Source organism: Jatropha curcas, chromosome 11, assembly GCF_041381405.1.
Source record: "Jatropha curcas cultivar XTBG-Jc1 chromosome 11, XTBG_Jcur_1.0, whole genome shotgun sequence".
Taxonomy (NCBI): Eukaryota; Viridiplantae; Streptophyta; class Magnoliopsida; order Malpighiales; family Euphorbiaceae; genus Jatropha; species Jatropha curcas.
The window spans coordinates 6565161-6677667 of record NC_143161.1 but is presented as its reverse complement, the minus strand read 5'-3'; the positions used below and the strand labels follow the sequence as shown (position 1 = coordinate 6677667).

The 112507-nt window shown below is 30.9% G+C and overlaps 12 protein-coding genes and 5 long non-coding RNA genes across 23 annotated transcripts; 11 read left to right on the top strand and 6 right to left on the bottom strand.

The window, feature by feature from the left end:
- Positions 1-1528: 1528 nt before the first annotated feature.
- Positions 1529-5370, bottom strand: LOC105633649 (proteasome subunit beta type-7-B). Its single transcript, XM_012216280.4, has 9 exons — positions 5212-5370; positions 4927-5097; positions 3668-3809; positions 3439-3535; positions 3281-3350; positions 3077-3181; positions 2743-2841; positions 2572-2659; positions 1529-1882 (listed from the first exon to the last, which is right to left on the bottom strand). Exons 2-9 carry the CDS (start codon positions 5068-5070, stop codon positions 1806-1808), a joined length of 822 nt encoding a protein of 273 aa, XP_012071670.1. The 5' UTR covers positions 5071-5097; positions 5212-5370; the 3' UTR covers positions 1529-1805.
- Positions 5371-7982: 2612 nt separating this feature from the next.
- CYP724A1 (cytochrome P450, family 724, subfamily A, polypeptide 1) lies at positions 7983-11138 on the bottom strand. 2 transcript variants are annotated; one of them, XM_012217409.4, is made up of 9 exons: positions 10854-11138; positions 10398-10722; positions 10171-10323; positions 9838-10080; positions 9604-9690; positions 8981-9059; positions 8775-8881; positions 8533-8651; positions 7983-8250 (listed from the first exon to the last, which is right to left on the bottom strand). In XM_012217409.4, the coding sequence occupies exons 1-9, from the start codon at positions 11060-11062 to the stop codon at positions 8157-8159; spliced, it is 1416 nt and encodes a 471-aa protein (XP_012072799.2). In that variant the 5' UTR covers positions 11063-11138; the 3' UTR covers positions 7983-8156. The 2 variants fall into 2 exon arrangements, with proteins under 2 accessions (XP_012072799.2, XP_089572644.1); XM_089716518.1 differs by lacking the exons at positions 7983-8250; positions 8533-8651; positions 8775-8881 and having other exon boundaries at positions 8976-9059.
- Positions 11139-17632: 6494 nt separating this feature from the next.
- LOC105633639 (S-adenosyl-L-methionine-dependent methyltransferases superfamily protein) lies at positions 17633-18979 on the top strand. Its single transcript, XM_012216268.4, has 2 exons — positions 17633-18236; positions 18611-18979. The coding sequence occupies exons 1-2, from the start codon at positions 17691-17693 to the stop codon at positions 18941-18943; spliced, it is 879 nt and encodes a 292-aa protein (XP_012071658.1). The 5' UTR covers positions 17633-17690; the 3' UTR covers positions 18944-18979.
- Positions 18980-20336: 1357 nt separating this feature from the next.
- LOC105633633 (protein SIEVE ELEMENT OCCLUSION B) lies at positions 20337-23791 on the top strand. The gene is made up of 7 exons (XM_012216257.4): positions 20337-20629; positions 20959-21060; positions 21204-21652; positions 21794-21903; positions 22027-22169; positions 22346-22837; positions 22942-23791. The coding sequence occupies exons 1-7, from the start codon at positions 20414-20416 to the stop codon at positions 23557-23559; spliced, it is 2130 nt and encodes a 709-aa protein (XP_012071647.1). The 5' UTR covers positions 20337-20413; the 3' UTR covers positions 23560-23791.
- Positions 23792-27717: 3926 nt separating this feature from the next.
- On the top strand, positions 27718-33624 carry LOC105633625 (protein SIEVE ELEMENT OCCLUSION B). 2 transcript variants are annotated; one of them, XM_012216251.4, is made up of 7 exons: positions 27718-27969; positions 28111-28206; positions 28535-28962; positions 29576-29664; positions 29999-30141; positions 32211-32696; positions 32779-33624. In XM_012216251.4, exons 1-7 carry the CDS (start codon positions 27775-27777, stop codon positions 33484-33486), a joined length of 2145 nt encoding a protein of 714 aa, XP_012071641.1. In that variant the 5' UTR covers positions 27718-27774; the 3' UTR covers positions 33487-33624. The 2 variants fall into 2 exon arrangements, with proteins under 2 accessions (XP_012071641.1, XP_020534901.1); XM_020679242.3 differs by having other exon boundaries at positions 29576-29694.
- Positions 33625-34229: 605 nt separating this feature from the next.
- Positions 34230-38152, bottom strand: LOC105633615 (uncharacterized). 2 transcript variants are annotated; one of them, XM_089715851.1, is made up of 2 exons: positions 38027-38152; positions 34230-36714 (listed from the first exon to the last, which is right to left on the bottom strand). In XM_089715851.1, exon 2 carries the CDS (start codon positions 36703-36705, stop codon positions 34537-34539), a length of 2169 nt encoding a protein of 722 aa, XP_089571977.1. In that variant the 5' UTR covers positions 36706-36714; positions 38027-38152; the 3' UTR covers positions 34230-34536. The 2 variants fall into 2 exon arrangements, with proteins under 2 accessions (XP_089571977.1, XP_089571978.1); XM_089715852.1 differs by having other exon boundaries at positions 34230-36747; positions 38027-38149.
- Positions 38153-39549: 1397 nt separating this feature from the next.
- On the top strand, positions 39550-44330 carry LOC149492443 (protein SIEVE ELEMENT OCCLUSION B-like). The gene is made up of 9 exons (XM_089716756.1): positions 39550-39800; positions 40480-40575; positions 40679-41142; positions 41224-41336; positions 41427-41563; positions 41660-42151; positions 42240-42750; positions 42828-42973; positions 43060-44330. The coding sequence occupies exons 1-9, from the start codon at positions 39576-39578 to the stop codon at positions 44155-44157; spliced, it is 3282 nt and encodes a 1093-aa protein (XP_089572882.1). The 5' UTR covers positions 39550-39575; the 3' UTR covers positions 44158-44330.
- Positions 44331-46538: 2208 nt separating this feature from the next.
- On the top strand, positions 46539-51800 carry LOC149492442 (protein SIEVE ELEMENT OCCLUSION B-like). The gene is made up of 7 exons (XM_089716334.1): positions 46539-46780; positions 47601-47702; positions 48149-48591; positions 48671-48846; positions 49216-49340; positions 49844-50341; positions 50924-51800. Exons 1-7 carry the CDS (start codon positions 46637-46639, stop codon positions 51569-51571), a joined length of 2136 nt encoding a protein of 711 aa, XP_089572460.1. The 5' UTR covers positions 46539-46636; the 3' UTR covers positions 51572-51800.
- A 2243-nt stretch (positions 51801-54043) lies between these two features.
- On the top strand, positions 54044-63550 carry LOC149492441 (uncharacterized). Of its 2 annotated transcripts, XR_016318858.1 has the most exons (6): positions 54115-54489; positions 55379-55444; positions 56302-56360; positions 61302-61488; positions 62378-62443; positions 63301-63550. It is a non-coding gene; the product is annotated as an uncharacterized LOC149492441 (long non-coding RNA). The 2 variants fall into 2 exon arrangements; XR_016318857.1 differs by having other exon boundaries at positions 54044-54489; positions 56302-61488.
- A 7388-nt stretch (positions 63551-70938) lies between these two features.
- LOC149492439 (uncharacterized) lies at positions 70939-77000 on the bottom strand. 2 transcript variants are annotated; one of them, XR_016318826.1, is made up of 3 exons: positions 76031-76984; positions 75357-75441; positions 70939-71268 (listed from the first exon to the last, which is right to left on the bottom strand). It is a non-coding gene; the product is annotated as an uncharacterized LOC149492439 (long non-coding RNA). The 2 variants fall into 2 exon arrangements; XR_016318825.1 differs by lacking the exon at positions 70939-71268 and having other exon boundaries at positions 75279-75441; positions 76031-77000.
- LOC149492440 (protein SIEVE ELEMENT OCCLUSION B-like) lies at positions 71691-75169 on the top strand. Its single transcript, XM_089716333.1, has 7 exons — positions 71691-71968; positions 72169-72267; positions 72371-72804; positions 73221-73327; positions 73402-73541; positions 73721-74206; positions 74324-75169. The coding sequence occupies exons 1-7, from the start codon at positions 71786-71788 to the stop codon at positions 74939-74941; spliced, it is 2067 nt and encodes a 688-aa protein (XP_089572459.1). The 5' UTR covers positions 71691-71785; the 3' UTR covers positions 74942-75169.
- Positions 77001-79512: 2512 nt separating the features above from the next.
- LOC149492438 (uncharacterized) lies at positions 79513-82699 on the top strand. Its single transcript, XR_016318794.1, has 2 exons — positions 79513-80072; positions 80732-82699. It is a non-coding gene; the product is annotated as an uncharacterized LOC149492438 (long non-coding RNA).
- A 547-nt stretch (positions 82700-83246) lies between these two features.
- On the top strand, positions 83247-95507 carry LOC105633559 (hypothetical protein). Its single transcript, XM_012216186.4, has 10 exons — positions 83247-83822; positions 91007-91261; positions 91352-91447; positions 91534-92000; positions 92094-92203; positions 92285-92421; positions 92518-93012; positions 93248-93770; positions 93852-93997; positions 94093-95507. The coding sequence occupies exons 2-10, from the start codon at positions 91010-91012 to the stop codon at positions 95215-95217; spliced, it is 3351 nt and encodes a 1116-aa protein (XP_012071576.1). The 5' UTR covers positions 83247-83822; positions 91007-91009; the 3' UTR covers positions 95218-95507.
- On the bottom strand, positions 84456-88484 carry LOC105633569 (hypothetical protein). Of its 2 annotated transcripts, XM_020678733.3 has the most exons (3): positions 88350-88484; positions 84944-86752; positions 84736-84863 (listed from the first exon to the last, which is right to left on the bottom strand). In XM_020678733.3, the coding sequence occupies exons 2-3, from the start codon at positions 86741-86743 to the stop codon at positions 84858-84860; spliced, it is 1806 nt and encodes a 601-aa protein (XP_020534392.1). In that variant the 5' UTR covers positions 86744-86752; positions 88350-88484; the 3' UTR covers positions 84736-84857. The 2 variants fall into 2 exon arrangements, with proteins under 2 accessions (XP_012071587.1, XP_020534392.1); XM_012216197.4 differs by having other exon boundaries at positions 84456-86752.
- Positions 95508-99575: 4068 nt separating the features above from the next.
- On the top strand, positions 99576-102723 carry LOC105633553 (hypothetical protein). The gene is made up of 7 exons (XM_012216173.4): positions 99576-99833; positions 99995-100090; positions 100193-100653; positions 100751-100845; positions 100961-101106; positions 101195-101686; positions 101794-102723. Exons 1-7 carry the CDS (start codon positions 99657-99659, stop codon positions 102433-102435), a joined length of 2109 nt encoding a protein of 702 aa, XP_012071563.1. The 5' UTR covers positions 99576-99656; the 3' UTR covers positions 102436-102723.
- Positions 102724-102852: 129 nt separating this feature from the next.
- Positions 102853-105543, bottom strand: LOC110009262 (uncharacterized). Its single transcript, XR_002284141.3, has 2 exons — positions 104848-105543; positions 102853-103116 (listed from the first exon to the last, which is right to left on the bottom strand). It is a non-coding gene; the product is annotated as an uncharacterized LOC110009262 (long non-coding RNA).
- Positions 105544-107654: 2111 nt separating this feature from the next.
- LOC149492437 (uncharacterized) lies at positions 107655-110645 on the top strand. Its single transcript, XR_016318883.1, has 2 exons — positions 107655-108034; positions 110337-110645. It is a non-coding gene; the product is annotated as an uncharacterized LOC149492437 (long non-coding RNA).
- Positions 110646-112507: the final 1862 nt, after the last annotated feature.

Sequence of the window (112507 nt, the reverse complement as noted above, 5' to 3'; positions counted from 1 at the left end):
AAAAGAAGAAGGTAAAAATAATATAATAAAAAATATAATTCTTTTAAATAATTAATCATTGATTGTTGTATAACAAATTGATGGATTAAACCGACTTAATAACCATATTTAAGCTCGTTTTATTAAATTTACCCAATAAATAATAAATTAAAAATTTTTTTAAAACCAAAATAAAGCCTCACCAATAAATTTAAAAAGAATTTTGATGGATATATATTACATTATCCTTTTTTTAAATCTATAGTGGAATTTGACTTGATTGTAGAAAAGTTATAGATGGGTTCTAGACTCTGTTTTGTAATAAATAAATAGCAGACTTGCATATAGAGTTTCGAGTTGGTGGCGATGAAAGCAATAATAATAATAATAAATAAATAAATAATCAATCAAATACGCTAAACAGTTAGAATTGTTTATGCTTTTTGAAAAGCATTATTCTGGCCTTGGTAGACAAGCCTAGAGCTTTCCATAAAGAAGAGGTATGGAACTATTGGATTAGATGATTTTGTCTTTATAGCTTGGAAGGTAAGAAAGTTGCGGATTAAAGGATGAGGATCACAACAACTTCCTACACCTTTTTCACCAATGCATATTTATCACTGAAAAGGGTATTGCCAGGATATCCTGACCTGACCTGACCCATACTTATTCCAAGCTGGTAGAGATCACAATTTTCCCTCTTTAGAACGCCAAATATTTGTGACCAAATTATCAATTCCGTTTTCTCAGTTTCATGTAGACCCAGTCATAGTTCCAAACATAACTAGAATCAATTCAAATCAAAACCCAAACCCTAGATTCAAATGTAGGGAATTGGTCCCCATTTCAATATCCAATCGGTTTATTTCTTTTGGGTTCTGCTTGGCTCAATTTGCAAACAGGTTCAATTCCAGTTAGTGCTACACTATTCCAGGTTCAATTCCGAAAAATAACTAATCTATCCATGTGCTTTTAAAATATATCAATTTATCTCTATATTTTTACTTCCATTACACTTTGTGTTTTTAAAATTATATCAATTATCTCTATATTTTTACTTCCATTACACTATTAGACCCTTCTATCCAATTTTTGCTCCGTTGAGTCAACAATAAAATACAAAGATCAAAAGGGAATTGTTAAAATTTTATACCAAACAAAATACAATTCAGTCAATATAGTTTGACAAATACATCTAGTTTTATAACTAAACGGAAAAAACTTATAAGCCGATGCGAATAAACTTTAAAGTTAGTCTATAACCGGACTGTAATTTTCCCAAAGAAAATGATTCCGATGCTCTGTGAACATAGGTCATAATACAGCAACGGTACGATGTGTGCAAAACTCTCAAGTGAAGAGAGTTTTGTTGACATTTCTGCAGCATTAAGATCTGGCTATCCCTGTGGGCATAGAAAAAACAGTTTGGGCAATAGAGGGCAATGCCATACCTAGCATTGGCGAAAGTATGCCATTTCTAGGAACTTCACGCTGCTGGTACACTAATTTTCAAGCTCTTCTAACAGTAAATAATCAGAAAACCAGTAAATCTCATGAAAAGAATGTCCATAATCCATTGCTAAAACTTCTTTACTATCAGAGTTGCTGCAATATTGAAAAACAAAACAAAGTTATGGAACACATAAATTCCTCAAGGATTGATTTGTCCACGCTCCCAATCAGTTTAGGAGTCACACTGCTATGAAGGCACAAACATTTCAACATCGAATCATTGAGGTTCTGAAACTGGATATTATAAAATACATCATCATCCCAATAACACCATCATAGATTATTTAAGATCTCAACTATGGGGCTGATGATTTTCACTCTTCCATTGCATCACCTCCTTCAATCACTACCTCTCTGTCCTTCAATGGTGTAATCTTTGTTAGAAGGACCTCTGCAAACAAAAATGAATAATTACAAAAAATATTAAACAACTTATCACTAAGTAGAAGCTAATAAATAAAGATCATCTAGCTTGATAAGATCACAATAACATTTCAACACTGGGATCTCAAAAATTGTTGTTCTATTGATTAGTTCATACAATTTATGTAACATGGCATCTACAAAACTACAATGATATGTCCTAAAAGGCATCAATCATTCTTACAGTGTTTGGATAACTTGCAAAACGAATTTCATTAAAAAAATTCATTTAATTTTTATATTTGGATTAACCATAGAATTAAGTATGAATATGAAATTTACTAGTTTGTACTAGAATTCATTAGCTTTAGTAGCTAGACCCTCATTAAGTTTATAGTTCATTTGTAAATCTTACCAATCTTGGTAGAATTTGGTTCAAGCATAACCAATTTTATAGAATTAAAAATGTAAGATGCTAAATGAATTTTCAATTATACAAAACAAGTTCATTAAGAGATAAACGACGCCTGCTATCCCAATAACTTCTTCCTCTTCCTTAATCAACTGAAGAGTTGACTATATTAGTAGTTTATTAGACAATTCCCTCAAAAACCCTACCATCTCTCAAAAGCAAATTTCATAATTAGATGCTAGAAGTTGTAGTGGAGAATAAATAGAAGCATATTCATAAGAACAGGAAAATTGTTTGTCACTGACCAGTCTTCTTTGGAAAAGTATATCCTTTTGCACTGACATAGGTACGTGGATTTGGTAACAAGTGGTTCCTCAGGTACTCTTTGTGTCCCTGTCTCAGCACACATTACAAGGGTTTAGAAATCAATATGAGGTTAATTTGTATTTTGACAGGATAAGTGGTTAACTACATACCTTCGTTATAACACAGACATCAACATTGCTTCCACTTCCCAAGTCATTGAATACGCCAGAGCATATTGCTTCAGTTACAAGCTTTATACCTTCATCCCTCTACAAAAATAATCAACCGGGATTGAGTAGGAAAAGAAAGAATGCAAGCAATCATTTTTTTCCCTTTTTCATGTTTTTTGTAACAGTAATTTAAGCAATGCAGCCAATCATTCAACAAATAAAGAGGTCATACATTGAACTCCTTGCGTCTTTGGATGTTAATTAGTTACAAACTACTTAAGATCATTATTTCTTGACACCATAGCATCAAAAACACTATCGCGCACTAACTTACATTCAAGCCTTCTTTGTACTTCGATTCAAAAATAGCCATTGCAGCAAGAGAACCAGAACCCATTGTAGCAAATGGCAATGTATCAGTTGATCCATGCGGGTATATCTGCAAAATAAACCACCCCATTCACAGAAATCAGACTATTTTTTCAGTTTAAACCATGCTTCCTGGTACAAAAGTCCCTCCCATCACAAGAAAACTCACTGTATGTAAATGAGGACCAGTGCAATCAACCCCACCAAGCACCAAAGCAGCCTGGACATAACCTTGGTAGCTGTACAAATAATTAAGCATTTAGGATGTATGCTTGCCATAAAAATTTGTATAGCAAAAAAACACAGTTGGAAACAAGAGAAACTCACTTGAAAAGATGCTTCTTAAGAAGAGTCAGTGCTGTAACAACCCTGGACTCTCGGCCGGTATGGTAACGATGTAACTGCAGCTGTGAGCTGACCATGTCTACACAAAGGAAAACATCATAGAAACATATTAGTTTTGGTACCCAAAGAGGAAAAGCTACAAGCATCCAGCATGTTAAATTAGATTCTATAAAGAGACATCATTACAACAATAAACAACCAAATTAAATACCTGTTACTGCCTCTGTATCAGCAGCAGTTCCTGCTCCACAACAATAAATATTGGGGGCCATATAATGAATCTTCTCACAATTCTTATCACAAACTATGGGTCCCTCCGTTGCTCTAGTATCTGCCCCAAGAATGACGCCATCCTATGCAGAATACACTAAAGGGTAAATAAGAAGTCCATAAATAAAATGAATAAGGTAGATCACTGCAGAAATTTGCAAGTCCATATTACTAAGATCCTTCTTGTATCGTTGTTGTTTTTGGTTTTTGTTCTCAAATATAAACGAAAGGTCCATTATTAAAATCTATTTGTTTTTGTCATTTGGGTTTGAAGACAGAAAAACAGTTTTCACAATGAAGGAGAACCACAAAAAGTAGTTTTTACATGTTTCATCAACTCAATTTCGGAGAAACCAACTTTTGGTTCAGAAAAACAGAAACAAACAAGAGAGAGAGAGAGAGAGAGAGAGAGAGAGAGAGAGAGAGAGAGAGAGACTATAAGGTTTTGGTGATTTGCAGTATTCTCACTCAGATGTTACTTTCCTTCACGCTCACAATCTCCAGGTTTCTATATTGTCCTTTCCTTTTCATCATGGTGCAATATGAAAGAATAAACAAGTCCCTCTTGCTTTTGGCTTGAAATAGCCCCAATGTATTCTTAGATGCAATTTATGAATTATGATCTCTTGCCCTTATCCACTCTCAGAATCACCCAAGGACTCTGCAATCTGTCCCTTCTCTCTGTGTGTCTCTCTAGTATGGTTGCTCATAATTTCACTTTTTATTTTTATTTATTTTGGATTAATCCAGTAGACCAGCTGACTTAACTGTGCCATTCTGCACTCATAAGGATTGGTTAAACAAGAGTTTAAGAACTTAGTAGAAGTCTATTTCAGTGGTTTACGTTCTCCCTTTCCTACTTCTATTCACCACATTTGAGTTTCGTTCCAGTAAACTTCGAACAACATTTTTCATTTGAGAATAGTCAAGTAATAACAACTAAAATTTCACATATTTTTGCTACATTGATAATCAATTTGTTGGATCAGATAGTTTCTATCATTGAATGCTACCAAGTTTTCAAATGGAAAACCAAACAGGGACAGTTAATTGAAAATGCACAAAAATGAAATTAGAGAACGGCAAAAAGTAATCAAATAGACTACATAACAGTACTAAGAGCAGATAATAAAAATGAGTTTTAGGTTAAAATTTTACAAAGAACATGAAAATAAATAGAGTTTCCAAGTATTGACGCACCTGAAAAACTATGCCAACAATTGTAGTTCCTGTTTTCCGATAGGAAGGAGGTTTCACTCCCTTCTTCGCCAGCATATCGTTTCTTCTACAAAGATCAAAACTGAAGCCTCCCTTTAAGGGAACATCCACTGCCGATTTCGACATTCTTTACCAATTTGAAACTGAACTTCCCTAAGAAGAAGAAAAGAAAAAAGGAAAGCATTGTCAAATCCAGAAAAATCAGTAGCTTAGAAATTGAAAATCTGAATAGCCATAAGAGATCCCACCCTAATGTTTGCTATTTACCTGTAATCGAATCAAGAAGTAGCAGATATCAGAGTGAATATTATGGTTTATGAATCGATTTCGATTTTGATTTCGATTTCAAGGTTCTTTTTGGGCTTTTGACAGTGTGTAACCTAGCGGAGAAGAAAAGAGTTGTTTGCTAAAATAGGTCTAGTTTACAAAGTATTTGCTAATTTGGTGCTTACTAGAAGGCTATTTGCCTTACTTATGTATCGGAGAAAAAATAGTTTTGTACTTAACCAAACCAAAATATACTGTTAAATAGTTAGCTTCAAATAATCTTATATTAATTGAAATTGGGATTGAATTATAATTTTAAATTTTATTAATTTCAAGAAAATTCGATAAAAAAAATTCAAATTCAATAAGTTGGAACACGAACATAATATTTAAAATGTAATTGGACTTATTGATAATTTTTCTTCTTTAGTATGAAGGAATATTATGAAAATAGTTTTTGTAGATGCATCATGCCAATGGGAATAATGCATCTTTACTTAATATTGCTCGAAAAAGAATCTTAACGTTGGTTCATATAATATCATCCAACAAAACCATAAGCATATTTGTGTTTGTTTTGTTTAATAAAAGACTTTTTTTTTTTTTTTTTCGGTAGAATCAGAAAGTTTAAATCCTTCTATACGTAAAGATTAACAATGAACATGTTATAAGTTTATAATTAATTGCTATAATTTCTAGCTTGATTACATAAGCAATTGATGTAAGAGAATGGGCATTGTGATACAGTTAATATAGATTGCTCAATGTTTTTCATTTCTACATATGTATGGCTGAATGCATAATTTTCTCCTTAAATTTTTTTTTTATTGCTATTGATACCTCTTAATTTTGCGAGGGACCACTTGTGCCTCTTAACTAGTGTCTTTGTAGCTTTTTACCCCTTGTCATGCTCGATCAGTGGAGCGTGGACGAAACCATTATATAGAGCGTAAACAGTAATCTTTCTATTTGATGTGTAAGAGACAACATTTCTCTCTTGTTCATTCTCCATTCTCATCCCCAATCTTCTATCTTTTCTCTCTCTTCGTTCTCCATTTCTCCCAAGAACATAAATAAAATCTTCTCCCGAAACAAACAAATACAAAACTAAAAATAAAAACTTTTCCAACAATCTTACCTAGTAAAATCAAAACTGAAAATTTACCTTAATCCGTTACTTAAAAACTTCCGCTTCCAAATATGAAACGATAATCATGAAGTCGAGAAAAAAATTCCAAATATTTCAAGAAATAAAAATAAAAATTAGAGATTTGAAGAGCTACTGAAGTTGGAAGTTTTATTTTAGAAATAAAAATGCATGCAAACCCATTTGCGATTTTGATTTGGAGGCTGAAAAAAAAGAACCTTGAAACTATTCAATGCAAATAATTAAGTCGGAGAGAGAGGGTGAAACAATAAAGAATCTAGTTTAGAGATAAAGAGAAACTGAAGTCTGGGTTCAAAGAAGAAAGAGAGAAAATGAAAATAGCAGGAGGTGCGGGTCTTCAAATCTCTATTGCAAAGGCAACTTATTCATTTAATTTTTTCATTTTTCTCTTTCCTGTTATTTCCCGAATATGCGGAAACCAGCATGATGTCTAAACTAATGACATATCAACTGCTTATAACATATCAACGCGAGTGTAATTCACACACATGCTTCAATTTACTCAGGGATAAAAAAATTACAAAAAACATTAGTTAAGGGGTACAAGCGGTCCTTCACAAAGTTAAGGAGCACAAATAGTAATTTGAAAAAAGTTTAAGGGGGAAATTATGCATTGGGCCATATATTTATAGACACCAAGAAATCCAAAAGGTTAGTTAATCAATATTTACAATCTTGTGTGAAATTTAAGTTGGTTTGAGTATTAATTAAACGAGTTTTAAATGAGTATGAGTATCAAATTTATTAGATTTAGTCAGTTGTGTGTTTAAAACTACAAATTTTTTTAATTTATTGAAGATCCAATTGGTCAAAGTAACACTGCAGGCTATACAATAAAGATAACTTTTCCCTTGGTTCACTAAATTGGTGAAAATAATGTGGTAAAGAGTTCTCAAATTCGAGACCTCCCACTCATAACATAGATAAAAAGAGTAACCAGAGCACCACTTGATTATTGAATTTGGAAATTTAATTATATACCAAAGAGAGAATTTGATGATCATGGAATCATTTTATTTGGATTTTTACTTTATATATGTTGATGATATTATAATGAATTTGTAATTTATAAATGAATGTTATTATAAAGAATTTTTATTCATATACCGATGTTGTTAATTAAGTTGACTTAATTTTTTTTTATATTTATGAATTTAAAATTTATTTTAAATTTTTTATGATTTCGCTAATTTTATTTTATATTGAATGGTTTAGAGAGGATCCAGAGCTACTAAATATATATAAACAAAGTAAATTTTTGCAAGCATTCAATCCACGGTAATTACCCATTTAAAGCACATAGTGTTTTTTAAACGGACTTGGGACAAATGAGTTTTGGCATGGTTTTTCAAAAACAACTTTAAATTTAGTTTGGTGCATGTATGAGTTTTCAAATTGTAAATAGATTTAGTATCCATTCCACTTTCATCTCTAATCGGTTTATTTATAAACCATCCCAAATTGTTTAACTTAAATTAAAATAAATTGACATCGTGATTTTTAAAATTAATGATTTAGTTTGGTTTGGTTTAGTTTATAAATTTTCACAATCATCAACCGAATCAAACCTTGGCAGAGGGTCATGGTATAATTTTCACCCCAATTAACTTGAACATTATAAGAGGATCCTTTGCTTCTTCTTCTTCTTCTTCCTCTTTTTCTTATAACTGAATTCTCATTATACATTAAAAATAAGCGTTGATCAACTGCAACCATAATACCTTTCAACTAATTTTCAAACATTACTCCTAGGTTGCTAGGCACTAATCCATTGCCATTATCGTTCTATCGGTTCAATCTCCAGCAGCAAGCCTCGCCGGAATTCAACATAAGGGTAAGCCACCGGAAAGTCGTCTGCTTTTATCTTCCACCTATTGCAAAAGAAAAAATCATGTATATGATTATGTAGGCCAGGTTTAATTTTATGGCCTCCGACATTATCTAATAACCCATTACAACTTCTTAGGATTATGGAAATAAATTATTAATTATCCTTAGCAAAAGATTTAATAAAGTAAGATAAAATTAAACGTTACAATTATTTAGGTTCCTAAGTGGGATGCAGTCTGTTTATGGGATTAACCCAACAACTAAACATATGTAATCCATACATCTAATGATATATTATAGGGGCTAGCTGCTGAAAATTTTACCTATAACTCAGGACAAGATGATGAAGAAAAAATGCTATCTCCACTTTAGCTAGCTCAGCCCCTGGACATAGCCGGGTTCCACCACCAAACGGCATCACTTTTTTGCTCGTCGCTTTATCCTGTAATAGAATATCAATATATAAGGGTTTCAAAAGAAAAGAACACATCAGGTGTGGTCTGATCCAAGTTTTTAAAAAGTATCAAAGAATATTATAAATGAAGGTGGAGTTGAGTATGCTTACAGTCCATCTCCATGGATCAAATTCGAAAGGGTTTTGATGGAGTGATGAATCTAAATGTGTTCCTGTAAGCACAGGTAAAACTTTCCATCCTGAAGGAATTACATATTCTGCAGCAAAAAATGACAAACAATTGATCAAAATATATGGGAGCTAATTAATAATATTTTAATTAAAATAAAAAATGAAAATTATTAATTTAAATTAACCTTTGTATTTGACGTCTTGAAGAGCTTTGCGATGAACAAACTTGACAACATTCCCACATCTCATAGCTTCCGATATAACCTGCCAGTTTCAAGAATTTGTAATTTCATACCCTTAAGGAAGTATAAATAATGATAAATAAAAATTAATTATAGTAAGTTCCATGAGATTTCATGTGTATGTATAGAGAGAGAGAGCTTTTGTACATACTAAATTTGCTCCTTTGGTCTAGTCAAAAGTATATCATTCACTCTAAGACTTAGAGATTCACAAATAAGAATGTATATACGGGGTATTAATGTTATATTATGTGATTAGAGCTAATTTTGGAATCTAAACTCTAAAGCAGATACTTTTCTATATTTATAGATCTTTAACTAGTAAGATCTTTTCAAATGACTATTGAGATGAATTTAATATCCTCAAACGGTGAAGATGGCATGAAACCTTTCTCCTTCAATTAGAGGTTTAAGTCCGACTATAGATATGAAGTCTATTTTTAAAGATTTGGAAGTGAGCACTTTGCGCTTCTTAGATTTGATCGGCACAAATCCAGATTAGTCAGTCCAGAGTTTCAGATAATATTATTACGTATTTCAAAGAGAAGGGAAAAAATATATATTACATTTTGGGTGAACTCCATTTTCTGGTAATCTTCCCAATCCAAAAATTGACCATCCTCTTTTGTTTTTCTTATTGTCTCATGTTCTTTCTGTATCAAAAGAAAAAAAAAAAAAAAACCGTTAAGACAAAATCCTTTTGGCAGATATATATATATATATATATATTAAAAAAATGAAGGTGAGGAATAATTTAAAAAAGAAAGGAACAGAAAAGAACAGAAAAGAAAGGGAAAGACCTTCAAGCGTTGAAAAGCTGCTGGTGCATGTCCAAGAAAGTAAACAATTAAAGAAATAAGTGTTGAGGTTGTCTCATAGCCTCCAAGCAATATGTCCAATACAATGCTTACAATCTCTTCATCCTTTAGTTTTCTGTTAGATAAAATTACATCCAAGAAATCTCCTTTTTCTGACTTCATTACGTTTTCCTTTTCCCTTTCTTTTATAATCTCTTTCACAGTGGATGAGAGTCTTGCTCTTGCCTAAAACCCATACTCATAACAAGAAAATTATTAAACTTAATTAGAAACAAAATTATGTGGCTTAATTAGAAATTAATTAATAATTAATACCTTCACTGCTTTGGTATAAGGAGATCCAGGAAAGTCTAATGGCAAAGAAATGAAACCTTTCATGTAAGTTCGAAAATTGTCTAATATCTCCAACGCTAATGGCTCTTCTGGTTCAATGCTCAAAAGATTTTTCACCATGAGGTTTAGTGTAAACTGTGGTAATTAAAAAACAATAATTAGAGGAAGTAATTATAATTACTTTCACTAAATTAACTAATTAACTTTACCTGTCGAACTTCTTTATGAAAGGATATTTCTTTACTTTCTTTCCACGACTCCATCATTGAGATTGTAAGATCTTCTATGCAATGAAGAAAGCCAGGAGCTGACTTAGACAAACTGATGAAGCTAACAACGACACTCCTCAGCTTCTTGTGGAGGTCGCCGGTGACGAGAAGTAATGAGAACTTTCCAAGAATGCCATGCATGGCGGTAGGGTAACTGGCTTGGAATAACTTCTCTTCATTATGAAGGATAAACATGTTGAGTTCATGGTCACAAGAAACTATAGTAGGAGAACCAAATAAATGTGATTTGAAAACCTTCCCATACCTGCATAAAATAGCAAATATTGAAACTAAATCACCCAAATGAAAGCTAAGCAAGACTATTTACTAATGAATAATATATATATATATATATATATATATATATATATATATATGTATATATATTGAAATTACCTAGAGCAATGGTCTTGCAAGAAGCTGCCCATGGAGTTTGATCTATGGGGCTTGAGATAGGCAAGAGTCTCCCCACAAAGGGGCCATCCCATGCTTCCATTTGGTAAATTTTTAGGGTCTTTTCTTGTGAAAGAATTTGCAATTAGAAAAGAGGCCAAAGCTATTGCTAAAATGAGAGAGAATAATATGAAGAGGAAAAACTCTAACATGGTTGGTTGCTATAGCTATCTTAGCTTTCTATAAGGATTGGACAAGTTTTTGGTCTCCACTGATCATTTGTTTGTCTCTGCCCTTGCAAATTTATAATTCCTAAAACAAAATCTAAGTGTATATATAGCATTTAATTAATTATTTTGCCTATTTTATTATTTTGGGTTTTTAAAGCAAAAGTAAAATAATATTATTATTTTTTGGATTCTAACTTTAATGATTGTCTCTAAAGGATGCAATAGAGAAAGCAACTTCCCTTTTCTTTTACTGTTCAGGGCCTACGTATTGAAAATGCTACAAATAATTTTTTTATTCTATTAGGATTATGTAGTGTCAAAAATTAATTAATAAATTGAAATGGTAATTAAAATTGACTTGTAGCCTTCAATTATATATTTGATTTGAGTGTCGGATAATAGTTCATGGATTGAACTTGCATAGATCACATAGATCAAGTTTATAGATTCACTCATGTATTAACTAGTAAAAATATAGATTTTTTAATATTTTTTAAGTATACCATAAAAAATATGCTCATTTCAATAAAAATTTATTTTTTAATTATTTAATCTCATGCTCTACCGTTCATGTTGCCTTTCAATTCCTCAAATTTAAATATATTTTACAACAATGCTAAAATAGCTCAATTTTGAATCGGTCAAATCCACTGTGACCATTTAGAATATTCAACTTCCTAAAAATTTGAGGGAAAAATAGGAAAGTGAATTAAAATGTCAAGTTGATTATCTCTCTTCTAACTTAGATATCTACCTAACAAGGTAAGAATTAAATATTGTCCCAATTTCTTTAGAATCAAAATCTATTTATTTTGAAATATTTCGGTAAAGTATTCTCTGCCTTGGTCATCAAAATGGTGCCTTTTGTGGAAAGATATTGTATTTTTTTTCTCTTTTATTTTCTATTTTTATAATATGAAGTGAAAAGTAAAAAACAAAGGATTTTTAATTTTTGGGCAATTTTTACTTGTTTTATCAACTTTTTATATTAATAATTTATCTTTCTTCTATTGTTGTTAAATTGGTACATGAAATATGCATATTTTGCCATTATGATATGCTTGCTTTTCCATATATATATATATATACATATATATATTAATTCAAAATAAATTGGAAATCATAAAAATAAAAGCAAGATAAAAAAATGAATTGTTCAAACAACTACAATATTATAATTGACATGGATTTTTGATAAGGAAAAGTAGAATATTTATTATAATTAACAACTTTATTAATTTAGGAAAAGTTTATGAATATTTTCAATTGGGAATATTTTATATAATTGTCTTACAAAGGATTTTTCATATGCAAAGTAGAAAATTATTATAAGATCTTTATTAATTCACAATTTAATTAGGAAGTTATTTATTTAAAATATTATATATTTTCTTATTTCTAGAATATATATAATTTCTTATATAGTAATTAAGATTTTTATTTCCTAATTAAACTGTCTCAGCTTCCTTTCCTAATAGAGATAAGCATGATTTAGGAAACTGACAGTCAGAGTTTCTCATAAAATTTCACTATTTTTTTCTATAGTATAAGCTATATATACCCTATATGCATTTATGACATAAATTTTATCATCTTTATTCAAAGATCAACTGCCAGTTCAAAACTAAATTAACATGCTAAAAAGTATTTGAAATGTCCACAATTTATCTATAGATTAACAAAAATATCATTGAATATTTTAATTTTATTGGTTGAAAAATAAGCTAAATTAATTTTGATTGGTCATATTAATTTTCTATTTAAATCTAATTCTTATTGGATTAAATAAGAGATTATACCATATATGGTATATATTAAATATGGTAAGATTTTAAATATATATATAGTTAGAATATAATATCTTTAAGGATTTTAATTTATTATTAAAAAATAAAAGTAACTTAATTTTGATTGGTTATATTAATTTTTTATTTAAATCTAAATTCTATTGGATAAAATAATAAATTGTATTATATACTTAATAAAGTATAAATTATATACTTATTCAATTTTAATTGATTAATATTATAGATACGTAGTAAATTCGTTAAAAATATAATATTCTTAATTATTATTTTTTAATAAATCTTTAATTTAATTGATTATAATTATTTTTTACAAATAACTTTTTCTACAAAGAATAAATGTAATTTATTATCATTTATTAAGAAATATATTATAAGATTTATAGTTTGATATAAAATATAAAATAATAGTCTGTTTGGAATAAATGAATTCCCTAAAATTTTATAGAATTCATTTGGAAATCTAAAGTTTTGTATTTGGAATGAGAAAAAAAAATACATATTTGAATTCTACGAATTGAATTCCATTGAAATTGGGTGCGCCTAACTAATTCTATTAAAATTAATGAAATTTCCAAATGAATTTGATAAAATTAAACCATTGAAATTTTTATTAACAAAATTTCTCTCCACTACAAACTCAATTGGTTTTACTCTTCTATTTTTTTGAAAAATTCCTACTTATTTTTTTTTAATCCGGTAATCACTCACTTTATATTTTTAATTTTTTTCCTTTTTTTTTGGAAAATTCCTAGTAATGTTTTTTTAAATCTGGAAATAACTAATTTTATATTTTTACTTTTTTTCTTTTTATTTTTTTTTTGGAAAATTCCTATAATGTTTTTTTTTTTGAAATCTGGTAATAACTAAGTTTATACTTTACTTTTTTTTCTTTTTATTTTTTATTTTTGAAAATTCTAAACGATTAATAATGTTACTTCCTCCGTCCTCCGTCTCGAAAAGATAGATCATCTTTCCTTTTTGATTTGTCCTAAAATACAGTCCACTTTCCTTTGTTACATTGTACTTAATCCTTGAATTGTCTACTATATCTTATTAAATTACCTTATTTTCAATAACATTTATTAATTAGTTATTATTTCAATACTCATGTGTTATTTAAGATAGTCAGAATAGAAAAGTTATATGAATAAAATTGTCCTTTGACCATATTTCTTAATCTATTTGAAAATAAAAAGTGGACTATCTTTTTAGGGCGGAGGTAATAGTTTTTTTTAGTCTAGTAATAATATTATAAAACTATAAAAAGTGACTATCAACTATTGTTTCCAAATGCAATTGAAAACAGTAATAACCTTTTTAAATATTTTTATAGTTTCCAAATTAAATACTTAAATCAATAAGGAACAATTAAAATAATTATTAAGATGAATGTTAAACTTATATAATTAATTAATTAATTAATTAAAAATGAATTATTATATTATATACAATAAATATAATTAGTGTTTATTATTTATTTTTATTAAATTATTATATGAAGGGTATTATAAGAAATAAAGACAAATGAATTTTTATTTAAGAATTTATTCCAATTATAATTTTATAGAATTCAATTGAATTTCATATTTTAAATTACGACATATAAAACATGAGAAATTCATTTATATATGAATTCTACATTCATGATTCATTTGTTCCAAACATAATATAAAACTCACTAGAAATATATTTAAAATATAAAACTATGATATAACACGTTATATTAATAAACCATATCGTACGTTGAAAGAATTTTTTTTTTCAAAAAAAAGTAACCATAAGTTAATTATATACTCATATACTTTGGCAACAAGTAAAAAAAAAAAAAAAGAAATACCAAAATTATAAATGATGCTCCAAACAATTATTAATATATTAATTATTATAATAGTTAATACTGGTTTCTCATATTTTTAGTAATACTTTTTTCTATGACATGCATTGCATGTTATTATTGCTCATTTTTATACTTTATTTTGTATAATATTAAGTATTAATTATTTTATTTTTCAAAATTTTTATAATGTCAATGCAAGATTTCATATTGAGTTGATTTCGAAACTTAACTTATGTATTTTGAGTTTAGTTAAATGTTGTTGAATTCAGTTAATAATTCTATAAATAAATCGTGAATAAATATTCAAAGCTTTTGAAAGATAATTCTATATAAAAAGAAAAAAAAAATTTCCTTTTGGTCAAACTAAAAATTTAGATTAAAGTATGTAATCATCAAATAAGGAAATGGAGACTCACCTAACCCTTGCTTAGTCTTTTAGTCCTATCCCTCTCCCCCTCTTGTGTTGATAAGCTCTTTTAGAAAGATCATACATAAAGCCTAATTGTTTTGCTTTTCAATGTCAAACCATTTATCACTTTGTCCCTCTTTAATTGGGACATTCAATTTCTAATAATAATAATAATAATATTTCCAATCTTAAATGCCATTGGAGCACTCATTATATAAACACTAGCCGAAATACAAGTGAAATGTTTACACACACATTATAATAAAATGAAGATGGTTTCCTTAATGGTGAGCAAGCTCCAAACATACTTGGTGCAATTTCTTCCACTTTGGGAGCTTCAAGAGAACAATACTTTTGATTGGCTTTATGTGGGTTTATGATGTGGATGTTTGCTTCCCTAATCCGACCACAGCATTGCTGGCCCATAAGGTCTTCTTTTGGCTAAGGGCAGAATCATCATCACCTAACCAATCTTTAGGGCTTTTATAATAAGTAGACATTTAGAGAGATGATGATAGGATTTTGGTTAGAAATTTTTGTTATTTTTTACTTGGGTTTTAGTCGTTGTTGTTTATTTTATTAGCGTTTAACTGTTTGAGTAATTTTTTATAAAACGTTAATAGCTAAACGTAGCCGGAGTTGACTTCCTTTTATAAAACGTTATATTTACTTCTAAAACTCAGTTCAAACGCTGTGTTGCCAAATATTATAAAAAATGTTTAGATAAAATTAAATTCTTTTTTAGTTTTCAATATGAATGTCAAACATATTATAAATCGTTTTTAAATTAAACACATGACCCAACTAAAGGAAAAGAGGAGGCAAGAAAAGGAATTACTTTCATTTTTTTGGTCTCTCCTTCCCTTTATGAATTGAAGTGTGTGCATGGTGCACGTGCAATGGGCTAATAATTAGCAAGAGGGTTTTGATTTTGAACTTCTAGAATATTTATATATTATATGATTCTAAAATATATAATTAGCTGGATAACAGTAATTCATATTGCAATCATGATGTAGGGTTTGTATATTACTTATTCTCTTCTCCCTTCTTTCTTTTCAGCTTTGATCTTTTTCTTATAATTACAAATAAAACCATAAATCCATGAAAGAATGTCCATTACACAAAGAGAAATTGAACCTGAGACCTATTCCACTGCACTAAGACAAAAGATATATTGAGGATTATGGAACTGTAAGTGTCTCTTTCTCTGTCTAAGAGCATAATCATGAAGAAGACATTCTTTTAGAAATGTCATTTGTCTTCAATCTTGACGTTGATATAATACCTCATTGCACGTTTGTGCAGGGACAAATCATCATTATCTTGTCTTTTTATATCTTCTTTCCTTTTTTTTTTTTTTTCAAGCTTTAAATGATAGGACCGCTTAGCAGAAAATATTGAAAAAAAAAAAGAAAAAATGAGAAAAAAAAAGAGAAAGGTGACTCCCAAAATTCAAACATTTCAATAAGTATAGATGGGCCGAATTAGGAAATAAAGTTTGGGGCAAAATGAAATTTTTTTAAATTTTAGAAGGATAAGAATTTTGTTTTTTAAATATTTGAGGGATCAAAATGTGTACATGTATAAGTTTAGTCGAGCTTAGATTAGTTTATATAATAAGTTTAGTTTATTGGCCATGACTCTCTCAATTTAAGAAAAATTCAATTTGAATATCGGTCTCAATTTTAAAAAATAATGGCATACACATATAAAGGGAAATTTGAATTTAAAGTTCAATGTTTGTTTATACATGAATCTTTTTTATTTTTTTGGTATAATTATATATGATTCTTTTAATAAAATTTAAACCTTATATTCTCAAATTTAACTCACTTGAAATGAGAAAATTTTCAATTGTTAAATATATACATATATTATCTTGTTTATGAACAACAGTGAATTAATTACATAAAATCGATATTTTTCAATAGATTTTTTATTGTATATAATTTTCAATTTGGGCATTGTGTGCTACATAGTAGGGGACAATCCACTGGTGATAAATTTTGTGGTAAAAAGGACTTAAACTCGAGACACCTCACTCTTTGCATCTTATCGAAATTTCAATTTGTAAAGTTAGATTATTAAACACTTAATAGTCGATTAAATAAAATGCAAAAATTATTATTTTAAAATTATGTTAACCGCATATCCAAAACAATATTTTGCATATAAAAATAAAAACTTTAAAAACTATTATTTTTAGTATGAAAAAAATATGCAATGTTAGTAAAATTTATAACTTTAGATGCACAATAGGTCTTTTCTAAAATTAAGGGTACCACAAAATTAAAATAATAAAGATGAGGGGTGATTTATGTATATAGCCATTCTTAAACTTTTTACATGTGAAAATCCATTTAGATGCATGGGCTTGTAATTTGCAGATCCATCTAATGGTGGACAAAACGAATTGTATTTCCAAATTTGAGCCCATGAAAGAGTTCAAGCCTACCTGATCTTCAAGTACTTATTGCAAGTTATAATATTATCCATCCATTTTCAGATAGAAAAAAAGAAAATCAATCTTCTAGGTCAAGAAATTGAAAACCAATGCTAGCCATACAGCCAAGGGCAAGGACCAAGCCATGGCTGCATCCACCAACTACAAAGAAACACAACAATTCTTTTCTATTCAAAACCAAAATTCTTCCACTGAAAGTTTCAAACACTTCAAATGAAAACAAAGAAACACAAGAATCAGCAGCAGGCAACATTAAGAGACTTGTTCTTCCCCAGGAAGGTAGAGTCAAACTAAACACATACCCAGATAGAGATTTCTATTCCTATCCAAGATTTGTGACCCATGTTGATGATAATTTCATTTCAACATTGACCAATCTCTACAGAGAAAAGTTGAGAGCTAGTTCAGAGATTCTTGATCTCATGAGTTCTTGGGTTAGCCATTTGCCTAAAGAAGTTGTATATAAAAGAGTGGTTGGGCATGGGCTTAATGCACAAGAACTTGCCAAGAATCCAAGATTGGATTATTTTTTTGTCAAGGATTTAAATCAGGATCAGAAATTGGAATTTGAGAATGGGAGTTTTGATGCAGTGGTTTGTACTGTTAGTGTGCAGTATCTTCAGCAGCCAGAGAAGGTTAGTCTTTTAGTTTTTTTTTTCGGTTATTTTGGGGTCTTTAAATTAGTCTCAAATCATTGGATGGGCAAAGCCCAACTTGACCAGGTTTTATCCAACTGAATTTTTAAAATAATTATACGAATTTGACCGAATTGAATCGATTTGGTTCAGTTTACGGTTAAAAACCGACACAAGGTGTCATAAATTTAGATCAATATAGGTGTTGAATAGGTCATGCCACAAATTTTTTTCAATTTAATTTGATTTCTAAACACTAATTGCGTTGATTTTTGTTCCAAAAAATTTTAATTTATTTGATTTATTTGGGTTTAGCTCTGTTTAAAATCAACTGATCGAATGTTCATCCTAATTTTTTTTTTTCTGAAATATAGGTATTTGCAGAGGTGTTTAGAGTGCTAAAGCCTGGAGGGATGTTTATAGTAAGCTTTAGCAATCGAATGTTTTATGAGAAAGCCATTGGAGCCTGGAGAGATGGGAGTGCATACAGTAGAGTACAATTAGTTGTGCAATACTTCCAGTGTGTACAAGGATTCACTCAACCGGAGATTATTCGAAAACTACCGCCGGCTACCGGAGATTCTGAAGCCGATGAATCACCTTTCAAATGGTTCATGAGGTTGTTAGGGTTGTTGTCTGGATCAGACCCGTTTTATGCTGTAATAGCTTACAAGAACTTCAAACCTGTATATGAATCGCGTTCTTGAATTTTACCAAATACGAAGGATAAAACTTGCCTGAAATAGTTGCTCTGATTTTTACCCAAATCCATGAGCTGTAACTAAAATTATAAAAGTGAAATTTTAACCATTTAAAGAGTGGAGTAAGTGGTTAAAGAAAAATGACTTTTTTTTTTTTTTTTTTAGTTTATGGGTTCAAATTTTAAAATTCATAATTTTTTTCTCCTCCAAAAGTTATAATAAATAAATATAAGTCCAAAAATTATGTTTAAATAATCGAAATTATTCTTTAAAAATCTACTTTAATATAATTCTAATTTTAAAATAGTTATCATATAATCAACATTTATTTAGTTAATTAAGTTAAATATTTAATAAATAATATAAAATTATAATTTAATTCAAAAAGTGTCAAAATAAATTGTAATACACAAATAGTGTTATATTTCATATAGATGAAGAATGATTTGAGAATTATTATAATATTTAAATATAGCTTTTTTTTGAAAGGAAAATTGTTACAACTTATATTAAGATATTTTTATTATTATATTGAATTAACATTATATAACTTGCAAATTTACATATTTATAATTAAATCATTACTTTTTTTATTATAAAATTACGGATTTGAATGGATCCAGTTTGATTGTTTAAATACTGGACTTAATGCTATTAATTAAAGTTTATGATTAAATAAGTTCTTAATGTCACTAAAAGTAATAGTAGAAGAGCTTCATATGGACAAATAAAATTTTGAAGTCTCAATAGCTAAAAGTTGTAAAGTTGAGGGACTAATTGTAACTGTGTTTTGCCTTTTTACAAAAATTGATATGATAAATCTACTATGATGTACAACAGTTAACTCATGCTACATTTATATATGATTTTATATTAATAAACGACCCTAATCCTTGTTTAACAGATTAATATTAGGTGGTATGTATATATTATGTTTATTATTTATATGCAAAGCCAAGAAAGTTATTAGAAATATGAAGATATTCCTCTTGCAAAGCCCAAAAAAAAAAAAAGAAAAAAGAAGAAGCAAAGAACAAGTTAAAATAGAAGTGATACTTTTATTGTCTCTTTCTTTTCACTTTCTTGGATTCTCAATTATTATGAGCAAGAAACAAAACTATCAAGCAAAGAAGCAAATAGGATTTTAAAGCTGAAACATTAATTTGATGGGTACAAATCAATATGGTCCTTTAGATTGGTCGAGGAGATTGAAATTTTATGTCTGCTGAAAACTACTGGTGCAGATTTGTGGGCCTGAAAGATAAAGATAAAAGATGAATATGTTGTGAAGCGTTTGGTGTACTAAAACGTCATTGGAAGCAAAGAAGATTCAAACTATATTTGTATCTTATAGCTTTATTCCATTTCTGATGAGTATATAAAGGCCATGCAAATTATCAAGAAGAACATATTAAGCCTTCTCTTCTATATTCAAAACCATATTGTTGCATTGTAAGCTTGTGTTTAAGCTCAGAAATGGCTCTTAAGCAATTAACAGGCGGCGTGCATCAACTAGGCAAAGGTGAAAGGCTATTGTTTTCAAGTTCTGATGATAATGCAATGACTAAGCAAATTCAGGGAACTCATTCTCCTGATGGTCGGGAATTTGAGGTCAAACCTCTTCTTCATATCGTTGAAGACATCTTCAATCGCGCTGCCCCCACTATCGATGCCCTTGCTATTGCTGCTCCGGTAATGGTCTCATTAGTATATGTTTCTTGATTTCGAGTCTTTTTGGTGTCTAAAGTTAATGCGGTTGCCTTACTGTTTGGTTTAGTATCCAGAAAAATTCTATGTTCAAAAATTAGAAGGCTATGAAAATATTTCAAGGTGATGAATTTGGCATTTTCTAATCATCAAAGCACTGATGTTTTGGAATTTAATGTAATCTATTCAAATGAGTTTTTTATTCTAAACTTGCATTGCAAATTTATTTGATTACATTCCATTATAGTTTATCAAAAGTAGCATATATAAGAACTTCAAATTAATCATTCTATGCATCTTTTTAAAATTTGCAGCAACAAACACGTTCAGAAGCTTTGGACGACAGAACTTACCAAACGAGCTTCATTGCCACGCTTGAATCTTTGGCATTTGTCATTGATCGAGTCGCAACTGAGGTAACCTCTCTCTCTCTCTCTCTCTCTCTCTCTCTCTCTCTCTCTAAATATTATTTTCTCTCTCTCTCTCTCTCTCTCTCTCTCTAAATATTATTTTCTTGCTTCTCATCACTAACTAGCTAGTTCTAATTGTATATATACAGATAGCATACAAATGCACAGGTGGTGCAGATGCACATGCAACTACTATGTCACTATTAAACATGCTATCCAACTATTCATGGGAAGCCAAGTTGGTGATAGCATTAGCTGCTTTTGCAATGAACTATGGAGAGTTTTGGTTGGTTGCACAGTGCTACACCTCAAACCAGCTTGCGAAATCTGTTGCAATTCTGAAACAATTGCCTGACATGTTAGAACATTCAAGCATGCTTAAACCTCGATTTGATGCGATCAAAAACCTCATCAAAGTCATGGTAGATATTGCCAAATGCATTGTTGAGTTCAAGGAGCTTCCTCCTCATTACATTTCTTTAGATATCCCTGCAATGTCCACTGCAATGGCCCATATTCCTATTACTGTCTACTGGACAATGAGAAGTATTGTGGCTTGTGCATCCCAGATTACTGGCCTTATTGGTTTGGGGCATGAGTATGTGTTCCGTCCCTGCGATTTACTTTCCTCTGGTGGTTTCATATTATGTATTACAGTGCACCCGACACACGAAATTCTAGGAATCCACCTGAACATCACATAAACATAGGTGTAATTTAATCGTTGCTGTTGATGTAGGCACGTAGTGTCAACTACAGAGGCCTGGGAGCTATCAAGCTTGGCTCACAAGCTCAGTAACATGCATAGTCACCTAGCAACTCAACTAGCGATATGCTATAAGCACATTGGTGAGTTTTTGAAGTTAATTAATTACAATATTCACAAATTTATATATGCGGATTAATTACCAATGGTTGATGAATATATACATACAACTGGTAAAATCATCCATCTATATAATATATATGCAGATGAAAAGAAACATCTGGAAACTTATCAGAACCTCTTACATTTGTTCGAGATGGCCCATATTGACAACATGAAAGTTCTCAGAGCTTTGATTTATACTAAGGATGATCTACAGCCGCTTGTTGAAGGAACCACAAAGAGGAGGGTATATATCTAATATATAAACTATATGTATTATATGTATATTTTATTATTCTGATAGCTCTTGCGGATATCAAACTAGTTAGTCACTAATTAACTTAGGAAGTAATATCAATTGTGGCATAGTTCTAAATTTCTTGTGCATATTCTTTGTGACAAAAAAAAAAAAAAAAAAACCAGGTCAACATTGATGTCCTGAGAAGGAAAAATGTGCTTCTGCTCATATCAGACCTTGAGATTTTGCAAGAAGAGATTGCCATTCTTGAACAAATATACAATGAGTCCCGGCTTCATCCAACAAGGCAGGAGAGTCAATATGAGATTGTGTGGCTTCCAATTATAGACCCAGCTGTCCCTTGGAATGATAATATGCAAAGTCGATTCGAGACATTGCAGGCTGGTATGACTTGGTATTCTATACACCACCCTTCCTTGATTGACAGGGCAGTGATAAAGTTTGTTAAACAAGCGTGGCATTTTGAGAAGAAGCCTATACTTGTGGTGCTTGATCCACAAGGAAGGGTCGCTTGCCCTAATGCACTCCATATGATGTGGATTTGGGGCAGTCTAGCCTTCCCTTTCACCACTTTAAGGGAGGAAGCTCTTTGGAAGGAAGAAAGTTGGAGACTTGAGCTCTTGGTGGATGGCATTGATCCAATGGTTCTCAATTGGGTAATATTATTTTGCTGGTTAACCGATTAATAATTAAGGTTTATCGGTTAATTACTACTAAATAATCAATAATCTAATGTCTATTTTACTTTTATTTCCGATAGATGCAAGAAGGAAGATACATATGCTTATATGGAGGAGAAGACATGGAATGGATTCGAAAATTTACAAACACAGCAAGAGCTGTTGCACAATCTGCAGGTATTCCATTGGGAATGGTTTACGTAGGAAAAAGCAATCCAAAAGAAAGAGTTCGAAGAAACATTGCAACAATCATCGTGGAAAAGCTCAGCCATTACTGGCAAGACTTAACTTCAATTTGGTACTTTTGGGTTAGAATTGAAAGCATGTGGAGATCAAAGAATCAATTAGGAAGAACACCTGAAAATGACCCAATAATGAAAGAGATCATGACTATGCTTAGCTTTGATGGCAGCGATGGCGGATGGGCTATTTTCACTAGAGGCTCTGATGAAATTGTTAGAGCTAAAGGAAATATATTTTTGACTTGCTTGGCAAATTACAGTGCTTGGAAAGATCAAATACAGCAAAAGGGTTTTATGCCAACGCTTAAAGAACAACTCTACCTTTCTGCACCTGAACATCATTGTAACCGCCTTGTGCTTCCCGGTGCTGCTGGAATGATACCGGAAAGAATTGTTTGCTCGGATTGTGGCCGGAGCATGGAAAAGTTTATCATGTATAGGTGCTGCGATGAGTAAGCAAAAGCAATGAGCAATGGCTATAAATTATAATCAGTTTTTATGAATTGATGCAGAGATAAATAAGTTGCTTGCAGCTGAGAATGATGAGATTGCTTTCACAAGGATGGAAATTTTTACTATGTAATGGATTTGCATTACTTTATAATTTCTTTTGTTGTTATAATATGCAGTGTTGTGTGTTAATTATGAAACTACTACTTATTTCAATAAAGTCTTTTTCCTCTTAAAATTCTTATTGCCTTGATCTTTTTTTTTTTTTTTTTTTTTTTTGATAAGCTAGATAAATTATATTAGAGAAGAAAACAACATGTCTTTTTGGTGAATATACTCAACTGATGTGATGATAATATATGAAATAAAAATAACATAGATGTTTTGTTATTGTTGGATAAATTGACCCAAAAAAAATAAGACAAGACTTGTCTATACTTAGCTAGAGTTTTTTTTTTTTTTAAATGTTACTATTTTATTTTTTTTCTTAGTGTATAGTGAAAAATATCATCGTTTGGACCAAAAGAATGTTTGTAATTGTTTGTGTATAGGTAGGCTCATATAATGAGTGTGTAGGTATAGATAAATGTATTTCAATATCTATTTTTAATTGAGAATTTTACTTTATTTGTTTTTATATAATAGAATGTAATACTATGGGGATATTCCAGCAATAAAATTAAATTTTTTAGAAAATTGATAAAAGTTTAAGCTTGATGTTTGTTTTTTTCTGAGCAAAATATAATTTCCAGCAATATTACACGTGTGGAGGTTTTTTTTTTTTTTTTTTTTTTTTTTTTGGTGTAAAATACCGGAATCCAAATCCTATTACGAGGGATCATCTAATTCGGCTTGGGGCTTAGTCATAAGTGTGTTTAGTGGGGATCAAACTCGAGAGCTCTTCCCACGTGTCCAGCCTGCGTTGCCAACTGAGCCGCAATCCATAGGTGATGGAGGTTTTTTCTTTAAAAATGCATATGTATATGTTAACAGATTAATTAATTAACTTAACCCTTTTTTGATAGAATATTCACATTGACTATAAATATTTAGGGGCCATGCAAGTGTGAAAATAACCATTATTTATATCACAAATTGTTACCATATGAAGATCCTTTGCAAAGCCAAAAAAAGAAGGAAGACAAAGAACAAAGTAGAAGTGATACTTTGCTCTCTCTTTTCACTGTCTTAGATTCTCAATTGTTATCAGAAAACGAAACAAAAGAAGACTGCAAATATCATTTTAAAGCGGATTAGCCTAAACATTTGATGGGTACTTTCTTTGATCGGTCTAATACTACATAAAGAAGATTGAAAATTTTATGTCTAATGAAAACCACTGCTGCCGATTTGTGGGCCTGACCTGAAAGATAAAGATAAAAGATGAATATGTTTGGTGCACTGAAATTTCATTGGAAGCAAAGAAGATTCAAACTATATATATAATGTGTATGCTATATACCAACCAGGGTGCTAGCTTATGTAAGTTGAATCGAATGTTTTCTAGGTTTTTTTCTTAGTATTTACGAGTTACCTGATAGTTCGAGTTTAGAAACTTTGCAATGCTAAGTTTTTCTGGATATAAATTTATAAAATATTTTTTTAAGTACTGGAGAAAGAGATTCAAACATGGATCTATTATTAGGTCGTAATGCACTTACTACTAGACTATATGCTTCGGTGTGTATAAAATAATTATATATTGCTGATTGAAAAAATGTATATGCTATATCTTTTTTCCATTTCTTATAAAGACCATGCATTTATCAAGAAGGGCACGTTAAGCCTTCTCTGCTACATCTAAAACCATTGTTGCCTTGTAATCTTGTGTTTGAGCTCAAAATTGAATGACTCTTGAGCAATTATCAGGCAGCATGCAGCGCTAATTGCAAAGGTCAAAGGATATTATTCTTAAGTTCTAATGATAATGTGACTAAGCAAATTCAGGAAATTCATTCTCCTGATGGTCGTGAATTTGATGTCAAAAGAGTTCTTTATGTCGTTGAAGACAATTAATTGCGATGTTGATGCGTTTGCTGCACCGGAAATGGCTTAATTACTATATAGTTTTTTATAGACCCAGTTAAAACCGGGCATGTCCACTGGCATTTTGAACCGGAAATGAATTATACTGTAGATGAATCAGAACTGAACTGGAACCGTCGATTTAAAGTTTTGAACCGGAACCGACGGTTCAAGGGCAGGTTAAAGTTCATGTGAATGTTAAAATCTGAACCTTAACCAGCCTAGAATTAGCGATTAACCGGCGGTTCTGGGTCAGTTTGAACCGAAAATTGTGTACTTTTATTTTAAAAATAATAATCACTTAGTCTATTTTATACGTTTCTAAAAGTCTCAATAATATTTTACTAAATGATATACTTTACTTAAGATTTTTTTTAAAAAACACCATACTTTAAAATTTAAAAATCTAAAAAGTAAAATGGTAAAAAAAGAGAGAAATATTTAGTCTAAACTTATATTATTTTTAACTTTTTTTTTTTACCCTTTTAAATTGTTTACTAAGTTTAAAATTACATTCTTTTGAAGTATTTTTCAAAATTTTCTTATAATTTATTTAATTAATAACAATTAAACAAAATAAAGTGATAATTTATTTGATTATTTTGTAAAATTAATTAATTTTATTCGTATATGAGTATGAGCATTCTAAAATTTGTTTAAAATAAAAGTTACCAATATTTTTTAAACTCATAATAATATTTTCGAAAGAAAGATATAACATTAGAACCGATTTTTTTTTTAAAAAAATATAAATCGATTATTTTGTAAAATTAATTAATTTTATTCTTATATGAGTATGAGCATTCTAAAATTTATTTAAAATAAAATTTATCAATATTTTTTAAACTTATATTAATATTTTCGAAAGAAAGATGTAACATTAGAATGTTTTTTTTTTAAAAAAATATATCGCCGAAAACCGTGATCGGAATTATAAGTTCATCTGAATCGCATTGGAACCAGAACCGGCCCGAAATTGGCAGTTCAAAGTCCGATTCAGGTTCAACATTTTAAAAATTTTTAACCGTCGATTCTATGAATTGGAACCGAAGGTTCAATGACCAGTTTATACAAATCTATGCCTAATTGTGTGATTATGTTCTGTTTTTATTTTTTACAACTCGCAAAAAGTGATAACAGATTTTCCAGTGAAATTTTATTTCATATATCACGAGGTTTTAGAAGGTTTTTTCACTTAACATTTCAAAGCTAGGATTTGGCTGTATGGGGAAGCCTGATGAATGGACTAGATTGCTTGAATTTATTAAGTTTTTGCTTACTTTTAATAATAAAATTAATTAATTTTGCTGATAAAAATATTTTTCTCGTAATAAAAAAGGAAAAAGTTAAAAGCTTTAATTATGAAATCCATCCTTTTAAATATTCTAAAGACAAAATGGAAAATAAAAAAAGAAAAGCATGAAACAAACTTATCCATAGAGAAGCAAAAATATATTTAGTTGGGGTACAAAGCATTTTACAGCTAGACATTTGAAGGATACGATTCAATATCATCCTTTGGATTATAAATTCATATTTATTTGATTTTAACACTCGCAAAAAAAAAAAAAAAAAAAAAACACTCGCAAGAAAGATTAAATTTGTGGGGCAGAAGAGATAAAGTTAAAAAGATGAATGTTGTGATAAGCATAATGTTGCAAGCTTTTCCTAATAGTATCTTGTGCTAAAACTCGATTGAAAGCAAAGAAGCTGATTCAAAGTCCAATATATAAATGCACATATTAAACTTTGTTACATTTAACCATCGAGATCTTAACTTTTATTTTGACCTATCGAACATCTCAATTTACAAAATTAGATCAATTAAATGCGGATTAAATTATTAAAATATGTAAGAAAATTATTGTTTCAAAAGTTGTCTAACCACATGTTAAATCAGTATTTTATATATAAAAACTAAAAAGCCTAAAAATTGTGTTATTAGTATGAAAATAAGTGCAATAGTACCAAAATTCATAATTTTAAGACCATAACATTTCTCTCTCAAAGTTAAGGATGCCGTAAGATTAAAGTAACAAAATTAAGAATGAAAATATATGTATTTGGCCAGATTCAAACTATATTTGCACTTTATTCCTTTTTTTATTATAAAATTAAGTCTTCTACATAGTTGCTGTCATGAAAAATTGTAGTCTCCTCTTCTAGCATTAGCTAGCTCTTGTTTAATGAGCAAGAATGAGTTCCAAGCCAACCCCATCTGGATCTGGTAGGCAGCAGCAGAACATAAAAGTTGCTGATGATGATGAAGCCTTTAACAAGCAAATTAACGATACTCATACAGGTGATGGTTATCAGTTTTATGCCAAACTCAATCCTGATATTCTTCAAGTGGTCAAAGACATCTGTAATCCTCCTGAATCAAATGTGCCGGTATGCACTCTAATATATTTACATCCCTGCATATATATACATACATACACACACAAACACACATGCTAGATAATATGGAAAAAAAGAAACAATGGAATCTTAAAAATAATCATTTTAGCCATTTTACTAATAATTTTGCAGGTCATTGATGCAACAGATTCAGATGCTTTGCCTTATAAAACTTACCAAGCATTATATGAATATTTCGTTGATTTGGTCGATCCTATTGGTAGCAAGGTGACTTCGCTGTCTCTCCCTCTATATCATCATCAATACTAGGGGTATAAATGAGCGAGCCAGAACTCAGCTCGAAAAAAGTTGAAAAAGGTTCTGTTTGAAATTGAGTTTAAACCGACTCGTTAGTAAACGAGCCGAGCTCAAGCTTAAAATTTTTTCAAGTTAAATTTGAGCTGAGCTCGAGTCTGAAATTTCCAGGCTCATCGAGTTTTGAGCCTAGATTCGAGCCCGCAGGTTTGAGCTTAGCTCAGCTCATTTATAATTCTAATAATACTATTTGTATCATCGTTAATATCCAGACCTTATATATGTATATGTATGTATGTAGATGCACGAGGAATGCACAAAAGATGCAGATAATCATGCAATAACAATATCAATATTGAAAATATTATCTCGCTACTCATGGGATGTAAAGGTGGTGATTGCTCTATCAGCTTTTGCAATGAAACATAGAGAGTTTTGGCTTGTTGCCAATACTTTCAAATCAAATGACCTTGCAAAATCTGTTGCGTCGCTGAAACAATTGACTGACGTTTTTGAGAATTCAGATCAACACGCATTAACAGAGATGAAAAAGCTCATCAACGTAATGCTAAAAATTGCCAAATCCATTGTTGAGTTGAAGAAGGTTCCAGCTAAATACAATTCAGAAAATATCAGTACAGCACAGGCAAAAATACCAGCCGGCGTCTACTGGACAATCAGGAGTATCGTCGCGTGCTGGTCACTAATTAATGGTTTTACGGGGCATCGGTATGTAAATCCATGTCCTTAGTTTAATTTGCTGTTGCTGGTTTCTAAACTAAGATTATGAACGCATCTTGGATCATTTTAATTGTTTAGTTCATAATTAGCATGATATACTAAGACTTCTTTCAAAAAAAAAAAAAAAAAAAGTTGGGTAAGACTTGCTACTGAGTTAATATTTTCAATAATTTGGCTATTGTTTCTTCACACACAAAAGGGTGACCAATCGGTTAGGCAAACCGAATTAGTTCGTATTCGATCTAACCCAACATATATTTATGGTAATCGAATTTGGAATCAAAAGTTATAAAATCGATCCAAACTGAATCAAAGCGATTTGCATTCTGTTATTCCAAATCAAATTAGATATTAGGCTTAAATATAAATTTGATTAGTTATATATGGTAATTGAACCAAAATCGAAAAATAAACCGTTTTATATATCTAAGCTGATAGGTACCCAAATTTTTAAAATAATTATCTAAATTCAACTAAAATGAATCATTTTAGTTCAATGTTTTGTTAGATTATTTAGATTATCATTTAGATATTTTTCATAATATCTAGATTTTTCAAGGTTAATTTTTAACGGCCTCTAAATCGTTATTGTTGGTTATAGGCACTTATTAGCAACAGATGCCAATTGGAAGCTGTCAACGTTGAATGTCGAGCTATCAGCTCGATTGAAGATCTTGAGCAAAAACCTCCGTGAGTTTTTAAAGTTCAAATTAACAATTGGTATATTTTCCCTCCGTACAATTTTGTTTGCTTGTTATTACTTTTTTTAATATTTCAAAATGTTTGCAAGATTTCTAAATTTAAAGATATAAATAATTATTTTTTTCATGGTAACATTTGTGATCCTTTATTAAATGAGAGACTTTTATTAATATTTTTAATGAGTTAAAGGTAAAAAAAAGCAAAATAATTTTTATTGACTAAATTTTTAATATACGTGTTTTGTCAAACCATGCAAATAAAATTAAACGGAGGGAATATATAATATATGATAAATCTCCTATATATAATTTGATATATGCAGATGAAATAAAACATGTGGAAGCTTACGAGAAACTTGTAAGTTTGTTTGAGACGAAGGAAAATGACGTTGTCAAAATTCTCGAAGCATTACTACCTGGTCCTCGTAAAAAAGATCGGAAGCGGCTTGTCAAAGGAACCGATGAGGCAAGGCTTTACTCTATATTGAACTTTTTAAAGTTATTCTTAATTTGATGGAGGATAAAATCCACTTATGTTTTTAAGTTACGTTCTAATTAACACTTTTGTCTCTCTATTTTTTTTAATTACTATAATATTTCTTATTTTTGCTATAAATTTACCATCAGATCCTTCCATATAAAAAATAAACATTTTCCATCAGAAAAATGAGTATATTTCGTCTAAAAAATAAATTTAATTAATATGAGTAAAATATTTTTATATCCCTCTATTATAGTCAAATTAATATTTACGTCATTTTAATATTAATAAATAACTTTAGAGTCACTAAATTATTATTTCAGTCTATAAGTAGGTCCTCTCGTTTATTTTGAGTTAAAATCACCGCTAAAAAAAGAAAATTCCAAAGCTACCCTCCTAGTCTGAAAAATCAAATAGTTTCTCTACCATCTTCCTCTCTCTCCGATACCCACGAAACACGTTCATTTGTCAAAGCAGTGATACGCTTCTCCACCCTCTCCCCCAAATCGAACCAAAGCAACTCACCCACTCCAATAATGAACATAAGAGCATGAATACTTCAATAGCAAAGAACTGGGTTAGGTCGTGGTTTTGATTTTGGAGAGTCCTGAGTAGGATGGAGAGGAAGGAGCATAAGGAGGGTTGATTCTTTTCTCTGTTTGATAATTTGCAGAAAAAGAATTTATTTCAATGGGATGCGCTTGTTAGTAGGTACACTAAAAATGAACTTTATTTTGATGCAATTAACATGTTTATGAAAATGATAATAGATACAGAGTTTAAACCTTAAAATTTTACTTTCCCTTGTGTTATAAAGGCTTGTGCTAGGGTTTTAGATGTTAGGTTAACTAAAGTGATTGTGGCATGGTAACAAAGATGCACTTGATTTCTGATTTTTTTGTGGGTAACGCTTTGATTGAAATTTTATGGGAAATGTAGGTTAGTTGATGATGTAGTGCAAGTGTTTGATTGTATGCCAGTGAAATTTTGGTTTCTATTAGATTCAATTATTTGTGGGTTTTCTGAAAATGGTTTTTCTCGAGAGAGTCTTAATATGTTGGTGAAGAAGTCAGTTGCAGAGGAAGTCTCAAAAGCCATTAACTATCTCTACGGTTGCAGCTCTTGGTTCTACTGCCACGACTGCCAAAGTCATTTGTTGAATATTTTGCTTGTTTGCTTGGAAATTTCATAATTGCAGAGTCAAAGAAATTTCATGGCTATTCAATTAGACATGGGTTTTAGTACCATGAATTGGTGGCCAATGCTTTTCTTGATGTCAATGCCAAGTGTGGGTTGTTGTGTTCTACTAAATGTGTATTTAGCAGTATGGATATGAAGACTGAGTTCTTGGAATGCATAGAATGGTGATCCTAGGCAAGCTTTGAGTTCATACATTTTTTTTTTTGCTTAAATTTATGAAAAATTGGAGATTTTGAAAAAAATTGGGTATTTTGCCTCTCTACCCTAGTTGAGTGTCATTAAGGGTAATTTGGAGATTTACTTATATTCTTTATCCTCATTTTAACTTTTTGTTTATTTTTAACTGTGATTTTAACTTAAAATAGTCGGAAAGACTTACTTATTGGATGAAATAGTAAGTTAGAGATTCCTAAGTTATTTGTTAATACTAGAAGGATGTAAGTGTTAATTTGACTATAATTTAAGTACGTAAAAATATTATACTCATGATAAATAACTGACTTTTTTAGATAAGAGGATCAATACTTAGCTGAAAACAAAAATTAGAAACGCTACGGAGGGATGGAAATGTTAGTTAAGATATAATTTAGGGATTCAAGTATATTTTTCCCTATAATAAATTGCTAAAAAATGAATTTTAGCTATTCATCTGCATCAAATTTATGTTTTAGGACCAAATTATAAATAAAATTAAAAATTTAGTGACCTCCAAACATAAGATTTGAAATTCAAGTGAAGTTTATACTTTAATTCATATCATTTTGAACATTAAAATTCATTTATTGAAATTTATTTATAAATGAATTTTACATTTCTGATCCATCTACTTGCGAACCTTCCAACAATAAAAACAGGTTGACATTGATGTCTTGAAGGAAAAAAATGTGTTACTGCTTATATCAGACCTGGATATCTTGACAGAAGATATTTTTATTCTTGGACATATAATGCAAGAGAAGTCGCGGCTCAACCCAATCCCAAATATTCAGTTTGAGATTGTTTGGTTACCGATTGTAGACCAAGATGGAACATCGAATTATAAGAGGCGATTTGAGGAAAAACAGGTTCAAATGAATTGGTACTCATGCCTCCCTATCCCGGTTGATGGTGCTGTGGTTAAGTATGTTAAAGAAAAATGGCAGTTTGGACAGAAGACTATTATTGTGGTTCTTGATTCACTTGGACAAGTTGTCTGTCAAAATGCACTCCATATGATGTGGATTTGGGGCACTCGGGCCTTTCCTTTCACTGAGGAACGTGAAGAAGCTCTGTGGGATCAGAATACAAGTTGGAAACTTGATCTCTTGTTCGATGGCATTGATAAAACAGTCATGGATTGGGTAATAATCAAAATTACAGAATAATTTAAAATTGTGTTTTTTCAAAATTTTTTAACTTTTTTTTCTGTTTTAATTTCATTAGGGGGAAGAAGAAAAATACATATGCATCTATGGAGGAGATGAGTTGGACTGGATTCAAAAATTTACAAAGAAAGCAAGAGATGTTGCAGATGATGCAAATATACCATTAGAAATGGTTTATGTAGGTAGAAGGAACTCAAAGGAACGAGTTAAAAAGATCATCGAGACTATCGAGAGCGAAAAGCTAAGCCGCTCCTTGCAAGACCAACGTTTGATATGGTATTTCTGGGTTAGAATTGCAAGCATGTGGTATTCCAAGAATCAACTTAAAAAAACAACTGAAAATGATCCTACAATGAAAGAAATCATGAAAATGCTCATCTTTGATAGTGAATCTGGTTGGGCTATTTTCACCCAACGATTAAAGAAGGATCAAGGAATGAAGGACAATGAGATGAAGGACAATGAGATGAAGGAAAATGTGATGAAGGGTAAAGAGATGAAGGATTCTGAGATAAGGGTTGAAGCTAAAGGAAATATAATCTTAACATGTCTGGAGAATTATAGTAGATGGAAAGATCTAATACAAAAAAAGGGTGGTTTCGTGCAAGCACTTAGAGGTGAGATTCAAAAAGAGGTAAAAGCAGCGAAAAGTCACTGTAATCGGCTTGCGCTCCCTAATGATGAAGGAAAATTGCCTCAAAAGATAGTTTGTGCAGATTGTCCCAAAAATATGGAAAAAATGATAATGTACAGGTGTTGTGATTAAGAGATAATAATAATGATTGTGCGATTAATCAATTAAGAAATATTTTATTACCGTAGAAGGGGTTTGTACTGCCTTAGTTAATTATAATTTGTTGTTGTACTAAGCGAGTTGATTATCAATGATCTTTTCTGTTTGAAATTTCTAGCATTCAAAGTGTGATTGATTTGCAGAGAACTCTTTTCTGTTTTCCATTTTTTGTAGAGAGAGAAAATTCGGAAACAAAAAGCAAAATTGGAGAAACATGGAGATTATGTTTGTTTATAGTAATTTAAAAATTAATTTTTAACCTAGAAAATGAAAAATAATCTCACAGGGGCACTCTTTCTCAACTCGTCATACACCGTTTTTCATATTCTTCGTTATATTAAGGGCACTCTTTTTCATCACTTACATTTTTCATCTAAGAGCTTTCACTGATACTGATTGGACAGGTGATCCTACGTACCGGTGTTTTACTACATATATAGTTTCTCGTTGAAGCAGAATATCATGCCTTAGCGAATGCCACCGGTGAACATATTTGGCTGTGTTTGATTACTTGCTATTTCGGGCATTCTTTACTCTAGAGCTATTGATCTCTATTGCGATAGTCAAAACACAAGTTAAATTGCCCAATGATATTTTTCACGAGTGTACTAAAAACATTGGTATCTATAGATTTAACTTTGTTGAACTTCAAATTGTATATTGTTTGAACACCTCACTCTCTCAAAAATAAAAAAAAAAACACTATATTTGAGATATTTTGATCAGGCAAGATGGTCCAAAAAGATTAAATAAAACAAAACTCCTGACAGAATTCTAGAATGATGGAGCTAGCTAGAATAAAGTAACTAGAATAATAGAATACAGGACACGCGAATAAATCGAAATATACACAATACATTCAAATTGGGCAGTGGATATTGAATGCGGCGCTCAAAGGTTTCTAAGAAAATGAGAAAACAAAAGATGGCACAAGTAGATGGACTCAAAGAAATAATAAAGGTCCACTTCTCTAATTGGGCTAATCAAACAAAGGCCCAATACTTATTTATCCAGCTATAAAAATCAATACATACTGATATTGAACTTATTTGTTTCATGGTTCAAGAGAATCCAAGCAAAAGTGATCAACCCTCCGCCACGCCTTAGCTGTTCAGTGTGATGAACCCATGGACAATTACTTGCAGCATAGAAAAGCATTTCAGTCCAAATACTACATAGCAGACTCCATTTGTCTTCCCTGTCTATCAGAAGCTCTGAAAGTAGTTTGGCGTCCAGTACTAAATTCCAGCTCGATATGATCACATATTCACTCTCTGCAGATATTTCCACATTGTTATGTTTATTAGATACCCGAACCACTGTCTCTTCAGAACTCTTCTGGAGCAATTTTTCTAAAAAATGTTGAATCATAGTTTTCTCATCTGTTTTTCCTTTCTTGGTGGCTGCATCTGTTGGTGAACTGATAATAACACTTAAAAATTCACCAAGTTTCTTGGAAGCGCCCTGGAAAAGAATACTCCCTGTACCAATAGATAGCATGTGGGGGCGTACGGCTAGTAGATACATCATATAATCAGACAAACGCTTACTCAACTCTTTGTTAGTACTTTTACTCTCCGAGGACTCCCTTCCATAGCAAACATCAGTTGCTAAATGCCAGATTGTTATAGCCCTTCCAAAACTTGTTTGCTGGTTTGCTTCATTAGTGTGGTCTGTTCCTATGCTCCATTTGAATTGGTCAAGACATTTGTACCTTTCCAATGCCCATTCTCCTCTTTTTGTGAAGGCTTGCCAAACTCTTTGCCCTCGAACTTCCTCTATCTGTTTAATTATCAGTTCCTTCAATGTATCATCAACTCCTACAGATTGGGTTAAGCGAAACCTCTTGTATCGTTGATCCCATCCCTCGAGTAACTGAGCACATGGAGTGTTCTTGGGGATTCGACGAATGAGTTTGTTAAGGATTTTGTTAAGGACGGTAGGCTCTTTGGATATACAATAATGCAACATATTTAGTTGCTGTATCTGATTTGACCATCTCGGCGGCCTTGAAACCTTATGAGCAAAGACTTGAAGAGCAGCATCAACAAATTTATTTCTTTGCTCTTTTATCAGATAAAGAACGGACCAATCTGAGCAAAGAATGGTTAGCAAAGCATAAAGTTCCAATGTAATAGCACCAGCAAGAAGCAGATAAGTGATAGAAATGTCCACCTTCTTGTCATATTTCCGTGAGACCAGAATTTTGAAAATCTGAACATCGGCGTGTCGAAACAAGATTGCAAATCCACACAAGCTGCAAGCTAAACAAAGGAAACAAATGGCTCGGCGTACAAAACTTGTGCCGGAATAATTGATGGGAGCCCTAGTGTAGAGCACATCATACATGAAGCTTAGCTCTGCTTCTGCAATTTTAAAGGTATCTATTGGTGTAGAATAATATGTGCTCATAGAAGGCAATTGTATAGACAAAGGATGGCCTATCCAGTTTTGAAGGTGAGGCTTTAAGTGTTCGAAACGAATATAAGCCTTCACAAGCAATAGAAGGTCTGGAATTGAGGACTTAAGAGACCAAAGTCTGTCTACTTCTAAAGCTTTAGTGCTTGATAAGAAATGGTGGGTGCCTATTTCTAAAGCTTTACTGTCTGCTAAATTACCAAACACAGGTTCTGTTGTGGCCGAGCATCTGAGAGACCAAACTCTCTCAAGACTTTTAATAGCTCCACTCACAAGCAAAGTCAAGGCTATAATTGATAACCAAGAATTATTCCAAGATTTGATAAAAATCAAACCGACAACAGTTATTTGCACTCCCAGTTCAAGAAACTGCCTCAGACCCAACCGGTTATCCTCCACCGCGAAAGCGGTGATGCTATCAGGGCCGCCGATATGAACAAGAAGCAACGGAGCCCACATCGCCCTTAGTTCATTGCTGGTAACATTCACCTTAGGAGCATCACCGTAACTGATGCTATTAAGGGCAATTGTGTCGTTGTTGGTGTCAGTAAGCTTGCCAAGTGAAACTGTTGCGACATAGATGCCCATTAAATAAGAAAACCAAACAAGCAAGCGAGTAAGAACTCCTAGCTTGTACTTCCGGCGACCGCCACAGACGGCGAGGACTATTTGAAACAATAAGCTTGTAAGTACTAGAACTTGAATCTCAAATGCAGCCCACAGTTCTTTCACCCATGGTGACTTAAATATTTGTTTTGCCATCTCCCAACTCATTTTCCAAAGCTAATAAACATTAACAAAAATTAATTCCGATCACTGTAGCAAAAACTAAAAATTAATAACTATGAATAATAAACTACTAAGAAATAGTAGCTTATTACCTTAAAAAAAAAAAGAGTAACATATAATTAATTGTATCTCTAAATTATATCTAAATTACCACTTAAAATATTTTCATATAATAATACAAAAATATTGTTTGGTTTATATTTCTATTTTAATTTTTCTTAAATTTCAATTTTAAGGATATAAGAAAAAATAAGAAAAAATATGTAACTTTAACTAATTTAACTAACTATTCTTAAATTGTATGAAAAAAATATCTAAGAGTATAATTTTGAGACCGATGGAGTAAAATTTATCTTGTAATATATAACTAAAATTTATATAATAATATATTTATAGGTAACGTACTATTTGAATGCAGATAATATATATATATATATATATATATATATATATATATATATATATATATATATATATATATATATAAATACACACATAAACGCATCATAAATTCAATAAAAAACGCATCATAAAGAGTTAAAATTAATTTTTTAAAATTATATTGGATATCCAACTAGTTTGATGAGTAAGTCGCGGAATTTAATTGAATTTTATTTTATTTTTTATAATTATTTATAAAAACTAAAAATTAGTGAAAGAGAGAAAAATAATTTTATTAATTTTCAATTTTCAAAAATTCAAGGATTAAAAAAAATTAAAAAAATCTACAAGCATTTTCTTAATCGTTTATCAAATAATAAGGTCATTTTAAAAATTTTTTTCTTTATATATATATATATATATATATATATATATATATATAATTTGATTTGATTTAATTACTAATTTATTAACTTTTAATGTTGTATTATCATTTTTCAAGGTATAATCTGGAGGATTGAACTGCGTGAGACCAAATTCTCTCTCTCATTGCTTTTTCACTTGATGGAGTTTTTGGTTTTGAATTCTCTCTGTTACAACTGCATTCTCTACGTGCCTTTATATACTTGGTTTAACTGTTACATAGTTTAAAAATAATAATAATAATAATGTGGTTATATTAATTTTTTATTTTATTTTTTTTTCTAATATTGTCCTTCTACTCTGCATTTATTAGTATATATGTCATTAAATAAAAAAACTAACTTATTCACTTGTTGTAAAAAAAATGAGATAATAATACGAAATAATTAAAAATGTAAATTAAGCTCTATATATTTCGGCACGGACGGAGTAATTAAATCATAAATAAGCAAAGTAACACATATATAGTTAGTAATAAAAAAATAGATAAAAAAAAAGGTACCTGAAATGAGTTCACTCAAATCAAACTTCCTATGCTTATTTTGACAGCTTCTAGTAGCCAGGCAATTGGTGTCTCCAATTCCAAGGGATTCCTATTTTTATATATCAGTTTGGTTGTACAATTTCGTGGCTATAAAATAGTAAGTGAAATGAAGAATTCTACTTTGCTTGTGGAAATTTTATTCACTATTCTTATTCTTTCTTTAATCAAATAAACTACCTTATCCATTTATTCTTTCTTTTAGCTTTATTAGATTCAAAGTGTCTTTTTTTTTTTGTCATTGAAAATATTTTAGCTTTTTTTTTTTACAATCAATTTATCGTATAAAAAAATTAATTTAATTAGGTGCATTTGATCAATATAGTTGCTCAATTCTAAGTGAATCATCTAATTATTCTACTAAATTTTCACTTTAAAGTATTTCTAACTATATGTTAGGAAAAAAAAAAAAAAAGATAAAAAGGTAATATTTTTTAGAATTTTTTTTTATTGGCTTGACATGGGATCACTGGGTGTAGGCAAGAAATTTCTAATTTATTGAGAAAGACTTACCTACATCTTGTGTGAGTCTACATATATATCAAATCGATTACAAACAGTATTACGGGATGACAAAATAATATATTTATTTTAAAAAATTATTTTTTTGACTGGTTTAATATATGAGACCACTCATACACTGAGCGTAGACAAGACATTTCCAACTTATGAGAATATTGCACCTATTAACTTTTAAATCAAAATAATTGTGTACTATATTTATAGGTATATATATATATGCTTCATCAACCTACTAATTTAAAGAGTTGAGATATTGTAAAGGAAGCATTTATGTACAAATGAAAGGTAAGAATACTACAGAGTGTATCCATTTCTAATTAGCTTTTTCGATTATCATAATTTTTAAAAAAAAAATTATTTCAAAGAATAAATGAATTCTTTACTATTAGACATTCAATTTTCTTAGTCTTTTACTAAAGATGATGACAAAGTTGCTAATTAAGTCTTATGTGAGTTCGAGTTCTCTTAACCACATGTATTTCCATTAAATTTGACAATTTTTTATTTTTTATAAAAATAAAAAAAAATGAATGAATCACCTCAAATGTAGATTGCAGAAAGTTCAATCTACAAAAATTAATTAAGAGAAAATGCAAGGTTTTTTTTTTTTTTTTTTTTTTGGATATTAACCATGAGATATCCAGGCCTATGTCAATTACAAGCTTTCAAGAGTTTAATTGCAGCAGAAGCAAGTAATTTATTCCATTTCTTCAAGGATAAGACTTATAAATGTGTGAATAAATTTACGTTCCCTTGTACAAGCTTTGCAATCAGAATTTGGACTCACAAACAGTAACTAGCTAGCCAAAACGTGAAACACGGCCGCACAGTCATGGTAGAGTAAAGAGACCAGACCACAAAAACTGGCTCACTTTGAATAAGTTTCGTTTAATTGCAATAGAAGCAAGGAACTTATTCCACACATTTTTTCAACATATATAAACTCAGTAAGAGTGACTCAGTTGTGCTTCAAAATACTCCAAGAACTATGAGTACTGAAATTAAAACAGCAAACTCGGTGGAAGAACCGAAGAAGCAGATGAATCCACCCAGGCAAAGAATACTAGGGTTAGAGCCTGAGGAAAAATCAATTACTGAGGAGATCCTAGAGCTTGAGCCTCAAAAGAAGCCACACTTCAACGTCAACCCTCTTTTCCATCTTGTGGAGGACATCCTTCACCGTGCCATCCGAAATGTTACCAGCAATGTCATGGTATATAAAAATAGTTTTTTTCCTTTTTTTTTTTTTAACATTGGAGGCTACACGATATAGGTAGTTTCTCTTAAGTAGGGATGACTATGGTTTGATTTTAAATCGAAACCGAATAACAACCAAACTGATACTAAACCATAGTCAATGGTTTTGGTTCTAAACCGTAATCGAAACTGTAAACTTAAATTTCAGGTCTAGTTTTTCATTTTTAAAACTGAAATTAGTGATTTTGATTTAAAACCAGCAATTTCAGTTTGAAATCGTAAAAAATATATTTTTAAAGAAACTCCCAACTTATTTTTTTTTTGTTTTATTATAATTTTTTAAAATAAATTTTAAGATTTTTTTATTAAATTGGTTTAGTTTTTTCAATAGTGCTATTTATTGTCATTATTATTATTTATTAATTAAAGCTGCGAATCTTAAAAAAATATTTTAAAAAGTTTAAAGTATATTATTCAATTTTGATTCAAAATTGGAACAAAATCGAAGCCAGTGGTTTCAACCATCTTAGAAACCACAAGTGATTCGGTTCTGGTATCATGGTCATACCTACTCTTAAGACTTCAAATTAGTTAAAAATTCAATCAGATCATATCCAATCGATACAAATTTTCTTATTTAATCATAAACTTTAAACTTGAAAACTCCTTTTTTTTTTTTTTTTTCCTTTTTGCAGGATATCCAAGCGTACATGAAAGAAGCGGCTCACCAAGACGAAGTAATTTACTTGCGAGAGCGATTCAATCATAAACTGGATAAAATTTCCTATGAGGTTTGCAATCATATATATATATATATATATATATATATATATCATATGTAGATTAGATTTGGCTAGACCGGGTTCACATAATCACTACATTTAAAATTTTCAGATAGCATATAACACTTCAAGCAAAGGAGAATCACACGGCACCGTACTGTCAATATTTAAGATTCTAAACGAATATTCATGGGAGGCTAGACTGATACTGACTCTAACAGCTTTTGCTTTAAATTATGGGGAATGCTGGCACCTAGCTCTAATATATTCATCGCGCCAACTTGCTGAATCAATGTCAATCCTGAAACAAGTAGCTGATATCCACAGGCAACCCGACCTCCTTTCTCCTCCACTGAAGGTGGTTAATGATCTTGTAATGGCAATCATGTCTGTGACAAGGTGCATCATTGATATCCAAATGGTGAAAGACCAACTCAGCCAACTCGATAAATCATACGAGTCATCAAAACCATATTCTGAGCACTCAAAAGTTATCCCAATCACCGTCTATTGGACTATCAGAAGTGTCTTGGTTTGTGCATCAAATATTACTCGTCTCATCAGCATGAATCTTAAGTATGTTTTCCGTTGTATAATTGACTGACAGCTCTCTTTGCTCTCTAAATTTCTGAAGATGGTTCTAATATTTGATTTCAGGTATGTAATTTCAAGCATAGAAAAGGATGAACTAGAGACCTTGAAAAATAAACTTTACGAGAAGTTACAAATCCTTCAGTCTTGGCGGCAAGATTCGCTAAACTCCTCCTTAGGTAATTAAGAAAACTGATACTGGTTCAAAGCTCATCAATTAGTTTGCATTTTTTTCTAGTATTTGATCTGTAATTGTATATATAATGCAGAGGAAGCGAGGATCAATCAATTTCTGAATGAAATCAAGAGCCTAATGGAAGTTCCACAAGTTGACAACATGAATATTCTGAAAGCACTCTTTCATTACAAAGATGATCAAGCACCACTAATGTGGGACCAAAAACAGGTCCTTAATAAATTTCCTTTCTTTGCTGGAAATTAATCAATCAAATGCAACTATTTGATTGTTAATTGTTTTCTGGATGACAACCAAATCAAACAGGTTGACCTGGAAGCACTGAGAAAAAAACTGGTGCTATTGCTCATATCAGATCTAGACATCTCTGAGGAAGATATTAGTATAGTGGAAGACATATATTCCAACTCCAGAGCCAAAAGAACACAACAAAGTCGATTAGAGATCGTGTGGCTCCCAATCATCGATAAATCAGAGGATTGGGAGAGTGAGAAGACCAAAGAAAAGTTTATGAAGAAGCAGAGAGCTATGAAATGGCACACAGTGCACCGACCTTCATTGATTGCTAAAGAAGTTATCAAGTTAGCAAAAGAAGAGTGGCATTTTGAGAAGAAACGTATAATTGTGGTGATTGATGCACAAGGACAAGTTGCCTGCCCAGATGCATTTCCCATGATATATGTTTGGGGGTATGAGACTTACCCTTTTAGCACATCAGCACAGGAATCTCAGTGGAAAGAAACACCGGGGCTTCTTGAGTTACTAATGGCTCCCTTCTATCCAGAAATTCAAGACAGTGTATTAAACTATATCCTATTCTTAAATTCAAATCAATTTCCTGTTACAATAATTTATTTCTTGTTTGATTCTATGGAATTGTTATCAGATTGAATCAGGACAGCATTGCATATGCCTTTGTGGAGGAGAGGACATGGAGTGGATCAAGATGTTCACTACTAGAGCACCTTCCGTCGCAAGTGCAGCAGATGTTGTCTTGGAAATGATTTATTTGGGGAAATGGAAACCAAACAAGCAAAGACAGAGACGCAATACTGCAACCATAGAAAGAGAAGATCTGAAACTGAAATATTCCTTGACAGAGGAAAAACAAATGAAGTTCTGGAAAAGATTGGAGAACATGGGACATTCAAGGATGCAATTGGGAAAAAGAATCTACGAGGATCTCATAATGCAAGACATTATTTCATTGCTTAACATGGGTTCCAGTAGAGGTGGTTGGGCTGTTATCTGTCGTGGGTCAGATTTCAGGATCAAAGCAAAAGGGAAACATATTTTGGATAGCTTAGTTAATTTTTGTGAGTGGAAAGACAACATAAGACGTCAAGATTTCCTTGGTGCGCTTGAGCATTACCTTACAATGAACCCAGGGCACGTTGGTAAGTTAATTTACTTATATGTCATTCTAGTATTGGAATTGTTGATGTTAAAATAGATCGATTGTTTTATATTGCAGATGTATATAAGCATATCAAATCTTATGAAAGAATTATAAACATCTTTGAGAGGACCCAGAAAGTACACTGTCTAGAGATTCTCAAGGCTTTGGTTTCAGCTAGAGATTATTGGCAACCACTTGTTTATGGGAAAACGAAGCAGAGGGTTTGATCTACTTTCCCTTTACTGCTATGACTATATTATTATTGTTTATCTACACTGTTCATATTCTGTGCAATTCACTTAAACAGGTTACCATAGATCTTCTGAAAAGAAAAAAGTTGCTATTGCTGCTGATATCGGACTGTAATATCTCGGAAAAAGAGATAAACAGGCTTGCGACGATTTATGAAGAAACTGAGTGTGAGATTGTATGGCTCCCAATTGTGGTCGCATTTGCACAGAAGGAGTTCCAGTACAAACAGGAGAAAATGCCATGGTACTCGGTGTACCATCCATCAGTGATTAATGAAGCAGCAATTAAATTCATCAGAGAAGTTTGGCGTTACGAGGAAAAGACTATTCTTGTAGCGCTTGATCAGCAAGGAAGGGTTGTAACACCTAATGCATTGCATCTGATATGGATTTGGGGAAAAGGTGCGATCCCTTCTACCATTTCAAAAGAAGAAGCTACCACTTCAAGAGAAGTAGTCTTGTGGAAGGGTTTAAGTTGGAGTCTTGATTTGATTACAAATGATCTGGATCCAATAATTCAAAGGTGGAAACAAGAAGATAACCTAATATGTCTCTATGGGGGAGAGGACATAAAATGGATTCGCAACTTTACAAGAACCGCAAAACAAGTTGCAAAATCTGCAGCTATCGGCGTGCAAATGCTGTACGTGGGAATGAGCAATCTAAACAAGCGATGCTCGAGTAATATTGTAAAAATTACTGAAGAAGAACTCAGCCATTGCTGGAAAGAACGAGTTTTAATTTGGTCCTTCTGGTCTAGATTACAGAGTATATGGCATACAGGATATCAAATAGGGAAATCCATGAAAGATGATCCTATAATGAAGGAACTCACTACACTACTTAGCTTCGATAGCAGAGAATGTGGATGGGCTCTAATGAGTAAAGGGTCAGGCCCTGGTGCTTTGGTCACTGCCAAGGGAAGTGATATTTTGGAATGCTTGTTGAAATATGAAGAAGAATGGAAAGAACAAGCATTAAAAAATGGCTTTCTGCCAACGCTTAAAGAAAAGCTTGTGGATTATCATAAACTGGACAAGTGCTTCCAACTTGTGCTTCCTGAATTTGCTACCACCAATCTAGAAACTGCAGAATGCTCGCATTGTCGCGGAACTGTGGAGAAGTTAACGTTCCAATGTTGTGGCCATGTGTAGTAAAACAATTAATGACTCAAAATCACAACAATTTCTGCAGGATAAAATATTAATTTGTTTGGTTTTTGTGTTTTACGAGCAAGAAAAGTATAAACTTGTTTAACAACCAATAGGCCGTTCTTGCTATCATTGCTTATTATCAATATTTTTAAGTTCAAAGTATGTTAGGATTATTTGTGGATTCGCAGACTATCAATACAATTCAATAAGATAAAAACAAATATAGCTGAACAAAATAAAGGAGGTATAAAATTTTTACATGGTACGGCAAAATTTGCCGACAAACCTATGCAATTATCATTACATTACAGTGGTTATTATGCTCATAGTATGATTGTTACAAATCAATGTGGTGAAAATTTTTGTGGTAGAATTCGAATCTGAGACCTCACTCTCTATATTAATGGAAAGACCAACTATACGAGGATAATTATACTCTAGTTCATGATCAGTAAAATATGTGAGGAAAAAAAAAAGCTTTCCTCTTTGATCCTATAAAAAATTAAAAACTGTCTCAATAAAACAATATATTATATTATATATTATTACATATATTTAAGGGAAATTACAGTATGATCTTTGTGATTTAGAAAATACAACTAGTCCATCCCTGCTTTTAGGAAATAGACTAAAATGTCCTTATAGTTTACTTTTGTCATACTACAAGATCATTTCGTCTAATTTTTACATCTTTTCTATTAAGTATCTTATGAAATAATAAAAATACCCCTTTTATTTTTAAAAATACAGGGATGGTCTAATTGTATTTTTCAAACCATAGGGACTATAATGTAATTTTTTAGTATAAAATTTTAGTATCTCTCTTTTAACTTCCGTGTTTTCTTGTTGACTTAATAGAAAAGATGCAAAAATTGGGCCGAATGACTTAATAGTGTAACGGAAGCAAAATATAGGGGGCAAATTAGTATATTTTAAAAAAGACAGGGACGGACTAGCTATATTTTGCAAACTATAGGGATCGTACTATAATTTTCCCTATATTTAAAGGGTGTGGAGAAGTTATTATTCCAGCAACAATATTTACAATTCTTTTTTTTAGTATTGGGGACGATATTGAAGCATGGATCTATTGTCAGGCCGTATATACACTTACCACTAGACAATGCCTTAGCGTACATAAGATCTACAATTCTATACTTCTGTTAAAAGGATTCTTAAATCAACGGCTCATTGTCACTTAGTTACTTCTTACGTGAAAGCATATAAATAAAAGTGATTGTCTTATTTAAACTAGATCCATGGGCTCACCCATAGACCAAATTAATAAAAATAAAGATTTTTTTTTATTAAAATAAGGATAATTTCTTACCATACACAAGGGGAAAAAAAAGAATAAAGTAAAACCAAATTTACAAAAATTCTTATTTTCATTAATTAATTTAATCCATGGGATACATCCTGGTCTAGGTAAGAACACAAAAATTTTATCATCTTTGTCTTCTTTATATATACATATATAAACTTCATATGTTTTATGTGTATAAAAGTTCTTATTTGCATAAATCATTTTATAATTAATAAGTAATTATATTAACTTCACCTAAATATCATATATAAGGAATTAGATAGAGAAGCTATAACCAAAACTACTGGAGTGGCTTAATAGTAAGTAAGCCAACCGCCAATCCAAAAGAGAAATCTTGGAAATACTAAAAACCAAAAAGAAATTTAAAAAAAAAAATAGCTATAGATCTATTTCACCAAACAATATTTTTAAAAAAAAAAAAAAAAAGAATGTTTTCTTTGCACTCTTTTTTAAACACAATATATGGTCAAGTACAAAATCCTAATTCTAAAAATTTATGGTAAATTAAGTTGGAGGTATAGTGCCCAAATTCTAATAAGCAAAATTACTACATTACATTCTTCACATTGTTAGCTTTATATGATTTTTAATTAATTACAATGCAAGCAAGGAAGTTGATTCCAAGGCAACTTTACTCCATTTCTTTGTTCTTTTTCTTTTTCCCTTTTTCTTTTTCTTTTTCCTTTTCTTTTTTCAAAATTAAGATAGGATTGACATAATACATGACAATTTTAGAAGTTGGCTTTAACATTCAAATCTTAGCAAGTAATGTTAAAATCTTCCTGCTCCGCATTTATACCCCCCAAAAAAAAAAAAAAGTTAAAATCTTCCTCTCCAATGCTATAAAAGTAAAATGTCTAATATCACTAAACTTCTTGTTAACTTTATTTTTTGTTCTTGCCTATCTTAGCCCCAGTTAGGGCTTTGAATATGAACTTTATAGCTTTAAAGACAAATCTTTTACTATTTAGTTAAAACTCAATTATTCGTTATCTTTATTCCATTTGCTTCAGATTATATATATATATATATATATGATGCAATAGCTATAGTTTAGAGCGACAAGAAACAATCTTGATTCTTACCTTCTCTTCGAAACATTAACCTAAATTAACCTTCCATATCCCGTAGTGCTATACTAGCTAGATCGCGATGACGACCCAATCTGCAGCTGCAGATTTGGATGACAAAAGGATAAAGCAAATGCAGAAAACTCATTATCCTGATGGCCGAGACTTTAATGTAAAATCTCTTCTACTTGTCGTTCAAGACATCCTCAGTCGTACCGCTCTTCAAGTAAACTTCTTCTTACATTATATAGGATAAATTTCAATAATAATCCTGAGTTTATCATAATTAGCACTTTGGTTTTCATTATTTTCAAATTTAGCATTTTTATTCTCTAGAGTAACTTTTTTTTTTTTTTTTTTTGAAATAATCAAATGGTCAAATAATGTAACAATAATTTAAGTACTAGGATATACTGTAATAAAAATTTTTAAATCAAAGTGTTATATAATTGAAGGCTTGTTCAGCAATTGCTTTTGAGCTAGCTTTTACCATTTTAATCAAATTAAAACTTTATCTAGCATTATGTACCATAGCTTTTAGAGTTTGAGTGAGTTTTTTTATAAAAGTTAAACTTTTAATGTTTAACATTTGACAGAGATTAATTAATTTTTTTGACAATCATTTAATCATTATTTTTTTTGCCGAATTCAACTAATTAAATAATTAATGTCTTTTTTGTCATTTTAAGCTAAGCCACTATTTTTACTGAATCTAACTGCTCTATTAACAGCTACCGGTTAAAAATTAATAGGTAATTAATAGGTAATAGAATAGTTAACAGCTACTAAAACACTTAACATTGTCGAATAGATACTAAAACATCAATGACTAAAGCATAGTGAAATTTCATGATTTTGTAAACCGGGACTAAAAGTTTGTAATTGAAAAATCTAAGAGAGATAAAACATTAATTTTAAAGTAACAGAGACTAACATATGCTAATTATGATTAACAGTAAGAGTTTTATATTAAATTTTCTTTTATATATATATATATATATATATATATATTTCAGAACTAATTGCTTCTGATTAACTTCATGTAGGGTAGGCTATCGGACAAGAAAATGGAGGTTACGAGCCTTCAGAGCATCTTTACCAATACTAAGGAATCCCTCTCAACTATTATTGACCAAATATCTTCTCAGGTTTTGGAATGGCATTGGTTTTATATATACTCCCTTCGTTCTCAACTGTTATTGATAGTTTTTTACTTTTTTTTTTATTCATTTAAATGATACTTTTAAAAAATCAATTTAGCATTAATTATTTTATTTCAATTTTACTTTTATTTAGATATGTGCACTAAACTTTGTTTTAATGAAATGAATATGAATTAAAAAATGGTCAAACTTTTTTTTAGTAAACCACCCGGTATTCGGCATAGCCGATTAATCCGGATTCGGTTCAACAGAGGAAATATATCTGAATATGTATTGTTAGTCATCTCATTTTCACATGTGGTGCATTTTACAGATAATAATTTCTTAACCCTTTTTTCTTTTTTATCCGATTTTCACTTTTCAGTATTACAATCAAATTTATTAATTAAGGATCTCACCATTTGGAAATCGACTCTAAAAATGAATTGCAGATTTCATCTCAGTCGATCAGAAAAGGAGATCCCCATGAAGCAGCTTTGTCATTATTCAGAACGCTAAAATATTTTGATTGGGATGCAAAGTTGGTGCTAACAATGGCAGCTTTTGCTTTGAGCTGTGTAACACTTTCTCTTTTACTACAGCAGCTTTCTATCTCGAACAAATTTAGCAAGACCTCATTGGCAATCTTCGGACTCCCAAAATATTTTGAAAAATCTGAATTGGATACTCGGTTTAACGAAATTAAATATCTGATGGAACTAACGATCAAAGTGTCGAACCTTGTGATCGAGTTCAGGGACTTACCTTCTGTTTACATGTCCCTGGAAGATCCAAAAATATCTGAGGGTCTCGAACGTATCCCTGTTGCTATCTACTGGACAATAAGGAGTGTTTTGGCTTGCCTAACCCATATAATTGGGAAGGGGCTTCAAAAGTATGGTTAAACTAGTGTTTGAACTTATAATTTATAACCCTAATATGGAGGACTGAGCCAAATTAATATCGTGTTTTAGGGAGCTGAGTATTAGGGACGATGTGGGGAGCTTCCAGACTAAGGGATCAGAAGGGAAACCTGAAGGCAAAGCTGAGAGTGAAGGCAAAGTTGAGGACATACCGTTCCTGACTACAAAACTTAAAGACGAAATTAAGTATCTAACGGAGCATAAAGATTATTGTGAGAAACACACAGGTTTGCTACTTAAATTACACGTTCTAATGTTATTTAGGGAAAGACTTACTTATGCCGATACATGAGTAATCTATATACTTTAAAAAATGGATAAAATTGTATTTTTTTTTTTTTCAAAAAAAAAAATAGAACTTTTTTTTTTGATATAGTAGTCCTTTAAAATGTTGTTTAGCGGTTTATAAGTTCCTATAATTAGGACAATCTAAAATACAAACTCGAATTACTTTCAACACTAATATATTTTCAATGTAACGTTTTCATCATTAGTAACTAAATAATAATCTCAAAACAATCCAATACTTATATATATATATATATATAAATATATATATAAGATCTAATGAAAGATTGAATTTAACGTATTTGCAGATGAGAAGAAGAATTTTGAAAAGTATCTAAAGCTTCTGAATGTTTTTGATACATATAAAGAGGACAACATGGAGATCCTCAAGATTCTGATTCCTGCTGAGAAGCTTTATTATGGCCGGTGGGAGGTAAAGATTTGCTTTTCTAGCCAGCTAGCGCATATATCTATCACTAGTCACTAACAATCGTTTTTGAAATAATAATAAAAAAAAAGTTGTTAATGGAGGAATATATATATATATACTTGTTAGCCCCAATGATTGGCTCAATCCGAAATGAGTTCGTTTAAATTAGAGTTCGCCCCTAACCAAAATTCAGAAAGTAGTGGTTAAATGCATATATGAGCTGAGAGTAAGGGATGCACCTTTGGATTTTTTTTTTTTTTTTTTCTATACAAATCGGTTCATCTCTGACACAAAAAATAAATATGCATATATAAATCTTTGAATTTTTTTTTTTTTTTTTTGATACATTTTCAAAAATTAGCTGTAAACCCATAAACTCCAAATTAAAAAAAATGTATATCCATTGACTATAAATTTACTATTAGCAATTGCAATCTAATTGAACGGAGCTTATACATTTTGAAGCCTAACACAACCAAGACTCTTGTTTTGCTTTGCATGAATAGGCTAATATTGAAGTGCTGAGAAGGAAGCAAGTTATATTGCTAATTTCCAATCTAGACCTTTCAAAGCGTGCAATTTCAGTTCTCCAAGATATATTCTACGAGTTCAGGTATCATCGAACAATGCGAGATATTCAAATTGAGATGGTTTGGATTCCAATCGTAGACTGTGATCTTAACACTCCTGAGAATGAGCCGATGAAAGAAAAATTTGAGCAATTGAAATCTAAAATGAGTTGGCATACATTGTTCGACCCAAACTCGTTATCTAAGGAGGTGAATAGATTGATCAAAGATGTGTGGCGCTTCAGGGACAAGCCTATCATGGTGGTGCTTGACTCTAGAGGTGATGTAGTTTGCTCTAACGCTATCCACATGATGTGGATTTGGAGGGACAAGGCCTACCCTTTCACTAAGTCTAGAGAAGAAAAACTATGGAATGAAGAGAAATGGGGTCTTGAGCTTCTCGTTGATAGCATCGACCGTACTATTCTTAATTGGGTAATTATTATTTTTCTTTCTAACAAATTGATGATTTTTTTTTTCAGCAACAAAAATTTTTCTTACTAGAATTAAATAACCAACAATAGTTTAGATTTACAGGAATCTATCACAAGTCAATAATCTTCTCCAATCTACTCATAACTAGCCTGAAAATATTAAATAAAAATCTGATAAAAATAATACAGCCTGATAAGGAAAAACCTATCATTCTTTTAAGTTAAGAAAAAAAGATACAAATATCCCAAAAAAAAAAAAAAAAGAAAAAAACTCACTTACAATAGCAATAAAAATAACTACAACCAAGCTAAAAAGTCCATCGCAGTCTTAACACCCTTACTAACTGAAAAAATCAGCAAATCCATTCTTATATCTTCTAACCAAGTTGAATAAAATATGAATACAAATCAAGTGGGGAGCTTCCATTTTATTAAAACTTTTCAACCATTTCCAAGGTATCTTTACGTTGCATCCAAGTTACTGCAATAGAGAGGACAAACTAGACCATCTGATTGGCTCATTAGTCCTTAAGTTAAAGTATATATATAATTTGATTAATTGGTTATACCCTTTATTTATCAGGTAAAAGAGAATAAGAAGTACATTTTCTTGTATGGAGGGGACAAAATTGAATGGCTGACAGATTTCATAACCACTGCACGGGAAGTTGCAAATAAAGCAACGATTCAACTACAGATGGTCTATGTTGGTCAAAACGCAAGACCTGAGGATCAGCTCCAACCACTTATTAACAAAGTCAGAGAGAATAGTTATTACTATACAGTGACAGAATCATGGATCTTCTGGACAAGAATAGAAAGCATGTTGAGTTCCAGGATTCAGATGGCAAATTATGATGATAATGAAGATGACACTATTTTGCAAGAAATCAAGAAAGTTATTAATTATGACAGAGAAGGCGATTGGGTCTTGTTTGGTAAGGGATCGCAGGTTTTTGTAAATGGACAAAGTAACATTGTTCTGCGTGCTTTAAAAGAGTTTGATCAATGGAAGGACAGTTTAGATACTAAGGAGTTTGGTAATTGTTTGAAGGAACACTATGATAAGATTATTAAAAGTGTTGACGATGTGGCTCACCTTTGCTTTCGGTTCGATTTTCCGGCTGCTGTCCGAAGTCAGATACCTCGGAGAATGATTTGTCCTGAGTGTCATTGCACCATGGACAGGAAAACTTCTTTTCTTTATTGCTACGAGGATGGACCATCGTAAGAGAAATACCTGTAACAAACTTTTGCATGCACAGGCAGAGAAAAGTTGGAGTGGATTTTACATGGTTTGCAATTTTTGTTCTTTTTTTTGTTTTGTTTTTTTTTTTTTTTTAATGGATTGACAACTCATTTTTACCATAATAATATTTTAGTACTTTATACTAATCATAGTGTTAAACCCATGCTATGCAATGCATAGTTTTAATATATAATTTTTTATTAATTTTAAATTTTTCAATCATAATATTATTATTGATTTTTTATTATTGTAATATATTATGTAATTTTATTTGAATTTGTTGCTCTATTTGTCTAGAATATGTATTTCCCCCCCTTTTTTTTCTTTCTCGTTAAAATATATTTAAAACAAATATTAGATGCATTTTGCTAATTGTGATAAGTTTATTCCAACTATATTTGTTTCAAAGCCATATTTGAAAATTTTTTATATATTATTCAAATCACAGTTAAATTTAACTAATCTTTTTGGAAAATGCAAATAAATTCAACTAATTTAAACTATATCACAAAAGCTTCAACTTTGGTTCTATGGTTATATATCTGTGCTGTGAATAGATAATTTAATAAATATTGATTTTTAATATTTAATTTAAATTTTTATATCTCAATTTTTATTAAATTGATTTGTAGATATATTACTTTAGAATTTGCAATGTTTAATATAATTTAATAAATATAGTTAAAAATTTTATAAATTTTAATTATGATAATAAACCATTTTTGAAAAATATATAATAACAATAATAATAATGTTACAAAATAAAATATTCTATTTAATTTTATTTATTTACTTAGTCAAATAAAAATTTACGATTTTGAAATGACTAATTTTGTGCTAATTGTTTATGTCATATTTTATTAAGTTAAATGATTATTACTTCTTAATATATTATTGATTATTATGTTTTAGCATTTATGCTTTGCATTTATTTACAAATTAAACATTTTGGAATCCTATGTGGCATGACTTAACTTTTCTAATCTTATATGGCACTACATAGCAATTCCACTTGGCACTTTCTAAGAAAAAGATGTCAGCTTTATATATATATATATATATATATATATATATATATATATCAAAAATAAAAATAAATAAATATACACAACACTATCAAAACACAAATAATTGAAAGCAAAATAATTGAAAGACGCAACAAAAAATAAAACAAAAAAGCCATTGTGAAAGAAAATTATTGAGTAGGGATATTTATAAGATAGAGATAAAAAAAATAAAAAAAATTTAAAAGTTTAAATTTTAAAAATTTAATAGTTTCAAAGTGGTTTATATCTTGATATGTAAAACTGCATTTTTCGATATATAAATTACTTTTTTTAGAATATATATATATATATATATATATATATATATATATATATATATATATATATATATATAAAATAAAAAAATAAAAGTATGCTTTGAATTAATTAGAAAAATAAATTGAACTTGAGAATCGAGATAGCTAAAGAAAAGAGAGGGAAGAGAAAAATGAGCGGGAGAAATAAAAGAGTTTTATATATTCGAGTAAGACATAATCTATAGATATAAAAAAAATGAAATGCAAAAAAATTATTAGTAGATAAATTATAAATTAGAATATTTATAAAGGTTAATTTGTAAACTGATCATAACAAGAGAAAGATGTTTTAATTTTTAATTTGATGAAGGCTTGTTTTTCTTTTTTTGCATTTTTTGATATGTAAATTACTTTTTTTTAGAATATATATGTATAATAAAAAAAATAAAAGTATGTTTAGAATTAATTAGAAAAATAAATTGAACTTGAGAATCGATATGAGGTGAAAAACATGATAGATAAAGAAAATAGAGGGAAGAAAAAAACGAACGGGAGAAATAAAAGAGTTTCATATATTCAAGTAAGACATAATCTATAGACATACGAAAAAATTATGAGTAGATAAATTATAAATTAGAATATTTATAAAGGTTAATTTGTAAACCGATCATAAGAAGAGAAATATGTTTTAATTTTTAATTTTAGTGATATATATCTTAAAAAAGAAATATTATTTTAATTTGTAATATAGGGAACACCAATAGCCACATAAAGACATAGTTTGTGCTTACAATTTATGAAAGTTAAATTCATAAAAGTTATAAATTAGAGGATAATATTTGATGAGGGAAACTATAAATTTATGCGTTTTTTTTTTATCTTTCAATTTTAAAGCTCCTTAGATTTATAGATTTTTATTGAATTTTAATATGCATATAAATTTATTTATTTATTTATATGTTATAAATCCGAAACATAATAAATAAAATTTTCTCAATTGATGCACTGAAATAACCCGAATTTTTATTTTCAAAAATTATTCAATTAAATCTAATGAATTAACAGCCTGGAAATTTATATTAATATTTTAGTGCGAATACTATTAGAAACCGAATCGAAAACCGATTAAAAAAACCAAAAACCAGTTAAAAATCGATGATTTGGGCCGAATCGAATCGAACCGAACCGGTTCGACCCAAACCATCTAGAAAAAAAAAAAAAAAAAAATCTTTCTTTCTTTTTATCTCCAAAGTAAAACTCACCCCTTCATCAACGCACACCCACCACCACAGCGCCACCTTCTCCTCCCTCTCTTCTTCTTCTTCTTCTTCTTCTTCCTTCTTTCTTTTCTTTTCTTTTCTTTCTTTTTCTTTCTTTCTTTCCTGCACCTGCGTTTGCATCACTGCCCAGGAACTCCAGCCCCTCCAGCAGAGGCGATCGACCACCGAGAGCCACCGCACGCAGCTCGTCGCGCCATCGCCACCGCCTAGCCGCTGCTCCAGCACGCCTCCGACCACCAACAGCCACTGCTCTCCGATCCGACGCGAGCAAATTTCCGATCTAGCAAAAAAATTCAACAAAAAAAAATATATTTGGGGTATAAATTAATTTAACTACATTTTTGTTAATTAATTTAATTTCATTAATGATTTTAGTTAGTTTAATTCTAATAATTTTAGTTGATTAATTTGATTTTAGTAATCTTGAGTAATTAATTTAATTTAGCAATTTTGATTAGTTAAATTAATTTAATTTGGCTAGATCTACTGATTAGTTTAATTACTTGAGTAATTAAATTAATTTAAATAGTATTAATTTATTGATAAATAAAATATTTAGTTAGTAATTTTAGTTATTTAGTTAGTTTAAAATGAATTCAAAATAGTTATTGATTAATTAATATGAAGTAATTATTGATTAATAAAAATAATAGTTAGCTAAAATTAAATTCAGTATTAAATAATTTATTAGGAAATTTTGGTAATAATAAAAATTATGGAATTTAAGTGTAGATTGAAGGTAGATTATATTGTATGTAATTTTAATTTATAAATTATGGATGTAGGGTGATGTTAAGGTTGAATGTAATGTTGATATTGTTATTCGGATGGAGGATGGGAAAAATTGAATTGATTGATTGCCCGATGGATGGGCTGTGTGGTTTGGAATTATTGATATATTGTTGATATTTTAACAGGTAGATAGTCTAATTTTTAGGGGAGATGCTGCCGAAATTTCGGTAGAAAGTAAAATAAATTTTGGTAGAAAAACAAAATAAATTTCGGTAGGAAATAAAATAGATTTCAGAAGAAAATAAATGAAATAAAGTTAAATAGAGAAATAAAAATTTATTATAGAAAAGAAATTAAATATCGAGATTAAATTACGTAGAAAAATTTAGAATATAAAATAAAAATATTAGAAGGGTAAAGGAATATTTTGTCTGATAGAGTTATTTCTTTTTGTATCATTCTTACATTTCATAGATCGCCCGGGTCCATCTAGTGCTCCTCTCGGACAGAATCAAAGCTAGAGCTTCGTTCTCCACCACTGTGAGTAATAATAAATAATGCATATCAACACTGCATTTGCATATCATTTATTTATAAACATTATATTTTTTTTATTTACATATTTACAATATATTATAAGTATTTTATCATATATGTTATGTTACGATCACTATAATTATACTTATATATAATTGTGCATTTGGATGAAATTGGTGTATTATGATGAATGAAATGTCTGATTATTTGTGCTGTGACTATACTGTGATTTGTTTGTGTGGAATTGGGATGAAGTGGGTCACCATGGGTTTGTGAGAATGATATATGTGATATGGATCCTGAATATGATATGAAATTTGGCCGGGTAAATGGGAGATCGGCGCCCCCGTGTGCACCTATTGCTATGATCTGTGTGATATGGAAAACCACAGGTTGGTTTCTTTATTGGGCGCACCTGATAATCTAGATTTGATCGCAGCCCGCAGGGTGGCCTCCTGTTGTGAGCGCCTGATGATCTAGATTTGATGGAGACGACCGGGTTACCTCCTGTTGGTATGGAAAAGAAAAGAGAGAATGGAAAAACAATGAGAGGGCTGGTCAAGTGAGGATTAGACCGGTCGGCCAGTATGGGGGATCGGCTCCTTGGTGCACATGTGAGAGGATGAGCCATGTGGGAGAACGGCTCATCGGGGGTTCGGTGACTCCACTGACTAATTTCCACGTGATGTGATTATTTGAAGGTGATATTGTTTGTGGGTGCTGATGTGATGCTATATGATTGACTGTTGTGTGTTCATTCAGTATACTAGGGTGCATTTTGCTTGATTGTATGTGGTGTGTATTATTTATTATTATTCACTGAGTTGCAAAACTCACCCCCCCCCCAATAAACCTCTCAGGTACTAGGAAGCAGCGGATTCAACTGAAGCTCTGCAATCTTCTCCGCAGAGTTATAAATGTAAACTTTATATTTCTGATATTTAATTTTGGATGTATAACTTACTTTATTATCAGATTATTATTGAACTCCGCAGTTATAGGGTTGTGTATTACTATTGGACTTATTGTTAACACTACACTATAAATTAAATATTATGTAATTAGCTGCAGGTGAATCAGTAAGCCCATAATGTGATTATAATTTATTGTAAATAGGCCCTGGTTAGATATTATGTGTTAATTGAGATTGAGGCTTACTGTTTTGATGAATTAATTGGGCAAGATGGGTAGACAGATTGGATAATTTAGGCTTACTACGGGCCTCGAGGGCCTTAAGCTTACCTGGGCCCTAGTGCCAGTCCGGCCCACGGAAACGGGTCGTGACAAAGGTGGTATCAGAGCAAAAGTTCATAAGTCTAGATGTAACTGCGGAGTAATTCCTGTCATGTCTTGACATAGTCTTCCTTGCTTTCCTCTTCAGCGTTGTTCGCAGTCATGTTAAAGTCAAGTTGTTTAATGATTAAAATTTGTATCCTTGTCCTTTAGAGATGTGATTTAGCTAATGATGCTAAGGGGATGGTTTAAACTTAAACTAGAATCCTTCTATGGAATAAATAATATTCATATATAATTTAAGTAGGTAAGAAGATAAGTTATATAGGATTAATAAGTTGAAGTTAGATGATGAAAGTGTGCTATTTTTATTTAATACGTGTTGAATATGGAATACATATATAAAAATGCAGGAATGTGTGTATATGTGTGCTTGCGGAATTGAGGATGAGTTGCTAATAATTTAACAAGAGAACTAAATGATTCGGATTCGAGGACATTAGAATCTATTTAATTAGAGTATTGAATCAGTATATGTATTTGATGAAATTTACCTGATGTTGGTTGGTGGAATTTATTATAATTATTGAGATAAATATTTTTCTGGATGGAATAGATATATTAATTGGTGTAAGTATATAAATGATTTTTATAAGGTTTAAATATTGAAGGATTTGGTGTGATTTGCTATAATAAATGGTGATGAGTATATTTCATAAGAAACAATATTGGTGGAATTATTATATGAAGAGAGAGTTTTATTTATGAGTAATTACTGCTTGGTGGGACAAAGTGTATTGTAGCATTCTTCAGCTATTTCGTTTCAAGTGTATGAATGTAGGGAATTATGTAAATAGTGGACTATGATGATTAAGGGTATTGATGAATGACATCGGACATGGAGAGATAATTGTCCAATTATTGAATTGATGTTATACTAAATTAGATAAGTAAGGTTGGATCTAGTCATGTTATTGTATGGATATTAAGAAAAGAATCAATTACAGAAACGTGAAGAGTATAAATTAATATGATTTAAATGAGGATAGTCAGTATTTAGAGGTTTAATAAATTAGGGCTTATGGGTAACAAGATTCGATGAAAATAGGAATAATGATACATCAGCGGATTTAAGATAAAGACTTCTATATTTTGGGATTTCATGAGAGTAGAAAAATTGTGGTTTACAAGTCATGAAAGAGTTATGGATTCGTGTGTAATATAATTAAGATCCTAGTACACGTAGGATGTTTAATGAGCCAGACTAAGCTTATGGACCAAGTATAATAAAATAAAAGTAAAAGATAGCAAAGGAAATTAGTGGTTTTGAGATTGAAATGCTATTATATTCGATGATAATTATATTAGGAAAATTATAGCTTGAATATAATTTGAATTAATTTGAACATAATTTGAATATAAAGAATAGAGGAGAATAATGTTTGTATAATTAAACAAGTTCTTGTTATCTCTTGGAGTATAGAGAGAAAGTGAATGTTAAGAAAATTAAATGATCATGAATAGTAATTTTATGATGTAATTAAATAAAAAAAAAAAGCTTTAGAACAAGTAATTAAGAATATGTAGTTAGACAAAAAGAAGTGAAATATTATTAAAGGTAGAATGATGGAACATGTACACTATTGAAGGTAGGAAAATGGCTTTGAGGTTTAAAATAATTTATCACTATCGGTGCTAACTCTAATAAAATATTAAACAAATAATTGATAATGTTATAACCAACCTTATGAGGTGAGTTAATCGGGTCCTTGCAAGGTGAGTTTCGAGAATTTTGTGGTTCATATATAGTAAATTCATATTCTAAAAAGAGATCAAAGGTAGGAAGTTATTGAATGTCTGGTGATATACAAATAGATAAATGATTTAAGGATTGTAATCCCGATGATGAAAGAACTTAGTATTTATATTCAGAAAGAAAGATAGACTTTCTACTGGAGAGAGAGATAAGAAAATTTTGACTTATGTAATTTGATAGCATCTAGTTGGAAAATAGTAATGATTGGGAATAAGAGTTGATAAAGGATCATGGGGCTTAGTTTGAGATGACAACGAATGTGAATAAATTCAATCTCTTGACGTAAAGCAATTAAAATAAGGAAATTCTATTAATTAGTGCAACTTTTGCAAGTTACTTGTTTTATTGGATAAAGAAGGAAAATTATATTTATGTCCTTAGTAGAACGTAAAGGTAATTAGAGTATTTTCATTTATTAGTAAGCTAGCTGGGTTTTAATTTACTATTTGTTTGGGATATTGAAAATTTGTGTAAGAGCAAACAAGTAGATTTGGAATAATTTTAGCCAATTTAGTGAGAAGTATACACGCGGGTATTTAAAGATTGAAAATATAGAGTATAAGATTAGTGGATGTGCTAACAAGACGATCTAAGAGTATATCTTATCTATACTTGATGGCTAACTTAAATGTGTTAATCTGGTGATTTATTAATTTAAAATTGCTCATGGAATTATTGAGATATCAAGTAGGATGAGAGTCATTAAGATATGATTGGAGTCAATGTAAAGCTATTCTGAAGTTCTTAGTAATTGGTGGCAATTATGATTGAATGAATGTAATTGTGTTATAAATGGCAGATGTGACATATCTTGTGGCTTAAGAGACTACTTAATTTGTTAGGTCCATTTTGAAGAATTCAATGAGGTGTTAACCTTGTTTAGGGTAAAGAATGTAGAGAGAACATAATTAAGGTTGAGCATATTCTTAGATCGTATAAGGTATAAATTGTACAAATCTTGGAGGTGATAGACTTGGAGAAAAGGAATAACCTAATGTTATTATTATCTGAATATTCATTTAAGAATAAACATAAAACAAAGGACATAGTTCAATTCGAAGTTGGATTATAGGTTTAGTTTCTTTAATCTCCTACTGAGCTAGAGTAAAAAGGCACTACTTGTTTAGGATTTCTGGATACGTAGACCTAGGTAAACTGGATATAAATTACGGTTTGGAGAATTTTACATCTTGATTAAGCTTGTAAAAAAAAAAAAATGTAGACTGGATTTCATTATGGAATGGAGTATAATAGAACTGTGTTTGCGAATTTTAGAAAATAAATTAAGAATTAACCGACATGGCAATAGTTAACATGGCTAGTTGCATAAGTTCTGGTCATAATTAATTAAGAAATGGTATGGTATGACAACTGGAAAGAGGAATAGAGAAGTTAATAACTAAAAAAGGGACTTGATTGTGAATTTAAAATTCTCTATATAGTTGAGGTACTATTTGCTTTTATGGGATTCTCATTAGTAGGATTTGAAAAGAGATTGTATATCTATCTTTCGTTGGAAAATGGTTAAATTGATAAATAGGTGATGAGCTTGGGATAGAGATTAGGATCTCCTATCAGTTGATAGCAACTAGCTAGAGAAATGTCATGATTTGTTGGAAATAAGCTTGTAGAAGTGCCATAAATTTGTTCTCTTTAATTGGAAATGATCAAATGGTACTTAATGGTAGAACTTGATGATAATCGAAAATCTCCTTGAATTGGCAGCAACCATCTTATCTAATTATAAACTTCTTCCATGATTATTGGAGCAATGATATTAATATTTGAAATTGATGGAAAATGGATGAGTCAGCATGTAGGTTTTGAATTTTGAAATAAGGATTCTAAATTGGGATAGTAGTAAATTTGATTGAATATGTGGATTCTTGTATCAGTAAGATTAAATACTGGGTTGGTGTATGAGTTTCTTATGGAGTGATGATCATTGCCTATGATAGCTAATGAGAGAATAAATGACAATACATCAATGTAGGTCTCATGATATATATAGCTAACGAGATTAATAATCCTCACTTGAGCAGAAGCTATGTGGAACTTAAATTCTCACGTGTAACGGTGAATACTAGTGTCGAATCTGTACTTGGGGTTATGAATATTTAACTTGAGTTGACGACTTGTGGATATAGGACAACAAGTTTAAATAAACTATGGTAATAAGGTAGGTAACTTTGGGGCTAGATTCATATCATAATCATCCTACCCTCCCTATAAATTGAATTTTCTTCCCATTGGTTTGTCTTCATAATTTAATAAAAATTAATTCTACTGGTCTGACTAACAAACTCAAAAATATGTATCTCATCTTCTTGATTCATCCTTCTAGCTGCTCAGAAGAACATGTATTCTATTTTAAAATTCGAGGACGAATTTTTTTTAAGGGGGGAAAACTGAAATAACCCGAATTTTTATTTTAAAAAATTATTCAATTAAATCTAATGAACTAATAGCCTGGAAATTTATATTAATATTTTAGTGTGAATACTATTAGAAACCGAATCGAAAACCGATTGAAAAAAATCGAAAACCAGTTAAAAATCGATGATTTGGGCCGAATCGAACCGAACCGAACCGGTTCGACCCAAACCATCTAGAAAAAAAAAAAAAAAATCTTTCTTTCTTTTTATCTCCAAAGTAAAACTCACCCCTTCATCAACGCACACCCACCACCACAACGCCACCTTCTCCTCCCTCTCTTCTTCTTCTTCTTCTTCTTCTTCCTTCTTTCTTTTCTTTTCTTTTCTTTCTTTTTCTTTCTTTCTTTCCTGCACCTGCATTTGCATCACTGCCCAGGAACTCCAGCCCCTCCAGCAGAGGCGATCGACCACCGAGAGCCACCGCACGCAGCTCGTCGCGCCATCGCCACCGCCTAGCCGCCGCTCCAGCACGCCTCCGACCACCAACAGCCACTGCTCTCTGATCTGACGCGAGCAAATTTCCGATCTAGCAAAAAAATTCAACAAAAAAAAATATATTTGGGGTATAAATTAATTTAACTACATTTTTGTTAATTAATTTAATTTCATTAATGATTTTGGTTAGTTTAATTCTAATAATTTTAGTTGATTAATTTGATTTTAGTAATCTTGAGTAATTAATTTAATTTAGCAATTTTGATTAGTTAAATTAATTTAATTTGGCTAGATCTACTGATTAGTTTAATTACTTGAGTAATTAAATTAATTGAAATAGTATTAATTTATTGATAAATAAAATATTTAGTTAGTAATTATAGTTATTTAGTTAGTTTAAAATGAATTCAAAATAGTTATTGATTAATTAATATGAAGTAATTATTGATTAATAAAAATAATAGTTAGCTAAAATTAAATTCAGTATTAAATAATTTATTAGGAAATTTTGGTAATAATAAAATTTATGGAATTTAAGTGTAGATTGAAGGTAGATTATATTGTATGTAATTTTAATTTATATATTATGGATGTAGGGTGATGTTAAGGTTGAATGTAATGTTGATATTGTTATTCGGATGGAGGATGGGAAAAATTGAATTGATTGATTGCCCGATGGATGGGCTGTGTGGTTTGGAATTATTGATATATTGTTGGTATTTTAACAGGTAAATAGTCTAATTTTTAGGGGAGATGCTGCCGAAATTTCGGTAGAAAATAAAATAAATTTTGGTAGAAAAACAAAATAAATTTCGGTAGGAAATAAAATAGATTTCAGAAGAAAATAAATGAAATAAAGTTAAATAGAGAAATAAAAATTTATTATAGAAAAGAAATTAAATATCGAGATTAAATTACGTAGAAAAATTTAGAATATAAAATAAAAATATTGGAAGGGTAAAGGAATATTTTGTCTGATAGAGTTATTTCTTTTTGTATCATTCTTACATTTCATAGATCGCCCGGGTCCATCTAGTGCTCCTCTCGGACAGAATCAAAGCTAGAGCTTCGTTCTCCACCACTGTGAGTAATAATAAATAATGCATATCAACACTGCATTTGCGTATCATTTATTTATAAACATTATATTTTTTTTATTTACATATTTACAATATATTATAAGTATTTTATCATATATGTTATGTTACGATCACTATAATTATACTTATATATAATTGTGCATTTGGATGAAATTGGTGTATTATGATGAATGAAATGTCTGATTATTTGTGCTGTGACTATACTGTGATTTGTTTGTGTGGAATTGGGATGAAGTGGGTCACCATGGGTTTGTGAGAATGATATATGTGATATGGATCCTGAATATGATATGAAATTTGGCCGGGTAAATGGGAGATCGGCGCCCCCGTGTGCACCTACTGCTATGATCTGTGTGATATGGAAAACCACAGGTTGGTTTCTTTATTGGGCGCACCTGATAATCTAGATTTGATCGCAGCCCGCAGGGTGGCCTCCTGTTTTGAGCGCCTGATGATCTAGATTTGATGGAGACGACCGGGTTACCTCCTGTTGGTATGGAAAAGAAAAGAGAGAATGGAAAAACAATGAGAGGGCTGGTCAAGTGAGGATTAGACCGGTCGGCCAGTATGGGGGATCGGCTCCCTGGTGCACATGTGAGAGGATGAGCCATGTGGGAGGACGGCTCATCGGGAGTTCGGTGACTCCACTGACTAATTTCCACGTGATGTGATTATTTGAAGGTGATATTGTTTGTGGGTGCTGATGTGATGTCATATGATTGACTGTTGTGTGTTCATTCAGTATACTAGGGTGCATTTTGCTTGATTGTATGTGGTGTGTATTATTTATTATTATTCACTGAGTTGCAAAACTCACCCCTCCCCCAATAAACCTCTCAGGTACTAGGAAGCAGCGGATTCAACTGAAGCTCTGCAATCTTCTCCGCAGAGTTATAAATGTAAACTTTATATTTCTGATATTTAATTTTGGATGTATAACTTACTTTATCAAATTATTAATGAACTCCGTAGTTATAGGGTTGTGTATTACTATTGGACTTATTGTTAACACTACACTATAAATTAAATATTATGTAATTAGCTGCAGGTGAACCAGTAAGCCCATAATGTGATTATAATTTATTGTGAATAGGCCCTGGTTAGATATTATGTGTTAATTGAGATTGAGGCTTACTGTTTTGATGAATTAATTGGGCAAGATGGGTAGACAGATTGGATAATTTAGGCTTACTACGGGTCTCGGGGGCCTTAAGCTTACCTGGGCCCTAGTGCCAGTCCGGTCCACGGAAACGGGTCGTGACATGCAAACACCGTCATTGATTTAATTAAATAAGATAAAAGAAATGGAAAGGAATAAGGCATTCGCAATGTATAATGCATAAATTATCATTAATTAATTCCTTTAAAAAAATGACAATCTTTGAGTAATTTTACAAAATTAGGAAGGTGAGAAATAATAATTAGGCAACATTAATTATATTTTATAATGTTGAAGACCATAAAGACATTAAATAAGGGTGTTAAATTTTCTAATTTACAACTCACATAATTTGATTTTAAGTGCCATATTTTTCCTAGCCAACTAAAAATCAAATACTCAAATTGTATAAACTCTCTCTTTTTAGTGGAGATGCCAAATAAGCACACATGAGAATATGTAGGGGTGGCCAAACTTTGGTTTTCAGAACCAGAACGGTCAATTCCAACCCAGTGGGAACCGAAACTGAAACCGGTAGGAACTCGAACTGGTCCGAACCAGTTCCACCAGTTTTGGAACCGTGAACTAGCGGTTCTAATTCCAGTTGGAACCGACAGTTCCAATTCCGTCTGAAATTGGCCGGAACCGTCCGAAATCGGCCAAAACCGTCGGAAATTCGGTCGGAGAACCGGTCGGAACCGTCAATTTTGGAACCGTTGAGGAACTAGAACTGAAATCGAAACAGTTCGGTTCCAAACCGTAACCAAAACCGTTAATTTTCGGTTCGATTTCGGAATCGAAACCGGCGGTTCCGAAACCGTGGCCACATCTGAGAATAGGCATAATTCTCCTTTATATATCTAATGATTAGTAGGAAGAAAGCTCAATTTATCTCCTAAATTTGGATACAACATACAATATGCTCAAAAATTAACTTTTTGTACAAATTACTCCTTAAACTTGTATCGAAAGTACAGACTATCCAATTTTTAACTTAAAAAATGAATTATTTGATATAAATCAGATATGATTAATAAAGTAATTAAAATATTTAATTTAAATCAAAGATAATTAAAAAAATAATCAAACAAAAAATAATAAATATTTTCTAACCAAAATTTTAATATATTTAAATATTTTTCTAATTCTATAATTTTTGTCAAATCAAATATTTGTTAAATTATTTTTAAATCAAATACCGTAAATTTTTATAATTATTTATCATATTTTTAAATAATTTTATTTTCTAATTTTAAATTTTTAAGTAATTTTTTAATAGTTAAAACTATAAAAAAAACATTTCTCTTAAAAAATTGGGTTTTTGTTCTTTTGGTGTAAGCTCAAGGGGCATATTGTACAAAAAGTTAATTTTTGGGCAAATTATATATTGTGCCTAAGTTTAGGGGGGGCAAATGAGTCTTAATCCATATTAGTATAAATTTGGCATTCTTTATCTACAATTTGATTATGTATTATTAAATATAGAAATAAAGGTCAATTTTATCTCTAAATTTATTTAGCAGGATCAAAAATGTCAGATTTAACATTTTGAGCTAATTTAGCCCTTGAACTTGTATAAAATGATTAAAAAAATCTGATTTCACTAGGTCAATTTAATCCCTGAACTTATTTAAAATGATTAAAAAAATCATATTTGATATTTTAAGTTAATTTAACTTCTAATTCTTCATTGTACTTACAATGTGAAAATCATTATATAAACATTTATTAAAACAATAGTTGGGATCGAGCTGACTAATTTATTAAGAAATTAATTGATTATAAAATATAAGAAAATGATATATTAATTATATTGTATCTCTCTTTACCTTGATCGATGGTTTTGAGTTTATAAATATGTATTAATTTGATTATTTTAAAATTTACCTCTATTAGTAGGTTATCTATCATGACCCGATTACGTGGGTCGGACCGGCACTAGGGCCCAGGTAAGCTTAAGGCCTCCGAGGCCCGTAGTAAGCCTGAAACACTAGAATCTATTATCTCGGTATAAATTTTAACATTCTGCCCATATGATTATGAAAAATAAACCTCAAGATTTTTATTATTTCTCGGCCCAAGTTTATCTTCTACAACATTCCATAGTTCGGGCCCAATTTACAATACATTACATTTCTAATATGGGCTCATAGAATTACTTCGTCTATGTTAATACACGACTAAATATATGTAAATTCTACAACTGCAGAGTCACTAACTCTTTGGTATACATAGTTTTTTATACACATAATTACATAGTAAAATAATCATGGAACTAGGAAAAATTCTCTATTGCCCTGCGCCGAAGAAACATAGCCTAAATCGAATTAAAGAAAAACTTACTTCCTGAAAAATCAAACAAGACATGTGAGTTTTCTAAGGAGTAATAATTATTGCACAACACACGCAGTCACACAAATGTGTAAACATATCAATCTAGTCATCTGACTAGTTATATGCTCACGCAGTCAGTCACACAAATGGCATGTCACCAGCACTCACAAACAATATCACCTTCAAATAATCACATTACGTGGAAATTAGTCAGTGGAGTCACCGAACCCCAGATGAGCCGTCCTCCCACATGGCTCATCCTCTCACATGTGCACCAGGGAGCCGATCCCCCATACTGGCCGACCGGTCTAATCCTCACTTGACCAGCCCTCTCATTGTTTTTCTATCCTCTATTTTTTTTTTCTATCCTCTCTTTTCTTTTTCATACCAAAAGGAGGCAACCCGGTGGTCTCCATCCAATCTAGATCATCAAGCGCTCACAACAGGAGGCCACCCTGCGGGCTGCGATCAAATCTAGACTGTCCGGTGCGCAACGACGAGAAGCCAACTCATGGTTAACGGTAACGGTAACGGTAGGTGCACACGGGGGCGCCGATCTCCCATTTACCCGGCTAACGGTAATGGATCCATATAACAGTAACGGTATATAACGGTAACGGTAATCAGGATCCATATAACGGTAACGGTCTCACAAACCCATGGTGACCCACTTCATCCCAATTCCACACAAGCAAAGCACAGTAATATCACAACACAATTAATCAAACATTGCAATCGAATGCAAACATATTAATCAATTAGACATCGTAATGTAATGCACAATTAAACATCCAAAATCAATGCAAATAGATAAATAAATAAATAGTATTAACAATAAACAAACAATAAAATAAATGATAATAATGAAAATAAATAAATGACTGAATAATTCAATGAATAATAATGAAAAATAAATAAATAATTAGAGCACTCTATTTAACAGTTATTAAGTTATAGAGTTAATCTAAATAAACTTATTATGTTATTACTTAAAACTAGTCTAAGTTCTATTGAAATTTCGGCAGCACCTCCCCTAAAAATTGGACTATCCACCTGTTTAAATATCACAATATTATTATATATTTATCAATCAATACACACAGCCCATCCGTCGGGCAATCAATCAACTTAATTCCCAACCTCCTTTCAAAACAACCATGTCAACACGCACCAATTAATTTACAAATTATAATAACCTCCAAGCATGTTCCAACGACATTATTAATTATTCTCTAACTAATTATCAAATAAATGTACAATTTATAAACAAAACTTGTATCATTAAGTTAAATTCAGCCATCCTCGTTTGATAGTTACCTAGCCTTTAAATATTATAGAACTCTTTATCAAACCTTCATTTCTTCATCCTTGCTTAAAGGTGACAATCACATATTCATACCTTTATCATACTTTAAATTAGCCAATAAGAACAAATGCCTCAATTAAACTAAAATTTAATGAGTACATCTTACCAAGAAATCCAATTTACAACTTAAAATATACCAACTAACTAATTCTTAACAAGAATTAAATCTACTACTTCAAATATTCCATATCAAGCAATAATTTATATAAATGATTGAAAATAGCTGCTGCCGCTACCAAAAGTTTCTCAATTCATTCGTCATTTCAGTTTATAGTCCAATTGAAATGGTACAGTTAAGGTTTCCTTCATAACATACCAAGAACTCAACCAACGACCACAAGTACCTACTATCATACTAACGAATCATCATTTCCTTACAAAAATTCATAATAGATTCAATAATCTAGCTATTCTATATATGAATTCAATTTATAGCTTCCATTATATATATATATATATATATTTTCTTTTTATCAAAATTTCCTAGTTAATCTTCATAACAGTAGCTAAGAATTTCCATTTCTATATCAACTCTCCTATTCAGGATCAAAATTCATGAAATGTATTGAATAGGGTTGAAAATAATTTACCCGACTAGTCAAAAATTCGAAAAGAAAGCAGATAGCGCGACTGTACCTATTGCGAGCAACTCCTGGGTTTGCTGCGCCAGCCGGAACAGGAAGGGGAGAGTGAAGAAGAGATCGAAGCTTCTTCACCGACAAGAGAGAAATCGACGCCGCCGGAAAATCAAGCGGGAGGAGGCTCGACGCGATTTTCCGGTCGAAGGATGTCGCGGCTCTCCTCCACCTTCTGCGCACGCCAGAGACGAAAGAGAGATGAGAAGGGAGGCCGGAATCCACTGTGGTGTGGAGGCGACGGCAAGGCATGGCGCTGGTCTCCGGTGATCGAAAAACGAGAGGAGGAGACGGCCAGGTGAGGTCGCGCTGGAGGAAGAAGAAGAACGGAGAGAAAAAAGGAAAGAAAGAAAGTCGGTTTCTAGCAAATTCTAGGCCATTCCGGTTCGATTCAAACCGGTTTGGTCTAATTTGATGATTTTGCTTGATTTTTGCTTGATTCTCGGATTTTTCCACTGGTTCTCAAGTTATTCGTGTGGTTTTCAAAAATCAATTCAATTTCCGGGTTCGGTTCGATTTATTTTAATTATTTGGTTTGGTTCCATTATATTTTCTCCATTTACTCAATATTAATAATAAAAATATTAATAGTAACAATATTTGGTTTTTGGATAATTAATTTATATATATTCATAATAAGTTAAATTAAGGGGTTTCATGTTATTTCTCAAAAATTTTAATCGTTCTCAAATCGACAATTCCGATGATATATTTGGGCTTAGGCCCAACTCACAAACTTGGGCTCGAATTGAGATTGTTTGGTATTTATAGCCCATATAGTTGAAAATCGAGATTTTTGATTTAATAAAATTCGAAAGTTTCGAAAATAAAAATTCGGGGTATTTCATTATCGCTTATGAAATTTGTGCATTTTTCATGTTGAATAAGTTAAAGTTATAATGCATGTTTATAAATTTATTATATTACAAGAAATGATGTTTTATGGATTTTAAATTTATATTCATAAGTGTTAACAAAGATTAATTTAATCTGAGTGTTTTTAGTGTAGGATAAAAAGTTAATCATGTTAAATTAAATCAATTATTAATTTATAAAAATCAAAATAAGTTCAAGGATTAAATTAACTTAAAAAATGAAATCGAGTCTTTTTAATCATTTTATACAAGTTCAAAGACTAAATTGGTTTAAAAGGTCAAATCTGACCTTTTTTATCTTGCTAAACAAATTTAAGTACCAAATTTACCTTTATTCCTTAAATATATTAATAAACCTTTATTTAGTTCAATAGCGGTAAGTTTTGAGAGGAGGGGAATGATGTAGAGAGAGTGAGGATAAATTTTGTTTTTTGATAAATTGAATTTGTTTTTTTTTTATATTTATAGATAAGAGTATTTTTGTATTCAAAAAATATTAATTTTGTTCCTATAATGCTCAACAATGATATCGAGTCTAATTCTCGTATATGCACTTACCACTACATTCTTGATATGAGAAATATATAGATTTTAATAAATAAAAAAAAAAGAGGGGGAATTTCTCATTCTTACTAGCTACCTAATTAATATTGAGTTAATGAGTTAAATTGAATTACTCAAATTGATGTTAATATAAAAACAAATATCATATTTTTTTTTTCTTTTTTCTTTTTTTTCCTCTCTCTCACTAAGAAGAAGTCCTTTATTATTAGGTCAATTCTAAATATTGAGCACAAGATTATTATTTCAAAAGTCATATTGATCATCATTTCATGTTAAACCTAGAACCCTAAAAATTGTTATTAATATGGAAAATATGTAGCATTACCAAAATTTTTAACTTTAATGATATATGATAAATCTCGATAAAGTTTGAAGTGCCAAAAAAATTCTTGTAAAAAATACAAGTATGAATTTATGTATTAGACCTTTGAAAATATTAACATTATTTCCAAAATAATTCTCAAGTTCAACAGCATCTAGCTTTGGTTTGTGGGAAAGGAAAATCCTTAACTAACTAAATTAATCCTATTGTGTAAGTGACTTGAATTAAATTACTAAAAATCGATGTTTTTTTACTGGATTTTTTTTAAGGTAATAAAATCAATATTAATGTGAAAGGAAACGTCATTTTTCCTGTCAATGATTTTTTTTTTCTTTTTCATGTCAGGGCTCGCTGATGAAGGCCCTATTCGGCAGCAACTTTGATCTGTATTAATTGTAACGTTCGATAACATAAATTTTATACTAATTTAAAGAGGTTGAGGGAGCTTTAATTATTATTATTTTCTTACAATTACATCCATTGCTTTTTTTCTCCAAATTCAGTTAATTAAATAATTAATATTTTTTCATTATTTTAAATTAAATAGTTATTTTTTCTAAACACTTCTAATTTAAATTGCTATATAAATAGCTATCAGCTGACAACTAATAGAACAGCTAACGGCTAATACAATAACTAACAACTAATATTGCCGAATAAACCGAAATATCTCATTTTCATCGATCAACATCACCTTTTTCCAAAAAGTAGATTAATTATTTTAGGTCCCTCTGTCTAAAATAAACTATTTTTCAAAAAAAATTGTGATTGTACATAGTAAATGACATGGCCACATGAATTTAAAACATTAATCGTCTTATAATATTTAAGATTATGAAAATATTAGGATATAAAAGAACTTCATTTGAATAATATAAATGTTTGAAATTTCTGAAATGCAAATTTCTAGTGTAAATAAAGTTAAATTAAAAAAAATTTTATTTAATAGAAAATTTTAATTGATATAAGAATAGATATTGATAAACAACTTAAAAATAAAGTCCCAGCATAAGAAAATTCTTCAGTCAATCATTATGTTTCTTATGGCTTGAAACACAGTAAAATACATAAAGCCCAAAATATTTAGTGGCTCCCTCAACTTTTAAAATGACTCTGTGGTCTTTTAAATTTGTAAATTTACTATTACATATATCTCCAAAGAGATGAAAACACGTGAATTTAAAATGCGAGAATGCATCAAAAAGAAAATCACCAAGTGTGAATAATAAAAATCAAAAAAATTATTTTCTTTTTTCTTTATTTGCAAAATTACTATGTCTATTGTAGTGGGCCACCAACACCACAAACCCTTTAAACATTAGCTCTGTGATTACTTCTTCGTCTGTGATACCTTTCTATTCTAAAATAGAAAAAAAAAAATTCAGACAATGAATTTATGATTATTCCTTTAAGTTTACTTTTACCATTTAACATCATATTTAAATAAACAAGTAAACACTGGTGCTTAAAGAGCTATTCACATTCTACAATGGATTTGTCCAAGTAAGTTTAAAACTTACTATTAGATACGGATGCAGTCGAAGTCCAGTGACCTTCGGATACCCGTGATTAATATACCAAAAAAAAAAAAAACTTACTGTTAGACAGATGAAAGAAAATTAACATTGAAGTCAATACTCCAATACTTGAATATTTACATCAATAGAAAAAAATAAAGGCTAAAACTTAGGAAACCCATCCTTTTAAATATTCTGAACGTACCAAAAAGAAAAAAGGAGAAGGAAAGAAAATAAAAGCAAGAAAACAGAACTATTCAGTAAAGAAGAAAAAATATCGATTAATCAGCTGGGTTCCAAAGCATTTTGCAGCTGGGACATCTTTGTTTTGTAAATTTGTGGGGCATGAAGCAAAAATAATTAAAGGTAAAAGATGAATACTGTAGTAAGCTTTTCCTATCAGTATCTTATTCTAAAACTTGATTGAAAGCAAAGGAGCTGATTCAAACTATTTGTGTACTTTAGTTTATTCCATTTATTATGTTTAAATTAAGCCCCCTACATGGCTACTACCATAAAAATTTCTAGACTTGTTCTTCTTTGTCTTAGCTAAATGAGTTTCAAAAGATCCCAATCTAGATCTGATAGGCAGCAGCAGATCCCCAAAGTTTCAGATGACAATGCACTGACTAAGCAAATTAATGACACTCACGGCCATCCTGATGATGTTCGTGAGTTTGATGTCAAACCTCTTCTTCAAATGGTCGAAGACGTATTTGATTTTAAGACGAACGATGTAAATTAGCAATTTCAATTTGGTTTTTCTAAATATTTGTGATACTCTTTGCAAATATGGATGTAATGGGATTTCAAATTGAAGTGCTTTTTTATATATAGGATAATACTAGCAGTTACAATAATATAGAAAGAGAGGGAAAAAGAAACAATTCTAGCTTAAAATAAATCATTTTGGCCATTTTTATGATATTTTTGCAGGTCACTCAAGAAACAGTTGCAGATAGTTTGGATCAGAATACCAAAGCCAGATATGTATTTGAATCTTTGGTAGATTTAATCGATAAGATAGGCAGCGAGGTTATCTTTCTATGCGTATATATACACACGCACATACACTTTTATGTATTTTTATTGTCATTAATAGCTAGTCTTGTGTTGTGTGTGTATATATGTATTGCAGATAGATAATAAATGCAGAGAAGGTGCAGGTGGACATGAAATAACAATGGGGACATTGAAAAAGTTACCCAACTACTCATGGGGTGCAAAGTTGGTGATCACTCTAGCAGCTTTTGCGATGAATTATGGAGAGTTTTGGGTTGTTAAGGTTAAATACTACGAATCAGATATGCTTGCAAAATCTATTGCCCGCCTGAAACAACTGACTCGTGTTCTGGACGAGTCAAGCGGCCAAGTGGATGAAATGAAAAGGCTGATCGAAGTAATGATAAATATTGCCAAATGCATTCTTAAGTTGAAGGAGCTTCCGTCTCTGTCAACGATGACTTCAATTCACCGTGCTGAGGAAAAACTACCAATCACTGTCTACTGGACAATCAGAAGCATGGTGGCGTGCTCGTCGCTCATTACTGGTCTCATGGGGATGGAAGATGAGTATGTATTCCATATCCTTGACCTTGAGTAATATGTTCTTGATTATAAAGTTATAAAAATATTTTTAAATTATAAAAATTTCTTATTTTAAACATTTATTGTTAAACATGAGGAAAAAAGGCATAAAAATCATAAATAAAAAATTTGTATTATAAGATTATAAATAGTTTGTTAATCACTAGAAAATATTTCTCTCTTCTTGAAAAAGAGAAATCAAAATCCTTAAAGGCTGCTTATATTTTCTTTGAGCAGAAAAATATTTTTCATTTACTGATTTTTTCTCAATTCCCCAAACATCAAAAAATCTAGAAAATACTTTCCAGACAAGCATTTTTCCGGAAACAAAATGGAGCCTATACTAGACTTTAATTTATTGTTGATGGTTGTACTCAGTATACAAGTATTGTTGGTTATAGGCGCATATCAGCTACAGAGACCTGGGAGCTGTCGAGCCTGACTAACAAGCTCAGCGACATGCATAAAAATTTAAATGCACAATTGGAAAACTGCTATAAGGAAATCGGTGAGATTTTATTGCTGATATATATATACATACTCACTCTGGTAAAAGTCTCCTATATAATGTGACATATGCAGATAAAGAGAATCAAGAGAAAGCCTTTCAGGAACTAAAAACATTGACTAAGACAGACCAAAACGACAACATGCAAATTCTCAAGGCATTAATATGTGGTAAAGATGATCCACTGCCGCTTTTCATCAAAGACAAGGGCCGGGTAATTTGATCACATTTGATAGTTTCAAATTGTTAGATTTCTAGCTCATCTATTTATACTAATTCATTTAAAATATGTAATTTTGGATAAATTCCACAATCACAGGTTAGAAAGTAATATTCAATTGCGGCATTTTACAGTCCTAAACCCTAATCCATACTCTGTGTCGGAAAAAACAGGTAAAGATTGATGTCCTCTGTAACAAAAATGTGCTGCTACTCATATCAGACCTTGACATATCGGAAGATGATATTTTCATGCTTACAAATATTCAAGAGTCACGAGACCTTCGAAAAGAGCAGCAGGAGGGTCATCAGTATGAGATTGTGTGGCTTCCAATTATAGATTGGAAAGATGATATGCAAGATCGGTTCAAGAAATTGCAGGACGGTATGACTTGGTATTCTATATGCCACCCTTCCTTGATTGACAGGGGAGTGATCAGGTTTGTTAGGGAGGAGTGGCATTTTGAGAAGAAGCCTATTCTTGTTGTGCTTGATCCAAAAGGAAAGGTGGCTTCCTTTAATGCAATCCATATGATGTGGATTTGGGGTGATCTGGCCTTCCCTTTTACGACTTCAAGGGAAGAAGAACTTTGGAGTAAGGAAAGTTGGGGACTTAAGCTCTTGGTGAATGGCCTTGATCCAGCAGTTATCAACTGGGCGGTAATATTCTTTTCTTTCTATACACTTCCACTGCTTACTGCACTCAAATCTTTGTAGCTTCATTCCGTTCAAATATCTTTCATTTTATAGTATTATATCTATGTTCATTTCCAACAGGCGGAGGAAAAATATGTATGCTTATATGGAGGAGATGACATAGAATGGATTCGAAAATTTACCAACACAGCAAAACAAGTTGCAAAATCTGCAGGGATTCCGTTAGAAATGCTTTACGTAGGAAAAAGCAATCCAAAAAAAAGAGTTGCAAGAAACATCGAAACAATCATTTGGGAAAACCTCAGCCACTTGTGGGAAGACAAGACATATATTTGGTACTTCTGGGTTAGAATAGAAAGCATGTGGCGATCAAAGAATCAATTAGGAGGCAAAACTAAAGATGATCCAATAATGAAAAAGATAATGAAAGTGCTTAGTTTTGACAGTGAAGCTGGTTGGGCTATTTTCGCCAAAGGATTTGATAATCAGATTGTAGTTGAAGCAAGAGGAAATATAATTTTAAGCTGTTTGGAGAATTATACGAAATGGAAATCTGATGGAACACAGCAGAAGGAATTCATTGCAGCAGTTAAAGATGCTGTCGAAGATGCCGTTAAGGAACAACATCACTGTAATCGGCTTACGTTCCCTCCTGATGATGGAAAAACATCTGAAATACCTTGCGCAGACTGTGACAATATCATGGAAAGGTTCATATTGTACAAGTGTTGTGATTGAGAAAAATATCATAATTAAGGATTAATTATGGGATTTTATTACTGAATTAATTAAGAAAGGTTTTTTTTCCTATGTATTAATTGCCTAAGTTGGATTTTAGGCCTTAATTAGCATTGTGGTAAGCTGTCATGTATTTGCATGAATTGAGCCGGGTTCGAATGGCTGCTGTCAACCCCTCCCCCCTCCCTATGATCTATCTATAAAAATGAAAAATGCCATAGTTACTTATGAACTTTTTCTTTTAGTTAATTGTAATTTTTGTTTTATCACGCGAGTTTAGGGTTTGAAGCTGGGCGGGTACCCGCTCGAAATCAACTACCCGACCCTGATCCATTAGTACTCAAATCCATCCCAAGTTCATTAAGAAATAAACCAATAATACCCAAACCCATTCCAAATACGTTTAGAATATTACCTGAACTCATTTAAATACCCGTTTAATCACAAATTTATTCAATCCATGAAACTTGAACCTGCATGAAACCCTGATCAGAGCCCAACTGCAACAAAAAAAAAAAAAAACCATAAGAAATGCATTAAAATTCAACTTCAAAATAATAAAACAACTTAACCTGTAATATTCCAAGACAACAGTACATAGTAATATTAAAATAGAATAAAAGGATTGAAATTCAACCTAGATAAATAATTCAAACCAGTATCTCAATTAAATAATTTGCCAATCAAACATCTATTAAAATTCAATAAGAATAATATCAATAACAAATTAAAAATCAATTAAAATATAATAATACTAAACTATAACAAATTATCATAAAATGAGAACTACATCCATATAAAACATAATAAAAAAATTACTGAATTAAAAAGTACATTAAAACATAACAACACTACAACAAAAGCACAAGAAATTGTATATACACATTCTTAATACAAACATAATTCTTGAACTCCACTTTTTTAAGAACCAAGATTGCAAGGATTAACAGTCACCATCATCTTCTTCCTCACAAAAAACATTCGACTCCACGTGTAAATAAAGAATTTGAAAAATAAATGAATAAGAACTTTGATATTATAATAATTTGATAAATTTCATATCTAAAATTCAATGAGTTCAGTAATTACCACTTGAGTTAGCCAACAACCAATTTGGAGAGCGCATCAATGCTTCCAATGTAGTTTCATGAAGCCTGCTTCTATGAATATTAACAACCCTCCCACGGGTGCTTTAAAAAGCTTATTTCTAGAAGATTTGTATAAATACCTCATAGTAAAAAAATAAAAAGAAGAACAAGTTAAACCAATTTAAATAAAATAAAATAAAATAAAAGCAGATTACAATCAAGTTTGCTGCTTGTTTTTAACGTGTTTGCTATTTGGAAAATCTGCTTTTAACGTGTTTTGCTTATCAAGTTTGCTTATGGTAACTAACCTCGTTTACAATGTCAAATTTGAAATTTGAAAACCTATATATATATATATATATATATATTACTTTAGCAGCAGAAAATTAACAAACCATCTTCAGTATATGCAAATAATCTCATTCTCAGTATCTCTAGACAATCTTAAACATTATTAACAAACCAATCTTTGAATTAACAAACCAAACATATCAGATTTCACTTAACAAACAACAAATTGGCTTATATTCACCATCCTTTTGCCTTTTAATATATATATTTTCGACAAATAAAACATGCACAAACCCGTAAACGAAAAAATAAAATAACATGCAAACAACAGAAGATTTATGACTGAACCCATAAATTAATTCAACAATTCCTCCTCTTTGTCTGTTTATATGTTTTTATATAAAAAAAACAAAAAAGAAAAAAGAAAAGGGACGAAGCAAAAAGGCAAAAAAAAAAAAAAAAAAAAACTGAGAATGAAATTAAAAAAATCAAGAACAAACCTGGAAATTTTACGCTTGAAGCACGACTGCTGCGGCCTGCGGAGGCGATGACCAAGAACGAAGCAACGGGAAGGTATAAAGAAAGGTTGTGGCTGTAGAAGTGAGAAAACGAGCAGCGCAGGGAAGAGATGAAGGAGAAAAAATGTTTGACTTGAGTTGAATTTGAGAGAAGTTTTTATTTGTATGGTTAAAATGCAACCCTAGGCTAAAACGACGCAGTTTTGTTTATGGACCCATTTAAACCTCCAACATCAAAACTACGGCTCATGGTAAAATAGTTATTTTTGTTATTATTATTATTAAATTTATTATTACTCGTGTTATTATTATTATTATTATTATTATTATTATTATTATTATTATTATTATTAATTAAAAGCTATAATTATATTTTAATATTATAGTAATTGTAATAACAAAATATTATGTAACATTTTGAATACAATGAAAATAACAATGCCAAGTTATTAAAATATTTTAGAGTTCACTGTAACATTTCAATATAAAAGTTAATGGTGTGAATATATGATGGATATTAAATAAACTAGTTTTAATGCAAAATTTATGATTTTGATCATTTAAATTAGTTGGTCATGAGTTTACAGGAATGTCATGCAAAAGGGAATAATAAACCTAATTGAAAAAGGGAATAATAAAAACCTAAAAAGCCAATCAAACACTAATTGTATTTTAAAGAAAGAAATTGATTAGCTAATTGTACATTTATTATACATACATGTGATTTATTTATTTTAAAATACATTGCAAAAGTTGAACAATTATTTAAAATCAAATCATTAAAAAAAGAAAAAAAATTATTTAACAAAAAAAAGTTGTTCATTTACTCTTGTTTTTAATACGATGAATTATAAAAGTAAAACAACTATTCAAGACCAGTTCAAAATAAAAAAAGATTTATTAAAAACATAGTTAAATTGAAGATATTTCACAAAGAAATTATTGTGTAATTTTATTTTTTTTCAATTTATTAATATATATATATATATATATATATATATATATAGGTAGTAGAAATTAAATATTTGCATGTGTAACTTTGCCTCTTGTTTTATTTTAATTTTTTAATGTAAAGTTAGTAGAATTTAAGAAATTTACTGGATTTTTCATTATTTAATTACTTCGTACATATACTCACAATTTGATTATCATTTTCAAATAATTAATATAATTATTTTTATTTATTTTAGTTTTGCTCCGATAAACAATTAATTAAAATTGATTAATTATATAATTAATTGCATGGAGCAGGGATTGGAATAGTTCACTGATGTGTTTATCAAAATAGGTGTGTCTATTTGAATAATTATCAAAATCTATATTTTTTTTTTTTTGAAATGTAATTTATTAATAATAATATCAAGAATCACAAACCAAACATAGAACTTTCATTGATCTTTTAATGAAACAAAATAATTCATATTTTTTGGAGTAATGAAACTAAAATATATATATATATATATATATATATATATATATATAACATTAGATCTTTTCACTTGGAATTGTTTTTCACAAAAAATATAAATCTTCATAGCAGAGCAAGGAGTCTGTTAATTAATTTGAACGAAAAAATAATAAATTCTCTAAATCTTCTATATCTTCATTGTTTTTCTAAGCATTTGGAACATATATTGAACACAGATAGGTTTATGACATTACGCATCAATAAAATTAATAGAGGAATATATCGCACTATCAGACTCCATTGATCCAAGATTAATATCTGCATATCAAGATCTAAAATCTCCAACTAAATAAAGTCAAATATCATATTTTTTTTATTTTGTAATAAACCCTTACAAAGAAGGGGAAAAAAAAAAACTAGACAAATCAATGATAATAAAATAAAAAATGATATATTTGTTATAAGAAAAATAAATTTAAATTTATTAAAGTGAATAAAAGAGAAGGTGAAATAAAAAAAAAAAAAAAGAGCCATAGGTAGGGGCTTCATTGATTATTGGCGGCAGTCACAAATTAAAATTGGGATTGAAAAACTAGAGAGAAAAAAGAGGATGCAAATGAACTAGGGTTTTCTAATTATTTTACACTTGATAAATCTATGTTTCTATTAGCCCTCTAACTGTTTTTTACTTTTTTCATTTGCAATTTTATTGTTTCAAACAATGTTTTTTTATGAAATTTATTATTATTACGATGGTTGTTGTTAACTTTATTAAATATACTCTTTCCGTCTCATTTTATTTGTTTATTATTCATTTTTTAGATGTTTCAAATATTTGTAAGGTTTTTAAATTTAGATATTGAAACATCCCGAATTTTTATTTTCGAAATTTTCGAATTTTTATTAAATTAAAAATCTCGATTTTCAACTATATGGATTATAAATACCAAACAATTTCAATTCGAGTCCAAGTTTACGGAGTTGGGCTCAAGCCCAAAGCATATTATTAAATATTTGCCAAGTGGAGAACCTTTAGAATTTTTTTTTTTAAAGAGTAAATATGGAGCACTAATTATTAAATTATTAAAAATTAATTTTCCTAAAATTCAAATATGATTACTAACTATATTTTTTTTATTTTTTTAGTTAATGGAGAAAATGTTATGAAACCTAATTAAAATAATTAAAATAAATTGAACCGGACCCGAAACTCAAATCGATTTTTCGAAAATCACACGAATAACCTAAAAACCAAGTGAAAGATCAGCAAACCAAACAGAAATCGAGCCGAATCATTGAATTAGACCAAACCGGTTCGGATCGAACCGGAATGATCTAGAAGCCCCAAGATTTTTTTTTCTTTCTTTTTTTCTTTTTCTTTCTTTTCCTTTTTTTTTTTTCCCTTCTTCTTCCTTGCGCCAGCACCAGCGCCGACCTCACTCCTCTCTCCCTCCCCTTTCATTTTTTTTGATCACCGGCGACCAGCCCTCTGCCACCATCTCCCTGCTGCCGCCGCCTCCTCACCGCGCATCTCCGATCGTTCCTTCTCTCTCTCTCCATTCACTTCTGGCGAGAGCAGTAGTCGCAGGAAGAGTCGGGACTCCTCATCGACTTTCCGGTGACACCAGCCCATAGCCGGCCAACCACATCGTCTCCAGCTACCACCGCTCGACGTCGCTCTCTCCTGCTCACGACTCTAGTGAGCACAGCAGCTCAGGTGAGCAACGGCTCTATTTCAATCAACTTCAGCCACTTCAGTGGCTCTGAGCTTTCTCTCTCTTCGTTCCAGCGAGCACCACCACTGCCTCCGGTCAAGCAAAATTCTGGTAGTGTGGTACTTGGGTATTGGAATTAATTTTGGTTACTTCCTAGAAATTAATTAATTTCTAGCATTTTGTGGCTAGTCAATTTAATTTAATTATCGTATTACCCAATATATTAAAAAGTGTTGATTCGATTAGAAGACTTTAATTAATTAAAGCCAATTTAAATTAGCACCAAACAAATTTAATTGAAGAATTTTGATAATAATATTAATGGAATTAAAGTGTGGATTTAAGGTAGATTAGATTGAATGTATTATTGTTGTCTTGATAGAAAATTAAGAATATTGAATAAGAATTAATGGTGGGAGCTGTTCATGTGGGTCCCGAATATATATGGCACGACTCTTGAATCATGAATGAGAAATGCTAGGTTCCTGAAACACTATTCACACGACTGGAAGTTGGGAAAATCTGATTTTTGACTATTAATTGACACTATAACTGCATTTTTCAAGGACATGTGTAAGTTAGGGTGTTTATTGTAGATCCTATGGAAGAAATTAGAATGATTGTGATATGGTAGCAGCCAACCTAGCTATTTGCTTCAAATTTCTGCTTTGATATGAGGCATTTGACATGATAAGTTAAGTTTTTGTTGGTAAATGAGTTAACTAGTGTTTATAATATGGATTTTGATCGAGAAACCTTGATTTTCTTAGGTTGGCAGCAGCTATCTTCAATTATTTCTATTGATTTCTGGTTTGACATGGTACAATTAAGGTTGTAAATCTAATTCTTGCGTGGAATTAGTTAGTTGGTGTGATCAATGATTTTAAGATAGAAAAACTTAATTCTTTTTACGAATTGACAGCAATTACCTTGATTTTTTTTTTTTGTGTGTTGTTTTAGAAGGATAAATATATGTAAATGAGCGTACTTTCAAGATTTCATGATGATTGATGTATAAATGCTTATTTATGATTTGAGGGACGAATAAAATGGGTTCGTTACCTGAAATTTTGCTTGGCGAGAATGTTGATTCACATATTATTAAGTCGTATTCGGGATCTTAGTTATATAATGATAAAGAAAAGAAAAGAAAGAGTGAATTATAGTTGGCATATGGTTATTACAAGCATATATATATGGATACTTTAAACCAGTAGAATGTGGTGGTTAAGTAAGTGTTTATTTTCATTTATTTGTTATTTTATGTATGGGCTTAACCTTCGATAGCAAAGTTTGGATTGTTGATAGCTAAAGTTTAGTATTGTGATTAAATATTTATACTATTACTTGATATGGAGGAAGGGAAATTAATTTATTTGATTGCCCGATGGATGGGCTGTGTGTGTAATGGATGATGGATATAATATTGCTGATATTTAAGCAGGTAGATAATCCCACTTTTAGGAGAGATGCTGCCGAAATTTCGATAGAACTTAGATTAGTTTTAATTAACAATATAATTAATAAGTTTATTTAAATAAATTCTATAATTTGATACATGATAAATAAAGTACTCTGATTATTTATTTATTATCATTATTATTCATTTAAGTATTCCAATATTTATTTATTTATTTTCACTGTTATTGTTTATCATTATTATTATTGTTTGTTGTTAACACTATTACTTATTTATTTGCATTTGATTTTGGATGTCTAATTGTGCATTGCATTACGATGTTTAATTGATTAATATGCTTGCATTTAATTGCAATACTTGATTAATGGTGTTGTGATATTGTTATGCTTTGTTGTGTGGAATTGGGATGAAGTGGGTCACCATGGGTTTGTGAGGACGGTTGGACCGTCGGCCGGGTAAATGGGAGATCAGCGCCCCCGTGTGTACCTACTATTGTGATTTGTATGATATGGAAAACCATAGGTTGGCTTCTTTATTGGGCGCACCTGATAATCTAGGTTTGATCGCAGCCCGCAGGGTGGCCTCCTGTTGTGAGCGCTTAATAATCTAGATTTGATGGAGACGACCGGGTTGCCTCCTGTTGGTATGGGAAAAGAAAAGAGAGAATGGAAAAACAATGAGAGGGTTGGTCAAGTGAGGATTAGACTGGTCGGCCAGTATGGGGGATCGGCTCCCTGGTGCACACGTTATGAGAGGATGGGCCATGTGGGAGGACGGCTCATCGGGGTTTTCGGTGACGCCACAGACCAATTTCCACGTGATGTGATTATTTGAAGGTGATATTGTTTGTGAGTGCTGGTGACATGCCATTTGTGTGACTGGCTGCGTGAGCATATAACTAGTCGGATGACTAGATTGTTATATATATTTACACAATTGTGTGAATGTGTGTGTTGTGCAATAATAGTTCCTCCTTAGAAAGCTCACATATCTTGTTTAATTTTTCAGGAAGTAAGTTTCTCTTTAATTCGGTTAAGCTATGTTCCTTCATCGCAGAGCTAGAAAGAAAATTTTCCTAGACCAATAAATATTTTGCTATGTATCTAGATGTATAAAAATTCATGCATAACTATTAGTTAGTGACTCCACAGTTGTAGAAATTGTATACAATTAGTCGTGTATTAACATAGACAATATAATTATGTGAGCCTATATTAAAAATGTGGAGAATTGTTAACTGGGCTCAAACTGTGGAATGTTGTAGCTGATAAAGTTAGGTCGAGATTAAATAAAATCTAGAGATTTATTTTCCTTTAAACATGTGCTAAATGTTTGAAATTTATATTCAGATAATAAATCTTAGTGATTTAGGTTTACTACGGGCCTCGGGGGCCTTAAGCTTACCTGGGCCCTAGTGCCGGTCCGGCCCACGGAAACGGGTCGTGACAGATATGTAAACAATTATTTTTTTTTCATAATAACTTTTATGATTATTCATTAAATGAAGGACTTCTATTAATATATCGATGACTTAAGGGTAAAAAAAAAAGAGTAAAATAATTTTTATTAACCAAATTCTTAATATGAGTGTTTTGATCGTGCAAACAAAATGGGACTGAGAGAGTATTATTTTTTTTCCTTTACAAATTACTTAAATTATTGATTCTAAATTTAATTAGCAATTTAGTTATACATTGAATTTAGTATTATTACATGATTATTAGGTATGTAATATGAGATTAAAATAATTATACTTATCTACTAAACTTTTTTACATTTAATTTTAATTATCACCAATTTAATTATTTTAATTCAATTTATATGTACCTCAAAATGTTGTGCCACTTTGTAGGTAGATTCAATTAATTTATTAATAAATTAATTAATTTTCAAGGCGCATAGAATTTAATGACTATTTAAAACTTCAAATACTATATAGTTCAAACTACTGATATTTATCTTAATTAATAATAATTAAAGATATCATCCCAGCACTAGAAAGAGAAAGAGGAGTTCCCATAATTTAATTTTTATAAAAAATAAAAAAATAAAAAATAAAAAAGGAAAAAAATATTTTGCAATGAGAAAAAGAGAGAGAGAAGAAGGGGAACAGAAACAGAGGGGAGAGGGAGAAAAGAGTTCTAATCGCTAAGTTCCTCCTTAACCGTTAGTAATGTCCCTAAACAACGCATCTCACTCTCTAAAAGCTTTTGGATGTTCTTATAACCGTGGAAAAGCAGAGGAAGAGATGAGTTCTCTGCGGAGAGAAAACTCACCTGAAGATTGAGCTAACTGACAATGGAGGAAGCGAAGGTGGTGGTGAAGCATGTGTTGGTGGCTAACTTGAAAGATGGAATTCCACCAGAAGAAGTTGAGAAACTGATTAATGGATATGCAAATCTTGTCAGTCTAATATAACGGTTAAGAAAAGCTTCCGGCTGGTAATGTGCATCCTTCTCTTTCTCTCTGTTTCTATTAATTAAATCAAATCCATTTTTGAATTTCTTGAGATAAATGAATTGGATTTTGTTAGATTTGATAATGGTTGTTCGTTTTGTTTAATTTGATTCATTAACATTTTTCTCCCTGATTGATTTAGTTTTCCTTCATAATCTGTATTCGCATCTCTTTCTGCCCCTAAACGCCGATGCATAGTTTGATTCAGCAACTTAGGGTATTGCTTAGTTTTACTTTCTTCCAGTAAGACAACTTTGCTTGTCCTATATGTACATAGATATATTAGGGCTAGAAGAAGGCCATAACTGAAGAAGGTGGAGTGTAGTTTAGGCTACAATTTAACTCTGTAACTTTGAATTAAAATATATCAAATTATGATCGTTTTAAGATTAATTTCACTTGTAATTAATATGTTAGGTTGGGATTACGAGGCTGGGCTGGCCATTCTGATTTTAATGATCTTTAGGACATGTAATTAATTATTGGGCAGCCTTCGAGTGCGATCCAAATATTAGGTAGTGTGAATTTAAGTTAAAAATATTGAATTTCACTAAGCCATTACATTAGCTTCATTTAATAACAGGTCATACCTATATTTAGAATAGCAAGGGGATGGGTGTGACAATACATATAGTTTTTTAATTAAGTTGAAGTTAAACAATAAAGTTTAAAGTGGTTACATTTCAATGAATGATCTAAAAGCAATGTGAAATTTTGTGAAACAGAATCAAGATATTGAAGTTCAATACATACTGATATTGAACTTATGTGTTTCATGGTTCAAGAGAAGCCAAACAATAGTGATTAACCCTCCACCAAGCCTTAGCTGTTCAGTGTGATGAGCCCAAGGGCAATTGCTTGCAGCATAGAAAAGCATTTCAACCCAAACACTACATACCAAACTCCATTTATCTTCCCTGTCTATCAGAAGCTGGGAAAGTTGTTTGGCATCCAATAATAAATCCCAGCTTGATACGATCACATTATCACTGAGAGCATATATATTCTCATCATGGTCATCATTGCTGTCAGGTTTAGGCATGTTAATCGTAGCTTCTTCATAACGCTTTTGGAGCAAATTGTGAAAAAAATCTACTTGCGTTACCTCTTTATTAGATGATGATGATGCTGATGGTGATGATGCTCGTATGCTCTCTAAAAAATGACTGAGTTTTTCACTAGCGCCTTGGAAAAGCACATTCCCTGTACCAATAGATAGCATGTGAGGGCGCACGGCTAGTAGATACATCATATAGTTAGACAAAAAATAACTGAATCTACACAACTCTTTAGTGAGAGTATCTTGGGGCTCCGTATGTTTTTCTTTTTTTCCTGAAAGGAGGGGATCCCTATCTAAGCAAGCCTCAGTTGCTATATGCCATACTGTTATGGCCCTTCCAAAACTTGTTTGCGCGTTTGCTTCATTAGTATGATCTGATTCTATGCTCCATTTGAATTGGTCAAGACATTTGTACCTTTCCAATGCCCATTCTCCTCTTTTACTGAATGCTTGCCAAACTCTTTGTCCTCGAACTTCCTCAATCTGTTTAACTATGAATTTCTTGAATTGATCATCAACTCTAACTAACTGTGTTATGCAAAACCTCTTGTAGCTTTGATCCCATCCCAATTGGTATCTATTAGCGCCTGGAATATTCCTCAGGACCCGACTAATGAATCTGCTAGTCCTGCTAGGCTCTTCATGCAGACAATAATGCAACATATTTAATTGCTCCATCTCATTTGACCATCTAGGCGGCCTTGGAATGAGACGAGCAAAGAATTGAACAGAAGCATCAACAAAATAATTTCTTTGCTCTTTTATCAAAGAAAGAACAGACCAATCTGAGCAAAGAATTGTTCGCAATGCATAAATTTCCATTGTAACAGTACTAACAAGAAGCAGATAAGTAATGGCAATATCCACCTTCTTGTCATACTTCCGCAAAACAAGAATTTTCAAAAGCTGAATATCAGCGTTTCGAAACAAGATTGCGAATCCACACAGGCTGGAAACTAGACAAAGAAAACAAATGACTCGAAGGACAAAACTTGTGGTGGAATAATTGATGGGAGCCCTAGTGTAGAGCATATCATACATGTAGCTTAGCTCTATTTCTGCAATTCTGAAGGTATCTTCAGGTTTGGAATAATGTGTGCTCATAGAAGGTAAGTGTATGGACAAAGGATGGCCTATCCAATTTTGAAGGTGAGGCTTTAAGTGTTCGAAACGAATATAAGCCTTTATGAGCAATGGAAGATCAGGAATTGAGGGCTTAAGATCCGAAACTCTCTTTATTTGTAAAGCTTCACTGCTGGCCAAATTATCAAACACTGGTTCTGTTATAGCTGAGCATCTAAGACACCAAACTCTTTGGAGACTTTTGATAGCTCCACTCAAAAGCAAAGCCAAGGCTGTTATTGATAACCAAGAGTTGTTCCAAGATTTGATAAAAATCAGACCAACAACACTTATTTGCACTGCCAACTCAAGAAACTGCCTTATACCCAATCGGTTATCCTCCACCGCATAGGCGGTGATGCTGTCAGGACCGCCAATATGAACAAGCAGCAGTGGGGCCCACATCGCCCTTAGTTCATTGTTGGTAATGTTAATCCTAGGAACAGTATCACCAAAACTGATGCTAGTAAGGGCAATTGAGTCGTTGGTGGTTTCAGTAAGCTTGCCAAGAGCCACTATCGAGACATAGGTGCCCATTAAATAAGCAAACCAAACAATGAAGCGAGTAGTAACTCCTTTATGGTACTTCCGGCGAGCGGCGAAGACGGCCAGGACTATTTGAAAGAATAAGCTTGCAATTACCAGAACCTGAACCTCAAATGCAGCCCACAGATCTTTCACCCACTCTGCGCTAAATAATTCTTTTGCTACCTCCCAACTCATTTTCCCAAGCTAATAAACAACAAACAAAGTCAATTATTTCTCTGCTCATGTTTAAAGGTAGAAACAAAACATAATAGTATTTTTATTCTGTATGTTAGTTCATATTCTTTCTCAGAACCATCCTTTATCTCTCTTTGTTATTTTTCCCATACAAAATTTCTTCTCTAACAAATTATTTCCATTTTCAAATACACCTAATTAGAAAAAACTTTCATGTAAAAATAAAATAAATTCATATATAATAATAAAATTCAAACACTAATTCGAAGGAAACCATGTGTACTTTTATTCTTGTGTATAACTTTCATCTAGTTTGAATCTGCAATACTTTAATTGTTTTAAAATTGTATTGTTTTTGGTAGTTATGGCAAAATTTAATCTGCAAGCAAGTACAAAGTGGTAATTCCAACTGCTCTTATTTTGCTACAAGTAGATAGTTATTGTTCGTTAATTAATTTCATTGTCAATTGGAACAAAAAATGAAGAAAAAATAGATTTTATGAGATTTCTTTATTTGATTAAGAAAAAAAATAGAAGACAACTTGTAGAATTGATAAATTTTATCAATTGCCTTAATTTCTTTTTTTTTTTTTTTTTGAAATTTAAACTATTTAATTTTATTTTAAAACACATCCTTTGAATTCATAAATTTTACTTTCCTATTTAGTGCGTGAATTTCATATTATATCAATCCAAATATTTATTTTCTTTTTATTTCATATTGTAAATTGACTGAACAATGTATGTATTTTTTTTTTTTTAAATTAAGCTAAATATATGTTTTTATCTTAATGTGTTCTATAACTAATTGAATTTTTTTACATAATATTTAATACATTTTTTTTAAATGACTAATAAAATTAATGATTAATAAAAATATAATTTTATTACTGACCATTTTTATAAGATTAATAGAGTTCAAATATAATGTAAATATAAATCAATTAGTTGATACGAAAAAGCTCTAAATTGCAACTGATGAAACCAACAGCTCTGATTGGGGCTCTAATTAGCTATCAGCTGCATAATCATCTGAATCAAATGTCCTCTTAGTATATAGTATATAGTTTTTTAATTTATACTTATGAGTATTATTATTACTTAATTAAGAAAACTAATATTTGAACTCAATTATGGTTTTAATATTAAAAAAATATCAAAATCAAAAATATTTTTGGTAATGATTAATATTTGAATTTAATCGTACAATAGGAATCCTAATATTTTTATAAAGAAGAAAAAAGGATGCATTATCAATTCAAGCTATTATGTTAAACGTGAAAGATTTACCTTATAATATTATATTATAAAAACAATTAATAGATAATAATATATACATGTATATATTTTAAATTTTGAGTAAGTCAACGTGTTATGTGTGTTCAGAAAAATTAGTAATAATTAAATAACTCGGCAAAGTAATACATCTCGAATTTATTAGATTGGTAGAATTTTAATATTCTATCATTTTTTTTATTAATAATAACCGCTTAATTTTATTTTAAAAGTAAAATTTTTAAATCTTTTAGACTTGGCATTTCATCAATTCAAACCACTAATAATAATAATAATAATAATAATAATAATAAACAGATGAAAGATATACCTGATAGTTGCTGAGTGCTTGAGTGAGCCCAAATTGAACTTATAATGTGTTTGGCAAATAAAAATAATAAAACGAAGTAGTAATAAAATAGCGAAATAGAGACGGTTGATGTGCCCAACAGCTATCCTCTTTTTATAGATCAGTTTAGTTGTACAATTTTGTGGGTCTCTTGGCAGCTATAAAAGAGAAAGTGAAATCAAGAATGTCACTTTGCTTGTGCAAATTTTGTTCGCACTTTTATTCCTGCTTTAGTAATGTACAAACTATCGGAAGTGGTTTGTGATTAAGATTCCGGGCAAAATTATAGCAGGGTTTTTATGGTTTGTGAAATATATTTAGTTTGTCTTTGTCTTTTTTAAAATATATTAATTTGTTCCTATATTTTACTTCAGTTATACTATTACGTCGTTCTGTTCAATTTTTGTATCTTTTCGTTAAGTCAAAAAGAAAATATAGAGATCAAAAGAGAGATATTAAAATATTATATCAGAAAAATTATGATTCAGTCCATATGGTTTGAAAAATAGAATCGGTCCGTCCCTATATTTTCAAAAATAAAAAGGTATTTTCGTCATTTCATCAGAAAAATTATGATTCAGTCCATATGGTTTGAAAAATAGAATCGGTCTGTCCCTATATTTTCAAAAATAAAAGGGTATTTTCTTCATTTCATAAGATACTTAACTGAAAAGATACAAAAAGTGGACGAAAGGTTCTTATAGTCTATCGGAAGTAAATATAATAATATTTTATTATATTTCTTAAAGGAAGGATACGAACTAATTGCATTTCGCAAACTACATGAATCGTATTATGATTTTTCCTAACATTCCAACCACTTTAGAATTAATAATAATAATAATAACAAAGTAGTGATTCCATTCATTGTAATAAAACATTATATCACCTATGAAAAGTAAACCAATCTTTAATTTAGGGATGTTTACTTTAATTTAGTGGGCGATCTTTATCGTATCATATATTCGATGTGGGAGAAAATATAATATCACATATTTGATTTATGAAAAATTATTTAAAGAAAGAATTATCACAATTTTCGAAACAATTTTCGAAATAGATTTTAGGGAAAAATATAAATGGATCTTTAAATTATAATCAAATTAATATACGAGAATCTGTCAATTAGGTGTGATTTGGCTACTATTCAAATAAGTATTTAAGTTTTTAGTAATTTAGTAAATGAAAGAGAAGACTATCTCCTATTATATAGTTTACAATATTCTTTTGAATCGATGAGTATTCCAATGAATAAAAAATTAATACATCCTATCCTACGTTCATGTATTAATTCAACTGTAATTTAGAGCTATACAATAGTCTAGTATTCGTGTCTTTCCCCGCTTTCGTGCCTTTAACTTTTTGTTAACGTTTTGCCAGTCGATTTATAATAATAAAATTGTTCTTATATACACTTCCAACTTTTTGTTTCATGACACGTGTTATGTTCCTTTCCAATAGGAAACTTGATGGACAGCTGCAAGTATTCATAAACCGCTCTAACTGTTTAAACCGTTCTAAAATTAACGTTTTAGATGTTTATATTTTGATTTGGTGGAAAAATCTTACCTAAATTGGGTTCGTGACTTACTCATGAATCAAATCAACGAGAGTACGGAAAAGTTTTTTCTATTAAAATGAAAATATTTTCAACCATACATTTAGAAAAAAAAAAAAGTTAGAACACTTTTTAAAAAATCTTCTCTCATTGGTTTGTTCCACAAAACGTGTTCATGGATCTGGTGTAGGCAAGTAATTTTCTTGATTTGTATATTGGTTAGCAAGTAAACTGTAGTTTTACATTAGTTCAGGTATATAAATTATATAATTATAATTAGTTTATGAGAAATGTAAATGTTTAAAGTTGTTGATAGAGAATATATTAGTACACATTATATATAATTTAATTATATATAGGTTAAACTATAATTTTTATAGTTTTTTTTTAATAAATGTGGCAAGAAATTAACATTCGAATTCTATATTAATAAATTGCTTAATTAAGAACCAAGTTAAGAAAAAAAAAATGAAATTAATATAAAATTGAAAAATTAAATGAATATATTTTTAATTTTATTGTTGAGGAAAAAAGAGTGCCAATCAATTTTTTCATTTATGTAAACCATTTTTATAGAATTTAATAAAAACCATTGAGACCAAATCAAACTGAATTCATAGATTAGTTCCTCCGTTGCTAAATATCTGTCTGGAAAAATAATATATTGTTAAATACTTGTCACATTCATGAATTTCATAAATAATAAATTGTTTCTTTCATTTTTATCCTTTATATATGATTAATAGTGATTGCTTCGCTTCTTTAACAATTTATTATAATTTAGACAAATTAATAATAGTATAGTCTATCAATTTAATAATTTATTGTAATTTATACAAATTGAATGATTCTATTAAGGGAGGAGAAAATCCAAATGTGACAAATACTTGGCAAGGATGGAATATGTTACTATGTGAAATACACTAGCTGGAGTAAAGTGACAACAAACACAAACAAATGCATGTTAGCTTTGATTGGAAGACTTTAATTGCACTAGAAGCAAGGAAGTTATTCCATATATGGTATATATACACATTATTGCACACGCAAACCTCAATATTTTTGTTATCCAAAAAAACAGAAAATGAGTGGGAAGAAGACAGTAGGAATTCCAGACGGGGTGGTGGAACTGATGAAGGAGATCCAGTCACAAAGGAAAAGTACTGACGAGGAATCATTCGTGGAGGCAGTTGATAGAGAAAAACGTGACAGAGATAAAAAGAGACAAGATCAATCTGGGTCTGAAACAGTTAACGAGTGCAATGTCAAACCTCTTCTCAATTTGGTGGAGGACATCGTAAATCGTGCCATCCGAAATGTTACTAGCACTGTCCTGGTATATAAATAAATACATGGATTTTCTTGTTTACTCATTAGTTTTTGGAACTTGTAACCACATTTTTTTTCTTTCTTCTTTTCCGTGCAGGATATCCGAGCATACATGGAAGATGACAGCCATCAAGAAGAAGCCGTTTACTTGCGTGAGAATTTCAATTTTATACTGGATCAAATTTCCTACAAGGTTTGTAAATGATATATATAAAGTGTTCAGATACCCAACTAATCTGGGATTAAGGATTCAATGTTGTGATTGTATCAAATTTTCAGATAGCATACCACACTTCAAGCAAAGAACATCCACACCGCACAGTGAAGTCAATATTATTTAAGATCCTAAAAGATCATTCATGGGAGGATAGATTGATATTAACTCTAACAGCTTTCGCTTTGAATTATGGGGAATGCTGGCACCTAGCTCTAATATATTCATCACGCCAACTTGCTGAATCATTGTCAATCCTGAAACAAGTGGCCGATATCCACAAGCAACCCGATCACTCTTCTCCTCCGTTGCAAGCAGTAAATGATCTTGTGATGGCAATCATGGATGTGACCAGGTGCATCATTGATTTCCAGAGGGTGCAATACCAACTTGGCCGACTCAATAAATCAAAATTAGAACCTTTAGAAGCTATGGAGAGAGTAAACTATATCCCAATCGCCATCTATTGGACTATCAGAAGTGTCTTGGTTGCTGCATCAAAGATTACTCGTTTCATCAGCATGGGTCTTAAGTATGTTTTTCAATAGTTGGACGTTTCTCTCATATTATAGCAAGCTATTCTTTTCTATGAAAACTTCTAAAGATGCTTCTGTATTTGATTCAGCTATGTGATATCAGGCATAGAGAAGGCCGAACTAATAGACTTGACAGAGGTACTCACCGAGAAGAGACAACGCCTTCAAAAGTTGAAAGAGGATTTCAACTCCTGCTTAGGTAATTAAGAAATTAAACTGAATCAAAGCTAATTTGTTTGTATTTCTAATATTTGATATGTGATTGTATATATAAACACAGAGGAAGCGACTATCCTTAAACGTCAGGAAATAATCAAGAGCCTAATGGAAGTTCCACAAGTTGATAACATGAATATTCTAAGAGCACTCTTTTATTACAAAAATGATCCACAACAACTAATTCAGAAACAGGAAAAGGTTCTTCATTAGTTTTCCTTTCTTTTCTGGAAATTTATCAAATAATGTGATTGTTTGATTACTAATTGTTTTCCGGGTGACAACCAAATCATACAGTTTGAGCTGGAAGTGCTGAGGAAAAAACTAGTGTTATTGCTAATATCAGACCTAGACATCTCTGAAGAAGATATTAGAATTGTGGAAGACATATATTCCAAGTCCACGACCAAAACAGGACACCAAGCAAATCGACTGGAGATTGTGTGGCTCCCAATCATTGATCAACCAAAGGATTGGGAGAGGGAGGACACTAAAGTCAAGTTCGAGAAGAAGCAATCGGCTATGAAATGGTACACAGTGCACCAACCTTCATTGATTGCTAAAGAAGTTATCAAGTTAGCAAAAGAAGAGTGGCATTTTGGGAAGCAACCTATCATCGTGGTGATAGATGCACAAGGACAAGTTGCCTGCCCAGATGCATTCCCCATGATATATGTTTGGGGATATGAGGCTGACCCTTTCACCATATCAGCAGCGGAAGCTCTATGGAAAGAAAAATCTTGGAATCTTGAGTTGCTACTAGGTGGCATCGATCAACCAATTCTGGATTTGGTATTACACTACATTCTATCCTTAAATTCAACTCAGTTCATTGTTTTATTATATAATATATAGTCAAACCAAGTCAAGAAATCACAATTTAAAACTTGAAAAGAATGATGAATCTGCTCTGTCCAACTGGAATGATACTTAATATAATTAACCAAACTCATTTACTTACAACTATGCGTACTTTGCCCCTAGTAGCTAGTTAACTGATTGTGTGATTGTATGAATTGCTTATCAGATTAATAAATCAAAAAATGATTGCATATGCCTTTATGGAGGAGAGGACATGGAGTGGATTAACATGTTCGAAATCAGAGCGCCTTCCGTTGTACAAGCAGCAAAAGATGTCCTGAAAATGGTTTATGTGGGAAAGTGGAAATCAAATGAGCAACTACAGATATACGATACTAAATCAAACGGCCAAAACCTAAAACTTAGTAAAGAAAAAAACCTAAAACTTAGTAAAGAAAATCAAATGAAGTTTTGGAAAAGATTGGTAAACATGGGACATTCAAGGATGCAGTTAGGCAAAACAATCTACGAGGATACCATAATGCAAGATATCATTTCATTGCTTAACTTGGGTGCCAGTTCAGGCGGTTGGGCTGTTATCTGTCGTGGGTCAGATTTCAGGATCAAGGCAAAAGGGAAACAAATTTTGTATAGCTTGCTTAATTTTTGTGAGTGGAAAGACAACATAAGACGTCCAGATTTCCTTGGTGCGCTTGAGCATTATCTTAAAATGAACCCAGGGCACGTTGGTAAGTTACTTTATTTTATTTTAGTTGTAGTATTTAGAACCCACAAGGCCTATTAAAAATTGAAAATGCTATACAATGCAGATGTCTATAAGCATATCAAATCTCATGAGGAGATTATGGATATCTTTGAGAGGACCCCTAAGGTAGGCTGCATGGAGATTCTCAAGGCTTTGGTATCAGCTACAGATGATTGGCAACCGCTTGTTTGTGGAACAACGAAGCAGAGGGTTTGATCTACTTTGGCTTTCTGTTATTATAATTATTATTATTATAACTATTATTATTCTACATTGTTCATGTTCTGTACAATTCCCAACAACAGGTTAGTGTAGATCTTCTGAAAAGAAAAAAGTCCCTATTATTGCTGTTATCAGGCTGCAACATCTCAGAAGAAGAGCTAGCTGTGCTTATGCAGATTTACCAAGAAAGTCACGGTACTGCAACAAGCAATGAAGAAAGTGATTATGAGATCGTATGGCTCCCAATTGTGGATGCATCGGAAATGACAACAGAGATTGCACAAGAATTTACGAGTAAACAGGAGAAAATTCCTTGGTACACCGTGTACAACCTTTCAATGATTAGTGAAGCAGCAACTAAATTCATCAAACAAGTTTGGCATTATGAGGGAAAGACTATTCTTGTAGTGCTTGATCAGCAAGGAAGGGTTGTATGTCCTAATGCATTGAATATGATATCTATTTGGCGAAAAGATGCATTCCCTTGTACAATTTCAAGAGAAGAAGCCAAGTGGAAGGATAAGGATATGGTCTGGAGTCTTGATTTGATTGTAGATGAACTGAATCCAAGAATTCGAAAATGGGTAGAAAATGATTATATAGTATGCCTCTATGGAGGAGGGGACATAAATTGGATTAAAAACTTTACTCGCACTGCAAAGGAAGTTTCAAAATCTGCAACTATCCACCTGGAGATGTTGTATGTGGGAAAGAGCAATCTAAACCATCGTGGCTGGAGAAACATTGAAAGCTTTGAAGAAGAAGAACTTAGCCATGTCTGGAGAGACAGATTGGGTTTAATTTGGTTCTGGTATAGAATAAAAAGTATGTGGCTCTCTAGATATCAAATAGTGAAAACAATCGAGGGTGATGAAATAATGCAGGAGCTCACTACACTTCTTAGCTTTGATAGCAGTGAATGTGGATGGGCTATAATGAATAAAGGATCAAAACCAGGTGTTATTGCCAAAGCCAAGGGAAGTGACTTTTTGGATTGCTTGTCAAATTTTGAAAATTGGAAAGAGGAAGCATCCCAGAAGGGCTTTGTGCCAACACTTAAAGAAAAGCTTACGCATCTTCATAAGCCAGAGGACTGCTTCCAACTCGTGCTTCCTGAATTGGCTGAAACCAAACTAGAAACTGGAGAATGCTGCCATTGTCACCGAAGCATGCAGAGGTTCATTACTTTTAAATGTTGTGGTAAATAAATTAAAACTTGGTAAGGGGCGCTTTACCCTTTTATGAGCTATGAGCCTACCCGGTGTGAATCCAATTTAGTCACGCCAGTGAGCTTCTGATACTGAGGATTTCCACACGCGCCCGCACGAAAAAAAAATAAAAAATAAAAATCCAATGACTACTCGATGCAACCATTTCTGCAGGATCAATTATATATTTATTTGGTATTGTGCTTTATGAGTTAGTTTTCATACATTGTACTAAATATTCATAATTATAAGTTAATGATTAGAATATAACTATAAGTTAATGAAATGAACTTAAGTTGTAATAAGGGTTAATTGAGATATACGTAAAACTAAAGATTGAGATGAAATTTATGATTATGGCTCTAGCTAATATAATTACTAGTTGCATCTCTAAATTCAATTGGGAATAATCTGTATATGAGCTTTCATGCTAAATATTTTTCAATACTTACATTCAAAAGTTAAATGTAAGTATAATAATATTATGAAAAATAAAAAAGAATTTAGTTAAAATTTAAATTTTAGGGCTATATATTGGGAAAGCTGTTTAGTCCCTATTGTTTTCTGCAATTAACCATTTAGTCTCTGTCGTTTCATTATTTAGTCCCTGTGGTTTACAAGATGAATTACTCCTTCCATCTAAAATTTTTACTTCTATCTGTTAAATTCTTAGATAAAAAACACAAATACCCTAATTTTAGATCAGTTTTTTTTTTCTCTTGAGTTTTGCTTAATTATTATGCAATTATTATTACTATTTTGCATGTTTTGTGATTTTCATGAAACGTTAAAAGTTAAACATTATATGAGTTAACTTTTCACAAAATATTACATTAATCTTTGAAAGTTCGTTCAAATGTTATGTTAAGTAGCATTTAGCGTGTTGACCAGTCAAAATGCTAAAAATTACTTAAAAAACTGTTATCAGACACAACCTTGATATATCATAACACTAAGAACTTTATAGATTTTTGCAATTTCATCTTATTTTTGATTTTTTTTTTGGTTAATTTTACTCTAATTTCAATTTTTTTAACAATACCACTCTCAATTGATATTAAGGATGAATTCATAAATGAAAAGGTATTTCCATCAATTTTTAAATCATCCTTTGACTCAGATAAAAATTTTAAAAAATAAAAATTTGAAAAACATTCTATTAGTCTAAACAAATAATATTGCACATTAAATTTTAATTTTAAAAAACATGTGATAATTAATAACATAAATTCATGTTACTTACCGAAAAATCTCCAAGCATTGCCTAAAAATTATATTAATAAAATATTTTTTTAATTATATTTTTTGTTTTATATTATCTATTTTTTAAAGATGGAAAGTCCTAATTATTGTAATTTTTGGATTGATAATATAGTCAAATTATTATTCATTTAATAATAGATAAATAATAATTTTTTAATTATATTAATTGCACATATGTCAAATATTATATCTTAAATCCATATATATGCTATCCATATTGGCTAGCTGCGAATACAATTTGATGTCCAAAGAAAATTTAAAATTTTATTTTTATTAAGAATTTTTTAAAAAAGAATAAAAATATTTTTTCATTTGCAATTCCATCCTTAATTGCAATTGAGAGTACTGTTTCTACAAAAATTCAAAATTAGGATAAAATCAATAAAAAGTATCAAAATAGGGTAAAAGTGCAAAATCCTACAAAATTCAGAGTATTCTAATTATGCCAAAATATGAGTTTGTCGTAAGATTTATTGAGATTTTTTTTTTTTTTTATTTTCATACCAGAGAGTGCGAGGAGAAAGAATTATACATTAGAAATAAGAGTATATTTGTCTTTTCGCGAGTATTTAATGAAAAAATTTAAATTTTGGATGGAAGTAGTTATAATAGTCCAATTGTGATAAACAATAGAAATTAAATTGGACTATACGGCAAGAAGTAGCCCTTAAACTTGAAACATCTCATTTTCCAAAACATGAGAAGCATAATTAAACTACAGCTGATTGACACTAAATGATGACTTGTGAATTCTGTACCCAATAAAAAAACCATAACTACTATTAGTTATAGATTGATGCAATAAACACTCCAACTTGTTAAATTTGACTTTTTAAATACTTTTTTGATCCATTAAAATGCCTCTACTTATTATACAATTGGATTGATTAAACATTTATTATTAGATAGGTAAAAAATATAAAAATTATTATTTTAAAAATTTTATTAATTTCAAGATTTTTCTGTTAAACCTTAGCGGTTAAATTATGTATTTTTTCGTCAGAAAATAAAAATAGGAGGCAAAGCCATAATTAAATCCCTAATCTAAATGCAGGAGTTGATGGTTTATCTAAATTCCTGAGTAAATTTATTGGTTTAGCCATTGAAGACTTTGGATTTGGAGGAAAGAAACGCATAGCTAAAGTCATCAACGACAACATTGATGCAATTCCCGTTTTGTTTTTCATTTTTTTTTTTTTTTTTGTTTTTTTTTGGTTCTTTTTAGCTTATAGTTTCAAATTTTACTTACAAAGAAAGCACAAGGGTATCAAGAAATAAAGTGAAGAGAAATGAAAGCTGTGGAGGTAGTGTCCACTGTCTAATAAATTACATCATATTCTCCACTTTATTAGCTTTTTCTTCTTTTTTTTTTTTTTCAATTATTTTATTTTTTTTATTAATTACAATGCAAGCAAGGAAGTGGATTCAAAGGCAAACTTTATTCCATTTCTTTTTTTTCTTCTTTTTCTTTTTCTTTTTCTTTTTCTTTTTAAATTAAGGTCTAATTTTGAGATTATAACTATAAAATCAGTTCAATGCGTATAAAAAAAAAGAAGAAATTATTGTTATACTAAAATAGTTTTGGAGTATGAAAATTCATTGGAAAATAAATTAAAAAAAGGGATCATAAGACTCATAACATTACCATCTTAAGCTCCATTTTTTTTTCTAGGAAATAAATTATCTTTGGAAAATATTTTCTTTGAAAAACATTTTTTAAATAAACACATTTTTCACTGTTTGATTGCAATATTGAAAATTAGTGAAAAATATTTAAAAAAAATTAATTTAATAGGACTATAAAATATTTATAATCTAGAAATATGATATTTTAAAATTTTATTAAATAAGAAAAAAATGCATAAAAATAATAAATTGTGATAGTCGTGAGTCACCGATACATGTTATGGCCATGACAACTAGTGGCTATGGATGATTAATAAAATTAATAAATATGTATTTATAAGCTCGGCAACGCCGCAACTTATGCAATGAGGTGAATTTAAATATATATATATATATATATATATATATATATATATATATATAATCTGAAAATTTTGAAAAATACTTATTAGATTTTTACCCAATTGATGGTGTTAACCATCACAAATTTTATTGTATCCGGGTGATTTTAGGATTTTATCTTTAAGTTCATTAAATAAAATATCTGATTAATTTTTTTTTATTTATACCATAGGTGTTTCTAATCCATTGAGCTAATTAAACGTAATCCTGCTTGTGACACATCAAGGCAAAGAGGAGGAAGGGCTCCCATGAGTGCTATTCTTAAAAGTGGAACACTCGACTTTTTTCTTAAAAGAGAGATGTAAGTCCTTTCAACTTAGACCAATCCCGTTGATAATTTAAAAGCTTTTTAATCTTACCTAATAATTAAAATGTTACAAATATATGAAAAGATTCAATAAAAAATTCTTCATCTCATCCTTCTAAATAATGTATATCTAATTTTTCGAAGTTAGTGATAATTCAAAAACTATTTTATGGCATGTTATTACTTACAAGTCATTAACGTTTTTCAAATTTTGTTTAGAACTAAAAAGTGTAAAATATTAATATTAACAATATTGTTAATTTACTTTATCATTATTATTATTTATGTAATTTTAATTTTTTAGAGTAAATACCATATTAAATTTTTATTGATGATTTGTTAGTATTTTTATTTTTTATCCATCAGAATACATCTTATTTCAAGGCAAGTCTAAAAGGAAAATAATTTTTTATTTATAAATTATATTTATAAATTATTGAAACAATTACTTCATTATAAAATATTTCTAGCTCTGCGGTTGTGTATAGAGTTAGAATAAGTCTATCAATATCCCATAAATATTTTTTTTTTAAAAAAATAAGAAATCATTTTCTTTAAAAAATTGACTTAGTTTTCCTTTAAAGATAAAAATATTTTCTTTTGATCAGATTTTCCTGAGCACCACAAACATTAGCAAATTTGAAAAAATATTTTCTAGAAAAGTTATTTTACGTAAACAAACAGATCACAGCTGTAGTAACACTTCTAAGACTAGTTTCTTTGTGGTCTTTATTCCATTTGTTCTTTATATATATGCAGTCTGGAGCTGAAAAAACACAGTGCAATGTTAATCTTAGCCTAAACCTTCCATGTCCGACAGTGCTATACTATCTTGATCAGAATGGCACCCGATAAGAGAGGAGAAGCAGAGTTAGAGTATGAAACTCAAGCTTTGACTAATATAGAAGAGAAGATACAGCAAATTCGGAAAACTCATCATCCTGATGGCCCAGACGTTGATGTCCAAAATCTTCTGCAAATCCTTGAAGGCATCGATAGATATGTTACCCCCTACCAAGTAACAATAATTACTGCTAATTATACTTATATTATATGATATAGGATATGATTAATTATTATAATACCCGTAATTAGCAAGTCCATTTCTTTATACTATTTTTAAATTTAGCACTATTATTACTCTTTAAACTAATTTAATTTAAGACTCGTTTGGTTCAGCCGTTCTTCAGAACAGTAACAGTAACAGATCTGCAAGGTCATTTGGCTGACGTGGACTTTCCCTCAACTGTTATTATTCACCAAATATCTTCCAAGGTTAATGACAATGGCATTGGTGGATTATATATGTACATTTTTCTTCTTCTTCTTCTTTTGGTTCCGGAAATTCTGAAATGATCGTAAAATAATGAATTGCAGATTTCATCCCAGCCCCTCAGAAAAGCAGATCCCCATGAAGCAGCTCTCGCATTATTCAACTCAGTGCTAACAAAATATCGTTGGGATGCAAAGTTGATTCTAACAATGGCAGCTTTTACTTTGAACTGTGCAACACTTTACCTTTTATTAGATTCTTATATCTCAAACAAAATTAGCGTCTCATTGTCAATCTTCAGGAAATTTCCTATACTAACCCCAAAAGAATTTGGCATAAGAGAATTCTCTGAACGGTGGTTTGGCGAACTTAGCGATCTGAGGCAGAAGATGAAGAAAGTGTCACGGCGTGTGATCGAGTTTAGAGACTTACCACCTCGTTACATTTCCCTGGAAGAACCACCATTATCTGACGCCCTTCAACATATCCCTATTGCTACCTACTGGACGATAAGGAGTGCTTTGGCTTGCTTAACTTATATTGCCAAGGGATCTGAAACTGACAAGTATGCTTCATTTCTTCCTTTTTTTTTTTTTTTTTTTTTTTTTTTTTTTGGCTAATTAGGCCTTGGACTGACACAAATTATTTGTATTTTGTTTTAGGGATTTGAAAGGAGAGCTACCGTTGCTGAAAAAGAAACTGGAAGAAGAACTCAAGTATCTAGACAAGCAGCTAGATTGTTGTCGCCAACACATAGGTTTGTTACGTGTACATATGTACATACATATAACAATTTTGGCAGAAGTTTCAAATGTGAGCTTTTCTTAAAATCCGAATATATTGAAAGATTGATTGATATAAAATATTTGCAGAGGAGAAGAAGGATTTTGAAGGCTATCTAATGCTTCTGAATGTTTTGGATGCAAATCAAGGCGACAACAGGGAAATCCTCAGGGCTCTGATTCCAACTGAGAATGATTCTGCCGAACCACTTTTTTATCCCCGGACCCAGTCACCGGTTTGCTCTCCTAGCTACGAGCACATATCACTAATATAAATATTTGAATTAGCCTAACGCAAGAATTTGTTTTATTTCTCATGGATAGGTAAATATTGATGCACTGAGAAGGAAGCAAGTTATATTGCTTATTTCCAACCTAGATATTACAGACACTGAAATTCTTATGCTTAGAGATATATACTATGACAACAAGTTCTTTCAACCAATGGGAGAACAGTATGAGGTAGTTTGGATTCCAGTTATTGAGTCTCCTTGGGATGAGTCAATGAACGTTAAATTTGAGGAATTAACAAAATTAATGCCATGGCATATCTTGCGCTTTCCAAGACTGTTACGAGAACAAAAGAGGGTGATTAGATTGATTAAGGAAGTGTGGCGCTTCAGGAACAAGCCTATCACGGTGGTGCTTGACTTCGATGGTACTGTGGTGTGCGTTAATGCTATCCACATGATGTGGATATGGGGGCCGAGAGCCTATCCTTTTAAGAGGACCAAAGAAGAATCTCTATGGAGTGAAGAGACCTGGAATCTTTGGCTCCTTGGTTGGTTTGGATTCTTCTATCCTATTCGTAGATCGGTAAATATTATATTACTTGCATCAATTGTTTATGTACTTTCTCGAAATTGAACTTCTCATTCAATCTTATAATACTTCTTTTCATAATCGATTAATTTGTTTATCAGATTAGAGAAGAAATGCACATCCTCTTGTTTGGAGGAGAGGATCTTGAATGGTTGAAAGATTTCACAACCGCAGCAGGGCAAGTTGCAGAGGAAGCACAAATTCCACTTCAAATGGTCTATGTTGGTAAAAACGAAAATTTGGAGGAGCTTCCAAATGATCTTTACTGGCCACGTACTGGGGACGTATGGTTCTTTTGGAATAGAATAGAAAGCATGTTGGCTTCAAAGATTGAGATAGCAAAATATGAGGATAATAAAAATGACATTATTTTGCAAGAAATCAAGAAAGTTGTTACGTACCACAAAGAAGGTGGCTGGGCCTTGCTTAGTAAAGGAGATAAGATTTTGGTAAATGGGAGGAGTAAAATTTTTTTTCGTGTGTTCAAAGATTTTGAAAAGTGGAAGGAAGATGCTACGATTAATACTGAGTTTGATAATCGTTTCCGGAATTATTATGATAAAATTAATAAAGGAGATGATAGTGTTGGTCATTTTTGCTGTCGGTTCAATTTTCCGGCCACCCTCCTCGGTCAGATTCCTCGAAAAATGATTTGCCCGGAGTGTCATTCCACTATGGAAAGACAGATTACTTTAGTTTGTTGCCACAAGGATGAGATCATAGAATCACCACAGCTAGAGTAATGCCTGCAAGAAACTTCCGTATAGGCAAAGAAAAGTGAAAGAGTGGATTAATTTTCAGTATTTGGCTTGTGTTTTTGTTTTGTTATTGAGTATTGGCAGTATTTGATAATACATGAGAAAAAAATTATAAGAAGAAACAGTGTGGTCTGTCATAGATGGAGCTTCGTTAGGGCAAGGGGGGCAATGGCCCCTGAATTTTTCTTTTTATTTTTAAATACATATTTAAATAATCATTTTCTGAAAAAATTTAATATCCTAATTAATTTTTTAATTTTATTTCTTTTTTAATTTTCTGTCTTCATGTCACGACCGGACCGATACTAGGATCTAGATAGGCTTAAAAGCCTCCAAAGCTCGTAGTAAGCCAATAATATACCAAACGAACTTCCTGTTCAATAAAAATGGCCTCAGGTTCAATTTCATCAACATTTAAATACCATAAATTAATATAAATAATAGTTCTCTAGGCCCGTATTAATATATTACATGATAGAAAATTTAATAAGTAATACATCAATAATTTCTAAATTTTATTAGACAGGACTATCGTAATTGCGGAACAATCTAAGAATTTAAAACTTTACTTCAATACACTAAACAAAACAAATTAAGGTTTCATTTTTAACATTTCCCCTAGATGTTAGGTGGCAAAGAATCAAGAGATACTAGAAGACTTGTAACCTGAAAAAATATCAAGGCAGGGATGAGCGTCTAAACTCAGTGAGTATGTTAGTTAACCTTCTCACCCTACACAATTATATAAATGCGTAAATAAATCAATCTAATCATCCGACTAGTTATATGATCATGCAGTCAATCACACAAATGACATAACAATAGCAATCACAAAAAAAATTAACACCTTCACATAATCATATCACATGGAAATTGATCAGTGGCATCGCCAAAACCCCTGACGAGTCGTCCTCACACGTGGCCCGCCTTCTCATCACGTGTGCACCAGGAAGCCGATCTCCATACATGGCCGACCTATCTCAACCTCACTTGACCAGCCCTCACATTTTTTTTATACTCTCTTTTCTTTTCCATACCAACAGGAGGCCACCATGTGGTTTTCCATATCATATTTCATCAGATACACACGGGAGCATCGATCTCCCCATACATGGTCGACAGTATCATAGACTGTCCTCACAAATCCAACAGTGACTCACTTCATCCCAATTCCATACAAGCAAAGCATATATGAAGCACATCACGACTAATCAAACCATTTCCAATAGCAATAAATAATGCAATATAAAATAACAATTTAATAAGTAATACATGTCTAGCATTTAGTCGTGTATATATGGGTGCAAATGCAAGTAGATGATACGAATTATCGAACACTACTCACAGTTTTTTATTGTCTTTTAACATGACTCTCTTTATTACTAACCTCTTCTAGCTTTTGTCTTAACGTTCTGGAACTTTATAAGCATCTAGAAGGACAATTTCTAAATAAAAATTCTAATTAAAAAAAAAAAAAACTTATTTCTCATTCATTAGCTAATTATAATCATTATAGCTGCTTACCTTTACTTATTAACTACATAATACAAGTCCTTTATTTATTTATTTGTTTGTTTGCTTATTTATTTATTCTAATTGACATTTTAATAAAGCATAAGGTTCTTCTAGTAACTAATGTTCTATATCACTAATATTAATAATAATAATAGTAATAATAATAATAATAATAATAATAAAGAGAATACTAATAATGCTAATAGTATAATAGTAATGTTAGAATGGTAAGCATACTAATAGTTTTTTTTATTTTTTTAATAGTTACTCTTATTAACCATACAACAAACCTAATTCTTTAACAATCCCTTTCTGCCGAAAATCCCGCAACATTTTCTCTATAAATTGGGTTATTCATATTTTATATATCACAAATATCAACGCTATACGCACAGCTCATCCATCGGGCAAAACAATCCAATCTAAAGCCCATCCTCCATCATTATAATAACATCTACCATATTCAACTGTAATAACTCCATATAAATATATTTCTTATTATCTGTCAATTCAAGTTTATAAGTATTATCAATTAAGGATATTCATGTTTAACTCAATCCATTCTAGAGTTCACACTTAAATGTATCAAATAGCTTAAACATTCAAAACATTAAAATCATTAAAATCGATAAGGTATCAAGTAGTTATCCATATAGTAATAACAACATTCATAAAAATTTCAATTTATCTTTCACGTTTCGACTCATAACATTTATTCTAAATGACTTATATTCTTAATTTTCAGAATTAAATGTATTCATCTATCAAGGTTCCTAACAAGAATCATATTCAATTAAATATTTAATCGAAATAACTTAATCAACTAGTAGTTTTAAATTTGGAATTTATACCGAAAATGAGGAACTAGGTCTTAGAGCTTACCAATCAAAAATCGGACTAAGATTCCACGATCAACGCGAGGAGAAGATGATTCTGCCTCTTGGGCCTTCGCCGGAGACTCGCCGGCCGATCACCGGATCTCTGCCACCACGGTGGCCGGAAAATCTAGCCTGCCCAGAATTTATCAATGAACATACCATCCAACTCGAAATTCGCCGAGGAGTCCATTTCCGGCGTTATTTTGGTGAGGTCGGTCCTAGCCTGCCCAGAATTTATCAACGACCATACCATCCAACTCGAAATTCGCCGAGGAGTCCATTTTCGGCGTTATTTTGGTGAGGTCGGTCCTCTAATTGGCCGGAATAAGCTCGACAGGAGCTTTAAGCTGCCAGCCATGGCGGTTTCCTCATTTTCCGATAAACCCATCAATCGACTCAGGGAAAAGGCTCGCCCAGTCGCAAGGAGCCGATTCGAGCTGACCTTGTCACCCCAGCTCCTCGAGAAGGGAGAGAGTCGCCGGAAAATGGTGCTGCGACAGTAAAAACCCCTTTAGCTTGCGATTTCTCACCAACGGTGCAATAACAGCACCATTTGAGGCCATGTTCTAGATCCTTGTGTCGAATAGGTGGATTTAGAGCATTCGTTCGTCGAAAATGGTGGCCGGTGGCCGGAGAACGAAAGAAACGGAGGGGGAGGAGGTTCGACGATTGGGGGTGAAGGAAATGAGAAAAAAAAAGATTTTTTCTTCCCTTCTTCCTAGGCATGGCCACCGTTTCGATTCTAACTGGAATCGAACCGTACTGTAGACGAACCGGAATCAGATCGGAACCGGTGGTTCATAATTTTGAACCGAAACCGGCGATTCAATGGCCGGTTAAGGTTCATGTAAATCTTAAAATATGAACCGGAACCGGCGGTTAACCGGCAGTTCTGGTCCGGTTCGAACCGGATACACAAAAAAATTGTAGCGTAAAATGTTTATAAAAAAATTTATATTACTTGATTTGATTGTAGTTGATTTGATTTATGGTGAAGAGAAGTACAATGGTACATAAGTTATAAAAAGTGGTGAAAAAAATACACGTTTTTTTTACTTAATTTATACAAAAAATGGTACATGAATAGTTGATTTATAAAAAAAAAAAAAAAACTTTCAAGTGTATAAAAAAAGAGTGTAACGAATAGTTTTTGATATAATATGTGTTTTTTTATTTATTTTTTGGTAAATAAATTTTATTCATTTTTTAATCATTTATTTATTTATTTACTGTAATTTACTAAATTATCCAAAAATATAGTTATTATTTTTCTATTATAAGGGACAATTTGGAAAACTAATAAATGAGAAACATGTATAAATATGATGAGTTGGTGATTTTTTATTTCACAACCAATTATATCATAACTCTTCTCTTATTCTCAATCAAAATTCTCTCAAATTTTCATATTTCATTATTTTTTCTATTGCTTTATTTTTCTTAATATTGGAATTATCTATTGTTTATTTTTTATTTTCTTACATCTAATTCCAAATTCTTTCTCTAATCTCAATTTTTTCCATTCATAAATTTAATTCATTTGATTTTTTTAATAATTTTCTTAGTATTTGAAAATAATAATTTCCAACTCATTTCATTAATTTTATATTCCATTTATAGTTTTCTATATTAGTAAATTAGCAAAATTTGTAAATTTAATATAATAATAGTTCTAAGTTAGTTAATAGAAGTTTTTCTTTTAAAATTTTATAATAATTTATTTAGTTAATAAAATTTAAACAATTTAAAATTATTATTTATTTATGAATTCAGAATCAAAATTTTATTATTTTTTTAAAAATTTGTGTAATGCCGGAACCGAATCGGAACCGTAATTCGAACCGTCGGTTCTCCGGAACTGTGCCGAACTGTGCCGGAACCGGAACCGGAACCGAAGGTTCAAGGGTCGGTTCTGGTTCAAAATTTTAAACATCTCGAACCGGCGGTTAAAATTTTGGTACGATTAGAAATTTATGAGTATAATATTATTTAAAATTATTCCTAATTAAATTAAATTCAAAGACTTATGAAAATGAAAATTGGAGTTGTTTCACTTCATAGTCTACTACTTCTTGTTTAATAATTGTTGGTTTCTCCTAATGCATTATAATTTAGGGAATGTAATAAATTAATTTTGGATTACAATATTCAACTTAATTACACCTTATATTCAACGTTAGTATTTATAAATTAATTAATTTTTACAATATAAAGCATGGATTTCTAATTTTAAGTTATTGTAATTTTTTATTGTAGCTATGGAACGATCCTTTGACAGATCAATGAGCTACTGATCATTATTCTGTAACTTGCATGGAAAGATATATATTCACAAGTATTGATAAAGTAAAAAAAAAAATGAAAATAATTATTGTAATTTAATTGTGATAGTTATTTTCCTTTTGTAAGAAATTCTTGTCACATATATTTATTTTATTTATGCTATTTCTATAAATTATATATTTAAATTAAACTCTCTCGATACATCACTGAGTTCTGGATGATTTTTTCATTTACGTAAGGAGTAAGTGAAACGACCCGAAAATTTAATTTCGTAGAATTTTCATTTAAAAACTAAATTTTTTATTTGAACCAATGAGATTATACCAGCTAGTATTTTATTATTGCTAAATTGGACCCATTAACCAATTCCATTTTTCGAAAGCCAAGCGAAAAACTCGAAAACCAAGCAAATTGAGCCAAGTCATAGAATTAGACCAAACCGGTTCGAATCGAACCGGAATGGTCTAGAAACTCCAGATTTTTCTTTCCTTCTTTTTCTTTTCTTCTCCTCTTTTTCCAGCGGCAGCACATTTTTTTTTCCTTCCTTCCCCATTTTTCCGGGAGGGCCAGAGCGCTCGCCACCACCACCAGCGCCTCTTCGCCGCGCCTCCACGCCGCAGCGGATTCCGGCCTCCCTTCCTCTCTCCTCTTTTGTTTCTGGCGCACGTAGAAGGCGCAGGAGAGCCGCAACTTCCTTCGATCAGGAAATCGCGGCGAGTCTCCTGCTCCTCGACTTTCTGGCGACACCAGCTTATCACAGGCCCTCTCCTCATCTCTAGCATTTCTCCAGCCACCATCCTATTCATTTCCGACCAAGTTAGCATCGACAGAATTGGCTTTTGAACAAAGGAGCCGCTGCCGATTGTTCTAACCAGAAAATTTCGATTTCCGGCTTGTATCGCAGCTGGGTAAGTCAATTTCCAACCTTCATCAATTTAGTTTATGAGTTCCTTGATCAAAGATGAAGGTTTTGAATCATGAATCAAACTATTGCATAAATTTAGACTTTAGCTCCTACTATTTATACACATTTAAAAAAAAAAAAATGATTCTCTAGTTTAGTTTAATTATTAGCTAAATTAATGGATAAGTTAGCATGAACAAGGGGATTTTAGTTTAAGAATAGATATAGCATGATTATGACAACAACATTGTCACCAATGCTTGAGCTATTGCAGAAATTTATATATCTAGCTACTATTTAGGTGAATGTGATTAGGAATTTCGAATTTTTGCTCTTTAAATTGGTATATAAACTGATTCGTATATTGGGATGGTTAGGGTGTTGCATCTATTATAAATCTTTACGAAGGATTTAGGGTTCTTTAGGTTGAAAATAACTAATTAGCTATATGCTCAAGTTCTTAATATCCTATGAAAAAATTATTGAACTGTTTCCATTTTGAATGAGTTATAAATTGAATTTTAATAAGTTATGTGCAAACCAGTGGATATATTTGGGGTATTAAATAGAAAATTTTGAATTCTATGAGCTAGCAGCAGTTAATTAGTTGGTTCTTTGAATTATAATGTTTGGGATGGGTACTTGAAGTTGTAAATGAAGTTCTTGTAGGGTAGTGAGTTAGCTAGTGTGTAAAATATGAAAATTTAATCATGAAGTCTAGACTTTTAGATTTGGCAGCAATTATTTCAATTTATTTATTTCTGGAAAATTGTAGCCTAGTATAGTACATTGAAGTTATAAATTTGATTTCGATAGGAATAGTTAGTTAATGTTTAATCCATGATTTGGACATAGAAAACTTTTATTTCTGCAAGTTGGCATCAATCATTTGAGTTTTTGTGTTGTATTAGAAGGGCGTATATATATATATATATATATATATATATATATATATATATATATATATATGTATGTATAAACAAGTAATGTATAATGGATAGACGATTTAAATGGTTTGTTAGCTATGACGTTGCTATTGAAGGAGGATGGCTGAATTTAACTTATTGATACAAGTTTTGTTTATAAATTGTACATTTATTGATAATTACTTAGAGAACAATTAATAATATTGTTGGAACATGCTTAGGAGGTTATTATAATTTGTAAATTAATTGGTGCATGTTGACATGGTTGTTTTGAAAGGAGGATGGGAATTAAGCTGATTGATTGCCCGACGGATGGGCTGTGTGTTTTGATTGATAAATATATAATAATACTGTGTTATCTAAACAGGTGGATAGTCCAATTTTTAGGGGAAATGCTGCCGAAATTTCAGTAGAACCTAGGCTACACATAATTAATAAGTTTATTTAGATTAATTCTATAACTTGATATTTAATAAATAAAAGTGCTCTGATTATTTTATTATTATCATGATTATTCATTTAATTATTCAATTATTTATTTATTTTCATTATTGTTGTTTATTATTGTTATTTATTTTATTGTTGTTGTTTATTGTTAATATTATTTATTTATTTATTCATTTATTTGCATTTGAGAATGGATGTCTAATTGTGCATCGCATTACGACGTGCAATGGATGTCTAAATGTTTGATTAATTGTGTTGTGATAATGCTATGCTTTGTTTGTGTGGAATTGGGATGAAGTGGACCACCGTGGGTTTGTGAGGACGGTCTGTGATATGGATCCTGAATATGATATGATATTTGATCGTCGGCCGGAAAAATGGGAGATCAGCGCCCCCGTGTGCACCTGATGATATGGATTATGTGGAAAACCACAGGATGGCTTCATGTTGTTGCGCACCTGATAATCTAGATTTGATTGTAGCCCGCAGGGTGGCCTCCTGTTGTAAGCACTTGATAATCTAGATTGGATGGAGACCACCGGGTTGCCTCCTGTTAGTATGGAAAAGAAAAGAGAGAATGAAAAGACAATGAGAGGACTGGTCAATGAGGATTAGACCAGTTGGCCGTATGGGGGATCGGCTCCCTGGTGCACATGTATGAGAGGGCGAGCCATGTATGAGAGGGCGAGCCATGTGTGAGGACGGCTCGTTGGGGTTTCAGGTGGCGCCACCGACTAATTTCCATGTGATGTGATTATATGAAGATGTTTATGATTGTGAGTGCTGATGATATGCCATTTGTGTGACTGGCTGCGTGAGCATATAACTAGTTGGATGAGTAGATTAATATGTGTACACATTTGTGTGACTGCGTGTGTTGTGCAATAATTATTACTCCTTAGAAAACTCACATGTCTTGTTTAAATTTTTCAGGAAGTAAGTTTCTCTTTAATTCGGGTTAAGCTATGTTTCTTCGCCGCAGGGTTATTAAGAAGTTTTCCTAGTTCCATAATTGTTTTGCTATGTAATTATATGTATAAGAAGCTATGTATAACAAACAGTTAGTGACTCCACAGTTGTAGAATTTACATACATCTAGTCGTATAGTAATATAGATGAAATAATTCTATTAGCCCATATTAAAAATGTGTTGTATTGTAAATGGGGCTCGAATTGTGAAATGTAGAAGATAAACTTGAGCCGAGAAATAATAAAATATTGAGGTTTATTTTTTTATAATCATATGGGCGGAATGTTGAAATTTAGACCGAGATAATAGATTCTAGTGTTTCAGGCTTACTACGGGCCTCGGGGGTCTTAAACTTACCTGGGCCCTAGTGCCGGTCCGGCCCATGGAATCGGGTCGTGACAGTAAGTGATCTCAATTTCAAATCCTCTTGAATCACTAAAAGAGTTTGATCAATAGAAGCAAAATATATTGAAAAGGATTTTGGTATTGGCTTCGAGGAGTAATGTGATAAAATTATCAAAAATCTTGTTGGTCACTTTTGCTGCCTCAGTTTTCCGGCTGCCGTCCGCAGTTGGATTCCTCGGAAAATGATTTGCCCTGAGTGTGAAAGACAAATTACAAGAGAAATGCTAGTAACGAACTTTTGCATAGACAGTCAAAGTAAGGTGAGAGTCGATTATGTATGTATGGTTTGCAAAGTTTTCTGTATTTATCTTTTTGCCACATAATGTATTTGGCTTGTATTTCTATTAGTGGTAGTCAAATAAGGTACTTTTGACAATATTTAAAAACAAAATTGTAAGACAATTGTTGGGTTCAAAAGAAGGAAATTAGTACTTCGTAGCACTAAAAATTGATAAGTTTTTTGGAGAACTTTTTCCATATTATTTCATTATTTTAATAAGAGGAGAACCTACCTATTCTCATATGTTAACTACTCGTGATTCCGATCCTCACACGTGATTACTTATAAATTAATTGAATAGTTAATTAATTGAATTATGTTGTTATGTCAAGAATTTTTAATTTACATCTTCATATTAAGACTAATGATAAAAAATTATATATATATATATAAGTATTTTTGAAGCCACAATTATCTATATGTGTATCTATTAATTAAAAACACTCAACAAGCCAATTAAATTAAAAATTTTAGAGTTATATAATTATCTGTATATTTATTAATTATAAATTAGTTGAAAATTCAAAAATTTTTAAAAATTTGAAATTAATCAGAAAGACTATGGAAGAAAGAAATACTTTTAAAAAATTCTCCCTAAAAAAGAGAGATAGTGAATAGATTCAATTTAACCAAAAAGGTTATAATTTCTATTTGATTAACTCACACGTAATTGCCATAATTTTATTCCAAGCATAGTTGTATTTAATAAACATAATTGCATTTAATAAAGGATAATCTAAATTCTCATAATATACAGTTTGTAATTTTAGTATTTCTGTACATAGTCCTTTTACTTTACTAATTAGATGAATAATTAGAATTAAAATAGGAATATAATTAGAAATTAATTTATCAATAGCTTAACAAACGAACAATTCTAGTTCATTCAATCAAATTCTTAGTCTCATCAATATCTAAAACTAAACTAAAATTTGAATCACAGATCGGAGCTCGAATAGAAAAATTCTAAATCTTATCAAAATCAAGCAAAAGGTCTAAAAACGCCATAAATTGTCAAATTTCCTTCGAGAAACAAATCATCAATCAAACACAAAGTTTTATTGGTGTGATGCGCTGAGAATCAGTTGGCGGTGGTCTGTTTGGCATTGGTGTCGTTCCGCTTCCTGAAAAAGAAGAAACCAATTCATCACATGTTATGGTCTAACAAAGAAAGAGACCCAATAATCAGTTTAATCCCAAATAAAATACATGCTTAACAAAAAAAGTCTACATAAATAAATAGTAATATGTAACTTCTAATGCTAAAAATCAATGGAAGAAAAAAAAAAAAGAAACTGATAGGAATTTAGTAAGAGGAAAGAAGTGGCAGGAATTTAGCAAGAGGAAAGCATTGACAGAAACTTATAGATGCAGGGTTTATGGGAAGGAGATGACCCAATAACTCTATTCAATTCACAAAGATTTTAGAGTTTTAGTTGGATTAGGTGA

Bases quoted from the DNA above. Each gene is read 5' to 3' on its own strand.
- LOC105633649 (XM_012216280.4), bottom strand. From the start codon at position 5,070: ATGTCGAAATCGGCAGTGGATGTTCCCTTAAAGGGAGGCTTCAGTTTT. The intron at 3,536-3,667 runs GTATTTAATTTG...TCCTTTGTGTAG, and splicing joins TGATACAGAGGCAGTAACAG to ACATGGTCAGCTCACAGCTG. The intron at 2,842-3,076 runs GTAAGTTAGTGC...TTATTTTTGTAG, and splicing joins AGTACAAAGAAGGCTTGAAT to AGGGATGAAGGTATAAAGCT.
- CYP724A1 (XM_012217409.4), bottom strand. From the start codon at position 11,062: ATGTTAGAGTTTTTCCTCTTCATATTATTCTCTCTCATTTTAGCAATA. The intron at 10,723-10,853 runs GTAATTTCAATA...TATTTTATGCAG, and splicing joins TTGCAAGACCATTGCTCTAG to GTATGGGAAGGTTTTCAAAT. The intron at 10,081-10,170 runs GTATTAATTATT...TATGGGTTTTAG, and splicing joins CTTATACCAAAGCAGTGAAG to GCAAGAGCAAGACTCTCATC.
- LOC105633639 (XM_012216268.4), top strand. From the start codon at position 17,691: ATGCTAGCCATACAGCCAAGGGCAAGGACCAAGCCATGGCTGCATCCA. The intron at 18,237-18,610 runs GTTAGTCTTTTA...TCTGAAATATAG, and splicing joins ATCTTCAGCAGCCAGAGAAG to GTATTTGCAGAGGTGTTTAG.
- LOC105633633 (XM_012216257.4), top strand. From the start codon at position 20,414: ATGGCTCTTAAGCAATTAACAGGCGGCGTGCATCAACTAGGCAAAGGT. The intron at 20,630-20,958 runs GTAATGGTCTCA...TAAAATTTGCAG, and splicing joins CCCTTGCTATTGCTGCTCCG to CAACAAACACGTTCAGAAGC. The intron at 21,904-22,026 runs GTGAGTTTTTGA...ATATATATGCAG, and splicing joins GATATGCTATAAGCACATTG to ATGAAAAGAAACATCTGGAA.
- LOC105633625 (XM_020679242.3), top strand. From the start codon at position 27,775: ATGAGTTCCAAGCCAACCCCATCTGGATCTGGTAGGCAGCAGCAGAAC. The intron at 27,970-28,110 runs GTATGCACTCTA...ATAATTTTGCAG, and splicing joins CTCCTGAATCAAATGTGCCG to GTCATTGATGCAACAGATTC. The intron at 30,142-32,210 runs GCAAGGCTTTAC...CAATAAAAACAG, and splicing joins TTGTCAAAGGAACCGATGAG to GTTGACATTGATGTCTTGAA.
- LOC105633615 (XM_089715851.1), bottom strand. From the start codon at position 36,705: ATGAGTTGGGAGATGGCAAAACAAATATTTAAGTCACCATGGGTGAAA.
- LOC149492443 (XM_089716756.1), top strand. From the start codon at position 39,576: ATGAGTACTGAAATTAAAACAGCAAACTCGGTGGAAGAACCGAAGAAG. The intron at 39,801-40,479 runs GTATATAAAAAT...TCCTTTTTGCAG, and splicing joins ATGTTACCAGCAATGTCATG to GATATCCAAGCGTACATGAA. The intron at 40,576-40,678 runs GTTTGCAATCAT...TAAAATTTTCAG, and splicing joins TGGATAAAATTTCCTATGAG to ATAGCATATAACACTTCAAG.
- LOC149492442 (XM_089716334.1), top strand. From the start codon at position 46,637: ATGACGACCCAATCTGCAGCTGCAGATTTGGATGACAAAAGGATAAAG. The intron at 47,703-48,148 runs GTTTTGGAATGG...AATGAATTGCAG, and splicing joins TTGACCAAATATCTTCTCAG to ATTTCATCTCAGTCGATCAG. The intron at 48,592-48,670 runs GTATGGTTAAAC...ATCGTGTTTTAG, and splicing joins ATTGGGAAGGGGCTTCAAAA to GGAGCTGAGTATTAGGGACG.
- LOC149492440 (XM_089716333.1), top strand. From the start codon at position 71,786: ATGAGTTTCAAAAGATCCCAATCTAGATCTGATAGGCAGCAGCAGATC. The intron at 71,969-72,168 runs GTAAATTAGCAA...ATATTTTTGCAG, and splicing joins TTGATTTTAAGACGAACGAT to GTCACTCAAGAAACAGTTGC. The intron at 72,805-73,220 runs GTATGTATTCCA...TGTTGGTTATAG, and splicing joins CTCATGGGGATGGAAGATGA to GCGCATATCAGCTACAGAGA.
- LOC105633569 (XM_012216197.4), bottom strand. From the start codon at position 86,743: ATGAGTTGGGAGGTAGCAAAAGAATTATTTAGCGCAGAGTGGGTGAAA.
- LOC105633559 (XM_012216186.4), top strand. From the start codon at position 91,010: ATGAGTGGGAAGAAGACAGTAGGAATTCCAGACGGGGTGGTGGAACTG. The intron at 91,262-91,351 runs GTATATAAATAA...TTTTCCGTGCAG, and splicing joins ATGTTACTAGCACTGTCCTG to GATATCCGAGCATACATGGA. The intron at 92,422-92,517 runs GTTCTTCATTAG...CAAATCATACAG, and splicing joins TAATTCAGAAACAGGAAAAG to TTTGAGCTGGAAGTGCTGAG.
- LOC105633553 (XM_012216173.4), top strand. From the start codon at position 99,657: ATGGCACCCGATAAGAGAGGAGAAGCAGAGTTAGAGTATGAAACTCAA. The intron at 99,834-99,994 runs GTAACAATAATT...CGTTTGGTTCAG, and splicing joins GATATGTTACCCCCTACCAA to CCGTTCTTCAGAACAGTAAC. The intron at 100,846-100,960 runs GTTTGTTACGTG...AAATATTTGCAG, and splicing joins TTGTTGTCGCCAACACATAG to AGGAGAAGAAGGATTTTGAA.